This window comes from Dermacentor albipictus, chromosome 3, assembly GCF_038994185.2.
Source record: "Dermacentor albipictus isolate Rhodes 1998 colony chromosome 3, USDA_Dalb.pri_finalv2, whole genome shotgun sequence".
NCBI lineage: Eukaryota > Metazoa > Arthropoda > Arachnida > Ixodida > Ixodidae > Dermacentor > Dermacentor albipictus.
In genome coordinates this window covers 71,416,567-71,540,091 of record NC_091823.1, presented here as the reverse complement: position 1 = coordinate 71,540,091, position 123,525 = coordinate 71,416,567, and the positions used below count along the sequence as shown (strand labels likewise).

At 45.6% G+C, this 123,525-nt stretch overlaps 2 protein-coding genes across 6 annotated transcripts; both read left to right on the top strand.

Moving 5' to 3' along the window:
- The first annotated feature begins 1,815 nt into the window (after nt 1-1,815).
- LOC135914309 (adenosine deaminase-like) lies at nt 1,816-36,752 on the top strand. 5 transcript variants are annotated; one of them, XM_065447098.2, is made up of 9 exons: nt 1,816-1,992; nt 9,799-9,928; nt 11,420-11,481; nt 14,197-14,319; nt 24,018-24,277; nt 26,703-26,848; nt 31,603-31,844; nt 32,769-32,809; nt 35,844-35,970. In XM_065447098.2, the coding sequence occupies exons 2-8, from the start codon at nt 9,902-9,904 to the stop codon at nt 32,785-32,787; spliced, it is 879 nt and encodes a 292-aa protein (XP_065303170.1). In that variant the 5' UTR covers nt 1,816-1,992; nt 9,799-9,901; the 3' UTR covers nt 32,788-32,809; nt 35,844-35,970. The 5 variants fall into 5 exon arrangements, with proteins under 5 accessions (XP_065303170.1, XP_065303169.1, XP_065303165.1 ...); XM_065447093.2 differs by lacking the exon at nt 32,769-32,809 and adding an exon at nt 36,497-36,752 and having other exon boundaries at nt 1,820-1,992; XM_065447094.2 differs by lacking the exons at nt 1,816-1,992; nt 32,769-32,809 and adding exons at nt 7,792-7,945; nt 36,497-36,752.
- Nucleotides 36,753-53,765: 17,013 nt separating this feature from the next.
- LOC135914321 (dachshund homolog 1-like) lies at nt 53,766-122,371 on the top strand. The gene is made up of 11 exons (XM_070535579.1): nt 53,766-53,797; nt 86,273-86,481; nt 102,276-102,442; nt 103,447-103,651; nt 111,476-111,573; nt 112,707-112,823; nt 116,532-116,750; nt 118,999-119,082; nt 119,498-119,638; nt 120,198-120,263; nt 122,047-122,371. The coding sequence occupies exons 1-11, from the start codon at nt 53,771-53,773 to the stop codon at nt 122,103-122,105; spliced, it is 1,392 nt and encodes a 463-aa protein (XP_070391680.1). The 5' UTR covers nt 53,766-53,770; the 3' UTR covers nt 122,106-122,371.
- The last annotated feature ends 1,154 nt before the right edge of the window (nt 122,372-123,525 follow it).

Here is a 123,525-nt window from a genome sequence, read left to right as displayed (position 1 = left end):
ACTCGAAGACAGCCTACAGAAGCTTCCGCAGGGGGGTAATCTCCTCCGCGGCCCGAGCCATTCTAGCCAAGCACAAGCCTCCGGGAAGAGCCATAGAGCTCGTGTGGGTCCCGGCTCACTCGCAGGTAGCAGGCAACACCATCGCCGACTACCATGCCCGAGAAATGTCGATCCGGGCCGAGCACGAGCCGGAAGAGCTACCGCACCCGGTTACCAGCTTTCGGGATATTACCCGGATGTACCGAGAGGAAAGGTGCAGACTGCCAGAACCGCACCCCAAACTCACCAGGCAACAACAGACGATCCTGCGTCGAGCGCAGGCGGGATCGCTTGCGCACCCCGTACTCATGAACCGCATGTACCCTGCGGAATACGATATGCTCTGTCCTTTTTGCAGAAGAGAAAAGGGCACCCTGCCGCACGTCTTGGCAGAGTGCACAGAGCTCAAGACCCCCCCTCCTCCCCTTCCCACCAACACCCCCAAACCCCAACCCCTTGAGCGATGGGAGACCTTGTTATCCAGCCCCGCCCTACCGATTCAGCTCGCACTGACGGACAGGGGCCGGGAGCTGCTGGAAACATATGGGTCCCGTAACTAGGGAACCACCCCGTCTGGTGCCTGCGTGCACCACCGATTTATTTCGGGCCCAGCAAATGTTGCTTCATCATCACTAGACCTTCTGCCTTCAGGAGCAACCTTATCACGTTGCCAAGACGCGGATGGTCTATCCAGTTCACTACACACCTACAAGATTGTTTTTTTTTCAGCCTGTTCATTATTTGCGTCTTCCACAGCCATACTGCAAAGGTGCTTCCTTTTTACTACACTGCATTAATAAGTGAACTTGTTTTCGAATTCTATTCTCAATAATGTTGCATTCTTGCTATCATTGTCGTACGTAATCTACACAGAGTCATCAGGCACCCTCTAATGCTTTCAATTCTTTTCATGAATACGCCCGCCATTGTGATGCAAATAAACGTAAATTGAACTCATTTTCTCAGAAATAAACGCTGAATGAAACCCTGACGTCATCTTGAACAAGATCAACAAGCGCCGTAGCACTCGATCTTATGATGCCCCTATCCGCAAGCTTATTTTTGTGTTTTTTCTTTTTTTGAGGAGGAGGGTGGGTGTGCACTTGTACCGTAGAAACGTCCCTCGGAGTCTCGGATGTGCTCGTTTTTATTTGCAAGCACCCAATGTAAACTGTCATCGTCGCAACTCCATGATGTCCTGGTGGCAAGCCACCATGGCGTGTCGCGCAAGTATTACCACACTTTATTTAGGTTGGCATTTTTTATTTAGGTTGGCATATACTATGTTGTGCGTCATACTTCGCCACATTCATTTTTCAAACTATGCTAGAGCTCGAAAAGGCCGTCCAACTCACTGGGCCCCTTTCCTCTGTTTATTCCTGCAAAGTGTGTGTCTATCGCTGTGGTTACCAAATATGCCTAACGGCATGCTATCACTCAAGCCTTTCTGGTGACCTGAGCAGGTGAAGTCGCAGGCTTTCTTAAACACAGCGTTGACGTTCACTATGGCTATCCTCAAGTACTTTTCGCGGACATCGCTTACCGCTTTCTCTCCAGTGTCATCTTCTACACTACTCGCTCGTGCTAGACACAACAAAAACACGCAACGACCTTAGTGAAGTATCAATTACATGCTAGTTGACGTGCTGTCCATGTACATTTCCGCTGATCACCGGAATATGAGCGTGGTCCTGTCTTTGGTGACATTATCGGTCTACAGCCTCGCTCAACAACACCGCTCGTTATTCATCACTTTTTTTTTTCTGTCGACAGGAACATAATGCATTTCCTCTGAATACACTTTCGGCTTTAGGTGCGACCCTGCACACCCGCTTATTGTGGTACGCTGACCGCGACTGTTGTCGTCAGGCTGCAGCCTCATCCTGAGCTTCACCGTCACCAGAGAGCACAGAAAGCTGTCTTCACAAGCAAACCACAGGGATTCGAGCCCAGGTATTAGCAGCATTCTGCATTTGAGAGCTTTAGGTTTATCTGTCTTCGCACTTCTCGTTTTCGTCGCGGGCGCTGGCATAACGGACGCAGAAACACAAAAAAAAGTAAAGATTGCTTGAGCCGCTAGGGCTGACACACGACCATAACTTTGGCAGGCTACTCTCATTGGAGCGCATGTGGGCTTGCGGCTATGTGCAGGTCGTCGGTCACCTTAGCTTTATTGTAAATTTGCTTTCACTGACTCTTTTTGGTTAAAACTGAGACGCCGGACAAGAATGAGGCCTACCGTTGTATGTTTTATCTTATTTTCTAGGTTTAAACCAAAGACGCTCATTCCTAACTTTAAAGTAGCACGAGCTTCATCATAAGCGACTTGAACGCTCATTAACACAAATAGCGATTTTTTTTTATAGAAATGATATAAGGATACTATATTTCGAGGTCATGTCGCTGCCAATACGGGCCGGCACCTCGTATCGACGAAAGGGCACCACACTGCCGGTGTACGCGGCAGGTTACTGAGTGATGAAAACCGCAAATACGACTGTAAGGTGAAATATATATATATATATATATATATATATATATATATATATATATATATATATATATATATATATATATATATATATATATATATATATATATATATATATATATGTACGTGCGTGCGTATGTGCGGGCACGTGTGTTTGGGCATAGCACTAATATATCAGCAGAGCATACCCCAATAAAACGAGAGAGAGAGAGAGAGAGAGAGAGCGAGAACAAGAATGTATAAAACACCTGTCTCTGGTGAAAATTCGGCGCGAGGGCGTTGCTGTTCAACGAACCATTCTCCCACAAAGCCCGGCTTACGCAGCGTATGACAACACCTCGTGAAACAAGTGTGCTTTGTGGCAGACCTTGGGGGTAAATATTTCAAAGCTCTTGCAACATCTCAGTAGTCTTACTAAAGCGACACACATTGATCATTCAGCGGCTTCAGTTGAACAGATAATAATACGTGCGCAACAGTCCGTAATTAAGAAACTAATGGTGCGTTTTAGCAATCATTTGGGCGATCGTTTCGCCATTTGAGCGATTAGCCTGCTGCCACTTTTCCCGAAGGCCTCATACGTTATCTCGTCTGTTACCCGATCACCGCAGCGAACGGCGGACTTCTCATATAATACGGCACGCCAGGAATGAACTTCTAAGGAATGGTGACAAGTGGAACTGGGCAGCTGGAGGTGCACGATGTCACATCCGGGCCAGGATCCACTTTTAAAGAAGAAACGCCGCAACCGAAGCTCGCATCTGAGCGATCCCCGAAGCCGGCTGCCACATTATACAAATGCTCACTTGTCCTCTCGTTTATTACCAATTACGCAAATAATTTTACTTTTCACTTAAATTTTACTTCAATACCTAGACGGTTTTTCGGAACGCTCGTGTGTGTGTGTGTGTGTGTGTGTGTGTGTGTGTGTGTGTGTGTGTGTGTGCGCGCGTGTGTGTGTGTGTGTGTGTGTGTGTGTGTGTGTGTGTGTGTGAGAGAGAGAGAGAGAGAGAGAGAGAGAGAGAGAGAGTCTTTATTAGAAAAACAGATAATTTTGCCGGCGCGTATACAACCATTGGCATGCTACTCTGTATAGAGATGGGGCGGGATTAAAAGATTCCAGAGGAGAGTGGGAGAAAAAGAGAACAAAAATAAACATGAAATGTGCAAGTGGACCGCACACTAATATTTACAGGTCACATGGCGGGTAAACTTAGGCTTTTCTATATGAAAGGTTCAATCTTTAAAGCTTTCCTATTAGACCAATTTCTGACAGGTATTCGAACAATAAATCCAAAACCCGCCGCTGTATGGAAGGGCCGGGAATTGCACCTATGATGCTGGGTAATGTTAATGGAACGAGGAAAACCATGTCCATTTGTTGTTCAAAAAATTGTCTCTCGTCGTGATACGTGGGGCATTCTAGTAATATGTGCTCCATTGTCTCTAAGTTGCCACAGTTATAACAGTAGGAGTGAGTAGTAGACCCTATGCGGTACAGATTATTGTTCGTGTATGCCACGTTCAGTCGAAGACGGTGGTACAACGTCTCTTATTTTCGAGGAAGTGGTCGTGGAATTTTCGGTCTCATTTCTGGGTCAATATAACGCAAGGAGTTATTTTGGTGAAGCGGCAGATTCCAGATGCGGTCGTTTTCTTCATAGGCATATTTTTTGCAGTGTTTGAAGCGTCGGCTTTAGTAAAAAAATGTTATTTTGGAATTGCGGTATTGTAGTCCATTTCGGGCAGGTTCATCCGCTTTTTCATTTCCCGAAATACCGGCATGGCCAGGTATCCACTGGAACTTGATGCAATGCCCAGCAATCTTAGCCTTGTGGTGAAGTAAAGCAATGTCTAATGCTGCAGGTTGGTTATTACAACGCGTGTGCCTGTTCCACATACTTTGTAGGGCTGCTTTTGAATCCGTGAAAATCACCCATGTCTTTGGTGGCTGCTGCCGAAGTACATACACAAGGGCATCTTTAATGCCATATAGCTCTGCTGAAGTAGATGATGTCGCTCGCTCAAGACGAAACGAGAATCGTTGCCCTGTAGAGGGAACAGAAAGACCGCACGATGAGCGATGTGGAGTTGTAGAGCCATCTGTGAAAATGAGCGTTGCGGCTGCGTATTCTTTGTGCATACATTCCAAAGCTATCTGATAAGTCACTGCTTGAGGCATTCTCGTTTTCGCACTGATTCCAGGGATATATGGCACGATTTGCAGTGGGGACAGTGTCCATGGCGAAATGTTTCGTGGCGTAATTTGTGACGCCCGAGCAGGAATCGCAATAGATATGCTTCCGACGGCCTGTCCAAAGCTAGCTCGGGTTCTAGAAATATCCTTGAAAAAATGGGTCTTCGTATGAATGACGTGTGTGAGGTGAATGTGAAGCGTCTCTTGCGAAGAAAGCACTGCAAGAGGCAGGCACCCAGCTTCTGCTACAGTTCCTGAGCGGGACCACCCTTTCGGAAGGCCAAGGCATACGCGAAGGCAGTTGTTCCGTGCTGCCTCAAGTTTTCTCTTGCTTGTGGGAGACATTTTGTGCAGGTTCGGGAGGTAATACAGTAGTGTGCCGTCGACGTAGGCCTTATGAAGGAGCACCACTGATCGACAGGTGCTGCCCCACTGTGATCCGGCTAAAAATTGAAATACCTGCGACACCGAGGTAATCTTCTTACTAAGTATTTTCACGTAAGGCGACCATGTGAGTTTCCTATCGATCGTCACTCCAAGAAATCTTTGTTTCCTGACGTATGGAAGGGTGCGACCACCCAACACTAGTGGGTATTTTTCCATACGCCTCCGCGTGAAAGCCATAGCAACGCTTTTGTTGGAACCGCGCGCGTCTATCCGCCATCTCCTCCTAGTGCGCGCGTCCGTGCGCCGACCATGCGCCGTATCTTAGAAGTAATCTCTCCGCGGAAAATGCAGAGGGCGACCCGAAATGGTTGGTGCCTTCACGCGCATTGTGTTGTTCCCGCACGTCTAGTCTTGGCGGTCGCACAATCTCAAATTCCCGAGACACGGTGCGAAGTGCTTGCTCGCGTTGTGACTGCAAGTTCGTGGTCATCGAGCGAGATCTGTTAATGTTTCCCTGAGCGCGAATGACACTGACAAAGCTACGACCCATACTTCGTGTAGTTGTCTCCTTGGTAAGGCCACAGTTGCGCCTTTCTGGCGAAACTGTGGCCTTTTTTTAAAATGCGAAAGCATTATATGTCTAATTACGCGAAAATCCGGCGTTGTCGTCGTCGGTGTGACCGAAAAATGGTACCAAGAATGGCCGACCCTAAAGCCAAATCTCAACGAGGGGTATACCATAAGGAGTGGGTTGCATAAACAAATTCTAGCAGGCCTAAAACATGTAGTCGCGTTGTAGCAATATTATATTTCAACATCAGGATTCAGATGTTAAAAAGATAGCATGAGCGGTTAGCGAAAAGCAAAAAAAAAAAACAAGAACAGATTACTCCAGAAGAATGTTGACTAAACTAGCGCTGCTGAATATTGTTGAAACGACAAAGCGAAACATAAAACAAACATTACCCAAAATGGTGTGTTTACTAACTTAACAAAACGCCTTTTACTCGTTACACTACTTCCCTTGAGTTGCTTTCCCCCCTTGAAGTTGTTCAAAATACCGCGCTCCACTTCATTCTTTTTCGACGCAAAAAAGCGTCTGCAAGTTACGCCTATGACTTGTTTAATATACTTCAACTAGTCCTTTATATCATTTACGCCATAACCTCAATACTTTTCCAATTTATCCACCGCATGAAAGAATGACCGTCGATACAAGTATGACACCAAATCACCACTTACTCTATAACATCCATATAATCTTCATCATTTGCAGTCTCAAATATAAGGAGTTACGATTAGCTTTCATATTCACATACATGTTGTCACGCCACTCTGGACTAGCCTAACTAAAGAGATCCGGCCTTTAAAGTCATATAACTCACCTAAAGATGTGTCTGGTCCGCAAAAATAAATCAGCAAGCTTCATGTTCATGTTTTGCACTTTTATTAGCCCACTTTAAATTTACAACAAAATGCTTTACGTACGCGTCATCTTGCATTTTCCGTCAACGGTATACTTCAAATAATAAGAGATAAATTCTTACTCTTACTACAGGCACCCCTTCTACAATATCATGGTTCTGAAGGCTCCTGCTTTATATACCTGTTGTGCTCTATTTAGCCGAATAAAATTAATTAATCATGTGATTGTCTCACAGATTTATTTATTTATTTATTTATTTATTTATTTATTTATTGGTTGAATAACAGTTCCGTGTAGATTATTAGCGACTGTCACACAACACTGATGCCCACTGCCGCAAATATTGTGCTGCGCCCCCCCCGCCCCCCCTCGCGCGAAGCCCACCGTTTCTCTTCGTTTTCCTCTACATGGGCGTTCGAGTTAAAGGCGGCGTACGTCTTTCAGCAAATGTCAAGAGTAGGTCGATTTGCATTTCTTTTACTTATTTTATATTGAGCTACCCGGTTCTTGCACAATCTGCCAGAGTAGGTGGTACGTGCCACCAACGTCTAGGCTCTACATCCGTATCTACTTCAAAGCTTCGTGACGTGTGCTCTCCAACATGCGTCAACCAGAGAGCTGCATTGGAATGCACTCTTAATGACGTGCACGCATAACGATCAACTGCTCGCCTATGAAGTCAACGACTACGTACATCGAAGGGATTATTTGATAATTTTGTCCCCTCGAATAAACCTGGCGGCATTGTTGGATCGCCTCTATGTAAGGTTCATGCCCGCTATAGGGGGGGAGTCAGCCAAGAATCGGGCGAGCTAAAAAGGTAAATCAGTCTAGTTTCCAAAAAACTGCATTCGAGAACTCTATTTTTGGTACTACTATGCCTTTTTCCCTTGTTTTCTTGCGTCCCGGGCCTCCTCTTGCTTATTTTCGCGCAATATATTTTTTACTGTTGTTTGTCGGTTCTTTAGTTGTCTTTTTTCACGGGTGCAGGCGCGGCGACAAAGAGGAAGCTTCGACGTGGCGCTCCGCTTGCCGGCCCTGTGTGCCCAAGTTGCGCTGTGCTTGGGCACTCGCACAGGAATGTGTGCTTCGCCTTAGAAAATTTTATTATTGAATTAAACCGATTTCATTGATGACCGTATTATTCTTTTCATTCCTCCTCTATTGCCTCATTTATATATTATAGATAATTATTTTTTCCTCTTCATAGCATGACAGTCTGCTGAACCCTTTCGATTTTTCCTCGCCTAAATTCATGTAACAAAATTATAGATTTTTACATCCATTTTCTGAACACATAAGCAAAGTCTGCCCGACTCTTGGCCAATCTTCGCGAGTGGGTAAGCGCCAAACTCATCAAGGACATCATCATCATCATCATCAAGTTGCGCTCGAAGACCCTTCGGTAAGTCGGCCCTGTTGAATGGGCCAGCTACCGCCGGCCAGTACCTTCGTCTTTGCCGACAGCCACTTTGTCGTTGTGGCGGTCTGCTTAATAAGGTCAAGTCAGGTCTCTGCGCGCTTAGCACACAACGGTTCGTGGCGGTCCGTTCCTATCTTCGGCACCTAAGAGTATGTTCCTATGGGTGGGCAGCGCGACCCGCACGAGAGACGAGACTGCGTTCGTATTGTGTACTTCCTCTCGTCTCTCGTCCGGGTTGAGCTGCTCACCCATAGGAACATGTTCCATCATTAACTCGCCCAGCTTGCCGTGTTAATTCCTAAGAGTAGACGTTAAGAGTATTCTAGCTGCGTCCGTCTTACGGCACATTACGGTCAAAATTAGCTAGCTTTAGCGTTGCAAGGGGCTCCTTAGATACCTTTGAAAGCATCGAGGTGAGATGATTACATGGAGATATGTCGTCCTTACGCGTGGGCGCATGATCTAAGCATTGTAGAAACACGCGTTACGCTTTATATTATGAAGTTACATTCGAAGGCCACGCGGGCAGTGCTACCGCCACACAGGCGAGCACGCTGTTTCTTTGAACGTGCCAGACGCTCCGAACGACGTTGGACCACCACACTCACGATAATTCCCACGCTAGAGTTTTTGGTAAGGTCAAATTGCAGCTAATCCCGACGCTGTGGACATAATATCAGCTTGCCAATTGCGAAGAACACTCAGATCGATAACTTTTGAGAATTCGGCCGCACATTCTCTAGAACTCGCGTGACACGTTCTTTATCAACACGCGCTGCCCTACGATATGAATGTAATTCCTCCCATTAACGGTCTTGTCACTGTCACTGTCCCGTGAACGCTCGCAGCTCGCACAGTTCTGCAATGCATTGACGGCATGCCCGTCGCGTCAGTTAGGCTTGAAAGTGAAAGCTATTACGAAACAGTGAAAGTTATTATGAAAGAGGTGATTTAAATTACGGCCGCGGCACGAATAAGCCAAAGGAATGCCTCTTCGCGTTTCGCTCGGGGTCGTTCAGCTGTGCCTTGTTGCACGTGCGGCAATTCACGGGAGGTCCTAGGATACGTTTTCATAAGCTGTCCTAACTTCTTCAACAACGAAGACGTGGCTTGAGGACAACAATGCGCGTATCAGCCGTCCGTCGATCGCTCTAACCGAAAAAGATAGAGCCGTTCTCGACAAATGGCAAACGTGTTGATAGTATCAGCACGTGGAGTAGGTATTTAAAATGTAAGGACAGTTTTGCTGTTTACGTTAAGAGTTTGCTTGCTCAGTTTCCTTCCGTTGTTATTGGGGATACATATTTTGCTTTGCCTTTAATGAAACTTTCGTTGTGAGTTCAGCGCTGGGGTGTGTCTACTGTCCCCGTCCGTGTAATAAGTCGCGGTGTCTTCTTCTCCGGAAAACCCAAGAAAAGCGCAGAGAGCATGCGCCTGAAGTATATTGAGGGTTTTCTTTCTATATCAGTAACACCTGCAAACGGACTAACGACTGGCTACAGAAAAACTAGCCGGCGCTACTAGTGCTACAGTCATAGTGAATGTTAGACAACGCGATCAGACGAAGGACAAGAGAACGCTAAGCACACGGATGCTGCAAAAGTTTTTAAAGTCGGCAGCACCAGCCATGGCCTATGAGATTCATTTATCGCCCCATAACCGCATAAAGATGATGTGTTGGAACACTAGGCGACTCGTTACTTTTCCGAAAATCAAACATTTTCTTTTAATTATGAAACAAATTTATGTTTAATTTTTTTCAGCAATGTGTCAGCAATTTATAGTGTCAGTGCAACACATAACCTCCTAATTTTGGGTTTTTGTGCGCCTTCTAGATGGGCGGTGATTCTCGAAGAACTGAGATCTCAACGCCTGCTCCCTGAGAACGTGCCTTCAGCCTCGTCCGTTCTTTTTGTCACGACCTAAACCACTTTCAAGATGGCCGTACCCTTCCCAAGGTTCAAGGTGCGCATCGCAATTGTTCAAATGCTTAAAGGACGACTACATACCTATATCAACTCAATTTATGCAGCTAAAGTGTTCTTTCAAAACAGTGATTTCGCTTATTTTGCTGGAAAAAAGTTGATTAATAAGAAGTAATAATGGGAGCTCCAAACACTGTTTTCTTGAATTCCGCATCGAAACCACAGAGCCTGCACATCGGTGTGACCTCACTGATTGCAATGTTTTTCTATTATATAGAGAATTTTTGCGCAGGCGAAGTTCTTGTAACTTCTTAGGCTGAGCTTTCAGTTCTGTTAGAAAGCTACGTAACCCACCCTTAACGGCAAACAATTCAACGGTAAACAACAATAAACAACCATGGACGCTGTCAGAATCAATGACATCATGGCGATCTGGTGCAGCGGGTGGCGAAGGTAGGATTAGAGGGGGATGTCTGGCAATTAGAGCAAGTTCTGACACTCAGATTCAAATACGAAAACCTCGCTTCGACAAGCTTGTACAATTAAATTGTGTGTCATCCCATCACATAAGTTGAAAGCTTTAGCATTCACGGTAACAGAAAAAGAAAGTCACTTGTTTAAAATTAGCAGGAATCTTCAAAGCCACCAATGCGGCTTTCTCAGAAAGAAAGGTTGGCAGTTGAAGAAGAATTCTTAGTCCGGAGGCTGAGGTACTGCTGTCGGGTTATTTTTTTCCTTTGACAAAACATTCTCCACTTTACGGATTATTTTCGCAGGACTTACTTGTTTTATTCATGGCCCTCCAAGATCGCACTGGCACCGGCATGCATGCCGGCTTGATCTCAGAGGCCACGTTTTACCAGCATTGAAGGACACTGGTTGTAATCATTGTATGCACCCGTGCAAATATATGCTGCAACTGTTATACGCACGTCTATGGGTGGGTAAATTTTCTTCCTATGGCTTCAAGTGGGCAAAAAGAACGCTCCACTAACTTAATTCCTACATTAGTACGAACAGCAGTTAAGAGCCGTGGCATGCGTGTGTTAAACAAAGGTCCCTGTTGCTCTTCATCGCTCAACTCAACTGCACATTTCTGCTGTTGTTGTTCTTGCCAATTCAAGGCACATGGACCTAGCTAAAATGACGGATACTTTGAGTAGTCTCGGCCACACGTCGTCGGTTTGTGCAGTCGCACAGCAGCTGTCGACTTTGTCAACGTGGTTCGTCTTTATGTCGTAAACAGGCATGGCCATCTTGCTATCTTGGTAAAAATGCACATACATGGTGTTTCAAAATCGCAGCCGACCAGTTTACAAACTTAGCCTAATTCATTCCAGTGTTTAGTTGCAAACACTTCAATGGCTTGTCTTGCGCGCTGATGGAGATAAAAGGGCAGGAGGAAAATTCAAAACGCTTTAGAGTATGCTTTAACACTTGGCACTTTACGACAAGTTCTTATAAAATACTTAACATGACCACACGCTGTGGTTCTTGATGGCGCGCGGTGACGCAATGTCCCTTTCTCCAGGTCATGCTGCATACTCACTTGGACGGCCACATACGCCATACGACGATCATGGAGTACGCAAAGTAAGGCCTGTTTCTCTCTGACACTTTCGTATACAGCCGTTCAGACGCTGCCGAAGTGCCGTGGAAACAAAGCGCAGGCTAACTCGACCAATTGTCGCTGCAGTGGCGATTTTTCCATCAATTTTTTGTCATTTAGCCTGTAGTTCCGAAAGATTCTTTATGTGGTAACGCAAAGCGTTTCTCTCGCTTTTGATCCCTAGAAAGGTAACTTTCATCAGAAGACACGTAATGGTTTAACTTCGTTAATACAACGAAACTTAGTCATCCGCTAATGTGCGAAGTAGAAAAAGCTAAGTTAGTCCATTCGTAAATAATGATGCATATAGCTCCCTTGCAGGATGTTATCGCAGTTCCAAACAGAAGTGAGGCATGTGAGGATGGGCGAATTACTAGTTTGTGTTAACGAAGCCAACGAGAAAAATACACAAAAAAGAAACGTCGCAGCTTTCCGTTCAGCGTAGTTTACAGATATTAGTGTGCACAATGATTGCTAACGACACAGGAGTTGTAATGACGCAGAAATGCAATGCAGGTAGCTAACACGTTTCATTTTGGCATCGCGCTGGCTCCATTGCGGCAGAGAAATTCGAATGGGAAAGCGTAACAATTGACCGTTTGCAAAAATGATGTAGCGCATGCGCGATAAAGGCTGCTTTATGACCATAAACTCTCGTCCACAGGCTATCAGGAAAAAACTTAGACCACTTGTAAACAATCGTGTGTGTACGCTAACTTGCATGGGGCTCTGGGGCGCCATATCGTAATGCTATTCCAAAGTGGTTCTATTTCATTTCTGAAATCAGACCTCTCCGACTGGTCAAAGATTTCTCCCCCCCCCCCCCTTACTTCGGCTGTCTGTCACGCGACATCACAGAAGCCGCGAAACTCCTCACCTGATAATACGTGTACACACTCACTATGCAAGATTAGACCCGACAAAAAAAAATTATTTCCTATTTTACACCTTTTTTTTTTCCGTAACCTTCAGCTATAGGCGAAAAGTTTTCAGGCTGCGCCCACTTTTCCTGGTATTGGATACTCGGAAGTGCCGGAAAGAATGTACTTATTTGAATATAACAATAATTTCTGTGTGGCAGCTAGTACAGCGTTGTCGAGCCCTTGCGGCACGTTTACGACATCGCTCTGCCAACTTTTGTTCGCTGGGGATCCGTGTTAGTGACATTTGTAAGCTTCCGTTGCACACCATCGTGATTTGTGACCAGCCATGGCAAGCTATGCATTGGGAAGCGCACCAATCGCAGACGCCGACACCACCTTTCTCATCTGGTTACATAATTTCACTACGCTGGCTCGGCCCCTCCAAAACCCTCTCCATTTCAGCGTGCTCCTCACCTCTTGTCAGCCAATTAGATAAGAAGAACCGCTGAATGTAGGCAACGTCACTCGCTTTGAAAGCAAACAAAAATGACATCCTATAAACGAGGAGAGCGTTTGACTGCGCTCTTCAGACAACGCTGCGGTTTACCGCCCAATACTCGCGTCGGTGGTTACGTAAAGTTGACGCTAGGACACTGGAATGTAAACAGACGGGAATAGTTTTACGTTATAGGGCCGTAGGTACACAGTGAAAAATTTTACGCAGGAGCGAAGCAAGTGAGGATCAGCAAGTTAGTTGATTAATGATAACTAATTAAGGGTAAATGAGACATCCACCCAATCGTAGTAGCTTCTACAAAGGAAACCCATACGGGTTCCTCGAGAGAAAAGCCTCGCAGTTGAAGAAAAGTTCGTCCTGGTCCGGGACTGGAACCGCAGACCGCCGCCTTTCGGGGGCAGCCGCTCTACCATCCGAGCTAACCAGGCGGCTAGCAGATGGCAGGGGGAAGTCGAATTTGTCAACAACTCGAAGCAGAGGCAAGAGTTTGACATAAAAGTTCTGCGGAAACCCATAAGGTGGGTTCCTCGAAAGAAAAGCCTCGAAACCCAGGTTGCGAGATTCGAGGCTTTTCTTTCGAGGAACCCACCTTATGGGTTTCTTTTGTAGCAATCGCTACGATTGGGTGAATGTCTCATTTTCCCTTAATTAATTACTTCTCCCCACCTTGCAGGTTTCCGCAGAGCTATTAGGGCAAACTCTTGACTTTGCATGAAATTGTTGACAAATTCGACTTCACCCTGCCATCTGCTAGCCGCCTGGTTAGCTCAGATGGCAGAGCAGCTGCCCCGGAAAGGCGGTGGTCCCGGGTTCGAGTCCTGGACCAGAACGGATTTTTCTCCAACTGCAAGGATTTTCTTTCGAGGAACCCGTATGGATTTCCTTTGTAGCATTTGCTACGATTGGGTAGATGTCTCATTTTCCCTTAGTTAACTACTTCTCCCCACTTTGCGGGTTTCCGCAGAACTATTACGTCAATGATAATTCAATGACCCCCCATATTGGGTGTGAGTTCAGCTGTGATAAAGCATATTGAATGGGAGAGATATATATCTACCATCTCGGTGGAAGAAAAGCTGGAGGGTGACTATTATTACATGTAATTCAAGCCCACATCATTTTTTTGGGGCGGGAAAACAGTCTTGCAGGGCAGCCGACTTGCATAACTTTGCAGATATTTTATTGGAACAGGTACTTCGTAGATACGGTGCCGAGAAAGTGCTCTTTCTTGCAGGAGAACAGTGGAATGGACACATACTCAGCCTGCAGACTGCATTGGCTACAAATTGTCAAAAACTTTACACCCAATTTCATTACAGGAAGAAAAAGATTGATCTCGGCTATGCCAACCTTCAAGACTGCTTGAAGAAAACAAGGCCGGCTAAACCGAGCACACTCCAGAACTACCTGAAGGAGATGCCCAATTACCTGAGAGTCATAGTGTAAGCACCGTCGCTAACGTTCTGCATTCGCGGGCTTGGTTCGTGCTAACCAATAATTGTGCTGTCGGCACAGGCATTGACGCTCATGGCCGGACATGTTTGTCAGCGCGTCGTTGCACGAATGAGCTAGCGGGCATTTACCAGTTACGCGAGAAGACGTCGCAGCAGAGAGCATTCGTGGTGGTTGCATGGTAGATAATGTCAGACGCGCGCGAGCGGGCAAAAGCAACAGCTAGGCCTGTCCCTTTGCGAATACGGGACCCGACAGTAGTGTTTCGAATTTCCTGCGATCTTCCGGCGATATTTTTTGGAAACGGAAATGTAACAGCGCGAAAACACAGGACACAGTACAGAGACACGTTAAGCGTGCAGCACTGCGTGTGGGTCCCCTCAGTGTATGACTATGCCCTGTTTTTTCGTGCTGTAATATTGCCATTCCGCCCACCGTCCCCCGCAAAAAAGAAAAAAACAACATGAAAAAACAGAAATATAGATAGAAAGATACTGCCAAATGAGCTCAAGCAGCAACCCTCCTAGAGTTTCGCAACAGTTCAATGGTGATTCGGAGGTGATGTTTCGGATGGCTAAGGGATTCTCGTTATAGCTCGACCTATTGCACAGAAGAGTGCCACGAGCTAAGCGGCGTCCTTCTATATTTTACGCCATTTTCGAAGATTGTCTTCAGCCAGTAATATTCAAAGAAGAAGAAAAAAAAGAATATCCGGTGACAGGGCACACAACGGCGTTCACGGGCTCGAAGTTAGGAGAATTTAGCATTCGCGTAGAATAACTTTGACATTTATTCTGACTCACTCAAGAAAAAAAATATGATAAACGAGCAGATGCATATGACGCCAAGCATAGGCACGCATACATTATTAAAAGAGCAGGCTTTTACGTCAAACTTGAGTCGCTGTGAGCGCTTGAATATTGATTAGGCGTTTTCTCGTAGAATGCAAGACACTAGAAGCGTCGTCAGAAGAATACAGCCCACTGGGCGTTTGAGGAAGGCTTAATACGAAGAGCGTACAGCTGGCCGCTCTGCGCATCTGCATACCTTCAGCAAGGTTTGGGTACGGGCTAGTTGATATTCCATGGTATCAATCGGCAGCGCTTGCCTTCGCCGTCCTTTTTGTCCCTCGTCCACGTATGCGCTGTAAGTGACGATTGATACCATGGAATACCAACTAGCCCGTACCCAAACCTTGCTTCAGTATATTTCTAGTTCGTCGGGCATCGCTAACACTGTTTCAGCGCTTGTCTTCGTCGTCCTTCTTGTCGCTCGTCTATGTATGCGCTGTAAGTGACGATGAATACTTTCATCTCCCTTTACCTTGATATACAAGGAACGAAGAAAGGACACTGTGGCAGAGCATACAACTGGCGAGATGGTAAATAATTCTTGTAATTGTCAAGAACCTCCATGCACGGCCGATAAAACACGGGAGTAAGCTTTCCGGGCGGCTACAAATCAAATGAAGTTGGGTAAAATTTTACTGTGAAGGAAATGACCACAAGGAGACCTTTATGGCCATTCTAACCGCATAGTGGTTGACATAGCAAAACCATGTAAAACCCACAACACAAGGCAGAAACTTAGCACCGTAAGCCTGTGCATTCCTTCAACTTTAGAGGGGGGAGACAAGACTTCAGAAATACAGCATACAAGCGATGTAAAATTTTAGCCATGGAAGGCACCTTTTACGCAATATTATTTATTTCACCATTCTCTTTTATTTTTGCGTGTGTTGGTCGTGTAGAATTTTCTCGCTAAGACTGTTAGAAATTTCTAGTATCTAATGCTTTCTTCCTCTCTTTCATTTCTCAAAGTAAATGTAAACGGGCTACCTTTCTCTCTAAGCCTTTGTCATAGGTCAAGCGCAGCCCATATATTTCTGAGGAAGTGGTACTTGCACTATCGACCTGACCATGCGTTCTAGCCCGTTCATTTTTAACTAATAATTTCAGTTTCATTTGGATAAGGATGCTTAATGAAATTTAGTTAATATTGCGCTTCACGTTTAGTGCGTACGTTGAGCGACGTAGGTGTGACGTTTCTCAACACACCAAAGAGCCCGCGAAGAAACGTATTTTCTCTAGCCATCATTGATCCACCGTGGAGGCCACGGATCCATTGTAGAGCTTCATATTTCATCCGATAGATGGCGACGTTGATCCTGCAGGCTTGCGACCGCGACATATGAACGTATTTGAATTGAAACGCTGTGATGTTGTGGTGGGATCTCTGGTAGCCGACCTTAAGCTCAGCTCCCACCGGCTTTATTCGCGCAACTAATGCAAGAGTAGCCGCGTACGCAAGAGTACAACCACTAGGCCCTCACCATATTCATGAGGGATTCAGTAAAAGGTGGTTTCTTAGATGCATCGTCATATCAAGACAGTCTTTTGCAAGGGAAAGGCCTTCGTAATTCTTAACAGATGTGCATTAAGCAAACGATTTTTGTTTCCTGGCAGCCAATTTTCGTGTCTTCTGGCATAAGTAAATGCGTAATCACTGTGTCTCTCTTGTAACTACCGATTTTCTCATTAAGCCGGCGATTGTCAATAATCACCTACTAAATAATTCACCTATGGCGCATGTTGCAAATGTAGGGTTGAATCTGTGTTCACGATACGTCCATTCTTTTGGTACGCTGGGAACATCGTCAATTTCGATGCACCAATTCCCAAACTTGCGAGGAAATACCTTTGCGTCCTACAAACCACATCGTCGAATAGCCTTCGTTTCTTTTCAGTACTCAGACGCTTGCGTTAGCACGTAGTTAACCAAAATACCACCCATTTTAGAAACTCGCACAAATTGTAAAGCCACATTCTCATCCACGTAGCAAAGGAAAATACTGATGACTAGCTAAGTATTTGCCTATGCCAAAGTCTATTATTGATTGATTTGATTTCACGTCTTTTCACATTATTTCATTGTGTGCAAGGAAATGGTACACTAGACTAGTTCCCACAGCGGTCCAACTCAGTTTGCAGAGATGCGGTACCCTTTCTGGATATGAGGCAGTGAAAGGTTGTGCGAGCCGAACGTGCTACCAGAGGAATCGGAGTAACCACGTTATCGAGTTTCTATTGGACCTCGATCGCGCTGCTAGGTTGAAAGCATGGGAGCAACCCGAGCACTTCGAGCTGAAGCACGGCGCTCTGAACGAATCAGGTGATTGCGTTCAGAGTGCTCGAGTTGAGTTGAGTTGAGTTGAGTTGTTGTAGGCTACTGGTGGGATTAGCCTTGCAGTTGCTGCCGGCAATTGCTCCACCGTAGCGACACTTAAAATAATTAAATCACGTAATCCGACACAGACCTCCCAATTACAAATGTGCACTCCTCAGTTCACCATGTGGAAGCCAAATCCGTGTCCTGTAGGTAATTTAACAGAAGGCGAGAGACCTCCTTCCTACACAACCGGTTCCCGCGCGGGAAAACTATGTCCTGAAGCGAACTGTGAGGAAGTCCTGAGTTCTTTAGGGACCCGAATAACACCCTCCTTTCCGCGTTATATACAGTACAGCACATTAGGTAATGTTCGATGTCACCACACACACCACACGTTGAACATAATGGTGATAACGCCAGGCCAGTCTTAAACATCCACGCAGGGGTACGAGCAGAGCCCGTGCGAATGCGGAGCAGTAAGGTTGCTTGGTTTCTTTGGAGACCCTTGATCACACATGGCTTGTGAGGTGAGCTCCACAAAGAACTGAAGTGGCACGACACCGCTTCTCTGAAGAGTCTCCCGTCTTCTTGAGGCACTTTTCTTGAAGGATTCCCAGACAGCGCTCTATGGGCGAGGCTGTCCGCCATCTCGTTGCCTATGATACCTATGTGTGATGGCACCCATTGGAATCGTATGGAGAAGCCTTTGACACTGAGATTTTGCACTGAACGTAGGGAGCTTAGAGATAAGGCATCAGTAGGGAATCCGTGCTCTAACCTTTGAAGGGCGGATTTCGAATCTGTAAGAATGACCACAGGTTGAGGCGTACAAAACCGTAGCTTTTTGAGAGCTGCCTCAATGGCAACGCTTTCGGCCGTTGTGGAGGACACGACTGCAGTGAAACGAACGGACCAATCAAAGTTCAAAGAGGGAATGTGAAAAGCAGCTGCACTAGATCCTCTGACCTTGTCCACAGAGCCATCAGTAAAAATTTGAAGATGACGTGCATATTCCGTTTCAAGATGTTCCAGTACGAGCGAACGCGTTGCTGCCAAAGGAGAACTCCGCTTAGCACGAACGTGAGGAACTGCCAACGAACTATCGAGGCTCGCGAAAGACCAAGGTGGTTTCGACCTCTTAGTTCGACCTCTAGCGTCAAGACCCAGGTAACCAAGAGTATTAAGGGCCAAGTACGCTCGGGACTCGAATCTCTTTCGAAGGCGCTGTAGAAGGGCTCGGCCGGCTGCCGTCTGTTTGAGGCGGCCAATTTGCATCAATAACCTTTGTGAAGCGATTAAGCTAAGAGGTCTCGATAGAGATTCATAAAGTACTGCATTGTTAGGAGCAGTCTGCGGAACGCCAAGAGCCCTTCTTAGGCCCTTTCTGTGCAGAACCTCAAGTCGTTCCAGCTGTGATATCGATGGGGAAATCAAAGGGAGCTGATACATTATTCGACTCGTCACTAGTGCATCGTGCAACCTGATCATTGAAGAAGGGTGATTTCCCCATTGCTCACTTGCTACTCTACGGATTACATTGAGACGCGAAGATATCGATGTCACAACCGAGTCCACAGCTCGTCGCCACTGTAGGCGGTAGTCGATAATGACGCCCAAAAAGCGCTTATGTTTAAATTGTCGAAGACAAGATTGATTAAGGTCTATCTTCAGCCGCGCATACCTTCTTCCTCTACCTGGAAACATTATGAAGCCAGATTTTTCCACCGAGAGAGTCAACCCCAAACCTTGAAGGTAATTTTGAACTGAAAGTAATGCCTGTCGAGCTATCAGAGCTAAACGCTTGTGTTGATATCCGGTTAACCAAAGACAGATGTCGTCCGCGTATATCGACATATGGACATGCCTGCAATGTTTTTGCACTTCAGCGGGAAGACCAGCCATTGCAACGTTAAAGAGCGTTGGGGAAAGAACACTTCCTTGAGGTACACCTCGCGATACCACCCTTTCGGTGCTTGTGGCACTTCCTAACCGCACTTGAATTTTCCGATCACTGATAACTGAGTGAATGAAGCGCAGAAGATAGCCCTGTACGCCCATGGCCTGCAAACTGTTTAGTATTGAGCTCTGAAGGATGGTATCATAAGCCTTTGATACGTCTAGGAAAATAACTAGTGTTGAAAGGCCGAAAGCTCTATGATGTTCAATATGGCTTATCAAGTCCAAGACGCTGTCTTGCGCGCTTAAACCTGTTCGGAATCCAGTCATGCATGTTGGCAGAGCCCTTCTATCTTCGAGCCACCAAGATAAACGCTTACTTGCCAGCTTCTCCATAAGCTTAGCCACGCACGACGTCAGTGATACAGGACGATACGAGGCCAAGTCTGTCATTTCTTTGCCGGGCTTCAGCACTGGGACAACGCGAGCCACTTTCCATGAAGGAGGAACGTCGCCAGTCTCCCACACTCGATTGAGATAGCTTAGAAGCATCTTTCGGTGTTCCAGAGGTAGGTTCTGCATCATCTGGTTGGTGATGCCGTCAGGACCTGGTGCACATCGACGCCGCAGGCCGCTGAGTGCTGTCTGTAGCTCTCGAAGTGTAAACGGGGCGTCCATCACAGACGTAGATGTTGCAGGTGGAGTGCAGGGAGGAATTCCTGAACTTGCACTGACAAATGCATCTGCAAATTCCTCTGCCAAGCACATGAGAGGTTTCTGCTTGCGCAGTGCAAGCGCTTCAAAAGGTTTACTAGGACGAGAATCACCAGCAAGACTGCCAATGACTCGCCAAATCCTCGTCATCGGTGAGAAAACCGTCAAGCTAGCGCAGAAGGACGCCCACTGCGACCTACAGAGCTTGTTCGTATGGCGTCGAATGGCAGAGTTAAGCCTATTGAAGGTCGTCTTCAAGGATCTGTCGTCCTTCTTCCGCATCTGTTGTCGCTCCGCCCTTCTGCGCGCTGCGCAAAGGTTCCTGAGTTTTAAATCCGGAGTCGGAAAATGAGTAGGCAACTTGACCGCTGTGGTAGCAGCCATCTTACCAGAAATCATTTTGTCAATCACATCACCAGAAACACATGTAAGTTGCTCCCTGTATTTGTCCCAATTAACAACATGGCTAATTTTAGAGCCGCGCAAGTGGAAGTCGGCAGTAAACACAAAAATTGGATAGTGATCACTTCCCATGCGGTCAGGTGCAGTTGACCACTTCACGCGGACGTCAGATGAATGCAAGGTTAGGTCTATTGATGTGGCTGAGGCTGGAGGCCGGAAGAAAGTGGGACTTCCGTCATTGGCCACGCACAAGTCCAAACTATCGATAACTTCTACAAGTTTGCGTCCGCGGGAATCTGTGTTCCTGTCACCCCAGAGAGAGTGATGGGCGTTGAAGTCCCCGCAGATAATTCGGGGCGCCGGGCAACGGTCACAAAGCTGCTGCAGAAACAAGTCCATTGCTACCTTCTTCCGCGGAGACACGTATACGGATGCAATAGAAAGAGTTCGGAAGCCAAGACGTATCCTCACAGCCGCTACCTCAATACTGTCGGTGCAAAGATCGGTGACGTTCAAAGCCACATGAGGAATCTCTCTTCGTATGTAAAGGGCAGCGCTTCCCGCGGGAAATGACTTTATGCTGCAATTCTTATGGGCGACATATCCAGTTAAAGATCTCCCGCTTGGTAGGCCAGCCTCCGAGAGGGCTAATACTGGAACACACATATCTTTCAGAAATAATTTAAGTTCTGCTAATCGACTTATAATCCCAGCGCAGTTCCATTGCATAATAAACGGCACTTTTCGGTGATTTTTTGTTGCACGAGGTTGAAGAAGACTAGCCATATTAGAAGGTGAAGGTCGCTGCGAAGGTGGTAATCATGGGCTCAAAGGAAAGAACGAGCTGTAGAAAGTTCTTCAGGGTGCCAGCCTGCATCACTTGAACATATGAACGCAGGACTTCAAACAAAACTCGCAGAAGGTCGGACAGTTCCTGATTTTTGAGCTCCTTATTTTGCTGTACGCACTGCCTCACAACTTCAACAAAGGTTGCGGACTTGGACCCAGTCTTGGCCACTTCAGCTGGTGTCTTCATCTCTTTTGAGGCGAGGGAATGTCCTCCATGTTGTCGAGTCTGGCTGTGCAACTTGTCCGGCTGTCTGGCTGTCGAGTCTGGTCGCTGAGAAACTTGGACACTTTTTGCTGCAGCAGATCGAACAACCGACTCACCCACAGAGGACTTTGCCGTCTTGCTAGGCTCAGGTCGCTCTCTGACGTTGCTGGTTACCACGCTACGAACGTGCGACTCTAACGCAGGGAACTCAACTTCCGAATCTAACGCCGGGAACTCGTCACTTCCAGGTATCCGCTTCTCAGTAGGTTGTGGTTTGGGACCACTAATGAAGGACACTCGGCGGTGTAAGGCGCTTACACGGAAGGGGCAGCCACCAAAACTCGCTGGATGGTCACCACCACAATTAGCGCAAGCAAAATCTGCCTTGCAGGCTTTGTAATCGTGGGCGCCACCGCATCGTTTGCAACGTTGATCTTTGATGCAAACTTTAGCTACATGCCCAAAACGTTGGCACCTAAAGCATCGGGGAGGAGGTTCAACGAATTCTTTGACTGCATGCTTGGTAAAACCGAGGTCAATGTTTTCGGGGCGCTCGGTGTTAGGAGCAAACGTTATCACAACAGAGTTAGTAGGTTTCGCTGCCCATTCTTTTTCTTGAGTCTCCACCCGGCGCATCCGACGTTTCACGTGCAGAACCCCTTGCGGTTTCAAGTAGTCAAGAAGGTCGCTTTCCGAATACCACACTGGTACTCCCCTAATGACACATGTGTTAGTCATGTAGGAGTGGGGCAGCCGGGCATTAACTCTTATGTCCCCAATCTTAGAGCACCGGAGCAGAATGTCAACTTGCTCTTCCGTTGCGACATCTAAATAAAGCGCGCCTTGCGATGTGAAGCGGCTGCGAATCGGGGCAGATCCCAGCAGTTCCTTAATGGCTTCAAAGAGCCTGATAGGGTTCCGCTCTCTCAAATCAACACCTTTCTCTGTTGGCAAAACTACCACTGGGATTCCGACCGTTCTTTGCTTCCGATGACTCACCACCTTGAAGCTGTCGCTGTCCACTTCCGCCATATCAGCCACTTCCTCGTCAGGGTCGACGATAGTTGTGTCGTCCCCACTGACCGATGATGACGCACTGGACTGCTTATCGTCCCTGATGTCTGGCAGCTCCACACCTTGCGAGGCCATGGCCGCCTCCGCCACGCTGGCTTCCTTCGGATGGCGCTGTCCCTTTAAAGATGCCGGCGCCGGAGCAGCCGTACCCTTCCCATAGGGACAGTACCTCCTTAAAGATGCGGCCGTCTTCCAAGGATATAAATAATTCACTTAATGAATAGCAAAACCTATTCAAAAATTACAGAGCTGAGGTGACAACAGAGCGAACAGCGTCGTCTCCAGAGTGCTCGACTCCAAACAACCGAATGTAAACTGCACTGCGGGAGCACTTCAGAGGGTTCGAAAGCGACCAGTCGAATGTGCCAGAAGTAAACACGAGTTTTTGTTTTTTGTTTTTTTGATACCGACCGCAAGTCTGTGTGTTAGCAGATACTTCAAGTCTGTACGTTGACCCTGCATTCAGGACTGTGACGTCATATTGCAGGATTTGAAACGCACTTGACTGTTCTATTTTATCGTCCGTGGCGAAACGATTGTATCGCATAAACTAAAGGATTTTTTTCCCGAAAAGTGGCAATAAAGAATGTAAGTGAACCACCAGTACATAATATCCCGCGCATATGGCTTGATATGGAAGGTAAATGTATTGGTTATTGTTTGTTCTTTATTAAAACCAGTGCCCCGTGTGGCAGATAGCACATTTACAGCAGTTAGATTGAGGAGCGCAAAAGAGGTGACGCTACCGGCTCTGACGCCATACGATGCCATCCATATGTCTGGCTTGAACCGAGAGGTAAACGTCTCTGTCATCAGTTCTTGTTTACGCCTGAAAAAAAATATATTGCAGCCGATTTTCCACGTAGCTGTGTCTCGTGAAGTTATACGAACGTAGCCGCCATGGCCGGGCCGGCCACCTTCATTCGTCTTGTCGCCTCTCTAGTAATGAATACATCACTTTCGCAAAAATCTCCTCTAGTAGGAGTCATCACGCGCTTAACATTACACCCTTTTTTCACGCATTAATACTTTTAAGAATAGCTTTTTTCCCTAAAACAATTGAAACTTGGAATTCGCTACCAGGAACCAACCGTTCTCTCCCATTAAAGGAATTCTTGTCTGTGCACCCTCAACATTGCGCTTAACTTTCTTTCTTTGTTGCCTATTGTATTTCTTGTGTTTCTTTTTTGTATGTTATTGTATTATCCACTCCTGCTGTAGCCCCACCAGGGGCTGCAGTATGTGAAAATGAATAAATAAATAAATAAATAAATAAATAAATAAATAAATAAATAAATAAATAAATAAATAAATAAGACGCGCGACTTTGTGCTCACCCTAAGCTTAGCCGCGCCGCACTTCCTGCCTGCGACTGCGCAGTGGCGACCGCGATGCCCTGACGCGGATTGCATACGAGGCCGCCGTGGACCAGGCCAACTGCGGCGTCATCTACAGCGAGATACGCCTGTTCGCGCAGATGATGAGCAGCACCATGTCGAGCCTGCCCAAGGGCTCGGGCCCCATGACCCTCAACACGACGCGGGAGGTGGTCGACGCCGCGCTTGCGGGATTCAAAAAGGCCGAGGACGAGTGCGGCATCAAGGCACGCCTCGTGCTCGCCTGCTTTAGGGACAAGCCCGGTGAGAACGGCGGGGGACAATATACTCGTAGCGGAAGCGCCGGTTATGCGGTCTTCTACCTTCTTATGGCGCAGGCGCTGTTCGGTAAATGAGTGAGACTGATGGTTCTATTTGTGTGACTGAAAATTAGTCATCCGCACATTTATTCCTTTCCACGTACTCGCCAGAAAGTGAAGTGCACCCATCCCACCGTTTCTATCAAGCCTAGATAACGTGAATGAAGTCATCTTTTGCGACCTTAAAGATCATCCCCAATGTCCTAATGTCTTGACAACGCCTTTTTCCACGTCTTGTTCTGTGTGAAAGCAACGTCCTTGCTTACCGTTCTCCGAAGCATCACAGCGATCCCCTTAGTGGCCCTAAAGTCCAGATACGGTGCTCTCAGACTACTTTTTGTGCTTATGTAAAAACGGACGTTGATTTTATACGGAACAAGGCGTAGTAAAGACATCGGAGGCAGTTGCAAAGCAGGTGTGAAAAGATGACTGGACCAATGTTATCTAGGCTTGGTAGAAGAGGCGGGACGCGTACATTTTACTTACTTGGGAGCATAAAGAAAGGACTAAAGGTGCCGATGAATAATTTTCAAAAATGAAAATTTCAGAGCATCGGTTTCAGTCTTTATTGAACAACCCTCGCAGATAATCATCATTATCATTGACATATTCACCTGCTCCCACGAGCTCTGTCTGTGAGCCGCCGAATAAAATCGTTGCTTCGCTACATGTCGTGCGAGAGGTAGTAAAATCGATACCCGGTACCCTCCATCATTTGTAAGACAGAGGTCGAACCAACACTTTCTTTCGGTGACTCCTAGACAGAGCCCGTAGGAGTAGGTGCAAATGTCCATGATAATGCTGGTTGTATACAATGAAAAGGATGAAGAACATAACGATAAGGAACGCTTACAACATTTATGAATTTGACCTGGTACCCACAGGGGTGCACGCATGGACGCAGTACTTTCATTAGGCTTTTTCTTTGATTGTAATTCGACGCCGGTGCTTTTCGGTAGACAGATAGGTTCATGTCGCGCCTTGCAACGGACGTCCTCAAAAGAAAAAAAAACGCACACGTTAGAATCTATGTGAAAGTGAAGCTGTATTAAAGCGTCTAAGTGTTATACATCTGAGTGCGAAGCGTGCAACTGTCTTTTCTTAGCTGTTAATGTTTATGTACCACACAGTTCACATCCTATGCCAAAATTGAAATACCAGTGCAGGCGGATGCATGCTTTGAAACGTCCACGCTCGTACGAGGACAAATACGGTGCATGGTGTTTGTCCAGGAAGAAATATTTATTTATTTATTTATTTATTTATTTATTTATTTATTTATTTATTTATTTATTTACACATGCTGTAGCACATACACGGCTGTTGCAAGGGTGAGAGTGCTTTAGCAAAAAGCAACATTTAAAGAAAGTGCATCAACGAATAAATCAAGCGAAAGCGAAAGTGCAAGAAGACTATGCAGATACCATGCACTGTAGGAATCGATGTTATGCGAAGCATATCGCAGATCGTTTGGGGTTTTGCATAGCGTTGCTAGATGAACCAGCGTGTTTGTGTAGGGCGAGTAATTGTGTGAGGGACGCGAGATTGTGTGTGTGTATGTGCGTGTGCGTGTGCGTGTACGTGTGTGTGTGTGACAATGCAAGCAAAACGTTTGGGATTCAATCGTACTTGTAAAGTTATTGATTATAATGTATCCTTATAAATTTCCAATCAATCCTAGTTTTTTTAAACAAAGCAAGGCACTCTCTGTCAACATGCGTAATCATTACGAATTCTTGCATTTATAACGGAATATGTTGTTGAATACGATCAACTTGCAAAGCCACAAGTCTGTTCTAAGCGGCAAGGGCGAAGTTCAGGTAAATATGCACTGCCCTTAATTCCCACGCTGGCTGAACAACCATGCTTGCAGCTCTAGAAGACACTAGTGTCAAAGCTCGCGCTACTGACTTTTTTTGTAGCAAACGATACTGTCAAACTATAGCAAAATATATTGTGAACATGGCGGCTTTGTCACTTCTGGCGTTTGCAGTATGGCAAAACATGAAGTTCGAGGTCTGTTCCTATTAACCACTCGGGGAAGCATTCGAGAGGCATAGACGAAGACAACTTGACATTTTTTTTTAATTGGAAGCCAGGCAAGTATCAGTGCCAAGTGCTGCTATATTAAACAATTGGGATCATTCAATGCGATCTTGATGCGAAATTTGAAAGAACGGAGCAGCGGTAACCGCGAAATGTTTTTCCCACGATTTTGAGAGAGAGAGAGAGAGAGAGCACAACGTTCGTCTATATATTTCAAAAGTCATTTATACTGGTATCGTGCACAGTGCACAGGCTTGCTTTTCGCCTGCCCGGGAGATCTGTGGCTGTTTTCGTGCGACCAGTGCGGGGTTGTTTCCACGCAGAGTGGGCTGACGAGGTTGTGACCCTGTGCCAGGAATACAAAGGCAAAGGCGTTGTCGGCATGGATGTGTGTGGAGTGTTCGCCCCGAAGCAGACCGAGAAGGAGGGCGAGGAGATCCTCCATCCGCAGGTCATCAGTGCCTTCAAGGTGACCGTGGCTCACGTATAGCAACGAGTCAAGCGGTGTGCGTAGAGCAAGGACCGCACAGGACTTACAGTACTCGTAGCACGTTTTCAGCGTTGTGTAAGTGGCACGCTTACCTCACGTGGTGCTACGCGTGCCCTGTATTATGATGTGCGTTGCATTTGATAGAGCCTAACACCTTTAGGAAGCGGGAACAGGGCCGGCGTCGCGATACCGTGATATAGATGCCCCCGACGCCTCGCACTGGATTCTTTCGTGTTTTAACGTCGATTTACCAAACGATAACGTTTACGTAGGCTAACAGGTACATGCCGGAATAGAAGCAGCGCGAAATAGCGGGGGCAAAGCAAGAAAACTAATGACAAGTCGTCTTTGTTCTTGTTCTGCCCCGTTCTTTCACGCTCTTTTGACTCCAGCGTCGGTTCAGAATCGCCTTGGTGCTTAGAGTACGCACGGAGAGTGGCACACAGCGCCATCGTGGTAGGTAAATTGCTTCGCGTTGTGTCATTCTGATGTATAAATACTTGCTAGGCGTATTAACAACTGCTAATGCTTGTAAACTTCCCGAAGAGCGTTTATCAAAGTTGCCTTCTCCACAAGAAGAGACTTTGTGAGGTGAAGCCCGCTTGGATTGTATCTTTAGAGACCTGCATATACTGGAATTAGTTGCGTGGCTGTACTTATCTGTATTTTGCGGGTTCGTGTCCAACCGATAACGTAATGGTAACAATGACAAGTACCATAATAACAGAACAATAAATAATAATAAATGCGTAACAGCCAGTATTTACCTTCGGTCTCCTGGTTTTCTGAGACCGGCGCTCTACCTACAGCGCCTTCACGTGCCGTAGGCTAAGAGACTTAACTACTACTAAGACTTAACTACTATTTGCTTACTAAGACTAGACTTACTACTAAGACTTAACTACTGAAACAACATATCAGGCGCGCGTGTTTGGGTACACTGGCGATGGTATTAGCGTCTAGGGGTGCGGGGTCATACAAGTGAGGCGGTAGTAGCAAGTTTTTGCCGCAGCAGTCATGCCTGGTTATAATGGGTCAATTGAGTGATTCTTCATTTGCAGACAAATGCAACCGACAGTGACAACATGTGACGCCACCCTGCTAACCCGTTAAAACTAAGACGCCAAGGATGACAAAACAATGTTTGAACAGATAGCTACAGATATATTGAACCGTCGGCCAACCTGTCTGAGGCACTTTACCCTTGTTCACCCCTGCTTTTATCCCACAATTGAGTCGTCGTAACTCGTGGGTATTTGTAGAAAATATTACACCTTTATAATCAGTATAAGATGTTGATAGCCTTCTGGGATTCGATTAGGTTCTCTATTTCGACTACTTTTCCTTCTCCTAAAGGATGAGTAGGATGATACAGAATGTTGTATTTGTAAAATAGGCTAAAAACCTCTTCTGTTGTTTTCTGAAAGAAGAACAGGGTAATCGCAAATGGTTCACAGTCAAAACCATTTCTCAAGCTTCGCAGAAGGGTTCTTCATCCTCAAGAAAAAAAAAAGCTTCTTGCATGTTAAGCATGCGTGGTCAATTCTAAGTCCCAGCACAGTACCACTTCGTAGAACCTTTCAAGTTTGCAACTTCTACATTTTCGGAGTGTGCGTTTGTGCTTGCTCAGCTGATCCGATACCGTCTGTCATTTAACCATCACTGCACTCCTTGGTGGGGCAATCGGGCGTGCCAAACTGGTTTATCTTGTGCGTATATATACAGTGCATCTGATTTTATGCGAAGCATATTACGAGGGCTCAACCCAGCTCCTCAGACGCGGCGGTGACCATGAAATCACGTGACACCGTGACGTCACGACAGAGGAGAAGTGGCTTTGGCTCAACTCTTGCAAGACGGGCTGGGTGGGAATCGAACCAGGGTCCCCGGAGTGTGGGACGGAGACGCTACCACTGAGCCACGAGTACAACGCTTCAAAGCGGTACAAAAGCGCCTCTAGTGAATGCGGTGTTGCCTTAGAAACGCGCTGTTTCTAAGGCGTGCGTCTCTTGCTCAGGCGCACATTTCGTTGCCGCGCCGAACGCTGCTTTGCTCGACGCTCACCGCGTCCAATGCGGGGCGCGTAGTCGCTGCCCTGTAGCCCATTGTCTTACACCCCTTGGCGGGTCGACGGGAACGCTGTCGCGTTCCACTCTTGAAGGCGAAGAAGTAATGCATGAGTTGTTTCTTCGTCTAGCCGAACCAAATATAGCCAAGCAACAGCAGTTCACCAGGCTAAACAGTGGTTCAACAACTAAAATAAAGGCTAGTATGCTTCGCATCCTGGGCTTAACCTTACCTAAGCCACAGCCATTTTTTCAATCTCTAATTCCAGTGGGGCTGGTAATCCAGAACAAAGTAACAAAAAAGAAAGAAAGAAAGAAAAATCATAACGGCATTATTGCGTTGTATCCAATAAATAAATTTTGTGGAACACTGGTGTCCTTTTATTTATTTTTTTTAAATGTTCATCGCCGGAATCTGGGGCTTTAACAAAGTGGACGTGGCAGCAGTATGCCGCAAGAAGAGAGCATCCGTGAAAACGCAAATGACCGTCACTTGAAAGGCTACATTGTTTCCAAGAGCGCAGCGAGAAGTTGTACAAATATTTTTTTACTTGAAGGACGTGGTGTCGGTTTCAGTTGAGAACGAACCGCTCGGAAAGTACACGGTGCGCGTATGGAAACACAAGAGAAAGGGCACGAACGCTCTCTACCAAGCAACAAAACAATGGATGTGTGTCGACTTAAATTTTTTTGGTCAAAGTGCCATTGCGTAGAGTCATGCTTATCGGTAGCCGGATAGTACGTGTTTCCTAAGTATGTGCAATGTTTCAAATAAATAGCGTTGAAAATAATTTAAAACATTCACATTCACATTCATTTTCAGAATACGATTCCCTTACATTTTACAGATTACGAGAGCATGCAACTAAGTTGTTGCAGCATTGATCGCTAAAGCAAACCTGCTGAAACAATGTATACGCAGGAAAGTAGCGAGGTTAAGGTTCTTCTATCAGCTATACCCATTTATACGCATATTAAGCGTACATCCGAGGCTGTACGTGCGACATTCTGACTGAATTTCACCACGTTACCACGTTACCCCAACGTTACCACCACGTTACACTAAATGCGAACTGTGAAAGCTTACATTTTTTTTAAAAAATCAACCTTTTAAACACTCATCCCTTGTTAAAACTGCAAAAGACTGGAACAAACAAACTATAGATTCAATCATATTTGACGGCACCGACTCCCTCACCACCTCTTAAAAGAAGTTGGAACTATTTCTCGTGTAATTTGTTTTTATAATTTTTTTGTTTGCATACTGTTTAGTTATAAGCCTGAGAATGGCTAGTTGAGTTTATTTATATCGTGGTAATACCCACCCTGTAACACGCCGACAAGAAATCGGGCTATCGGAAGTCAATAAGTTCGTCCGGTGCAGCTCGCCCTCTTTGTGATGCTCGATGACTGAAGACCGGGCTAAATGAGCAAATGATATTGTCAAGTTTGCATCATTCTGCGAGCACACACACTGCTGCCTTATGGGAGTTATGATGGACGACATGAGCTATACGGCAAGTAGTGGTAGGCTACGGTATAGTTAGGGTAGCTGTGGAAGACTGGGCGCTTTCGTAGGCTTCGCCACGACGACAGCGCTATTGAACCGCGGACGTTTGTGAAGAACATTCGTTTTACTAAAGGGCGCAGCCCTGTAGCAGTCGTCATGAAAGACATCGTCGGTGCCACACGAAAACCAATCACAACAAAATTTCACTGCAAGATTGCTTATAAATGAGTGGTACACATACTTTAGAAGCAATCTTAGCAAAGCTGAAGGCCCAGTAATGATCGTTTTATTATTAGCAGCCTCTAAATAGCCCCTAAGCAGGCACCGCCTGCACCTGCTGGTAAATCGCTACCAGGCAAATCGAGTACATCAGCTTCGAGGTTTCTCGGCGTCTCGCGGGCAGCCGCGAGCGCCGCCTCATCTGCGAGGTCATGCCGACGTGCAGCGCTCTTTCTCAACGTTCTGAGCAACGTGTGTCTTCGAGCAAGGTGGTGATATATCCCAAGTCCTGCTGCATTTTTTTTAAGTATTGATATAACAACCGTTCATTTTTCAGATCTTTCCCAGACACATTCCCTCGCAAAAAAAAATATTAAGGGGTTTTACGCGCCAAAACCACTTTCTGATTATGAGGCACGCCGTAGTGGAGGGCTCCGGGAATGTCGACCACCTGGGGTTCTTTAACGCGCACCTAAATCTAAGCACACGGGTGTTTTCGCATTTCGCCCCCATCGAAATGCGGCCGCCGTGGCCGGGATTCGATCCCGCGACCTCGTGCTCAGCAGCCCAACACCATAGCCACTGAGCAACCACGGCAGGTACATTCCCTCGTCTTTCAAGCTTGAAATTTTGCACGGAAACTGCTCAGACGCTTCATTCTAGTTGGTCTCTAAAGACATGGTAGCTCACGAACCGGTTGGTAGTGTTGCTTGCAGACTTCGTTTACGCTCATGAGTCCGACACCTAGACGGTGTCGGCACATTCGCGTAAGAGTTGTCTACCTTGTTTTCATCTGCCGAAGTTTCTCAAAACTGCAAATCCCTCAGATGCGTCAAACCTTAATGGAACATCCAGCAACTGTGAGGAGAGAGAGAGAGAGTCGGGGCCACCGGCGCCGGGTTTGAGCTCGACCGTTTTACTCGTTCCCTCTCTGACAGAAAGCGGCAACCCTGGGCGTGCACCGCACGGCTCACGCGGGCGAAGCTGGGCCTCCGAGCAACATCGCGCGCGCCGTCCAAGAGCTGGGCACCGAGCGCATAGGTCACGGCTACGCGGCCATGCGCGATGGTGGCGAGGCCTTCAAGCTGGCTATAGCCAAGAACATCCACTTCGAGGTCTGCCCCAACAGCAGCTACCTGACCGGAGCCGTCAAAACGACCGAGGAACACCCTATGATGGCGTAGGTGTGGCTGCATTAGATAGATAGATAGATAGATAGATAGATAGATAGATAGATAGATAGATAGATAGATAGATAGATAGATAGATAGATAGATAGATAGATAGATAGATAGATAGATAGATAGATAGATAGATAGATAGATAGATAGATAGATAGATAGATAGATAGATAGATAGATAGATAGATAGATAGATAGATAAACACGCATGAGATAATATTTTGTTCAATCAATCAATCAATCAATCAATCAATCAATCAATCAATCAATCAATCAATCAATCAATCATATATTTGTTTGTTTATTTGACGTACCCAGAAACGAAATTGAAATCCCGATTGCTGGCACATGCTTACAGCAATAAAAAGGAACGTACAATGCTGGCAAAAAAGAGATAGGCAGAACATAACAAAAATTGAGAACAACTGGGTCTAATACGAGAGAACAAACACATTGAATATAATAGTACAATTGGGAACAGGCAGTTTAGATATAGCGAAACGAAAGGCAAATTGAATAGAAAAAGGAGGAGAAAATGAACAGCCTGTAAAACTGACATTGCAAAGCTCAGAAGAAACAATGACAATGACTTATGTAAAATACTGAGATCAGAAAGACGAGCGTTATAGTTTTTTTTATATAAGGACAGTTGAATATTGACTCAACTGCGTGGAATTTGAAATTCGAATTTGAAATGATGACCCTTGCTCGAAATTCTAAACATGATAAAACTGAGGAATTGGGGACAGGTAAGGATTCCATGACGGGATTTGAAGGGAAGCAGAATCTCAGCATGATTACGTCGGCAACGAAATGGTGGCTGTGATAATTCAACAAGGCTAAAACAAGATCTACTGACTATGATGATGATAATGATGATGATGAGCATAATTTCATTTAATGTACTTTTTTACTGCGTCCAGGAACAACACTGAGGCCTGAGTGCGCAGTGAAAGAAGAAAAGGTAGGAATGTAAGACAACTGCAACAAATGTTATGGGATAAAAAACTATATAAAATAAAAAAAATCATCTGCATAAATAGCGACATACGAAGCAACGATACACCAATACCACAATTGCGGGACGGAGTTCGCATTAGGAACGAGAAAGAAACTGTGAAGACAGGAGAGGGTTGCAGCTAGAAAGAATGATGAAGAGAAAGTGCGAAGATCCGAACAGAAAAAAAGAAAACAACTACTTGGAAATGTAAAAGTTTGGGCTAGTTGTTGGGTAATCCTTAACTATGCTTACATCGCAAGGCTTCACGTGAACGAAAGACTAGGACACGACAGCCCTGACTTTCAGTTGAATGTTTAATCAGCGAGATAACACTTATATACCATTTTACAATGCAAGCACAGACGCACTGCTGGCTTCTAATCGCACAGACATCAGTTCCACGTGATATCAGGGACCACGGGTTACGTTCACAACTAAATGTAAACGCACACGCACTGTTGTCATCTAATCGCACAATAGTTACGTGTGATATCAGGTACACGGGTTATATTCCTGCGGTCTACCGCTCCTTATCGGTTAGTGGCGATCGTTGGCCCGTTGACACAAGTTTATCTGCATCTTGCCTTCTCAGCAGCCTCGATTATTTCTCTGGGTTTTTTTAGCTATTTCTGCTTACGACCGCGCAGGCTTCAAAATTCGGCCTGCAGCCACGCTCTTTACAGTGAATGGCCGAATTAACCCTTCTATGCCTCTCCTCACATTGTTCTCATGCTCGCGCAAGCGGTCATTCTCTCCTTTCGTCCACGCAAAGCCTTCCGCTTGTAAGCATAGCTAAGAAAGAAAACGCGTTTTGAAAGATATCGAAATGGATAATTTCATTTTGCAAAAGATTTTGCACTCTGTGGAGAGATGAGCGTCTGCTGAGAGAGGCAGGAACGTCAAAGGGTCTGTGTTCCCAGCTAGTCTTCTGCGGAAGCCGCGCTGAAACAGAAGCTAGTGGATTCGAACGGGTAATAATTCCAAGAACGATTTTGTATTAAAAAAAAAGAAAAAGAGGACGTCAGTACGACTACTTCGGAATAAGTGACGGAAGTCTAGGATAATTATTCAATCTTGAAAAGTTGTTGGTGCGCGAGGTCAAAAAAAAAACGGCATTTATATACAGTATACTCATTACCTTTTTACCGTTCAATTAGCATGCTATTTGAATTGGTTGTGCCATTCCACCCCACAGAGGCGTATTCAAGTAATGGGAGACAGATGGATGTGAAAAACTTGAGGAAGGGGACCGGGATACGGAAATCTCTTGTAAGTCTGCAGACGGAACAGAGCGTGTGAAAGCCTTGTGATGCTACGCGCTTAGAGTGGGTGGATAAGCTTAACGTACTACCAAAAAGCACACCGAGATTGCTATATTTTAACAACCCTATAGTCAACACTGCACGCTCGGCCGAATACGGGAAGACGGTATTAGGGGTATTACGCGAATATGAACAAGAAGAATGATTTCAGATGAATTTAGAGTCAGCCCGTTTGATCGGCACCGTTCGGAGAATCATAATAAGTCGAACTGCAGAGCGTTGCAGTCCTCAGTACTGTGCATCTCCTTAAATACTTTGATGTGGCTATGAATTTGCATGCCATATGAAGTTCCGATTATTTCTTTTGGTGCGTTTACTGGCCAGAAGCAGTTATGCACAAACTCACAGATCGCGGTGTTGGCGCTGGCTGTTGTAACTTCTGATGCAAAACGTATACGCCTTGTTATTGTACAAGAAGCGCGCAAAAGACAAAAACAAATAAACAAACAAAAAACGAAATCGGGAGAGACACTGAAGACTTTTCACGTGTTGGAATGCGAAAGCGCTACACTCCCTTTGGTGAAATGTTTATTTTATACACTCATTTTATACGCTCATGACGTGGCGTTACCTCCTCCCCATTGGCTACTCCGTCAGCTGCCCCATGACGCATGCACTAGGCACACCTTTAGTCAGCCAGAACCGTAAACCTCCGTGGAGTCGGGAAAGCGTGCTCGCCCCGCACCTCGGAGGCCCGGGTTGTATTCCCACCCAGACCAAAATGTGCCATTTTTTCTTTTCAGAGCCATTGGTTTATTTTGTTTACAGGAACCTCCCTGACAAATTTGAAGTCAATCCGAGCATTTTTTGACGTGTTTTTACTCTTTGCGCCGGCAGCCATTTTTGGTGCCACCTTTCGGTCACGCCGATAGATTTTTCGTGTAATGGGGTATGTAATTCTTTCACATTAATAAATGTTAATGCCGAAAGACGACAGCAACAGAGCTATAAAATTATAAACTAGAATAGAATCCTGTGGGAAGTGCTCGATGTCAAAAGTGGCACCGCCTGCTCTTAGGGCTCGCCAACTACCTACGTAAGCCTTGCCTGCTACAGATAAATAATAATAATAATAAAAACCGAAAAAGAAATGTGTGTGTGCTCGTGTGTGTAGGCGGAAGTGAACTAGGTTTATGGCGCATTCAATTGGCGGAACGGCAACAGAGGCAAGGAGCAGAGAAGTACCTCAGCCGAAGTGTGACTGCTTGCTCCTTCATTGAAACGTTCCATGCGCACCGAGAGCAGGCGTGAGGGTGAAGGTGCATCACATGACCCCAAATCCGCGATGATCATCATGCGAACTTCGCTTATCAGCAGCCATTGAATGCTGGCGCACACTGAACCAAAACGAGGAAAACACAAACAAAATAAAAACATTATGACGCCTTCGCGTCACGTGACTTCCTTCTCATTCCGTTTTTTTCGCGCGGGAGCAGCCCGGACTGCTCTCGAATGCACTGGCGTCGTCAAAATGCTCCTCATTTTATCACAGTGCTCCTACTTCTGCTCGCCCATTGGAACGCAGGTACTCTCGCGAGAGCATATTGCGGACACTTTTTGAGTGCTCCTGTTTTCTGTTTTCCCAAATAGAATGCGCCATGAGATTAGATGCCTGGAGGAACCTTCTGGAGCGTCGGTAATTTTTTCTCAATTTTCTGGCGTTATTTCATCGGCAGTTGCAAGAAGCAAAACGCCAGCTTCTCGTTGAGCACTGATGACCCGACCATCACGCACACGGATATCGACGACGAGTACTGGCTGGCGCTCAGGCTCGGACTCACGCCCGAGGACATCATTCAGACGGTGGGTGTTGCGAGTGTTGCGTGATGCACCTGACAGTGCGGCTCCATTCCAACGTCGCTTGATTTCGGCAGTGTTAAACTTGGCGAGTGCCAACCAAGGTGTCGTGATTGCGTGACTGCGAATGTGCTTTTTTTTGCGGCTGATGCTCTTACTTTCATAATTTCATTTGTAAGTGTGCGCCCCTCCCATCTCTGTCTCACAGTGCTCTGTGCTCTCGCACTCTGTTTTATTATTCTCAAAAGATAAATGCTAACTAGCCCGTTGTACTACAGTTCTTCGATACCATTAGCGAAGATGGTCATCCGAAGACAAAATTCCTCGTTCGTCAGTGAAAGGCTACATACATTCGCCCCCAGATGTAGCTTGCATTAACCCTTTCCCGTTCCTTTCTTGGCCAGCCGTGAAGAATGCCCACCAGCACGAAAGTTTTAAGGAGGTATTTTTGCATTAACTTACGTTCCGGGCTCCGACACGAGTCTCGCGAGAATTGTCGAATTGAAACGGCAGCACTTTTCACTGCTTTCAGAACCACAACGCCATTAAGAACTGCTTCCTGCCCCCGGACGAAAAAGAGTCTCTGCGCAAGTGGTTTGACCAGCTCAACGGGCTCTCGTAGGATGTCGACGTCGCACGCAGGCATGCTTTCGTGGTGGAGAACGCAGCCCCACACTTCACCGAGACTCCCCCAGCTGTCTCCCAAGCGGCAACAAGGCCGCATGTTTTCTGGAAACAGATCGTCGTCGATGACCGAAGCAATATTAAAGCATTGCTTCCTCACCCCCGCCTCGTTTCACTGCGTACTGCTTTCGAGTCGTCCTTATGCTTTATAAGATTAGGTTCGAGTAAATGAACCCAGTTAGTCTCGGGTGGGGCGTTCCAAGTGAGAAATTCGGGCGATGCCGTGTTCCGGCCCAATGGCTACGGTGAAACTAAGCTGTCAACATCTTTAACGAGATTGCCTTTACTGTGTACCACTGCGGTAGAAAGGTTGCAAAAAGAGATAAGGTGCCTCAGAAAGGCTGGCCGACGTTTCGATAGGAGGATCCATCTTCGTCAAAAGCCGCATTGTCATCCTCGTCAGGTTAGCTTTAGGAAGGTTATAATGTAGAGTCACGTGCGGCCGTTGTCGGTGGCGACTGGCTGTAAAGGGGGAGACTTAAAAGAAAATGAGCACTGTCGCCTGACGGCTCTAAGCGTGGTTTCTAAGACGATTGAACGAGAGCGGGAGAGTGGGAAGGCGGCAGAAAGAAAAGAAAAGAAAAAGAAGGGCATAGGAGGCTCTTTGGGAAGCGAGAGTTTAGGGAGCCTTCAGAGAACTGGACAAAAGCCGTAGGTGTCGTAGGTGGCGTACGTTTGAGGTTTTAGAAGACCCGGTCAGCCGGTCAGTGCGCGAGTAACAAAATGACACATGAGTTGTAAGAATGACTTGAGTAATGTAGTAGAAGTGTGTCGGGTGATTTTGAAGGTGTTAAGATGGTGAGGCGGAGTGTGGGGGCAATGGATAGGGCAGTTGGAAGACAGCGGTTTTATCCTTCAAGGGATGTTAGCCTCAGAAGTTCGGTGTAGACGTCGTCAAAGCTGCATTTATTTAGAGGTGTCGTGACTCCGTGTGGTCGAGGCGCTGAAAGAGGTATTCTGGCGTCTGGGACATTGGAATGTGTCAGTGAGGGTCCTTAAAATATAAAGAAAGGAGGGAAAGCAAAGAAAGAAGAAAAACGGAAGAACAAATAGCAGGGTGACAGCAGAAAAAGCGGGAGGGGGCATGTGCCTGCCTGAACAGCCAGATAATGACCTATGTTAAATTTTCTTCCAGATATGTCACTCATTGCCAACACTCGTTTACATTAGCTCCATTTTAACAATGAAATAATATTTCTAAATATTCATTCGTCCTTCGAACAGTAATCGAGTGCGGATGAACTAGACGCTTATATAGTCGAACAAGATGCTGTGTGCGCATGCGTGCGGGCGTGTGTGTTTATGCGCGAAGTCTATTTTTACCCTTTATCTTGCTGAACATGTATATATAATTCTCTTGCTGATACGTTCTCCTCGGCAAGTTCGACTTACATATTATTTCATTCTCATGAATTATATTTATGATGTTGGTTGTATCATCCTTCTAGGACCCTTATCGTAGTGGTTAGGAGCATTTAAATAAATAAATAAATAAATAAATAAATAAATAAATAAATAAATAAATAAATAAATATATAATTAATTAAATAAAAAATAAAAAAATAAAAATAAAAATAAGTAAATAAATAAGTAAATAACTTTAGGAATGTTCCATATTCGAACGTATGTTCGAACAAGTAAAGCGAGCGACTACATCGGCGTTCAAAGCAAGGGGAGTCAGCCATCGTTCTAAGGGAGCAGCGCTATTCATCCCAAGCACGACGTTGACAGACGAGTGATGCGATCTTCTCGAGAAAGCTGGATATTCGCTTCCCCGCAGGCAAACAGTATCAATCAAGCCTGCTGAAATTGTCAGGGACAAGTGAACAACACGACATTGCCGAGCGGCGGTGGTGAGTTTGGTCCTCGGACCAGGAATGACCCGAATTCAACGGCGAAACTTTCTTTCTGGAGAAGTGTTATGAGCTTCCTTCGCCCTATCGTGCTCTTTTCGGGTGAACATCCAATTCTTCATCTGGTGGTGTTTCTGCCACCTCATTCGCTGCCGCATTTCGCTTACAAAGGCGCGGATCGTGAACCAAGACAGACAGCCCTCATCGCCACGGGGCGTAAGCGACGGTCGGTGAGCATTCAGACGACGGTCTTTCAGCTTCTGAAACCTCGATAAAAAAAAGAAGAAATACGCGCGTGCGCGCGCACACACACACACCGGCAGAGACACCAGAAATGCCGTGTAGAGTCGCGTGCGGTCTACACTTCTGCCCGCGGTTAGAGGCGAGACAATGGCCGCAAATGGAAAACTCGGGAGAGCAACGGGTGCCGTGGGCCAAACGGCAGGGAAAAAGCGGAGACGCAAATGAAGTGCGTGGCCTTAATTTGTTTGACGAACTCCCCGGCGGACCAGCGCGGACGCATTCGCGGGGTTAGAACCGGGGGGGGGGGGGGGAGGGAGGGAAAGAAAAGGGAAGGTGGTTGCCGTTCCCTTTCCGTCTTCATTCCTATTTTTCCCGCTCGCGTCGCTGCTCTAATCAGCCAACGCGGGCACGCGTCGCCTCACCGCCGCCGTCTGCTCCCGGGGCGTCACACGAGGGGCACCGTCCGTTTGGCACCCGCTGTTTTCGAAAACTGCGCCGCGACAACCAAGCTCTTGAAGCGCACGCGCACACACATAGACGCGCACGCACTCAAACGAGGGACCCCGCGCTACCGTACCGAGTGGCACAGCACAAAACAGGGCGTCCGGAAATAAGCGTGTGCCAAACGGTGCGCCTCCGCTCGGGCTTTTTCGCCACAGGTCTTTCTTCGTTCCGTTGGTTGGCCTCATTAGATGCGTCCAGGCGGTGAGAGCTGGCTCTCGCCGGACCACGTCTCCTCGTCAAGTCGACTGGGACGCGTGGCAGGCTTGTTTCTCTCTCTCTGCGGTCACCGCCGCCGCTGCGAAGAAAAGGCCGAGATGTGGCCGACTGTGAGGAAACTCTTTGCGCTGCTTCGCGGACCTCTCCACGGACTCCCGGCGCCCTCTCGTTCATCCTCCTCCTCCTCCCCCTTTTCACTGATGTCGCGCCCAAACTCGTTGGCATTCTGCGCGTACGCATTAGAGAACGGCCTGTTCGGAGATGATTGCTTCGAGGCTGCAGCCAGTCAAAGTCGAGCGAGTGGCAGCCGTGTCTTCTCGTTGTTGTTCTTTCGCGCGCGCGTGTTGTAAGTTAGCGCCCAAGACGGACGTCGTTAAGCAACAAAGTGCACGTTCTCCCTCGTTAACGGCATGTGTAAGGAGCGCGTGCGTTAACGCTGCAGCCCTGCGACGCACCGGAACGTTGGGTGAAGCCGGAGGGACTGTGCTCCACTATTGCACTTGGATCGAAGCAGTGCCGTCCGCGATCTGCATTTTCTTTAAACGATGACAGTGTTTTTCTGATTTCTTTTGATTGCGAGCTGAAGATAAGCAAGACATAGGTGTTCACAAATTGGTCACACGTCTCATGCATGCCAACCTGATTAATACAGCAAATATATACATTTCTACACCATGGTGGGTAGGCAGACAGGCAGCCAATCAATCACTCAATTAATTAATATTAATTAATTAAGTATTCAGATGTAATAACTAAAATCTGATAAGGCTGACTAAAAATTCTTAAGAAAACACCAACATACTGACAAATACTAGAAAAGCAATGTAATAGCTAATAACTTCATCCCCCAGCCATACCGTATCCATTCCCAACGACTGCCAGACACAGTATTTTCTTTAAAAGACGAAGTACTTTTTGACGAGTAATCCTTACTTCCCCGTACCGTGCATGTATATTTCTTGTCTCTATCAGGGACCGATCTCAGTAATAGCACAGTTTAAAAATGATGCTACCGATGCTCAAGCCTGGTGTTTTAGATACTGCTGATATATGTGGTACCAGCTTAAATGGTGGTATCGCTTGTGCCAGTAGTATCGTTAACGGCGGTACCACCGTGCTGCAGTACCACAGCAAAGTGGTGGTAGCGCCGTTCGGTGGTACCGGTGGTAAGAGGAGCGTTCTTGCGTTATTAATGCTCTTGTTTTGAGACGGCTTTCGCTGATACGCTGCGCTTTTGTTACGTCGATGATGCAGGCGCTTTCCTTTGAGACGTTGCAGGCCCCTGAGAGTAAATTATGATGTTCATGCACACCATTCTCGCCCCCAACTCGCTCAGGAATGCTTTGTCTTCCATCGACGTCAACTAGAGGTTGCATTGCCTTCCAACGTCTTTTTTTTTAACAGCGATTAAAAAAAATAAATAAGGGGTTTTATGTGCCGAAGCAACGACCTGGTTGTGAGGCACGCCGTAGTGGGGGACTCCGGAAGAATTTGGACCACCTTGGGTTCTTGAACGTGCACATAAATCGTACTACACGGGCGTTCTCGCATTTCTCCCCCATCTAAATGCGGCCGCCGTGGGCGGGATTTGATCCTGCGACCGCGTGCATAGCAGCCCAACAACAGATACACTAAGCTACTGTGGCGATTTTTAACAGTGGTGCTAAAAGAACACTGAAACGCTGAATCAAGTTTCAACAAGCAGGAAGAAAGAAAGAGTGAAAATAAAGCTCAAGTGTCTGTTACAGTAAAAAGGCGCTACAGAGCAGCATGCATATAGTGTACCAGCTGCGAAGCTCAAGAGAGAGAAAAAAAAATGTTACCCGCGGTAAGATTTCTTAATTTCCTCACTCAATAAAGAAAAAAAACAGAAAGGTGCGTAATAAGGATTCTTCCAACGAGAGTGCTTCAAAACCAAACCTCTCGCCCGTTGCGATGTACTCAGGGTGCGGCCATGGAATAATAACAACGAAGAGATAGCGGAGAACAGCCACGTTACGCCGATCCCAGGCGCCCGATCCATTGTGAAAGTTTTATTTTTCTTTCACGGGCACCGTGCTAGCGCGCGGTCCATTTAAAACAAAGGATTCATAACCACCGGAACCGAACTTATCGCATTCACACGCGAACAATCAAGTCGAGACGAGAGAGCGAAACCGAAAATTAAAAGAAGAAAACCACGAGAGATCTTCTCGCGTCACTAAACTCGTTGGGGGTGCCTGCCGCTTCGGCAGGTGGAGCCCCTCGTATTTACCTTTCCTCCACCGCAGTTGTCGCGCTGTCTCTCGTGAAACAATTTGTTCTTCGAGCCAGGTTACTAGAAAAAACAGGGCCCGGCTCGACCATCGCATACGGCTGGTGCGAGAGCCGCCGTTTCTTTCGGCCGTAAAGCAAACACAAGACGCTATCTTTCGCCAGTGGGACCAAACATTTGAAAGAACGGGCCGAAAAAGCAGACGACATAAAGAAAAGAAGGAAAGGAAAACAAAGAAAGAAAAGGAGAGGAAAGGAAGCGAAAGGAAACGTGGCGTTATTGAGGACTGTGGGTCGTGTAGGGAAGGGCTGTGAAGAGACGGCATGTTTCCGCCGGGAGAAAAACAAAGAACGAAGAATAAAGGGAGAAACCAGAAAAAGAAACGAACGGAAACAAAACCGTGCGAATCTCGACAGTGCTTGAAATGCAAAAAGACAAAAAAACGAAGGAAAGTGCGAAATGGGGGGGGGGGGGGGTGCGATGAGAAAGGCTCTCAGAAGTGGCAGGGTTTGGGAAAGAGGGAAGGTGTGCCGTCGACAGCAGAGGGCGCTGTTGAAGGACCACTCGGTTGATTGTGAGAGGCGCATATCGTTCTAAATGTGAGCGCCGAAAAATCGAGGAGGAGAAGGAGAAGAAAGAACACAGCAGTAAGTATCGTGCCTGTGGCCGGCCATGCGGCATGTATTCTTCGACTGGACGCGAGATAACCGCCGCTGCCATAACAAACTGCCGACGTCGAAGAAACACGACGAGTGTGCCAACTGCCGTGCTTTTGTTTCGACACGGGCCTTTTCCCGAGCGCGTCTCCGCGAAATGTTATTTCGTTTTTTTTCTTTTACTTTGTCGAATCATAATTTGTCGATTGAACTCAATTATTTCTGGCCTCTCCCTTCTGATTTTACTCGACAATTTCCTTCGAAGCCGTGGCGATAGCGTCCGGCTGGGTCAATCTTTCCATCACTCTAATGTTGAAGATTTATTTGAACAATGCTCTATCAAAGGCGTTCGGATAATAAAAGAAAGAAAGTCGGGTGTTTTAACGACATTGCAGCATTTATTTTACGATACGACATCGCAAAGAAAGCAGAGTTGGCTCGTTGGAGAAACACCAAATCGACGCGAACACAGCATATTGTAGTAAGAGCTAGCAGGAACGAGAAACAAATACGAGATCAACCTAGATCCGCACTAGAACACACTGTTTTTCCTTTACTTCGCATGTGTCTCCCAAAAAAGGAAGATAGGGAAAAGCAGAGAAAGAAATGAAGAGGGAAGGAAAGACAGAAAGAAACAACAGTAAGCATTATCTTTATACAGTATTTACGCGTTTCCTGTTGCACTCTCAAAATGAGCCCCTTCGCTTTTGATGCAATCGGACGTTTCATTTGCCGGTAAAATTATTCGCATTCGCCATATGTTTTGTTGCTGTTGAATTAATTGCTTTCTTTCTCACAGCAAGCGATTACACGCGTTTCCGCGCTATGCACATATAGTCTCCCTTTGGATAACGATGAACACGCGTGCATGCACCACTCACACACGCAGCAAGCACACGGGCGCGCAATAAAAGAAAGAAAAAAGTGAAAGAAAAGTGAAGCACCGAAGGGAATCAAGGCACAGCGGTGACAGGCGGAAAATAGAGGCAAAACGCGCGCTGGAGGTTTCCTTATCTCTCAATAACTTACGCCAGCAATCCAGAGTTATTAATGAACTCCGAACAAACGACGGCAGCGATAGGGGGAGAGAGAACCTTTCTTGCCCATCTCCTCCCCGCCAATCCGCCGCTTTATTTTAGAACCCGACTGGAAACGAATAAAGAGAAAGCGGGGAAGAACTCGGAGGCGAACTCTCTTATCGGGCGCCGCGTTGTCCGCTCGCATTATGATCGAAAGTGGCGCAGGTAAACAAGCTGTTCTCAGCAATGCCTTATATCACGATCGTGATTTTCCTTTTTTAAATGCAGCCGAGAATTTTCGATGCAGCGAGAGGTAAGCCGAAAATCTTCTAGTCTACATCTTTTTTTTTTAATTTTCTTTTCGTATATCTCTTGCTCTCTCCTTCTCAAAAATCCGAACGGGAGCGCTGTTTTCACGGCGGTGACCGACGTCAACGTGACCGGCCAACCAGTCCGCCAGTGCAGGTTAAGCGGGGTTGCCAGCCCCCGTCGGAAAGCATCAATAATCACCAATCTTTACCCTTCGTGCGTGCCAACGCACCCACGCGAACACGAAGATCACGGAAAACAAAGCAGAATCCGGCCTACTCCTCCTTCGGGAAGCGACCGTGCTGTAGGCGATAAGAAGATAATGCTCAACGAACACCCGCGCGCGCACGTGTGTGTGTGTGTGTGTGTGTGTGTGTGTGTGTGTGTGTGTGTGTGTGTGTGTGTGTGTGTGTGTGTGTGTGTGTGTGTGTGTGTGTGTGTGTGTGTGCGCGTGTGCGTGTACGCGCGCGCGAGCCTTCGGCTCGAGAGACACATTCGTTACAAAGTCACCTTAGATAACGGGGGAAAAAAACAATAAGCCTCGCTGGAAAAGCAACGCGAGCCCGGAGCTGGCTGCTTGCATCGCGCTCATGCAGCCGCACTGCCTAACGAGAGACCGACAAGTAACAAGTCAAGCGCGAAGCGCCGAACGCCAGCCGCTGTACGCGGCGTGCGCGTCTCGATAAAACTACGGGAGTTACCCATAATCCCGCCAACTGCAATCAATAAAGTTTAACGGCTGCCTCGTCGCATCGCACGTGCTGGCGCATCGTAGCCGGGACAGAGCTTCGGGCGAGCGAGGAGGAGGGCAAGCTCATGCGCGACACCCTCGTGCCTGTGCTTGCCGAGTTATGCATGCGCCCAGCAAACCAGAGCGCCAACCTAAAGGAGCAAACAAAACGAATAAGAAGAGCACGCGACAACGCTCGTGGCGCCCCGTGAGGAAAGGAAGAGGAAGGAAGGAGAGGGACGTGTATAGGTGGCGGCGGACAGCGTTCGCAACATTTACTATTGTTGACCTATAGCCGAAGCAAGCCATAGCCCACCCTCCCCACAGGACCGGACGGCCGGGGCTCTTTATCGGGGCGACAACAACGCGCACCATTTTTGCCAGCGTCGCACGCTGCCGGAGGGACGTTAGACAAATTAATTAAGTGCCGAACGTGTTAAATGGACCGAAACTAAACGGTTCGCGCGCTCGCGCCCGTAATAAACAGGAGGCACTGCGGCGGCCCGGTTGCCTGTCTTCTCCACTTTCCCTCTTTTAGCTGGCACCAGATTCACCACGGTACCCCGGCCTGCCGAGGCCGGGGCCGTTTTAGGAACGAACGAACATCGCGGTGCCGCCGACTGTGCTCGCCTGGCCAGGGAAGCAACAATTCCTTTGCGGTCACGTCGCCGAGTCCCGGCAGCATTTCCGAGAGACTGAATTCTCTGCCAGCGGCGCGATTTCTGCCTCTCTGCGCCCACCTTCCCCTCTAGCATATTCGAGATGCAGCGCAAGAGCGCGGTCCGCCTGCCAGACGAAGTCATTTCGTCGTTCAGGTCTATTTTTGGCGCTAATCTTTCGCTTTGGCGGCGTCGGAAGGCGACGCGGGTTTTGAGGACGGGGGAAACAAAGCGTGCGAATGCTTATCTCTTGGCGCGGAGAACCTGCAGGGGCGTGTACTAGAGAGATGATGGACGCTCGAGCTGGAAGATGAGCAACAAAGTTGAAATGGCTCTTACATCGATGTCCCACGCATCTGCTTCGAGCCTGTAGCTACGCGTTTTAGGCTGGTGTCTTTGGCACATAGTAGCGCGGGAAGGTGTGAGTAGACCATGTTAGATAGGAGATAAGAGTGTTTCGCACACGGATGAAAAACTGGCCTGATTAATTGACCTTTCACAATGCAAATGAATTTTTGCAATGAAACATGGCGACTATATCAAATATAACCAATACGATCGTGAAAAAGAGAACGAAGGCGAAGGCCTCGTGTGAGAGCGTGTATGAGTGTCTGCGGTTACTCGTAATTTTTTAATGTGCCTTTAAAGCTTTCGCTCCTTCACTGCACAACTCAATGGCGGCCAACTGAATATTCCTGAATAGAGCAATTGTTTGATTCAGCTTCTATTCAGTTTTGTTCATTTATTTTTTCGATACTGCAACCGTAAAATTGACTACGTCACCACCACAATGTTGCTCGTAAGCTTAGCGGATGGCCTCGATGCTGGTTTAGTTTTGTCTTTTGCAAACGCCTGCGCGCGCGTTGTAACCACTGACTAGTCGGGCAATGCTGCTCTAAAATATTGAACTTTGTACGTTTTACAGCGGCTATGTATATGGCTAGGGTACGTTAGAGTTTTCATGTCCACACACGAAAACTATCATCATCAATGGCTCATACTCCCGTGAGCACTCATACCCCCGTAAGCAAGCACACAATGTAATGACTCATAGCTCCGTAAGGCCGAGGCTACAAGCACTAAGCAAAATGAAGCGAACAGTGCTTACATTATTTCGAATCGTGCATGCAACATACAGAAAAGCATGTCGAAAACTGTCATTATTAATGGCTCATACACTCGACGACAACAAAGCCATTGTGACCGTCGTTACCATGTTACGATGGATGATGCAGTAAACTTTCACCACAAGTTTTTTTACCACAATGTTTACAGATCCGCTAGTCATCCACCTTCGCAGGGCGGAATGGCGTTCTTAATATTACTATTGCATTTTTTTGGCGGCACATTAAGTTTAAGCGTGAATTTTATTAAGTGAAGGCGCATTTTTCTTCACTTTCTCCTTCAATCCCGGTGTACAAAATGTCTTTTGTTTTGTTGTTTCCCAGTTCAGTCCTGTTGTGTAAAAAGCAAAAACACGCACATAGAGCTTCGGATAAATTGATCTCTCTGCGTACTCAATCTTTAACAAATTCTCTTCAATGTGCTTAATATTCCTGCACGCGACCACTTTGCTGCAGATAATGCCACGTTTGATGGTATGCTCGGCGTACCACGCTCCGTCAATAATGGTAAAAATTTGTTTGGTTTTTTTTTCGTTTCTTGAAATACATGAAGCATATAGTTAACTTGTTCAAGTGCTTTAGACCGGTGATCTAATTATTAAAAAAAAGAAACACACTGCACATGTTTGACTGTTCAATAGGCTGCTCATATTAACATTCTAATTATGAGGACTCGCTGCACAATGCACGAAGTATCATCCTAATATTTGGCTCTCTTTGAATGAACCCTCCATAACCTTCTAAAAAATTGCGCGACTTTGATATATTATTATAATTCGTGATTGAAGGGGATATTTGAAACATCATTTTATTACTGACATGAGAAGATATGTTCGTGATCATTATTAGCAAATGCAACAGTTGCTCATGGCTGCTTCTTACGTAGTTAAGACACGGCTACGCTGCAATTGTGCCTACTAAGTTTTATGTAGCAACCATCGGTGCAAAAAGAATATAAAAACAAACAGAAAAGAAATGATATCCTGGGATAAGAGGCAGGACATACGCACACGAGGACCGTGATTAAAAACAAAACGCCCGGGGGACTTAGACAAATAGAAAGAAAGAAAGTAAAAACAAAGAAGCCTCAAGAAACAAGGATAGTCAAGCGACAAGTCGGTATTGCGAGACGCGTGTATTCTTCCCTCTGCTTTCAAATCTAATATGCACTTGGGCAGCGGTCGGGTCTGTCACGACCGATAAGGGCTAACAAGCACGGTGTGTCTATATTGCGGCCCTGACAGTCGAGCGAAATAACTACGCTCAACATCACACAGACATGTCAATAAAGACCTCGGTAACATAGACTGTGTGCGCTGAAATAGGTTTTTTTCTTTCTTCTACGAGACCACCACGGTTTCGCATTTATGTTTTCAGACCTCACGCTCCTCTTATGAGTGACTATTTTTTTAATATTGCTTCCTCTGCTACTGTTTTCTGTGAACGTTTTAATAATTTTCTGGGGAAATACAGATAACGATAGTTGACGTTTAAAAAAAAGGTCGCAGTGTTGCCCGAAAGGCGAAGCATCGATTGCGGTAGTAAATTAGTAGAGAGCTATACGAACTAAGGATAGTAAATTTATCGGCCGTATAAACTTGAAAACATTCGTTTACTAACTAATTGAGAAGCATGATGTCAGCGTGCACAGACAAACATGAACACACCACAATCGATGACCGCGGACACCAGCTGTCAAAACGCTGGTGTGATCAAGCGCAGCAGCAGCAGCGATTGAAGTGACCTTCGTGCTGTCTATCGCTTCAACGCAAACTGAGAGGCGAGAACACAACACGCGCAAAGGTATGAGCCGCCTGCAGATCGCTTTCAAGGTAGGGCGCTCGCGACTGCGCAAAGTACGCAGTTGCAGCCGGAGTAGAACCCCTCCCCCTCTCATGTCCGCGTTGCCTCTCCGCTTTGTCCCCTTGCACACGCGAGATTGAGCCGGTCGCGAAATACGCAACTGCTGCCGGAAAACAACGCTGCCCCCTCCCCCCCCCCCCCCCTCCATCCCTCCTTCCCTTCTCCGCATGGCCTTTCGCGCGACGGAAGACGACGCGTTTCCTCTCAGCTTTCCTTCCTTACGCGCGCCAGATTCAGCCGTGATTGTCGGCTCCCCTCATGCGCTTTCACTCGCATATACAGCACACGACGCGCGGCGACGGTGTTAGCGCCCTTGGACTTTGTACGCAACATTATGGCGACGGCGACGGCGACGGCGACGCCGACAACAAAAGTGCGCCTGGAGTGCTAATATAATTGCTATCACAATAAAATCAGTATCTCACTTCGGTTTGCGCCTGTGCCCATAAGATTAAGTCCTCTGTCACGGGCTGGTTACGCTGACATGTTTTTGAAAACTCAAAATTAGTTTTTTGGAACGCTTTCTTTTGGCGTTTTCGCATGAACCAGTTTTCTTTATTGATATTTCTTTTTCTGTTTCGTCCTTCAACGCGGCGGCGCCATCTCTTGAATTGCTGAACAATTTAATCCTCAATAAGTTGTGCCGTTCGCCTTACCCGCAATACGAGTATTATTGCAACGGTGCACCCTTTACAGGGTCAGCCTTATGTTCACGGCTCTTGACTAGCTGGTCGCAGTGGCTATTGCGTTTTCCTGCTGGCTACGAGGTTTCGGGTACGATTTCCTACAGCGACGGCCACGTAATAAGGAGTGTGGAATTCATAAGTGCTGGCACACAGCACATTGGATGCACTTGAATGCCACCTTGAACGAACTCCAGGTGGTCGGTATTGAACCGGAGCCCTCCTCCACTGAGCCATTTTTCATAGCCTGTAAATTGCTCTTGGACGTTAAACCGCATAATTTAATTTTAATGTAATTAGCATTCTTTGGTAACTTTACCCAGTTTGCGGCATATCTGTTTGTATCTAACATCTTTCACCCACAGACCAAAATTGTCTACTAGCTTGGGCCAATAGGTATTTGCTTGCTGCTGTCCTGCCGAGCAGACAACGTGGGTCACTGGTTATGGTTCCCGAATGTACAATTTGCTACTGGCTACTGTCTGGCTTAGAACTGGATCACTGGGTGTGTGCTACTGAATATGTACTCGAACAGACAACTGAGGCACTGCCTATGTGATGCTGGTATGCGCCCATTCTTGGCCAATCCCCCAGAATTGATGTGCCAAGATGGCACGCTGTTTGTGCAGTCTTAAATATACTTAAAGCGATTGCGCCGCATCCACAAAAGATACCTCCGCGTCGAGCGCGGCCGCTTGATGGAGAGTCATTGCCACGAAGTTGCTTTTGAGATATACTACAGATAATACGAACATTAAACGTGTGATGCCGTGATTGCAACAAGATACCATACTGCGTCATGGCGCCCTTCGGCAGTGTGATTGGCAGCGAGACTACCCCTTCGCGTGCCCGCGGTGGCAATGAAGTGTGTCGCCATAATGGCTTAATGCTAATCGCACTGATGTCGACATACTTCGTCAGATGGGTTCTGTCGGATTGTTTTCACAATTAATTCCATGGCAGACATATTTAACTAATCGATACGACATGATAGAATGCGCAGGTTTTGAGAACTCGCCAATGGCACGGATGCGAAACGACAACACACCGAATGCAACTTGTGGTGCTTGTCATGACGCATTTAGACAAACCCGGAAACTAGCGCCAACGATTAAGTGGTCTCTGTTCAGGCGCGATAAGGTCTTCACGTTGACACTCTCGCTCTCCGCTCCCTGCATTTCTTGTTTACTTTGCAAAATCACAAACAATTAGGTGGACATCTGTTAAAAATAAAGCAAATGCATCTCACATCTCACATCTCACATCTCAAGCAACGTCGCTCGCGATGCGGGGGCGAGCGAGCGGGCATCAGCTGCCAGCCAACACCGGCGCACCTGTGGCGTTTTCGGAAACGGAAACCCCTCCGAACAAAACGTCACACCACATTGCGCTTCTCATAGCTCACCGCGCTCATCAGTGCTGGCAGGTTGCGGGGGCTTGGGCTGTATGCGCACACGCTCCAAGCTCCGGCTTCGATCGGCACCCAAAACAAAACGCGACAGACCAAGAGGAGGAGGAAATGCACGGGCATGACATCGTTGTCATTTGCCTTGCGGTGGCCGGGCATCGCGGCGTATTTCAGCGAGACGGAAGATATGAAGTTAGAGTAATCATAAAAGAGGAAGGATGGTTCCACGTCACGTGCCCTTTGAGGTTGCGGTTCGCAACGCGGCTAGTTGCGCTTCTCATTCTGGTGATGAATATCTTTTTTGTATAAGAGGCTTGAGGTGCGCTCAGTGGATTTTGTAGCTTTGAAGCAAAGTGGGCATCAGAAAATGTTCTTGGGTGATTCTCACTCAGAACAATCGGACCACGACGATTTCGTCATTATATGACCTCGCCGAGCAGGCGGGCTATATAAGCACCTTGTACTTACACTCGCATGTAAGGACAAGGTGCTCGCGAAGCCAGGTGTACTACTGTCCTCGGTATTTAGATTTTCTGGGAGATACAGTGAATGTCGCCTGATATAAATAAATAAATACATAAATAAGTAAATAAATAAATAAATAAATAAATACATAAATAAACAAATAAATATTATTACCTTCAAGGCCGACAGACATTATGAAGGCGGTGGTACAATTGAGAAATACAGTAATAGAAGAAAATTACAGGTTGTACTATGTTGGTTAATAGTTTCCGAAAACAAACAATTTCTTGCGTAGAAGTACCCTCTGTCCTGAGCTTCGCTGATGAATTTCCTCGAAGTCGACAAAACCCGCCGCGTGCCCTTCATTTTCCGGTGTGGTGACTTGGGTGAGCCACCCGGCGTTCGGTGTAGAGTCAGGTCGGTATGAGTTTGGCATGGGTTTCGTTCTATGTGTTCCTGTTCGGGAATGGCCAACGAAGAGTCTTCACAGCGTCGCTTCTCGCATAGCGTGGTCGTTTAGGCCACAGTTGAACTAAACCACCGCAATATCACGAAGGAGCCGGAGTGTTAGTGCCGGACAATTATTTTGCCGTTTACACATACTAGATGCAGCATATCTCAGAAAAACTACTGAAAACAGAAAGTCTTTCATGTAGGCTATGCGCCAGCAAGTGCATACACACACAGACATGCATACATACATGCATACATACATATATACACACACTCATGCATACATACATGCACATATACATACACACATACATGCATACACACACGCATACATACATACATACATACATACATACATACATACATACATACATACATACATACATACATACATACATACATACATACATACACACATACATACATACATACATACATACATACATACATACATACATACATACATACATACATACATACATACATACATACATACATACATACATACATACATACATACATACACATATACATACATACATACATACATACATACATACATACATACATACATACATACATACATACATACATACATACATACATACATACATACATACATACATACATACATACATACATACATACATACATACATACATACATACATACATACATACATACATACATACATACATACATACATACATACATACATACATACATGCTTATTCAGAATTGCTCGAAAAGAGTCTGCCTCGCTCTTCCCTGAAGATGACTTCTTTCCCTGGAATAATATATTCCGCATGAAAGAAAGCGACGACACTGAAAACGGGATCGCGAAAGCTAAGTCAAACTCGAGCTATTTCCGCATCACCGATTAAAACAATTACCGACGACCTTTTAGCTCCCGCCTTTATTGCGTCTCTTTCTCGACGATTGCCCGCAGCTGTTTCTCTATTGGCGCACTCACTAGTCTTAAGTACAACTTCGGTCTGATTACCGAAAGCCCCCGAGATGGGGCTATACACTGAGAGTTCAGCGAAGCTTGCGCATACCGTAAGAAAAACGGCGAAGCCGTTTTAATCGCTGTTCATTATTTCGAATAGAGACCCGAATGAAGCGAGCACTGGCCGTCCATGTGGCCCGCGTCTTTATTTTTCTTCTCAGTTATGACGGAAGGCAAACGTTGAGGGGTTGAGTGAATTGAAGTTTATAGCGGGAACATACGGGGTCTTAATTACGGCTTACTGCGGAGCGAAGTCGAAAATCACGCCAGAATGACTCGATACGGACACTTTTTCGACGTAAATGAAAAGAAATCTATATGATTACGCTGAACCTAGAAGGGCGAAAAAGAAATGGAGCTTTAATTAACTTGAGCGGGATATTTGTGCAGCGGCAGTTCGGCGAGGGTTCAGCCATCTGGGTGCAGCATAGGACGATGGTGTGAGAAAATTTTGACAATGCGATATATAAACAAGGAGGGGCTATTCATCTGCGTGGTGACTAATGAGTTTTTATGCTCTCCCCTTCTTAACGAACAGCTTTTAAATATGGCCATTTGTAACAAATTACAACTTGCAGTTGTGACTGCGAGGGTGGCGAAGTCCTGCTGAACGCATGTTTATTACAGCTCAGTGTTAATGAGCGTTTGTAGAAGGAAATTTCTTTAGACACAATATTACGATGTCGCGTTGTCACAACCGATACCATGCCACTGTCTGCGGTAGCTTCAGTGAACGTAGCAGGTTAAGGATTCTTAACAACCTTATTTTATCATAGCGAAACTGCTGCAGCATTAATCATTACACGAATAAGGGCGACATGACAATGCTCTCATGAGGAGTACATTGCTGTTGAATAAGGTTTGCTTGGTGGCTGCGCCTTAATTAGTTGCGGCGATAAGCAACACCCAAGAGTGATGATGATGTTAGTGAAGCTTGGACTACGTTTGTTACTGAAAATTTCTGGGTGGCGAAAAGCGACGCATGGTAAGCGTTCTAAAAAGTTGGGATTTCTCAAAAGCTAAGGGGTTGTGATGTTGAGCACGAAATCATGGGAGCAATTTCCGGCCATGGAGGCTGCATTTCAACGTGGGCGGAATGTAAAAGCGCCCACGTCCGTATAGTTAGGCATAAATTAAAGAAGCACAAGTGGTCGAAATTAATTCAGTGCACTGAGCAACTACGGCATCCTTCATAACCCCCTGCATAGTATCTGGACATTAAACACAAACATTTGATTGCGTTTTTTCGTGGGCGTTCAGCGGTCAGTTGCCTACTGCCTCATCCTTACGAGGCGAACTCCTTAAGAGGAAGCTTTAGCTCGGGACCAACGCAGATGCCACTTATTCAGATACACGTAGAACACAGAAATGCTTTTATTTTATATGGTTCTCAACCTCGAGTTTGCCGAACGATGCCAGCGCCACTCCTTCACCTGGCGGAGAGTGACGTCAACACGTACCAGTTCGCCGGCACAGTGAGGCAGTGAGATATTTTCAAAATTGCTTCTCACGTCACCGTTGTTTGGCGATGGCTGGGTGATCAGGTAGCGAAGGTGCCCGGCACTGTTGCAAGGTGAGCTGCCACAACAGTGACAGGAACATCCGGTACCTGCACCCACCTGTCAAGTTCTACAGTTTTCCGGGTAAATGGTATGAGAAGGAACGCAGGCAGCCATGGATAACCGCCGTCCGCAGAATCAAGTAAGTCGGAATGCGAAAGTTTGCCGTTTTACCTTATGTTTGCAACTATTCGCGCCAGCGTTGATGCCATGCCTTGCCGCTCAGTCACGACAGTTTGCGCGTGACGACGTGGCTACAGTTCGGGCGTTGAGCGACGCATTCAGCAGCGGCTGATTTGTCGCGTGCGACGCACGCCGTGCTTTTCTCATGTTTCTTTGACAGCGCGCGCTTGATTCGTAACGTTTCTGTAGTATAGCAAATTGCGCTATACCGCAGAAATGTTTCATGATTAGGTAGCGTAAAAAGAATGCCGACCGTACTGTATGGCATCTTGAATCTGCCAGTCATGTTGCGTGAGGAGAGCAGCGGCGATTTGAATAGCTTCAGCGTTCGATCGGTCTTTAACACTGGTGCACCACAGGAAACTTCTATTGCGAGCAAGGCCTGCACAGATCAACATTTTTAGACGCGATCAAGAATGGTAGCTGTTGCGCGGTCCAACAATCCGGATCGAGTTGGTTGAGCTCATTCAGAATTAGGGTGCAGATGAGAGTCTTCGTTCGCAATCTACTGGATCGGGATCGTTCAACATTCTTGTCAGAAGTGCCTGTGTAGAAACACCCGATCCACATCAGACTGTACAGCGCTCCAAAGTTCTTGAGTCACAGGGGTATAAGTGCATCACGGCTTTTGACACCTTGGGGACGTCAAGGTCGTTCTGTCGCGCGACGCGACGGTAAAATTGTTTCTCTCGGTACTTGACATTCCGCGCAAGTTTCTTCACGTTTTCTTTCGTTCTTTAGTCTTTGACGTTTTCTTTGCGTTTTTCTTCGTCTTCAATTTTAACGTGCAGAGATACCGTATGAAATCACGCCACTCGCTGCACCTGAGCGATACTGCCGCTCCTGCCGACGCTCACTGGTGGCATCCAGCGAAGGCTACGAGCCCTAGTTTCCCCTTTAGTAAAGAATGAATGAATTCTGGAGTTTTATGTGCTAACACCACGATTTGATTGTGAGGTACGCCGTAGTGGAAGACTCCGTATTAATTTTAACCACCAGCAGATCTTCAACGTACGCCGAATGCACGGGACACTGGCGTTCTTGCATTTTGCATTTTTGGGATACGGCTGCCACGGCCGGGATTTGATCCCGCGACCTCGTGCTTAGCAGTGCCACACCCTAGCCGCTAAGCCACTGCAGCAGGTCCCTTTAGTAATAGAAACCAGTTACATGCGAGATTCTCATCGACTGACTGCGCGACACGGATGAAGATTTCGCACGTGAAAACGTTAAATAAATATTCGCACGCGAAAGAGACCGAGCTAGCAGTGGAACATACCAGTAGTGGTGCACCCTTACCTGCTCTCTTTCTTGCGCCACCTGCCCCGGAAATACGTATAGAATTTCACAAGTGGGTGTCGGCCCTTCTTATTTTCAAGACTGTTGTAGCACTGAACATGTAGCACTGTCTCCCGTGCGGACAAATGCACGGGAGACAGTCTCGCTGCCCCGTACTCCCGTACTCAACACGTCTACACAACCGCCCTCCTCGGCGGCTTTTTCGTTTACTCCCATGAGCGGCGCCGCTCAGCAGCGTCCGTGAAATCGACGAACCAAGGTGGGAAAACCTATCAGACAAACCCAGGGCCAATTTGAATGACATTTCTTGCATTTGAGAGAGAACGTTAAACTTCAGTGACTGTAGGAAGGAAAGTCTTGATTTTTACGAATGTTGCCAACAATGGGTAAGCTTGAAAAATAAAAGAAGCACAAAGTTTACAAATTTGTGACTCTGCACCAAGAATAAGTATCGCCGTTCTATGGAATGCACCCGTTAGAACAACTACAGCGGACAAATTTTATATTTTATTTGACAGTTTACGCGGATTTGTTACAACGTTTCAAAGGGTTTTTCAAGAGTCCTATTCAAAATTTAGAAATATATTTTACAGGGGTGCATAACAAATCAATTTTGTCCGCTTTATATGGAATAATAAATGAAGTGTAGATAATTTTATATTCCTTTTCATTGCTGATATTAAAGTTTCGCATCCCTCCATCCATTTTCATTGCTGGGCTACAGGGTTGTAAACTTGACAGTTTCGTACCTCTATATTATGAAACTTTCCATCACGTTTATAAGAAACTGTCAGTCTAAATAAAAATGTGCCTTCCTACAGTCACTTTTCGATTAGGTTTGTTGCATTGTAAAGAAGGAAACTTATAATCTAGTGGCCGCAGGAAGTAGACTGAAAATTTAGGTCGTTGATATTTGATAAATATTGTCGAAATATGCAAACTTTTGAAAAACAGAACAACAATTTGTAACTCAGCAATGAAAAACGATATCGCACTTATTTGAACTACCCCTAATAATACATCTGAAGCAGACAAAATTGATGTATTATACACCGCTCTGAAATGTACCACTAATTTGTTAGGAGGACCCTCGTAAACGTTTTAACAACGCCACGTAAGCTATACATTCATATATTAGAATTTCTGCTTTTCAGATGCTCCAACGGATGCATTTTGCAGAACTGTGATATCAGTTTTTGGTGCCGAGGTACGAATTTGTAAACTTCGTGCTTTAATTTTTTTTCCTTACCAATTTACCAACTTACCAATCTACAAAAAAGAAAAAAAAACTCAAGGTGCTAAACAAAAATTTTGAGCACAGTCACTAGAATTTAGCTTTCTCTCTCAAACGTAACAAATTTTATCCAACTCGATCGAAGGGTTGTCTCGTAAAAGCTTTTCTGTGTTTTACATGCATATAAATGGGTGTCGTCGGAGCTGGCCTCGAGCTAAAGCTTCCTCTTAACGGAGACGTCTTGATCGGCTTATTGTGCGGAAAGCCGAGAGCAAGTCTGCTTTCACATATGCACTTACGTGTTCGCTGCTGAATAATCTGTCTACTAAACTCGTCAGTGAAAAGAGTTAATTAGTGCATAAAGGAAGTCAGCGAAAGCGACTGTGTGCGTTTTTTTAATGTATTTACATTCACTGACGACTGCACATTTTCTTTAACGATTGACGAACGCGTTGTCGTTGCGAGATATTTTTTCTTACGACCTTCGTGAGCCGCTTAGCAGAAAAGTTGCTAAATGCAACAAAAAACTGCCGAGCTTTCCTCTCAAGCTGCTACAATGGACAGCGAGTCTGAATCCCGAACGACTTTCCACTTTTGATGAGGTTGTTTTTCCTTGAATGCCACAGAACGCCCTCGGCAATCTGGGCAAACACTGTTTATATTGTTCACCCGAACACAATGCAGCTTTAATGAACGGCGTTGGCTTAATGCCAGTTGCATTCGCGAGGCACATTGTAGGACTCGGAGAGTTATAGACCTCCATTTAAAAGGGGAAGAAAAGGACGAGAAATTAATTAAAGCCTTGTCGCTCTCGAGTCGCCAGTTGAAAAGAAGAAGAAACAAACTTGTGTACCAAGTCGCAAACCTGCGGGGTTTGCTGCGCCGTGGCTGAGAAAATAGGACTAGAGGACCCCGCAGGAAAAAAAAAGGAAACTAACAAAAAGACAGCCGGTTCTGTAGGGTTGAAAGGACGAAGATGAGTGAAAACAAAAAGATCCTACCCTCTCCTCTATTTTCTTTCTTTCCTTCTCTCTTTCTCTGCCTCTAACTGAAACAGAAAGGAAAGAAAAACGAATTTTCTTTCAAATATTTGCGGGGAGGGGGGAGGGGGCGGTGAAAAAATATTACAAAAGGAGTCAACAGAAGAGAGTATCCCCCAAAAAGAAACAGAAGAGGAAAAGAAAAGGACGTCCATCCCTTTTAGGAGCTCAACAAAAGAAGTGTTGCCAACGGCTCGCGAGCATTTCCAAACAAAAGGGAGCTGAGCACTCGCTTTCCGAGCATCTGAGTCGCCTCCCTATAGGTTCGCCAGAACAACGAAATATTTTAACTAATTAACGAGGAGGGTTGAAAACTAATTAGTTCTCTGAGACGATGTAAAGCTGTTTTTGCCTCCGTGCCCCTTACTCCTCGCTGCCCTCTTACCTTCCGCCCTCCCCTTCGATTGCCCGAAGGGTGCGCGCGACCTATAGGCGGCGATACTGGGTCACTCCTTCCATGGGGGCCTGTAAAATGGAAACGGAAAACGCATCGGGAACCCAGGCAGAGCTGTGGCTCCTGGAGGAAGGAAGCGTTGAGGCTGGTGGGGTCCGTGCGTACGCGTGGCAGGAACGAGAAAAGGGATCAGGGAGAGGCAGGCGCCGGGCTGAGTGAAAGAAACAGCAGCAACTTAGGCCAGCGTGGGCGACACCAGGGTCACGCATTCGGCGAAGGAATGTCCGGAACAGTCGAGTGGGCGAAGTGAACGCCGCCGCTCTTTCAGCCAAAGCGTCTTTCCTCATGGCGTCTTTCAGCGTCTTTCCCCATGGCGGATTCGCCTGGTGTTGGGCCCAGGTTAAAAACTTCCTTCGTTGGTAAGCTATACCTAAAAGAGAAGGTGCACGAACACGTTATGAGATTCTCAGGTGGGACAGATGCCGTCAATTGACCTCCTCTTCTTTCATCTGCATGAGAGTAGGCCTGGTGTGCGTACACTCAGCGCTGCGTGTGTGGCTGTCTTAGGACTAAGTAAGAAGCTCTGCGACAGTTAGCCGATGTCTTGCACTTCAAGATGAACGCAAAGGGGAGATGCTGGGAGAGCGTAAAGGACAATCTAGAGAAATAAAATAAAAGGACACAACAGTGTGAGAACGATTGGCGTCGACAACCTCGGGATATGTAAAACGTGGATATATTTCCGTTGCAGCTTGGTGCTACTGTCAGGTGAATGCCACTTCGTTTTCCCTTTAATAACATTTCTTCCACATTGCGAGTTTACGCAGAGCTGATTTCGCAAATCTTGGGATAGATGCCGTACTTCTTGTGGGGTAGGCCAGAACATCAAGACGCAGTATAAAACTCGGGCAGGACTGCAACGCAAAGGTGAGGTGCCTAGTACCTCGCTTACTTGGGCAAATGTTCAGCCAGACTGAATGGTAGCGTTTTGTTCAAGTGACCTGATTTTTCTTTCGCTGAGTTTGTGACGCCTTAGGACAGACCTTTCCTCCGATGCGCCATTCGAGCAACATTATGGATAACATTTTGCGGCACTTAAGCTGACGCTGCCTAGAATATTTTTGAACTTGGAAGCACCCACAGTGTGTTCCGTTAAACTTGAACCCAATATATTCCTGTGATGCCGTCAGAAACATCAAAGCAGACAGTTTTTCTTTTTTGCGATTAAATCTTGGCTAGTTGGCTAGTTGGTTCATAGCGCTAACGAATATACCAACGGTGCGATAAAATAATAATAATAATATTTGGGGTTTTACGTGCCAAAACCACTTTCTGATTATGAGGCACGCCGTAGTGGAGGACTCCGGAAATTTTGACCACCTGGGGTTCTTTAACGTGCACCTAAATCTAAGCACACGGGTGTTTTCGCATTTCGCCCCCATCGAAATGCGGCCGCCGTGGCCGGGATTCGATCCCGCGACCTCGTGCTCAGCAGCCCAACACCATAGCCACTGAGCAACCACGGCGGGTACGGTGCGATAAAAGACTAGAACAAATGTAAAGGCCCACGTAACGAAATTCCGACACAGCCCATTTCACGTGGAATGCAGACATTATTGCGATTGCCTTGGAAACAATGCAGCGACGCACCGTAATGGCGCCACCGAACCGCGCCGTGCAAGAGGCGTGTATTGTAGCCGAGCTCATCTCTCGTGCTTCCCTCCGCACACGTTGCGCCATCTAGCGAGGCCACCACGAATTTCGCGCGCGGAGCACGTTTCAATATTTGTGACGTGGGTTCGATTCCACTAAGCACCGGGTACATTTTAAAGGATCTTTTTTTTTGTCAATGAAGAGGATCACAAACCCCTTGTCACATACCCAGCGACACAAGTTGATCCGACGATTGGTTTCGAAGCCGGTTCCATGAGCAAGACTGCCCGATGCTATACCCATTAAACAACGAACTACCCAGTGGCCAAAGTTGCCTGAAAGTAGTGAGGCGAGGACAAACGGGAAGACAAACAGACATAGCACGAACTGGGTGAAATTCCCAAAGAATGCTAATCTCATTAATACGCATACGTGGTCGCCAACTGCCAGCTTTTCGTTAGTTTCTTCAAGATTGCAGTCATACCGGCATGCTGCGGCCGCTGCAAACATAGCACGATGAGCTTCAGTGATTAGCGTTTTGGGTTTCTTTTTTACTGCGACCGCAGTAAGGGGTTCGAAACTGGGTGTGCCTTGTCCCCTCCATCCGTCCATTCCATTACTCTGACGACGACCGTTGTAGTCATTTACGTGTTTTAATTGTCAGGCAGCCTCGTCACCTCAACCTTTCCAACCACCAAAGGGCAAAAGAAATGATTGTACACAATCACTGGGATTCGAACTCGTATCCTCGTAGCAATGTGTATTTAAAAGCCGGGCGCGCTCACTATTGCAATATCACGCAAGCTTTTCTTTGTGTTACAGGGAAGAAAAACGGAGGCAGTTACATTAAACACATCACAAGTAAACGATCAGACAAACTTAAACACAAATTAAAGAGGTGAAACCAGTCAATACCCTTCGCTAGAGCGCTCGTAATCCTCTGTAAATTATCTCTTCCTGAAAGATACTCTTGGTTGCTCGCGGTGGTTCGGTAATTGTATTTATCATTACTTTTCTCGGGAGATTATGTGATTCAACAAGAAAAATGAGGTCGTACGGCTAGGTCACATCAAGTTACGTGATAGTGATTGGAATATTTTCTAAGGCGTTTTTCAATGCTCGCCATAGAACACATAGGAAAAAAAAATACTGCATCCCCAACAATCACTGAAAGAATGATCAATATTTCCAGCTTTTTTTATTTTTGTTACATAATCTGCAATTTGTGTCCCAGGGAACAAAGAATCCACAACAACAGTGCTGGTTAATTAATACAAGGTTTTGCACTACACACATACTCTAAGAGTGGTTGCGTCTTTCCATGCAGTTCGGAGGCCACACTGAGCAGGCAGGTAAGGGTGACAATATGTACATCGCGCACAAATCCTTCTTCCTAAAGTGGTAGTGTGTTGGCGTGAAATTCCTCGTTCTCATGCCCTTGAAGATATCGTCGATGTCACAAAAGAGGCTTGCATGAAAATTATGATGATCAGCCTAAACATGGCACGTACTCAAATTGGGGATGCACCCTGAGTCAGGCTGTTAGTAAAAAAAAACACGAAGAAAGCATGGATGACGTCACTACCGACAACGACGTCATAACGATTACGTCACACAGTTTGTTACATCGTAGATACTAAGCCAAGAGTGCCCGATATAGCAACACTGTAAATGTGCAGGAAAAATAAAAACGACTTTCACTTAAATCTCGTAGATGGCATTACGATATTTCGCTCGTGACATCTGTTATAGTAAAAATGTTGCCCTCCAAATTGATTAATCCCCAGCCCGGAGCCTTCAAAACAACTCAACAACTTGTCGAGCCTGAAAAGCAGGAAGCCTTTGGCACGGCAACTTCCCTCATCACCGGTGGCTTAAGCATTTACTCAAACAAACGCTAACAATGAAATATTGTGGGAAGAATCTGTATATTCGAAGGTTATCTGAAATGCTAGCCTGTCAACTTACATCTGGTAAGTATGTACTTGGATGTTTTTCTACTGAATGATGAAAAAAAATAAAAAATGACCGTTTTGCGCAACTTATCTAAACTTGCTACACCGACCAAAAGATAACCTCGCCATGATAACACACAAAAGAAACGAAAATAAACATGATGCCCCAAAATTGTCTGCGTAAGTAATTTATTTGAATAAAATTGAAAGGGCTGACAGCTATTGTGTCGCCGGCTTCTTCAGAAAGAATACATTTTTCGATGATCAAAAGATGATAAACTGAGGTGGTATGAAAGATGTTCTGAAAATGAAGCGCATTTCGTAAACGTGCTTGAACTGTCAGTATATATATATATATATATATATATATATATATATATATATATATATATATATATATATATATATATATATATATATATATATATATATATACATACACACTGACAGTTCAAGCACGTTTACGAAATGCGCTTCATATATATGCGCGTGTGCGCATACATATATATATATATATGGGTCATTCCATCTCAAGTGTACTCGGTGTTTTATCGACCATCTGCGATTCTGCTGAAAAAAATCATACTGTTTTACCTCAAAGCGCGAAGTAATTATTCAAGCGATTTTTCTTGAAAAAAAAATTTCTAATGCCCTGAGGACGCTTTGAAGATTGCGCACACAAGTGAAACTATGCCAGGTAGAAAAATTTCTACAAAGTTATTGCTTTGACCTGTTACTGCGAATATTTTTTGAAATTGTCGCCAGACGGTGCTCTTTCGTGACTATTGTCGTTTATTACTTTTTGTTTTAATTTACATAATTTTTAGCCGTAAGGAAAAGTCGACAATTTCCCCTTTTTTAATATTTTTTATAAAAGAAAGTAACGTTTCCACGAGGAATATATTCACAATAGGGGCTTGGTATGTGTGTATACTAGATGATAAAAATATTCGTATAAGAAATAAAGCCTAATCTTTTGCTTAATGTCATGGTAAATATGAAAAAAATTACGTTCTGACTCAATTTGTGGCTTCATTTTCGCAATGTAGCGTTCCAAGTAAAAATATGGCATAGTCGGCATCGGATAGTATGCTTTGCTGTCTATCTATGTACAAAGATTCAAAAGATTAAATTTTGTTTTAAGCGAGAAAAAAGTTTTTGAACTGCACAATCACAAGGTTGCGCGGAGCATCTCTTTGCTTCGCCTTCACTGCATAGCACGTCGGCCGGTGTTTCAGCCTCGCTCATTTTACGCGCTTCTTCTTTTTGTTTTTGAAGACGAGGTCATTTTTGGCGACTTCAGGTCAATTTGCGGTTCGTGGGGACTGAGTTTCTGGCCATTGTCATCTTGTAAGATTATATAATTGCAGGCCTTCTAGTGCACGTAGGACAAGAAATAGGCGTCTGAGTTAAGCTTGGAACGAAAAATATGCAGAAAGTTAGTGTGCTACTATATACGGAGAAGTTACAATGCCTAATGGCGAAATAACTTTACATGTGCCCGTTAGCACAGCATGCGCCTAAAACCGGAACCGGTAGTGTGGCTCTACGAAAGATATGGGCCAATCCCGAAGAGATTGCTGTCTAAAATTTTTGGCTGATCCCAAAGGCAGTACACTATAGACAAGAAACCACATGGTGCCCTAATGCGCCATGGAGGACACTTTCTTCGATGACCGCCGCTAGATGTTGAGTCGTGTTCTTTTCTTTTTTTACCCAGCGCTTCGTTTGCAAATATTTACGATTCCCAAAATAAAACACCACAAATAGAATATGCGTTCTCATGGCGGCTTTATTTCGCACGGCATTATTTCAAACTTACTTTGATATAACTTATATACCTGCCCGTCTTGTCTCCGTTCGCGTGTAGCCTTCCACTGTAAGCACAGTTCGCTTCGATACTCGAACTATTTCTGTGGTTGAATAGGATGCAACCCCAGCGAGAATTGAAGTCGGTGAGAAGGGCTTAAAGTGATGAAACTTCCGTGTGCCTTTTATAGTAGTCACTTTGCTGAACCACGGGGACAGCACAATTTTTCTTTTTTGAACAGTTTCCTTCGAAACCCAAAGAATAGTTATCCCTTGGATACTCTCCTTCGCCCACGTGAACAGCTGGTGTGGGGTCATGATTTGGTCACGAATTGGCCTCTGAAGACTTGCTCGGGCTGCTAGCCGTTTCACGGTGTCGCCAAGACCGTCACAGGCACTCTTGCCATGAGCTGTAGCATAAAAATTCCATTCTGCACCAATTCCGAAGTCACCTTCGTGATTGCAGAGGTTCACAAGGTTCCTTTTGTTTTTGTACTGTGCTGGAGCTGCGTCAGAAAAGTAGAGGATTTTTCGTAGATGTGGCAACTGTTGCTTAAGTACTGTCACAACTTCTGCCTGGAACGCGGACACTGCAACGGCGTCGTGCTCTGTACAGTCAGAAATGACAACGTAATCAAGCCGGCCAGTGGCCTTTTTCGTTGTTTTAGGTTTAGCAGAACGCCACAAATCGCCTGTTCGTTGAATAAAGCCACAGTTCTGGTTCCTGTTCTGGCGCGTTTTTAGTGACTGGTGTCATGTTGATCGAATTTATTTCACCGTATTTTTTAAAAATTACGCGTTATAACTTCTCCGTATATAGTAGCACACTAACTTTCTGCATATTTTTGGTTCCAAGCTTAACTCAGACGCCTATTTCTTGTCCTACGTGCACTAGAAGGCCTGCAATTATATAATCTTACAAGATGACAATGGCCACAAACTCACTCCCCACGAACCACAAATCAACCTGAAGTCGCCAAAAAAGACCTCGTCTTCAAAAAGAAAAAGAAGAAGCGCGTAAAATGAGCGAGGCTGAAACACCGGCCCACGTGCTATGCAGTGAAGGCGAAGCAAAGAGATGCTCCGCGCAACCTTGTGATTGTGCAGTTCAAAAATTTTTTTCTCGCTTAAAACAAAATTTAATCTTTTGAATCTTTGTACATAGATAGACAGCAAAGCATACTATCCGATGCCGACTATGCCATATTTTTACTTGGAACGCTACATTGCGAAAATGAAGCCACAAATTGAGTCAGAACGTATTTTTTTTCATATTTACCATGACATTAAGCAAAAGATTAGGCTTTATTTCTTATACGAATATTTTTATAATCTAGTATACACACATACCAAGCCCCTATTGTGAATATATTCCTCGTGGAAACGTTACTTTCTTTTATAAAAAATATTAAAAAAGGGGAAATTGTCGACTTTTCCTTACGGCTAAAAATTATGTAAATTAAAACAAAAAGTAATAAACGACAATAGTCACGAAAGAGCACCGTCTGGCGACAATTTCAAAAAATATTCGCAGTAACAGGTCAAAGCAATAACTTTGTAGAAATTTTTCTACCTGGCATAGTTTCACTTGTGTGCGCAATCTTCAAAGCGTCCTCAGGGCATTAGAAATTTTTTTTTCAAGAAAAATCGCTTGAATAATTACTTCGCACTTTGAGGTAAAACAGTATGATTTTTTTCAGCAGAATCGCAGATGGTCGATAAAACACCGAGTACACTTGAGATGGAATGACCCATATATATATATATATATATATATATATATATATATATATATATATATATATATATATATATAAAAGCGAGAATAGCACATTCTGCATTTTCTGTAATAACCTCCATTTAATCACTTAAGTCAACAGAATAATACTAAATAAATAAATAAATAAATAAATAAATAAGGACATGCTAAGTAGCACATAGATACAATATCGCTTTCAGTAAAGGTTATTAAAGCTTTTAGAGCTGATCACTTTCGATACGCGTTATAGTCCAAGCAACTTTTCTGTGATGAAACATCTATGCTGATGCGATGCTTATCATCTTCATCAGAAGGACGTGCAAACGCTACTGTGCTTCTTGAGATCAACCGGCCTGTGTGAACGTGTGCAATTGGAACGACTTTTCTGTTGTCTGTTCCTGTTCTTTTCTTTTCTGTTTTTTTCTCTCTCTCTCTTTTTGCCCTCTTTCCAGCCTCTATATCCCCCACTTCAGTGCGTGTGTGCGTGCGCGCGTGCGCGCGCGTGTGTGTGTGTGTGTGTGCGTGTGTGTGTGTGTGCGTGCGTGCGTGCGTGCGTGTGTGTGCGTGCGCGCGTGCGCGCGCGCGTGCGTGTGTGCGTGTGTGTGTGTGCGTGCGTGTGTGTGTGTGTGTGTGTGTGTGTGTGTGTGTGTGTGTGTGTGTGTGTGTGTGTGTGTGTGTGTGTGTGTGTGTGTGTGTGTGTGTGTGTGTGTGTGTGTGTGTGTGTGTGTGTGTGTGTGTGTGTGTGTGTGTGTGTTTTGAAAGGCGACCATCGACGCAAAGCGCATCTTTGCTGTTGAGACTTAGGAGAGCTTATGAGAACGCGATCTACGTTCTACCATGGATGGCCCTACGTGCACCAATGCATAGCCATATGACGTATTGATGCAAAATGCTACCAGTATACGATGATTCGATGATACCTAAGACGATGAATCGTAGAGTCTGTGTCACGGCCAGCACCAGCAAATATCAGAAACTGCAGACTCGAGTCAAATGTATACAGAAAAGTAAAAACTATACAGAAGATTAAAGTTGCGGCTATCACCTGGAGCGGTTTGCAACGTTCAAGAATGTTAAATAAGGTGTCACAGCGTATGACGCAACCAGCCCCCCGTAACGAGGACGCTCCGATTCTATGTCACAAAAATTGTACACTTCCAAAGTTGGCTCGTTGCACGGCCTGTCCCTTTTAATTTTTTGGATGCTTGAGTCTGCTTCAAATTATGTATACTGGGATTAGCACATCAGTAGGCTAGCTGTTCTGTGAATGGTTTGAATATCTCGTTGCGACATTGTCTCGCTAGCCGCCCACGTTTCATCGCTATCCAATTACTGGACTCCAGGAAACAAGAGAAAAACTGATTTTGTTCCTTTGGGTAAATCCCGCTTTTGTGCCTAAACGCACGCAGAGAAATTCTGAGCACTAATAAGGGAAAAAAAGCAGGGTTGAAGTATACCACGTGCGTAAGACGGGAAAACAAAACGGCACGTTCTGAGCAAAAACAAACGGCAGCAAAACGCGAGCGGTAATTCAGAAACTCTGCTCGAGTAAAACTATTGAAACTGCGACTGGGCCAGCGCGTCTGCTAATCACTGCAAAACAGCCTCGTCGAGACATTCACCTCCAACAAAGCTATCGGTAAGACGGCTCAGGAAATATCGGTAAATGACGTTGCTCCATTATCGACAGGCGGTGCTCTCATGGACGGTGCCCGTCAAAGGGACGCTTAGCGCTTGGTTGAGCAAGCACAAACCATCGCATACCCCAGCCGACGGGAGCCTGACGCCTACACGCGCGCTTCGGAAAGTTGCGTGCAGTGCATGAGATACTGTAGGAGTGGCTCGTCCAGTCGGGATAGGCAGGCAGGGAACAGATTTGATCATTATCTTACTGAACAACCGTGCGCTGCCTTTTTTTTAACGTTTGCGCTGTCATTGTGAAGTTTGAATGTGTACGAACAGAAGGTGACACCGAATATTTCATTTCGCTTGAGTTTTCGACTAGAACGCACCCTTTCGCAAACGGATCTCAAGCCAAAGAAGCGGGCTCAAGGAGCAAGACACTCTAAGAATAATACAAGCGCTCCTCACCAGCCGCATCACATACGGAACGCCGTACCTGGCTTTAAAGAACGCTGAAATAGAAAAGCTGAACATCATGATAAGGAAGGCAATCAAAGTCGCCCTGGGACTACCCGCCATGGCCTCTACATCACGTCTCCTTAAGATGGGCGTCCACAACACGTGGCAAGAGCTCGCCGAAGCGCACAAGAACAGCCAGCTGGAACGACTCAAGCTCACGCCCACAGGGAGATCAGTACTCCGACACCTAAACTACAGCGAGACGTATGTCGCAGACACGGACAAGAAAGAACGAATACCACCGGACGTTCGAGAGTGCATTTGCATAGCACGTGTCCCGCGCAACATGCATCCCATATATCACAAGAGTAGAAGACAGGCTAGAGCCAACGCCATCAAAAGAAGTTTCAAGCATGACCCGAATGCCCGCTACACCGATGCGGCCAAGTATCCGCATCGAAACGCGTACGCTCTGAGCGTCGTAGACTCCCAAGGCTCCGAGCTAGCATCGGCAACCATCAAGGCACGCAACCCGGAAACGGCTGAAGAAGCGGCAATCGCTCTCGCCACCACCACATGCACAGACGCAGCGGTTATATTCACCGACTCTCAGGCCGCCTGCAGAAACATCTTGAGGGGCCGCATCTCGGCCGATGCACTCAAGATACTAAAAAGACGAAGCACTCCGCTCCCGTACACCTGCGTAACGTGGGTACCCGGACACGAGGGTCTAGAGGGGAACGAAGCGGCCCACGCCGCTGCCCGCGAGCACGTCAGCCGGGCTCCCCTCTCCCCACGCGCTCTCGGACCCGTGACAGAAGAGGCGGAGGCCGTATCCACCAACTATTCGGCCATATTGCAACATTACAGGCTCGAGCGTCGAGTGTACCCTCCACCGCACCCTAAACTCGACAGAGAAGAAAGCCTAATCCTTAGACGCCTGCAAAGTAATACGTACACGCACGGAACGATAATGCATCGCCTCTACCCGACGCTCCACGGCTACCTCTGCCCACTTTGCAACGTACCCGACACTCTGGCACACTTGCTCCTGGAATGCCCGTGGCAGGAAGGCAGCGAAATGCAACCAGAAACGCACGCAAAACGAGCAATAGAAGCAAACGACCTATTCGAAACGTGGGAGGCCAAGCTAACCCTCGGGGACCTGGAAGACCAGCGACAACTCGTCGCCAGGGCCAAGAGGGCAGTCGAAGCCAGAGGGTTCCTGGACTAAGGAGCCCTCCCACCTTAGGGTGATACCCGGCCTCGCTCGGGACACTGTTTCGTTTAATAAACGTTTCTCTCTCTCCCTTGAGTTTTCGAAAATCAGCGCCGTGGAAGCTACACATCAAATACAAAAAAAGAAATATGCTATCGAAAATCAGTGCGTTCCTACTTTGCACTTACGCTCACTTGAGGATGCATATTCTGTAACGGGCAAACGCGGAATACACTGCATTATCGTCGATAATCATACAGCAGCGTCACCACGCGTGCGCGGTATGTGACAAACTCGTGTGCAAGAGCCAGAATAAAGAAAGCCCAGTGCACCTATCTGTTGTTTAAGCGTACCTAATACTGGGCTGGCGCCGCGTAAGCACTTCAGGCTAGTCTACATTCGCTGCAAGAGAAGTATTAAAAAGAAAAAAAATAACGTTGCTAGCCAGGGGCACTGAAGAGGTGAGTTTTGGGATTCCCGATTCTGTATCTGTATTTACAAATTATCTTATAGTTGTAATTAGGGTGCAGAAATATTTTACCTGGCGCGGAAGTTGAAGGACGATGCAAGCTCGCGCCACAGGCTTGGGCACCACTGCGTCGAATTAATGAGAGGCAGCTCATGAGAGCACTTTGAGCCACCAGGTGCTGGTTCAAACAGAGGCGGAAAAGAAGAAATAATAAATGAAAACTCGCGTAGTGTAGGAAGAGAAAGAAAAAAGTTACACATATAACAAGACGCTGAATCATAAGGCTGTGCTGGGTGCGGGCATAGGAGCGCGGCGGAGAACGTTACCTTTGCGCAGTCTATATAGGGACACGAACAACGAACGTGTCAATAGGAGGGACTCAAGGAGGGGGAACAAACCTTAATCTAGCGGCCTCATTCACAGTAATTTCCGGTTTAAGAGCGGAGAGAAAGACCCGAGAGGCCTTCGAGCAGATTGATTTCAAAAAGCCGGTGTTCGGACATCGGGGATAATTAACGTTACAGTTGCACCGTCTATAGAATTCGTCGGGCCGCACTTGTTTGACGGCAAGAAACGAAGTTCGGGAGACGCTGTTCACATCTCGGCCGCTGGTTTGCGCCTGTCTCCCGAGCTCTCGTTGGTCAAACACGATACCTCATCTCCGGAGGATGTGAGGATGTAAAAACCGGGCGAGGGTGCGGCTACATACGCTTTAAAGATATGTTTGAAATTTCAGAAATGTTTACTATAGGCGCAGTATTTTCATTTTATTGGTCAAGCAGTTAGTTTTATACATGCCGGCATTGAAACCGCCATTTTTGTGACTCGAGCACTACCATATTTTCGTGTTACTTAAGCTTTAAGCGTAGCAGTGTAAACCTCTTTAGAGTTAGTCCCTCAAATGAAGTGGTGAGGGATGACTAACGGCTAGCTATAGCTCCGTGATACAGCGATCGTGGCAGCGTTATTTTTGTGCGAAACTAAGTTGGCTGATTAAGTGTATTACTAAACAGGGCCTATTTGCCTACAAATTGAGCTGCATGGGTGATGCGTCCGCGATGCAGCTTCAAAGTTTGTTTTCTAACACCAGAGCATACATCATAAAGAACGTTATCTGGCGTTAGCGATTTATGATTTACATGGTTACAATGAAAGAGATCACTATATAAAAAATTCAGTTGTTGATTTCAGTTTACCATTTTCATTTATTTTCTCTACGAAAAAAAGGAGCAAGTGCCTAATTAAGATCGTGAAGTCTGATGAAGGATCTAGCTTTTGTTAACATTCTGCATGCAGCTGCAAATACACTTGATATAGGTCGTTTGATATATATTTTGCAAACATTCCGCGCCATACATTTTACATGCACGTTGCACAGGAATAACATTCATAGGAATGTGCGCACATATTTTACGGACTTGAAGCACCACAACAATCGATACATACCCTTCAGAGCTGCAACAAGAGCTTCTTTTTTCAACCAAGAAAGCTCAGGGAGCATTGTTTACTTGCAGGAAATGTTGTTATTTAGCAGAAATACGTTTGTAGAGTATAAATTGAGGTGCACAAAAGCAACCTTCAGTTCAATAATACTTAATAACCGATATATGTCATAGTCAAAGTCTTGAGGTCAATATATTCGTTGTGGTGAGGGATTTTCGTCGTTCGCGCAATAGACACTGTGATAAGTAACTATAGCCGGGTGCAACTTGAGAAAACAGCGGCATTTGCCCCCTCAAAGGCGCATGCACACGAGCCTCCACCAATGGACGCGCACTTTAGACTTACGTCATGCCCCGGACGGCCTTTGAGCCCGCCGACGGAGAATATGGCAGCCCGCGCTTCGAACTAGGCCTAGTCGTGTCAGCGGGACCATTTCTTCAGTCGCGTAGGCAATCGGCTGCCGCGCTTCGGCCATCTGGGCGGGGCCTCTCCTGTCTTCGTAAGTCGTGCTCGACTACAGGTGCGGTAATGCTAACCCAATTGCTCTTAATATATAATAGGAGTCTATAGCGGCATGTCTGGCTGGCTCGAAACAATGAGTGCATTTTAAAGACATTGTATGTCAGTACGGGTTTATCTAAGCAATAGGATCATTCTTTCGTAATTATTTGTTGTCGTTGTTCCTGAAATGATTTCAGAATAATTAAGTTTCCACAAAATGTAGCGTCACATTGCTTTCTTGTGCCATAAGGGAACATTGAGTTATCATTTGTGTTCATGCAGCCTACCCCTTTACTCAGCTGATTGGTTAGCTTATTGCCGTGAGTATTTATTTATTTATTTATTTATTTATTTATGTATTTATTTATTTGTTTGTTTATTTAGAAAACACTTTAGATGCTCTGCATAATGCATTCAGTAAGGGGGCATCATTGTAATAAGCAGTAAGCGAGCAATGGAGGCAAAAGTACAAAACGAGAACTTCAGTACTTACGTACGATTTTACAATAGAAAAAGAGAGAAAAGAACGTCAAAGGAGTACATGTGTGGGTGTGGATATGTACCACAGAAGAGTACTTGCAACAAAATATCTACAAAACGATACCAAAAAGGGCACCCCCACATCTACAAATAATAAAGAACAATTATGGGCTTTTACGTGCCAAGACCACTTTCTGATCTAGAGGCGCGCGCATGTGAAAATAATAAATAAATGAGGTGAAAAGCACAAGGCATGTGAAAAGCACGCACAGGTGATCGCGGATCGTTTCACGATCTGTTGCGGAAACAACTTCATCGGGAAGACCATTCCAATTACATATGGCACGAGGCACAGCAGATAACTTGAAGACGCGTGTCCTTCCGAAAGTGCGCTTTAAGTCTAGTTGATTACGTGATCATGATGACATGCGTTCGGAGGTTTCAAGGGGCAGCGTTCAAGGTCTATTGGTGTCAACGTATTTGTCAAATATAGACACAGCAGAGCGATCGTGCTACGAGTTTGCAAACATAGCAAAAAGTTACTACGATTAATTTGTGTTATACCAGAGTTGGGATTATAGTTGCGGAAAATATGCCGGGCAGCTCCGTCCTGTATGCACTCAAGCATGCTAGCTAGGTATTCTTGATAAGGGGGGCATACAGACGACACGAATTCCACCTGTGGGCGCACAAATGTTCAGGTATGCTAAAGAACCAAGTATTTACGATGCGATAAGCGCAGGTGGTGGCGACGTGCGAAAACCGAGAAAAAGGTTAACTGTAAGATTGACGGCCAAGGTATCTGTAGGATGTGGCAGGGGGACACAGCTACGTTATTTAAGCTGTAGGGAAATGTGGAACTGGTATGCTAACGAGAGAACGAAAGTGTTTTGCATTTGGATTAATTGACAAGCACATTCCAGGTATTGCACCAATTGTCAAAGTTGTCAACGTCATGTTGGAGGGTTGTATGGTCATTAGTAGAATAAATTCCCTGATAAGCAACGCAGTCGTGAGCAAAATTTTTGCATGTGAGATGGAACTTTGGCAGGTGAATTGTCGATGTCTACTAGAAAAAGTATATATCTTAAGACACCTGGGGGTACGCCAAGTGTGACGCCAAAAACAGAAGAGAAACAGTTGTTAAAGACAGTAATTTTATGCCGCCTGCGCATCGGCCACACCCACCTAACACACAACTTTCTACTGAAAAAACAAGACAAACCCTTATGTGAGAAATGTGGCAATGAACTCACTGCAAATCACATTTTATTCTCGTGCACACAACTCGAACGGCTAAGGAAAAAACATTTTACTGTATTTTACAATGAACGCATTTCCTTCCATCCCAGTCTGCTTTTAGCAGATAACCCACTAGTAGAAACTTCATCTGTTTTTAGTTTTTTGAAAGACGCAGCGATCCTAAACGCAATATAATATATCACAGAACTACTAATTCTAAAATTTATTACCCGGTCTTTACACGCATCTTATGATGCACCTCACCCATTTTCTCAGTCCTGAGAAGAAGGTTGAGGTCTTCAATTGGTTTGTCGGGCTCCTCAGAGTCCTTGTCTGGACAAGGACCTCGCTAAGGATACCCAATTTTTGAAATAAGTTATACCATGTGTTTGGCGCATGATAGCCTAAGTTGCTTATGCGCCATAAAACCCAATACAATACAATACAATACAATACAATACAATACAATACAATACAATACAATACAATACAATACAATACAATACAATAGTAAATTAACGGCCAAGAGTTAAAAAGTTCCGAAGCCATGATAATGTTAGTAAGTCAATACCTAGAGCGGATCATTTAGAAATTATAGAGAGCGCGCTATTCGCCGTGCCACTCTCTCCCACTCGGCGGCGTTACAAGTGTTTTCCATTCTCTCAGAACACACCGAAAACACGCCCAGACCTGTTTTGGATGATTGCTAGGAGCATCTCTCTTGTAACGGGGTAGTAGGTTGTGCCATCAAGATCAATTCTTACGTCAATCTCTCAAATTTTGCCGCTCTTTAAACCTAAGATTCGCTCTCAAATGAAGCAGTGAATTGTAACCGAAGTAGAGCTTGCTGTGCTCTCAATCTACGGTAAATTTGGTTTTTGCGTTTTTTTTTTCGTTGTATGTAGCATTCCTACTTATACACCGCCAATCCTACAACCGCTTTTTACTGGTTTTACAGTGAAGCTGTCTACGGGGCTAGGATCCGAGATTTTATGGCATCCGCGCGGAAAAACTTTCGCCTAAAAAGTGAGAGTGTAACCATAGAGAAAGAAATTTGATCTAACAGCCAATAACAAAAGCAAACGCATATCGCTGCTCGCGTCCGAGCTCGGTTTAACGGCCACCCGTGTCTAAAATGGCGCTCCGTCACAGCTGTCTCTCTGTGGGTGTATGACGTAGTGCGTGACGTAGTGTGCACCTGATAAGGCGACCAAGGGGAACTTTCGGTACCGTTTGGCTCCACCATCGCTATGGAAAAGCCACGCGTGATCCGCACGCCTGAAGAGCAGCATATCTACGTGTAGCAACAGCGAGAGCAGCGGCCGGAGAGATACCGTTGACGTCGTGCCAACGAGAAGAGCGTGCCCGCGATGAGGTACGTAAGCAACGAGCAGGGGCCGACTACGCATGTCGCGACGCTGAGAATGCCGCAAAGAGACGTCGACGCCACGAGAGCCCGGTTCAAGGATCCGACGATGTCGACGGCGCCTACGGAAAGTACCAAAAAGACTTTCTTGATCGCAACTTTGGATCAAGCTGCCCAGTATCTGATCGACTATGGTTCGATAACAACCTCTCGGAAAGCAACGGCGTACGGTCGGACGAGCGACGGCAGGAAGCGGTGGATGGATGTGCTGACGCGGTGCTTTCCTGGCGAGAACGTTGGGGAGTTTCCAGTCTGTGGTGCGTTGAGCCATTCATTTTCTTTCGTGACGGACACGTTTAATAACAGAAGTGATACGCGAATGTGTTCGCGCACCTATCGTCATGGTGACCACCGATCAGGACAATAAACATGTTCGTACCTTTTTTTCGAAATTCTTTGTCACCTCTGTGTTGTATGCTAGACATCTTCGCTGGTCATCCGCCTACACAAAGTGGTATGGCTCACGAATTTTCTAAAGCGTGATTACTCGAGGGCCGGCATCTGGCGTTCACCATCTGACATCGGCTTCTTGCTGTGTCAGGCATACGAGGTGAAAGAAATGGAAAAGTTGGAGTTCATGCGCATGCATGCCCACGACCGGCTTTTCCTTTCACTTTGTGCACTTTAAGTCATTGCGTTCCCAGTATCCAGTGAGAACATCGAAAAGCATTCTCGATAGTCCGTGTCGTGAACAACAAAGAACTTACCACAGTTGGGGAAGCAAGCGTAGAAAAGTTTACTTTTGTATATTAAAATGAGTTGTAACCAGCGACAATGATTCGGTACAAGTTGTTCAATAAAGTTTTTTTAGCATTGACAGTGTGTTATTTTATTAGAGAGCAGTTGCCTAAATTTTGGTAGAAATGAATAAAATCCGAAAAAATACATGTAACCAATGTTAAATTGAAACGCACCAAATAACTCAGGATTAAAAAAAAATATGAACTACGAAAATGCAGGACTTTAATAATGAGGTAGGCAAACCTTTCAACTGTGATAGCCATTGGTACCATAAATAGATATTCCAATTCTGGAACTACTGGAACATCGGATGGTCTTCCCTGATGAAAAAAGATCAAGAAAAAAGTACATTAAACGACAAAGAACAATCTTCCTCTGAAAGAGGAAGTTGGATGTAGTCTAGCAAGAAAATGTCGTCACTGTGATTAGGTGCTATCCCTTGCCAAAGCTTTGGCGGATTTGTCTTTAGGAAAGAAGGTAAGACGTGGCGAAGTACTTGTCTTTATCACCGCGTAAAGCAAAAGTGCACTTGTGTAGAAAAACTGTGTTTGAGCAAGGACGACTCTTAAGGACTGCGTTTTGCGTTAAGGTAAATGCGTTTCTTTTTTTTATTTAAGTGTTCACAATTTTTTATTGAACCATGGTTCGATGTTTCCATTAGTTGAAGAAACATACAGCACATATTTGTCAACAAGACTGAGCAACGCTTCCTTATAAATTATCCACTTTCCATAGACAGAGCGACGAGAAAAACGTGAAAAAAGAAGATTGGTTGAACGAAGTTCTTAATTCGGTGTTGACGGCGTCATAATTAAGTTTGTTACAATCACAATTTGTTTTCTTTTCTTACTCTGAAATCGCAAATGACGACCCAACTGCCATTCTTTTTTTCACGTGTTCTATGGGTTTCATTTGAAATAAAAGCAGTTTATTATCGAGCAATGTGTTGTGTGTGGTTTGAATATTACATTATTTGTTTTATTAACGTTTAACGGCACTCAATGAATGGTAAGTTCCGCGTTGCACGGCCGCTTTTGATTTCACTCTCGCTTCACTTGTAGAAAATAAACCACGTCGGGCATGGCTGTCTCCTCCTAAGTCACACTGTCTCGATGATGAAAATACGTTGTGTCGCTATATTGACTCAATGCTAACAGATCACCGTCGATTGTCATCGTCAGATCGGTTCTGCCGAAAATTTTACAGCTTTTTCTTTACGAGGTGCGAGTATGGTCATGTAGCGAAAGCGTAAGGAGAATTGAACATATGCAGGTGTCCTGCGCCGGTCAGTGCACGCTACGACGCTTATCACCCTAGGATGCCTCGGTGCGCGCGTCCCCGCTTTATGGCTCCAGCGTCGCCCACACTGACCTCCAGGGATGCGAACAAAACGAGGCGGCTTTATGAAAACGACAACTCCCTACGCTTCATCGTTCATCCTAGCGTTACGCACCTAGCCTAGCTGAACTGAATACCGAGAATATCCGCGCTTCTGATCCCCATCACAGTCAAGTTGAGCTATGTGCAGCACGCGCACCTGGACATTTTTTTTTTTTTTTCGTCAGGCTTCGGAAACTCTTGCCTTGGGATAAACGGTCAGAAGTGTCACGTCGAATGCTTGCTGCGCCCCACCCGTTTTGCTTCCAGCGTTCGCTAGGTTGTGTCGTTCTGGCGGTGTTCTCAATTGCGCAAAGCTTCAGCGCAAGGTGGTATACGTAAGGATGAGCTCGATGCTATAGCACACACATCGGGTTCGCAGGTGCGCACGAGCCTTTGAGACTATGATGGCGATCGGCCGTGAATAGGGGGAGAAAAGGGAAAGTTATTGCTAAAAACTGCAGTCCTGCCGACTGTAACGTCTGTATTGCGCATAATCTTCACTGAGATGAAGGAGAAAAAACGGTAATGGAGACGTAGGAAGGTTACATTCTTCAGAAAACTAGATGGACAGGTGATTGAAGCGATTTGGTGGTAAAAGTCATTCTATTCATATGCTACACGCGTAAAAAACGGCGAGGAGAATGGCGTATTACGAGCAATTGGGCGTGGCTCTTAAAGTTCTTGGCCTGCGCAGTGAGATACGTGTGTCAGGGGTGAGATATGAATTGGATGAGCAAGAGAACCGTAAAAAAATAGTTGTGAAACAAAGACAGTGGCACAACACGACGGCGAAGAGACAGGCTCAGTAAACCGGATTCTGCATTTAATGATGACACACTGATAGGCTAATGATAAGTGGTGTGGACGAATCTAATTGCGCGACTCTGGGCTGCTTCTAGCACGCTATTGAGATAAGATTGGGGGTGCATACTCAAGTTTTGGTCAAATTAGTGATCTTTACTTAGTAGTTTATGTATAATTAGTAATTTAATCAGTGCTTTATGCGTTATGTTGCGTTTCAAGAAACCTAGCGTGTTGTTGCAATGTTAGATGGTGTTAGTGATATGTGGTCGCCAGGTGAAGCCTCAGCACAACCTCACACTCAAGTATTTGAAAGATTTAACGGCTACTACAGAAACTTCAGAAATGTAATACAGAAAACAAAGGGGGTTAGGAAGGTGGGAGAAGGATGCAGATTTATACTTATTACGGCTGAGTGTTATTAACGGCTTGTTGCACCAGTTTAGCACGTGGTCAAGATCAGTCGTTAGAGCTGGTTGGTCAGAGGCATTTGTGAGGACCCGATAGATGACGCAGTCGTCAGCAAACCTGCAGATGTGGGAGGATACGTGTAGAGGCAGGTCATTAACATATATAAATAATAGAAGTGGCCGGTGGACGGGTCCTTGAGAGGCACCTGACGTTACTGGGAAGGAGTCAGAGCTGTGGTTGTTAATAACAACGATTGGGGATGGTTAGTCAGCAATTATTTGATCCATGCAAAAATGTCAGGATGTATGTTCAAGTGATTAAGCTTTAGTATTAGTCATTGGTGTGAAATTTTGCCAAACTCATTTGGAAAAGCTAAAAGGTTGGCGTCCGTCTGCAAGTAAAGATCGAGATTAGCATGTGAGTCGTGCAGAAAGGTGGCCAGTTGGGTTTCGCACGACAACCGCTTTCGAAATCTATGATGTGAAAAATTAAAGAACTGGATCGAGTGCAGCAAATTCGTGATGTGGGAAATAATGACGTGTTCCGTGATCAAGCAAAGGGATGCTTGTCGAAGAGATGGGGGGTAATTTATAGGTGAGTCATTGTTTCCTGCTTTGTAGATAGGAACGAGCTTTCCTATTCCCCCTTCTAATTCCTCAGGCATGCAGGTAGTAGCGTGGAACTGTGAGTACAACAAAAATAGACAAGCAGCTAAAATGCATTCGGTATTTTTTTAAATTTGAGGTAATATCGTCTATACCAGGTTAGGACAACAGTTTAATATTTTCAATCTCGGATGATATGTCGCAGATATAGAGTACAATTTTAGGACATTATTGGATAAATGGGAGGAGACGGCAAATAAGTGACGCATAATTTTCTAAGTCAGAAACACACGAGAAAATAATGTCAAACATATTAATTAGCACCTTCAGCGTCAGCCAAAAACCTCGTTAGTTTCGTTATTAAGACGTATGCTATGCTTGCTGTGAAGATTCGTTACCTCCCCAAAACTTCCTACAATTATTTTCTAATAGTTTAGGCAGATGAACGTGAAATAACGTATATTTTACACAACGAAGTGCCGCTAAGTAAGCTCTTTCAGCGGCGTAGCATTTTTCCAGGGCGTGCGCATATGCTTTCAAGTTTGCTGCGCGAAAAAGACGTTTCTCTTTATTTTCTAATCTTTTGGAGACTTAGTAGACTATGGCTTCTGAATGTTCGCACGAAAGGCTCTTTAGGAATGCATTTACTTACTAAATCTCTTATTTTGCTTTTGTACAGAATCCCATTATCATTAATCGATTGGTTCTTGAAGTTTGTTTCAAAAAGTGGAAGGAACTTAATTAGCCATTTTGTTATCGCTACATAATCGTCTTTCGCTTAGAGACGAGTAGTCTATCTTTTAAAGTCTGGCGTGGTGCCGTCATCAAGACAAATACAGCGTGAATAACCGTGTGGTCACTGATTTCTTTGAGGCAAGTAAGTAATTGATGAGAGGTTTTCAGGATTGCTTGTTAGTATTAAATTCAAGGTGCTTGCCGATTCCTGCGTCATGCGTGCTGGTTCTGACGCTATTAGCATGAGGTTAGAATTAAGGGGAAACTTCAATAAAATTAGTTGCTTGTGTTCGTTTTCTTCCTTTAGAAGTGAAAAAATGGGAAGGCAGGAGACTTCAGAGCCGGCTATCCCAAAATTCCAAATTTGTTACTCAAGCAACAATAAAAAGTAAAGAAAGCGAAGAAATTATAAAAAAGCACGATATGAATCTGAACACAAGCGCTCAAGAATTGTCTTCCTGAGGGAACCAGCACTGAATCACAGTGCAGTAGCTATAGGATGGTCACTCGTTACACAGAAGTGTAGGAGACAACATAAGTCTCTTCATACATACGCAAGGATACCACGACTGGAATATCAGCTCATAAAAAAAAGCACAATGTAAGGGACAAAACAGTAATGTCGCTTATGTAATGTGAATAGTAATCACCTGAATAACCGCGAAGGGTACTCACGACGCGCATCTACTTAGCAGGCCATTACCACTGTCCAAGCACTTTGCTTAGTGTAACAGTACATCCGTCAAAGATGAAACCGCTGTTGGTCCCATCGAGGACATTCTATGATAATATGTTCCACTGAAGCATCTGAGTAATCCCAGTTACTACATCATCTTTTTCACATCAAAAGACGAACGTCGCCACATTGCAGTTGCTTCTGTCTTGTTTACTAAGGAAGTTTAGAAGAACTAAGGGAACCTGGAAGAATATGAGCATTAGGATGGCACCGTAGCAAGCTGGCTTAAGGATGTTAATAAGTTTACATGGAAAGTCTGGGTTATGCTGCGTGGTCTATAACATACGCACCGCAGGAGTGTTTCTCGTGTTGCGCGAAATAATATCCATCATATTGTTAACTGAGATTCAATGTTAATCGCGCAGCATGACAGTTTCTGGTTCGCAGAGATGAGAACGCCTCCCCTTCGCGAGCCCTTGAAGTCGTTCCGATATGTAGGGTGTCCCCCCTAACGTATAGCCAAGCTGTTCAACGAAAAAAAAGAAGATAAAAGAAACATGGTGCAAGGTGCGTTTTTAAGACCTCTGGTGTTCGGTTGTCAGAACTCTGACCACCGGACACCATAGGTCTTATAACTGTCTCTTGCATCGTCTCTTTATATCGCTTTTTTTTTTATTGACCAGTTTGGCTAACGTTAGCTGGGACAAACGGTAGACTATTGTTCGGCGAGTCAGCAAGAACTTCAGCGTCGCTGACGGCACTAGTCAGCCATGTTTCTGTTAATATCCGAATAATACCTGTGGATGACAAGGCAAGATTAGACACGACCTCTCGCTTGCGCATAAAGCGGCCTATATTCGAAAAAATGGCGGCAAGAGAGAGTTGATTTTGAGGGATGGTATTAGTACGAGAAGGTGTTTTCGAATTACGACGTTATTGTTAGTAGATTTATTCTACTGTCCGCCACAATGCGTTAAATGAGTAACGTTTTGATAGGATGAAAAGTATATTTAACCTCAGTGAAAATGGTACAGATTTGCTTTTGTGAATGCAAGAAGGCATTTTCGAGTTTTCCGGACCGATTGAAAAATATTCACCGGCAATAAACTCGATTGCCTTGAATTTACGACCACTTAAAGCATTGTCTTTTTAGAAAGTTTTATGAAAAGCGAACTTAACTATGTTGGGTAGGCGCTGGACGGCATTGTATTAATAGAGAGGAAAGAAAATAGAAAGAGGAAAAAGAGGAGACATGGGAAGGGTAATTTAGAACACAGTTAATGGCACGAGGAATTTTGAGCGTGAATACGCGAGAGCACGAGCGAAACTTCTTTGGTCCAACGTGAAAGCACGTAAAACGCTTCAAATTTGACACCAGCTGCCTCTTGCTGCCATTTGCCTGCTGGACTAACACTACATCAATTATTCTTACAGGCAACCGCGTAAGTGTGATCGAAACAAACGTGAACTCGACACCGCACGTGCATCATGGTAATTTCGGCCCTGAGCGCAGATACTCACACTTCCGCTTCGCCTTTATGTTTCCATCTTAGCGCACACGAACAGCTAATAGGGGCAGTTCAGCCGCCCTCCTTTCCGGGAGCAGCCGCCTCCTATCCAGCTCCTCGATACGGCCGCCCCGAATGAGAAAGATAAGAAGGCGGAAGAGAAGAGGCACGGCTCCAGAATCTCGCCGTCATTCCGCGGCGGGACAGCCGCCCCTCAACTTTGCCGACTCTCTTCGAGAGAAAGGGCGGCAGACAGAAGAACCCCGATTGCGAGCGCGAATGATGACTGGTCGCTTTCCTTCTCTCCCGACGCTCGGCGCTCGAACGGAACGGCCTGCGTCGCCGCTACGGCATACGACAACATCGGATTTCGTCTCTCCCTCTGCTCCGGCGGAGCTCGAACTCTCGGACGGCGGAGCATCCCTGTCGAGGGAAGAGAGCGTCTCCCTCCCTTCCCTAACGAATGCCCGCGCGGGACGGCGAACATCCCTACCGGGAAGAGAAGGAAAGGGAACTGTGGGGGGGCGCCGGCGCGCCCCGCCCCCGGGCCGGCCCCACCGACGCGCGCACACGCGCGCGCGCAGCCAAGCCGCGGCTCCGAACCCCGGGCCCGCGCGGCCGCCACACGCGTCGCCCGCCCGCCCGCCTCGAAGTTTCGCCGCGGTTGCCGCTGCTGCTGTTGCTGCGAGTGTCGAGCGCTCGGCGCCGATGGAACCCGCGGGCCACGCCGCCGCCGCCACTCCCGTGGACCTGTCGCGCTCCGCCGCGCCGGCGGGTCTGAGCGCGCCCGGTCTGAACGGCCCGGTTCCCGCGGGGGTGCTGAACGCGCCGTCGCTGAGCGCGGGCCTGACGACGCCTCCCGGTTTGGCCGGCGCCGGACTGAGCCTGCTGCCGAGCCTGTACGGCCGTGCCGGAGGCGCGGGAGACTACGGTGTGCCGGCGAGCAGCGGAGGGGACGCGACCGAGTGCCGCCTGGTCGAGTACCGCGGCGAGCGAGTGGCGGCCTTCGTCCAGCGGAGCGGAGAGCTGCTCCTCTGCCTGCCACAGGCAAGCGAGACGGGTGTCACGTGACAATCGCGTCAGCAGTCGGAGTAGACGATGAAAGAGCTAGCCACCGACCTAAGGGGACTCTACAAAACAACGCTCACCCAATTCATACTTTCGATATATCCATAATACTTCGTCGGCATACGTGCGTGAGGGCCCAGAAAGTGCCACTGAAGATGAAAACATCCACCGCAAGGTTTTCTTGAACAGGACTACGCAGGATTATCACTGCTATATGGGGAAACAAGAAGATAAAAACAAGCATCTTGTTTTGTTCACGAATGGCAGAGTATGGCAGCCATTGCTCCTACAGCCCGGAAACGGCTGTTAAATAGCATAACGAGCTCCAAATGATGAGAGCGAGCATAGTCACAGACACGAAATATTAGTGCTCTGACGAAAGATTCTTTGTGCCAGATTGACACAGCATCAGAGGGCTTTCCTTTTAATTCTAAGACGTGTCAGCGTCATGAGGCGTCGACAATGAAGGAAACTACAGTCATAGGGAGGGCGAAGTGGCTCTATACTGAAGGTGGTGCATGTCATGCTCTAGTAAATGCTTGAGCGCAAGTCGGGCTCCACTCTTTGGTGAAGCACAGCTCTTCCAAGTACAGGTGGGGAGTGAGGATGAAAGGAGGGCAAGAACATGGGGCATAGAAATGATTATGCTCAAGAAGTCCTCTAATAAGTATGTATGCAGGGTGTAAGTATAGCCTCAACGCCAGATACTACTTGACAAACACAAGATTTGTTGTTTTCTTTCTCCCCCGCAAACCGCTACTTTCACAAGTCAATATACCTCAATATAAAGTTATTTTACTTGAAATTTCTCACTGCCATCACATCCATGTTGTAAAGCGAATGCTGTAGCGATCCGGGCCGTATTTTTCCGTAGTCAAGCAAAGCCCAAGGCACAAGTGGGAATAGATGTCCCAGAGACCGCCGGGGCAGTGAAATCAAAAACACAGGTGTGATTGCGTGGCATCTTCAGCCGCTTCGATCAAGGCAACCTGACAAAATTGGAATGTACATTGCGCTCTGCAAGAAATACTGCTGATATAGCGCGCTCTGGAGCTATGATGGGCTGCTAGCCGAAGACGTGAGTTATATTACAAACGATATGAGAGATAGTAAGGGAAAAGTGGAGCTGAGGAGGCCATGTAATGAGCAGCGCGGATAACCGGTTGACCATCCGTACAGCTTTTTTTCCTAGCCTCCCCCATGTCAAAGGATAGAAAATATTAAATATACTAAAAATATTAAATATACAATGGGCACCACAGGAAGGAAAGCGCAGTCGATGACAGCAGAAAATCAGGTGGGATGACGAAAAGGGAAATATATAGGCGCAAGTTGGAATCAGCGCAAGAACGGGGTAAATGGAGATCGCTTGGAAGAGGCCTTCGTCCTGCATTGGACATAAAAATAGGGTGCTGCTGCTGCTGATGATGATATTGCAAGAGAAAACACAAGTGAACAGATAAATGCGTAATATTCTCTTTACTCTTAGGACGGTTGGGCTCATTGAATATGAATCGGAAATGACCTACCTTAAGGACACACGCCGTGCTACTTGTACGGTGTCACTGTCGTCGATAATGTTTCGTTCTTTTGCTGAGTTTTAATGCGCGCACAGGTACAAGAAAACCATTGTAACAAAATAATTTCATGATAATATAACACTGAGCAAGCCTTAGTCTAATTTACATGCAGAATGGTCGCAAGTTATGCTGAAAACCACGCTAAAGTCTCATTCGCAACTTCACACGCTTTCTCTTCTAATCGGACTCGTTCAGCTGACGCTGAAGCTTGAACTAAGCTGTTTGTTTTGTTGGGTATAGCTTTTCCACTAATTGTCATTACCACGAAGTATCCACTCAATCAATCAGCAAATCAATCAATCACTAAATCAATCGATCAGCCAGTCAATCAATTAGCTTTACTCAGCGGCAAATACACTAACGAACCTTTCACCTACTCGAACGATGAGCAGATTTTCTTCTATATATTCAAACACACCATTCACTCACTCTCTTTACTGGAAACGAGACGGATCGTACTTCCCACGTGGATAACAGGTACTTCTTAAGGCGAAAGCCTTAACGGGATCATAACCCCGATGGAATGGAAAACGCGGCGTGCGGTACATAAAGTCATGTGAGCTCGCCTTGCGCAGACACGCGCTCGTGCCACTGCTCGCGCGTTCGTCGTCGTCGTCTTCTTCCACAGCTGGCTCCGATGCCGCTCATCACACACACACAAAAGGCAAAGTTAATTAAGACAGAATTAATTCGGGCACTCGAACCCACGACCTACGGTGGGAGTCTAACCCTCGAGCTCCTGTGGAAATCGAATCCACGACCGCTGTGTTAAGGTGTAATTAAGGCAAATAATATGTATTAATATGTACTTCACTAAGGCACTTGAGCCCACGGCCCATATTTAGAGTCGCATCCGCGACCTTTGGTATGAAGTCCAACCCACGATCTTTGGTTTTAATTAGGGCGGAGTTAATTAAGGCAGCGTCAAACAAGGCACTCAAACCCACGACCTTTGGTTGGAGAAGACAAGTAATGGGAAGTAACAACGCATTCGAATGAGAGTGAGTGAGTGAAAAAACTATTTCGAATCAGAACAATTCGCGTCCGGCGAGTTAGTGGGCTGGGGCACCTGCCGAGGTTACGGCCAAGAGTCCTTGCCTCTCGGCGGCTTCCTTGGCCCGCTGGACTGCCCAGAGTTGATCTTCCAGGTTGGAGCTGAGCAACGCGGCCTGCCATCGTGCGCGGAGGCTGTCGATGGAGGCTTCGCCCTCATTGCCCTGTATTAGTCTCCCATAGCACGCGTTCTCGCGTGGCTCTGGTGTCACACACTTTGCATCTATCTGTTGTGTATATTTCTGGATAAATAGCGTGCATTAGTATCGGTCTCTTGTATGATTTGGTTTGTAATTGTCGCCACTGGACGGCTTGCGATCTAGTGAGTTGTGGATGGGATGGTGGATAAGTGGTGGATCTTGTAATGGTTGGTAATGTCGTTGAACCTGGTCATTCTGTCTTCTCATTCCCATACTTCGGAGGGCTCTGTCGAGGGATCTAAGTGCGTCGCAGCTCGGAAAGCGAGTCCTCGAGCTACATTGTGTGCCACCGCGTTAGGGCTGTCCACTCCCGTTGAGTCGGTGGTGCGGGCTGGTATTCACAGGATTTGGACGCATCTGTCTTCCCTTGTTGGTTTGCCTTTTCTGAGTATGTTTAGTGCCTCAGCTGAGATCCGGCCATTCGCGAAGTAGCGTACTGCCGTCTGGGAATCGCCGATTATATTCTATGCGTTGGTTTGTTCTATGGCTAACGCTATAGCCACTTCCTCCGCCATTTCGATGCGCTTCGAATGCGTGAGGATGTCAAGTAATTTAATGAATGTATCTTGAGCGTGCAGGCTTTCTCCTCCACCCTCTCTTTAGCATACGCCACTATGCTAAAGTGAGTGAGATAACTTCCTTTGGAATCCGGCGATTGGGAATCCCGGGCCTGGGGCCACCTAGATGGCCACTGGGAGCTCTTGCTCGCGGTCGGCCTCCATGGCTCGCTGGACGGCCACCGAGTTAGCGTCTTGGAGTTCTGAGCTAAGCAACGTGGCCGACCACCGCGTCCGTAGATTTTTCGGTGAGACTGTCAAAGTGAGTTGTGACTCAATTTTTTTCACACCGGCTGTATTGCAAGTGATGGATGTTAAAGCGAAAATCACGCAGGATGCATTAACAGGTCCGTGATTCCAGTGCGGGCATGGTCAGATTCGACGATACCGCGTGTGATTGAGTCGGAAAGGTGTTCACTGTGGTTACCCATTTTAATTTCCAATTCGTTCTTATTGCTTAGTCTTACCGTATCAGAGCGGACCATAAATGATGATGATGTGTAGTGTTTTATGGCGCAAGGGCCAGGTATGGCCAAAGAGCGCCATGACAAAGGTAATGTTAACGGTGCATTGTGAATGATGCAGGCATGAATGAATGAATGTGTATTGTTTAGTGGCGCAAGGGCCGGCCCATAAATCAATGCGCGGCTCTTGTGGATCTGAAGAAACCATCGAACACTAGCTTGCTGTACCTTTGCCTTGATTACCACCTCCAGTGCATGCCTTTACAGACCGCAATGAACCAGCTTAACTTCAAAACATTTACCTAGGCGAAGATGCTTAGGCCGTGGCCATATCCATCACTGGCGTAGAGAGATATTCGTGCGCTGCTGCAGTTCTTGAAGTGCACTGGCTTCAATGATTGTTTGTAGTCCTGTGCATGCTTCCGCGTACGCGCCGTGCTCCCTCTCTCCCTTTTTTATATGTTGCTAACCCCTACCACCAGGGTAGAGCAGATAACCAAACGATCGTCTGGTTGGCCTCTTTCTCTCTCTCTTCTCTCTTTCGTCTTTAATTCTTTTTTTCAATCAGCCATTGAGCGAGTGCAGGATGACAGGAAGGCCCACTCGCAACTGCTGCTGCTTGCCAACCCTCTTCTTCTACCGTGCTGCAGGCATTCGAGCTGTTCCTGAAGCACCTGGTGGGCGGCCTGCACACCGTGTACACCAAGCTCAAGAGGCTCGGCATCAGCCCCATCGTGTGCAACGTGGAGCAGGTGCGCATACTGCGGGGGCTGGGCGCAATCCAGCCCGGCGTCAACCGCTGCAAGCTGCTCGCGTGCAGGGACTTCGACGCCCTCTACCGAGACTGCACCACCGCAAGGTAGGCACGACGCACCTTGGAAAATTTGTTCCGGTGCGTGCCAGAGCCCTCGCGCCCAGTGAGCAGGGATCGAACTCACAAAGCTCTCTTCTCGTAAACGTTGTTTGCTACTGACCGGTCCGTGCTCGCTAATAGCATATGCAACGTTACGATTGGCTAGGATATCCTCTCGCGAATGAGTTCTAGTAAAAGAACGTTTTTGTGAATACAGGCCCAAATTCATGCCTTCAAAAGCGCCGATAGGGCGTTGTGATATCTCTGCCAACTTCCAACTGAACCTGCTCACAATGTTCTACATCAGCATCTCAGTATTCGGCTTGGCAACGTCAGTATATGAATGAAAGGACACTAAATTTTAAAGCGAAGCTTGTTTTACTTTGCTTTGTTACCGATTTATTTATTTATTTTATTTACAAAATACTGCAGGCCCATGCGGGCCCAAGCAGGACTGGTAAAATTACAAAGAATAATCATACATGCATTCAGAAGAAAAACAAACAAAACGCTGAGATCTTCGTTGCTAAATTAACAGATCAAAAATTAATGAGATCAATTGAGTCAGTGCTGCTTAAGAATGATAATGGTAATCCGTTCCATTCTTTAATAGTACGGGGGAAAATGAAAATTTGAAGGCATTAGTTCTTGTTTTATAGGGATTTAAGGATTCAGAGTGGTGATGTCTGGTTTGTGTTGTGATTAATGGTCAGGCATATGGAGCAGGATGGATCGAGAGTTTGGCATTTTTGAGTAGAAAAAGAAATTTAATCCTCAGAGTTTTCTGCCGTAGTTGTAATGTCTGTATGCCATGATCGTGCATGATAGTTGTTGGTGAGTCAGTTATAGGGTACTTAGAAAAGATAGACCTAACCGCCTTCTGCTAAATCCTTTCCAATGCATTATTATTGTGTTTATTATGTGGATCCGAGACGTTGCATGCGTATTCCATTTTCGGCCTGATGAGTGATTTGTATGCATGATGTTTAGTTTCTGGGGACGCTTGCTTTAGTTTATTACGACGAATACAGTTTGCGAAATGATGCAGCACATACAATTGAGACATGAGAATTTCAACTTAGGTTGTGTGTTATTGTCACACACAAATATTTATATTAATTTACTTTAACGAGAGGATGAGTAGGAAGCCTATAGAAAAACGCCTACCTACGTCTTCTTTTTTTGGTTATCTGCATGTATACTGTTTTTTCTTCATTCAGCTTCATGTCCCATTCTTTACACCATGAATAAATGTTATGAAGGTTAGTATTCAAAAGTTCCTGATCCTCTTTGCAAGCAATCTCATGAAACAAAATGCAGTCCTCTGCGTACAAACGTATTTGTACTGGTTCTGTGATAGCGCTAACAATAGCATTAATAAAAATAAAAAATAACAGTAGTCCCAGTACGCCACCTTGTGGTACCCCTGAAGTAACTGGCAAACGACGCGAGTGGTGACCATTAACATAAACCGACTGTTTGTGGCCTGCAAAGTAGGCGGAAATCCAGTTTATTATAAAAGAGGGGAGGCCAATGTATTTTAGCTTGAAGATTAACTTGTGATGTGAAACAAGGTCGAGCCCTTTTCAACCCCCCCCCCCCCCCAAAAAAAATTACGTCCGTGTGACCAGACTTGTCGATAACGCTTGCAAAAGTGTGATTTACTGTGGTTAGTTGTGTGACCGTAGAAAAGCACTCCCTAAAACCATGTTGAAAAAAGGAAAGAATGTTATCTGTTATAAACTTGATTATGTAATTAGCGACAATCTGTTCAAACATCTACAGCTCGAACCTATGTCGTCGCCTCAAAAAAGTTCCTACGCCTGCCATCACTCGAGCCTTACGCGTCGCCAATGGCGCCACTGTTGCCGTGAGGGGTCTGTGCACTGCTCGCATAGAAATTGCTGGCCGCTAAGTTCCAGTCCTGTTCACCGTGCTGACCAGTTGCCCTCATGACCTAATCTTCGGGCTCGACTTTCTGACGACGCATTCTGCCCTCATCGACTGTTCCACCGGTACGCTGTGCCTCGAGCTTCCTCTTCTTTCTGACGCTCGCCCCGAACAACCGAGCACCCTCTGCACTACAGCGTTCGTTCGCTTACCTCCCAAAGCCCTAACATTCGTCGAATTATCCTCAACGGTGACAGTGCCTGATGACGACTATGTCGTCGCAACTATTCGTGATGTCCTCCTGGCGCATGACATCTCTGTGCCACACTCCGTCGTGGCCCTTGCCGCTAATCGGATGCGTCTCCCCGTTATCAATTTTGGATTGACGAGCAAGTGTTACCTGAAGGCATAGCGGCGGCCACGTTCCGGTCAGTGACAGCCGACCACGTCACTGCATTTGCAGCTGACGCGTCTCCAGATCCTCCTGATTACCGGCAGGATGCCTTGAACCTCGACGGCCGATTACGTCCCATGGTCGCTCCGGACCTCGCGCCTGATCAAGCAGCCGCCCTATATCGCCTTTTGCTTTTCTACCGCGACGTATTGGCACTGACAATCGACCACTTGGTCAGACGTCACTTGTTAGGCATCAGATAAACACTGGTGATGCCGTTCCCATCCAGCGCCGACAGTATCGCATGTCCACGGCAGAGCGGCAAGTTATTCAGCAAGAAGTAAACAAGATCCTCGCCAGAGGCATTGTTGAGCCTTCGTCGAGCCCTTGGGCGTCGCTGGTCGTGCTCGTCAAAAATAAAGATGGCACGTGGCGTTTCTGCGTTGATTACTGCCACCTAAATAGAATTACTAAAAAGGACATTTACCCTTTACCACGAATCGACGACGCTCTTGATTGTCGTCACGGTGCCAAATACTTTTCGTCCATCGACCTACGATCTGGTTATTGTAAGATTTCCGTCGATGATCAAGCGCAAGAAAAGTCTACTTTCGTCACTACAGACGGCCTCTACCAATTTAAGGTTATGCCGTTCGGTTTATGCAATGCCTCCGCCACGTTCAAACGGATGATAGAGTCTCTGTTTCAAGGTTTCAAATGGTCAACTTGCCGCGATGTGTCACCTTTCTTGTGCATGGGCACCACACGCGCATTTCGCCAGTCAGCCGGTAGATCCGCAGATGATATGGATGCGCGAAAAACGCATGCAAGGAATGGGGCCAGTATTCCCGCGCAGCGACGAAGGAACGCATTTGGAAGAAAATAAGGGCCAGGTGATGCTTTAGTCGTCACCTCAAGAAGCACAGTCACTACAATACAATATTTTCGATATCAGAGCACGATGCAGGGGTGTGACTGACTGTTTCAGAAGGGACGGAAAACATGGTGTGAAAATAAAAGTTAAAATGTTTCGCAATGCTCTCCTTGTCAACAATTCGAACACAATCGAGTTGTATTTCGTCAACAGACTTCCGATTCAAAAAGTCCCAGAACTTCTGAAATAATTCTTTTAAAACCTTTGGTAGGGTATGTTGAAAACAATGCCATTTGGAACGTTTCAACGCTTCATTAAACGCCGTTCGAGTGGCTTTAACAATGTTTGTAGCGGGTCCTCCTTTTTTTAAGGCGCTTAAGTTTTCTTTTTAGGTGTAAGACGTCTCTCATTATCCAGGGATTTGATTTCTTTATTTTCTTAATTTTGTTTGGTAGTAAATCATTGAGACAGTAAGTAGATATATATGTTTAAATTGAACCCAAAGCATATTAACATTTGAGCCTTGAAAGCTGCTGAATTTTAGTTCAAGGCAATCCAGGACACTCTCATCCCTGGCACGAGAAAATGCTTTTACTGAAACTATTTCATAGGGAGGAATACAAAGTTTTTCAAGGCTACACGCTAACAACAACATTGCATGATCAGAAATGCCGGGATTCACAGAGACTGTATATTCTTCAATTGTCTTAGGAACAAAAACAAGATCTAGGATTCAAGGGAATGAACGATAAACTCGGGAGGGGGGGGGGGACAGCGGGCGTAGGCTCTGTTGCTACTTTTTGCACATCCAGATTAAGCATAATATCAAGCAAGGATCCAACACCTTAACATTGATCTGCATTTGAAAATGGGTAATGCCAATCAGCAGACGGTACATCAAAATCGCCAACAATGATTGCTTCTTTGCAAGAAAACGACCCTAAATGATCGCGTATATCTCTCATAAATCACTGTGGAGCATCCGGTGCTCTATAAGCCACGGACAACAATAAAACACGCCTTGAACAAAACAATTTCAATGTAACACTTTCCTGGTTAACTATCTGACGTAGCAGTGATGTTCGAATGCCATATTTTATCAAGACAGCAACGCCACCGCCTTTAGTAGGACGGTCATGGCGAAATACCTGATATGAGGGTGGGAAAGCATCAACGTCAATAATGTGGTTGTGAAGCCAGGTCTCCGTGATAACGACAACATGGGGATCGTAATCTAACAAGATGGCTTCAAGTTCTGTTGATTTGTCAACAATGCTATGCGCATTTATGTTCAATAATTATAAGTTGATCTTTAGAAGATATTACAGGTCAGACCGTTTTAGAATTAGCACGAAAGAAAGGAACCTTTGTCCTGGTTTGGGTGTCTTCATCCCACATTTACTCGCAGCTTGTCATTATTGAATGAAACATTCTTTCCTTGTTGTTTTTCATCCATAGCACTTGCACATAACAGTTTTCTCTTCTGTGGTGGCTCACGCGAGTAAACATTTTTGATGGATATTTTGTACATTTAAGCTTGTGTGCGTTCTTAAACATGGTTTGCTTCTCATAATAATCCTGAAAATGAACTATAGTTGGTATAGCGTTGCCACATCTGTCTAAGCGGTGAACTCTACCAATAGATACACAATATACCTGTATCTTTGATGCAAAAAAGTAGTTTAGAACTTTTTGCTTTAAATCCGAGTCTTTCTCATTAGGATCTTCCCGCATTTCAAAAATAACTAAATTAGAACGTCTACTGTTATCTGCCAGATCGGTTAAATTGTATTCCAAGACCTTCGTGTGATTTTTCAAGTGATTTGACCTGGGCAGTTTGTTTATCTATTTCAAGAAAGCGTAAAGTAAGATGACACATTACTTTTTCCATGCTCTTTTGCTGTTCCCTTAGGGCAGGCATTTATTCAACTAATTGATTTTGCCCTGCCAACAATTCCTTCAACATTTCTGCTGTAGAAGGGCCTGAATTAGTCTCCACATCACCGCAAAGAAGTAACGCACATACATAAAATGCATCATATGAAATCATAATACACTTTTGCGGGCACGGCAGGACCAGAAGGCCACGATAATCACTACGAAAGCTGCTGTAGCTAGGACTAACCTGCACGAAGTAGAAATAGGGATTTCGTGACAACATGCCCCAGTCTTGTCTGCCGTATCCACTGAAGGTGTAGTTCTGTGGACGATCCTTCATAAGCAAGTCCGATGACGCAGTCGCAGTAGATGGCGCTGTCGTCCCAGCTTCAACGAAGAAAGGAGTTGCACCGTGAACTAGCTGAGCTGTGGTAGCACACGTGTCAGCACACGGACACATGTTAGTGACGAGGCAAGATTCTGGATCAAGCCTTCCGGCGAGACCGAGCAGAAGAGCCTGCACGAAGTAGAAAAGATAATTTCGTGACAATATGCCGCAGTCCGGTCCTGTACCTGCATCAATTAACACTTATGTTTCTCTCAAAAAGGCAGCATAAGCGCCTGTAAATCGTCCACAGGAAGGCTCTTTCGTTTAACTTTAAATGTTTTCCAACAGGAAAGTGCTACACGAAGGCGATTGTTCGCAGCCGCGTTTTCTAGCTTCACAAGCGTTTTTGACCCAGCTCCTTTGTCTCAGCTAGCCTGTCTCCAGAAAGGCTATTCTGTTGAGATTGCGTGGCCGCCTCTGATCTCCACTTTACGGTGCATTAAACGGGCTACGCATCAGCGTCTTGAAGTGTCTCAAAAGGTGACGTCAAGTTGATAAACTACGGTCCTTCGCTGATATCATTTGGACTTCGGCATTCGGACACTCCGCTCCCTCTGCAAAGTACCCGTTAGCGGTGATGGAGCACTTGGATGCGACTTACCAATGCCACCTATAGTCTATAGTGACACATCAACGAATACAAACGCTGGCGAACACGCACCTGCGTACTGGATTCCTCGATAGGCACGGTGCCATGGTCCGATCGTCCAGACTACCCAGTCTCATCATCTGCAGTATGTACCGCGATATTCAAAGCCCCGTCAATTTAGGATTCGCCCTCCTCAGAACACTGTCCTAACGTACTTTAAATCTGTGCTTCCAGAAACCATTTTATGGATCTTCTTCGAACAAGTTTTGTCTGCAGTCGCTGGGGCTGCTTAATTCGCTCGGCCGTAAAAGGTTTTAACATCGGGTTCCCGTGAGGAACTCCCGAAGCTCAAATACCAACCATCTATCCCGACCACCAGATGAACCCGACGTGGTTGCTCAGTGGCTATGGTGTTGGGCTGCTGAGTACGAGGTCGCGGGATCGAATCGCGGCCACGGCGGCAGCATTCCGATGGGTACGAAAACACCACTGTGCTTAGACTTAGGTGCACGTTAAAGAACCCCAGGTTGTCGAAATTTCCGGAGAGGTCCATTACGGCGTGCCTCATAATCAGAAAGTGGTTTTGGCACGTAAAACCCCATAATTTAATAATTTAATTAAACCACCACATGAGGCAACACCGAGGAATAGAATCCAGAATGTGGCAGAACAGTGCACCTTTTGCTGAGCGATACGTCCGAGTAAATCTGCAGGTGGTGCTGGTGTGCCGTGTAGAAATTTTCTGAAATAATGCGCAAGTTTTCGCAGGTGGAACGGGCCATGCATTCACAAACTTTCTATTCCGGAGGTTGTTTCTTCATTCGCTTGAGCACATGCGCCGTCCCAGACATGATAGAGATCCGTGTGCCGATGAGACCATACACAGCCGCGGTAATGACCAAATGCGCTGGGCACCTGCTCAAAAGAGGCTGTTTAACTAATATAGGTCCAGATCGCTTGTGGCTTTATATGAGGTTAGGGGGAGCTATGCGATTACAAGCAAATGTTTCGCATGACGTTACGGCTCGGCTATAGCGTATTGCTGTTAACTACGAGGTGGCCGAGGCGGCCTCACTTCAAGGAACTCCTTCGGACCACCAGGGTGGGCTAACTAATGATCAAACCACGCGCGTATGTATGCGTGTTTGTGTGTGGATCCGTTCACGCATTACATAAGCCTTTCTTATATTCAATGAAATATGTAAGTGGGGCGCTTTTATGATAACAAAGCTATAAAAATGCAAAATCACTCAAAAATGAGTTGCCAGAGGAGCCTTGTGTAAGCGTTGTTTGGTGGTGATCATACCATTACGACGCACTTTTATCAGGCTATCTCCTTTAGTTTGTGGCTTAAGGCATGTGCTATCGCGCTCAATATGACTTGCAACACGGGCATGCACCCAATGTTGTATAATAAAGATGACAAGTGCTATTTTTCTTAAAACCAGTAATCGGAAGTAACCGTAACGGGGGTTCAGCAATGTTTTTGTCTAGGCGCTGCCGTACACGAACACTGTATGACACCATGACAGCGCCTACACGCGTAATAAAAGAAAAGCAGATTCTTGTCTTACAATTCACATGGAGCACGATTGTATGTAACGGTATACAATGCCACCCTCCCCTCAGGCCTCAGACAAACATATTTATAAAACGTGGGTGGGTGGAGGGGTGGGGGGGTTGGTCCGGCAGGATGCCAATGTTCGCGTGCTACAGACTTTGCGTAAGGATAGAAAAAGTTAACAAAAATGTCACCAGAAAGCGTTGTACCGGAAGTGCCCAGCTCAAAAAATGTGCATAAGTCGTGTCATGCATGAAATGGCATAAAAGTTCGCTTATGCAGAATTGTGTGCCACCTCCAAGGAGACACAGAACAATGCTGTTCGGCTGTCCCCTCTAGAATTGCCTCTTAAGAACACATAGGCTAGCCTGAAGACCAATACGCCATCACTGGCTTTCCCAAGAACCAAACCTGCAAAGTAATATTGCGCCTTCCTCTGTCTCCGTAATATCTGACAAACTATTCGTAGATTAATACAACCTCACAAGGCACTGTGCCTGTCCCTCGTCATTTAATCAACTCCCTTCCCTCTTAAATTAAACGAGAGGAGATTACCCAACAAATGCCGCTTTAATTTTAATTCAGAAGCATGAAACACCCTGAGTAAATTGCTCAACAATTATGTTGCCATCAACCTTGTACAAAGACATAGAGATGGCGACAACACGCACAGAAATGTTTTATCGTCAAAAATAAAGTATGATTTGATGATCAGTTGCTGTAAAAACAAAGGAAAGGGGGCGTTAGAGACACAAAGTGTAGATTTTCGGAATATCTTGGTATTCTAAAATAAAGGAGTCAATCATTAATCGAACGATTAACAAGTGAGAAAGACATTTATGAGCGACACGTTGGTTGCTGCGAGATATGGCAGACCAAAGTGAAACATGAAAATAAGATACTCTGTAGCGATCTTTGAGTTTCATCTACGTACTGGGACCCCAGATTAAAGAAAAAAGGAGCTTCTTTAAGTTTTATATGACAAAAACTGATCCGTTGTATAAATAAATGCACACGCTCCTGGCTATACCTAACCAGCAGCATTTGAGCAAATAAGTTAATCGCGTTCCTACAGCCCAGTGAACATCAAAATTCATACATAATATGTCGACAGAAATTTCTTTGCTTCGTTTGAAAATGGTATGAGCGGAGATTAAGGTGGGGAACAGCAGTCTGATTCAGTCAAATTCATTTCTTTTTTTTTTTGCTATCGTAGTGGTAATGCGATAACTGGTCAGTGGTGACTGTTTAGAAACGCGTCTACGCTTAGGGAAAAAAACTCCGCATACAGTGTAATCACACACGAGGTGGATCGAAGTTGTGAATGATCTCAACACGCATAAGAGTATGTCACCACGTCACGGCGTATGCGACGCCAACGTGTAATCAAATAAAACACGCATGTGAGGTTAGTGCTACAACTGTTTTCTTTCAGTTGCACTAGCAAAATGAAGCGAGAAAAATGGTGCAGTATGTTGATTACAATATAAGTGCTGTAGTTTCCTCCGCGAAGGGATCGCTTCGCTTCGACAGCATACGTTCGCGCACATAGATGAGGGAATAAGTGAAGAGAAGAGAAAAAAAGGAACTGCAGAGAGGTGTTGGGGGAACAAGACGTATTCGATTAGCGACCTGGCAATTAGTGGCGGCGACAGCGTTGGTTCCCGTGTACCGCAGAACGAATGTTGTTTCCAACCGCTGCGCTGTTTCAATGGTTTCTCCCAGTGAGTCGCGCTCGTGCTCCTGCCAACAGACCGCACGTGTAGTCACGTGCCTAAAGAAAAAAAAAAGAAACAGTGAGAAGGAGCGCGAAGTTTAACGGACGGTGTGCATGTGAAGCAGGTTTGCAGTGTTCGTTGAGCTTCCTTAGCATGACAGTAGCATTTTAATGCCACCATTCCGATGTTATAAGAGAAAATTCGTTCTGTCAACGCCCTCATGAGGAAACTGCGTGAGTCATTTGTAATGCGAGTTTTCTTATTGTGCTTTGTTTGCAGTCATTGTTTTTTCTTAATATAGAGTCGTGCATTTTAATTTTCTTGTAGAACTTCAGCGATTGCACTGAGCTGAGTACGTTTTCACGTCATTTCGTTCGTGCGCCGCACCTAGTACTTGAAATTGCGGGGGTTTCTCTCAATCCGTAACCACAGTTTTCTTTTGCCTGTTATTTCTCGGACCTCCTTGTTTGAATTTATTCAATTAAAAATGATTCTGCGCTTGCGCAGCTTAAATAAGCAGATTCACTCCTCTGACCTCCTTGCCTCACCTTTTCGTGAAGCCCATGTTTATATGAGCATCAATCAATGCACCGACATTGTGCCTCATTTTCTGGCGTTTAATGGGCTCTGTTCGTATACACAAAGCTATCTCTTTTGCATTGTCATCTGTGTTCGCAATATTCGTTGATGTTCTTCGTTCTACAATAAATTATCATTTATGTCTCGCGCTTTGCCAGAACGTTGTACCTAGGTACAACGGTTTCGCCAGGCGTGGAATTCAGTCCTTTACTTTGAGAAAACCATTATCATGAGACAACGCAGATTCCTCAATTATCAGAAGAATAGGGATGTTCTCAGAAATCGGGCGATACACGACAATTAAAATAGAGAGGTTTCCATATCGGTTTGCCTGGACCTTAAGAGTGTATTCCGCCGGCGCCATTTACCGAAAATTACAATGTGAGGTCCTTACTTGTACGCGCGCCGCGACAGCTTAGCGGCTAGGGTGTGCTGCTGAGCACGAGAAGTCACCGGTTCGAATGCCAGCGGTCACATGCATTCCGATGCAAAAGCGCTCGTGCGTACTTAGGTGATAGAAATTCATCCGGGGCCTGTCACAACATCCGGGGCCTCTCATAGCGCTGGAGTTTCCCTGGGTCGTCGAACCCGATAACTTTTAATTATGCCCTTACTCCTGTTCGTCGTGTACATATCATCCAGCCACACTTGACCAGTGAGGACAACGTCGACGTGGGCTTTGCGCACATATCAGCGATGAAGTGGCGCACGCCGTCCCCAAGCAGTGAACTCTTTATCCTGAATATATGCTGCCACCGTGGATTTTTTGACAGTAACTCGCCATGAAGCAGATTTTCGTTTATCTCGTTCCTCGTTGTTATCCTATGTCTCCGCTGACCGCGGTCATCGGATGAACTGGCGCTATCGGGCAAACTTCGCCCAGTTTAACGTTGCGCGGCGGCAGAGCGGAGCTCGAAACAAGCCTCTGACAAAACACTTCCCCGCAAGGCAGTGAAAGATGCTACCTCACGTCGCCCGAGCTCCTTACAGATTGACTAATGAGAGAGGAGACAGGCGCAATTTGCCCGCCGACAATTTATAACTCGGGACTCTCTCGATCGTCTTCAGCAAAGAAGCCCCGCATACCGCACAGCCTCCGCGTTCAACCCCTTATTAATATCTTTCTTGCTTCTTGTTCCTTTCCGTTCGCCATCATCCTTCGTCGCGGCTGTCTTTTCAAGTCGGGGTTTTTCAAGTCAGAGCCGGGACGCCGCAAAGCGGAGCAGCGTCAAGCGCGGTCGGCGCCCGAGACGAGCCTCCACCTTACGCGCGCAGCCTCGCAGAGTGGAGAAGACGACAAGCAATTCTCATTTTAATCGGAAAGGCGAACCAAAGCGCGCGAAAAGTAAAATAACCGAGACACGAGCTCGGCGTACGAGCAAAAATACTGCCTCGACAAGGCAACAAGACAAGTCTAAAAGTCAGGGAGGACTTTCAACGACTTGGGAGGACAATTATGAGAAGAGAGAGCGACAATTCTCTCTTCCCGTTTCTTCTTCTTCTTTTTTTTTTTATCTAGTGCCGGCAGCTGCACTTGCGCCACGGAGAGGATGGATTCGCCACGCCCCGCTCTCCACTGCCCCTTATAAATGCCTTCGCCGCCCTCTTTTTTTTTTTAACTCGACGACTGGAGGAACCCCAGAACTTACAGCTCCGCCGTGCTGGTTCGCGCTGCAGCGGAAGGGCCAGCGAGACAAAGGCCCCACACACGGGAGGCCCTATGTGCCACCCGCGCCGGCCGCCCGGTCGTGGGAGCGCGAAACGCGCTCCTCGACGGTTGTCTCGACTTTTCGTGGGTGCCTTCTCGCCGCGCGACAGCACGAATAAAACGATCCCATCATTAGAGAGGGGGGAACCACCGCGCTCTAATGAGACGGCGGCTCCCAGTAGGCCAGATCAAACAGCCGGCGCCGTCGGGCGTCTCCTAGAAAGGATTCGAATAAGAAACACCGAAAGGAGGGGGATGGCGATGCTGATGAACGTGCACGACACGGTGGCGCTAAGAGCGGCGACTGCCGTGGGGAGACTCTGCGCTAAATTGCCAGCTCTGACCAGATCGCTTCAATTCGTGCCGCAATGAAACAATGGCGGCGGCTATGTGGCATCCAGCGGATTCCATATACCTCTGGGGCCGTATTCACAAATCCCTTTATTCTTAAATGTATTTTTTTGGCCATGGATTGGTCGTGTTCATTGTTATTGTGTCCGACATAAGGATTGGCTGGAATTCGCTCTTAACAATATTTCTAGCGCAAGAGCTTTTTATGAATATGGATACAAATTTTTTTGACGTGAGACGTCTTTGGAAACCCGGTCAGAGGGAGTCGCTTGCTAGAACCAGACGTAACGAAAACGTGTTATACTATTATTGATTATATCTTTGCAACCGTACTATCCACACACCATAATTTAGTGTTGTTGTGTACAGGAACGAAGCCATTACTCGATCATGCATGTGTCCCATGCGTATGATGCAAGCGTAGCTAAATAGCCTCTCGCTCAGCGTTCAGAGAAGCACAACTCGCCAGTACGTTCGACGATCCTAGCGGGAGTGAGCTCATTTGAGAGAGCACACTAGGTCATAAATTTGATAACTTAAACCTACCGGTATAATCTATCTACATATGTGCAATTTGTTGCAGAAATGTCACGTTCACTCGGCTACAGTCCACTGCGTTCGACACGTAGCGTCTAGAAATGGTGTGAAGACACTCGGGCAGCAGGATAGAGGGACATCCAACCCTTTTGGTTTCGGCTGATCGTTTGCATCTTCATAGGTAGCACAAGCACATGAGCATGAAACAAGCGCAGAAGCCCCAATCATCTAAGGTTACGGCGGGCTCGAACGGTGAAGGGCACTCTCGGGCGCCACCAGTAGAAAGGTCATTTCTTTGCCCCCTTGTGCCCGAACACACTCTGCAAAACAAATAGTCCCACTAAGAATAGGGAACGAGCAGGACTGCCAAATTAGACCGTGAGATCACCCCCCCCCCTAATTAAAACATTACTTAGGCACGTAAGCTTTCCAATGCACGAATAAATGTCCCTTGTGCATTTGGTAATGCCATTTCTGTAACTTAGTGACCCTACACCCTCTGCAGAACACAAGAGGTTTCGCGTGCCCCCCTGCAGCTGCGTCCCTGTTACAACCTACCCGATTTTTTTTATCATCGCATGGCACTCACGTGATGATAACTATATGAAAACCTTGGGTGATAAGATGTTTGTAAGAACTGCTGTAAGGGATGATGCCAACCAATCATGACACCGGCCGTATTAATAGCGAAGGCAACCGGGCAGTGGCAGACATCCCTTACGAGCGAAAACTTTTGTTAATGCGGAATCTGGCATTAACTAAAATCTTTGGCACTGCTTTCGACACCAGTATGTGAGACAATGACATAATCTAAGCTCCACTAATTCGAAACTTGGGAAGAGACGCAAAGAAGGCACGAGGAGCCTAATTCGCAAAGCTTTTCGTTCGTAAGTGCTGTTTGACTTTGCCCGGTCGCCTTCGCTAATAGCACGTTCGTCATCATAACTGCCTGGCACTTTCTCTTGCAAATTCGTGTAATGACTTTTTCTTTTTTCAACTACGAGTCGAGATGTATAGCAAATGGTTTCGCTGTATATTTAATGTCTTCCTTTCGTCTCGTACGAAGTCCTCGATTAGCTCAACTCGAGCTGTCTGGTTTGAATAGAAAGGTTTGTTGTCTGTACGATGCACTGATTTGGAAAATAGACCTGCATAAATATAGTATAATGCGGCAAAACAAAATTGAAACGAAACAAATTAATAAGGGAGTGCACGACAGGGACACTCGCTGAATTTTGCAGTACAAATCACATATATCGCGCGTATAATGCGGACCGAACTTCGCTACTGCTGGAGCCGAAAACGAAGGCATTTTAGGTTTCATACAGGGAGGCAAAGGAAATATAATTCAGACCATAACAAATTAGGGGTGCTTTATTGTATAGGAACAATTGCTCACAATAATGGTAGGTCAAGTAAATTCGATGAATGACGTTGTGAACTTCACGATGAAGTCCTTCTACAGTCGGCATTAGTGGCGTCAAAAGCTACGCTTGTCATATGTAGTACGTGCAAGTGGCCAAGAACTACGTACGAGTATGTATCTGTTTAGTTGATTGAGGCAAAATGCTTGATAACTATAGCTTCGCGTTATATCAGGTCAGCTTTCCATAAATGGCTAGTTCTGCTTTATCGCGTGCGCTTCTAAGCTTGCCATCTAACTAGTGGCATAGACATAAACGTGTTTCTTACAGTGGGGGGGGGGGGGGGGGGTAGAGGAGTGAACGCACTTTACTGGGGACTGGCAGTGTAAGGGGAGAGGGAGGGGGGCTTGGTAGGCCGCATACCGACACAGAAGTTTCGGGGTGCGGAAGGAAGGGTGGGTAGCGAGCGTTAGAAACGAGAACATATCGATGCCAAGTTTACCGGCGCAGATGGTCGAAGGCAGTGGCGGTCACATAGCCTTCGGGAAGTTGAGAAGAAGTCAGTCAGCTAGCACATCAGTTCTGCCAGACTCTGTAAGTTGAAGAAAGTTTCACAAAGGGGTAATATGCAGACCCAACGCACAAGCTGGAATCTATGTGAAGCGAAGCTTTATTAAAGCGGTTAATTAAATACTTTACAACTAGTGGTGATGCTTAGAATTTCGATTAGTTTCATCTTATGGAACAAATAAAGGAGTGTTTATGTTTATCTACCACAAAAGTCATAACTTTGTTGTCTTGCAATTTTTATGTTTATGCACAGCATCATTCACAAACTGTGTTCAGGCGTTCCAGTTCAGGCGGTTGCACAGTCTGAGACGTATACGCAGCGACGTCACGTGGACGAAGGCGATGTGTGATGCTCATTGAGGGAAGAATGGTGATGACAGGAGTATACGCAGAAAAGTACGACACGTATCAGGCAACATTTAGGGATGCTGCACTTCTTGTGTCACAGTCGGACATACGCATTCGGGAGGATTGGCAAAGGACGGACACGCCCCTAGATGAGTATACCGAATGACTAAATAAAAGTAATAAAGTAAATTGAAAGAATCCATGAAATATAAGTCACCGTTCTATTACAAATCGTTGTTCTTTAGAGATGCCCTTGAGCTGACATCATATGTTGAAGCGTTATCTTGTATTAGGTTAATATCATGAGTCATATAATTATTATCGGCATATTTCATCAGCCTACAAGGGTTGTATAAGCCACTAAGCTGCTAGTTTCTGGTTTCATATAAACTTCGCATATATAGCCACAAGTATGTCTGCCGAGATAACGACCAACCCAACAGCACCCAGCAACCAGGAGTCCACGCGAAAGCCGGGACAGCAGACAAATAAAGATTGGCTTTAAAAATAAAGGCATGCGCGCACACGCTAACACATGCATGCGCCACAATGCACTCGCCCGAAAGTTATTTACAGAGCCCTATTGAGGCTTATATCCAACAGGAACGCCGTATGCGCATTAGTGGGGCGCAGTGCAGACGCTGGACAATTGCCGCGGTCCCAGGACGTCCTGCAGCTGTAGTCCCGGGTCGTGTCGCATGTTCAGGTTATTCGCAAAGCTTACGCAGAGGGATGTGGATTACAAGAGACGAAAGGTGAAGTAAATTAGCGAGTGATTCGGGCGTCGCCCACTGTTAAAGCTGAAAACGGGGTGACGTACGCTGCACACTCGTTAATTTGGCACGTGCCTGTTGGCAGTCCAAACCAGCTACTCCAAGCCAGCACGCTGGCAGTCCAAGCAAGCACGAGGCTCGACATAACAGTGCGTCTTCGCCTCACCACTACTAACATTTCGAAAGCACGTGGCACCTCCTTGAATCGATTCATCAAAGTTGTTTTTTTTTAAGTTAGTGCGCACCTCAGCTTCGACGACGACTGCCTGTGGTTTCAGCTCGCGACCGGGGCGCCCGCCTAAGCGTTCCGGCATCCTGCTGGGCCTCGCGGGTGCCGCGCAGCACCACCAGGCGGGATCGGCGATGCCCGTCTTGCAGGCCATCAAGAAGATGCGGCCAGACGGGGACTTCGCGTCCGCCTACGCCAACGGAGAGGCCGTCTACGGTAAGAGAGAGAGCGCGCGCGAGAGAGACCACGTGACTAGTGCTGCGATTGTCTTTCACTAAACATTCTGCCAAAGTCAAGGGTCTGACAGAATCCCGTCTGGTCGGGATGGTGCATGACGAAAATTAGATGGTAAGTAGTACATTCTGCTGGTGGCTGAATGTGCAGCCTGTTATTAACGGTCAGAGTGGCACTCATATGAACCAGCAAATTGTGTAACTGAAAAGTACAGCTAATAAAGGAAAGGCGCAATGAGAGCGGACGAAAAGTCAACTTGACGCAGGTGGGAGTCAAACACCACATCTTTTGCATGACCTCACTCGTTTATTCTGTTTCTTTTTGTGTTGGTCGATTCCCTCTTCACGTTATTCACCAGTATGATCCGCCTGATTTGTGCCCTATCCCGTATTACTCCGTCTTAGTTGGACACAGCCAAACATTATTTCACCTTGAGCATGTTTGGCTATATTTCATAGTTCCTAACTTTCTTTTATTGATATGAAACCTTAATGAATAAAAATATAACTTTACAGTGTCTCGTGCAGCTCTGTGACACCTGTTATTATTTCCTTTCATCCACACCGTTTTATTTTCACATAAGGTTAGCAAAGAAAAGTTGTCAATTCAGGTTAAAGATGTGTTTAAATGCAATATAGCGCTGTGCAAGAATTTTGATGACTGGTAGACTTTCCGCGGTGTGGACAGAAATCTAGCAGCATGAGACGAATAAAAAGAAACGGTGAAAGTGTCAAAGCAATCGATAATGCAGCAAACCGCGATCGCGAAATTGAAGGCGTACTCTCGCAACTCTTGCAAAACAGGGACCGAACTCTCGAAACTTTCCTTTCGTAAGTGTTGCTTGCCATTGGGCGGCCGCTTGCTCGAGTATTATGCTCAACACGATTATTTGCTGTGATTTGGTCTTGCGACCAATTCTAGTGTAAGTACTTTCGTTTTCTTTTCTTTTCTTTTTTTTTCTTTTCTATCTATAAATACGGTCCCAGACGACTCGGTGGACAAGACCACCCTGCTGCTGAACTGCCTGCGGCAACAGATGGCCGATCCACTGGGCCGTAGCCAGGGCCAGCCGGGCGCCCAGCCGCTGCTGGCGAACGGGAGGCCGGAGAGCGCGGGTAGCCGCAACGATGCCGCCTCGACGCCGTCGCTCGAGCACCAGCGCCCGACGACCGTCCCTCCGTCGCACAAAACGTGAGTGTGCGGCGCTGCTGTCACGTGTTGAATGCTGCGTTTCTGATCGGTCTTCGCCCACAGCGAGTTCTTTCGGCTCTCGATGACGTCCGTTCTTCCCGCTCGTGTACCGCACTTAATGGGAGCTTGTGCACCTCGCACAGTTGGGCGAAGGGCAGCGAAGCGCAAGGGACATGCGCCGACTCTCAAATGACTTTTATTTGGAAGCTCGTGAAGAAATAAAAATAATGGCGCTTGGTTAAAAAAACACCTGGCACAAACCGGAACGTTTGCGATGTTAAGAGTGCACGATCGAGAACCCCGCGCACCACAGGCACTCTATCTTAGGCTGCCGCAACGTGCTGAGCAAATATTCAAATTCTTTGTCCCGGAGCCGCATTGATGATTGGCTCACGCATCCTTCTACTTTTGATCTCCCAGTCAGCGCACCTCTTTTGTATTTTCTTGCCCTTGTTCCAACTGTGAGGGCCAGCACAAACTTCAACATGAACGCCAACGAACACGCTCAGTTTTCTACCTTAATCAAAGCGCCTACCGCCTTGGAGTGGAGATGAAGTCCCGGAATTCACGCCGGACCGTGGCTATTTTACCATAGGCACAAAAAAAGAAAACGTTAGCGTATGCCTAATGGAGAACATAGGAAGCTCTTTCTCCCCACTTCGTGCGAGTTCATAGTTGGCTAATTTATCTTTGCTCATCTTGCTCTACGTGTACAATTGTGTCACTAATTGTAGGTTGACACATGACCGCTATTTATCCAGAAATATACACAACAGGTAGACGCAAAGTGTGTGGCACCAGAGCCACGCTCCGACACATGCTATGGGATTGCCGGGAACTAATACAGGACAATGCGAGCGCAGCCTCCATCGACAGCCTCCGCGAGCGATGGCAGGCCGCGCTGCTCAGCTCAAACCTAGAAGACCAACTCTGGGCAGTCGTGCAGGCCAAGGAAGCCGCCGAGAGGCAAAAATTCTTGGCCGTAACCTCGGCGGGTGCCCCAGCCCACTAACTCGCTGGACGCGAATCCTTCTGATTCGAAATAAAGTTTTCTCACACACTCACTCATGACCGTCTTCGCAAATTTATGGGGAATCATAATAGCTATACGCAGCCTAAGGTAATATTCAACCAGAAATAAGAAGTATTTACATTTCAGTTATAGCATTTGAACTAAAGGAGCAAGCACCTTTGAACTGTGAGTGCACTTTAGCTGACGTGGCTCTTTTCCGTAGATAATGTAGGGGCAAGAGCTGGTTTCACCTCTGAAGCTGCAGGGTCTGCTATACTCGAGCAGTTTTATATTTGAAACCTTCTTGGGCAGCTCTCATTTGCGACAGTTCACTCAATTTTGAGAAGCGTGCTTTACATAGAGCGGCAGACGGTGCGATGGGGTTGCACATTTGTTTCAGGAACTCCCGCACCTCTCAGACGGCGTGTGGAAGTACGCGAGCTTCGTGGAGTAAAAAAAGGGCTTGCCGCAGCGCACGTTCATTATCGCTGCCGTGATATTAGTGCATGCACAAAATAACCCTGACGTAAAAGTCTCGGCGTTGGTCAGTCGCTTGCGCGAAGCTGCTGTGGCGTAGTATTTAGAATGCCAGGCTTGAAATCCATGAGAAACGGTCGTTCGATCCCAGGTACACTTAGTAGGATGCCTTTTTATTACGTTAACTTGTCCCTGAACCGAGGCTGTGTTGTGCGGAGACAATCGGCCAAGTGATGGCGTGTCTCCTCGCATCGCGTGGCGAATTAGATTTCATCGTCATTTATTTAATCCCTTGGCGTGTCTTTGAATGCCGTAGTCAAGTTTTTGTTCTGTCTCTAGGTGTTGCAAACTGTTTTATATTGCGCTGTGCCGTGCAGGGGGCGATGGGAGCAGGACCTTTTAAGGCATCTTTGTTTGCCTTAGGTCCTGGAACTACTGGATATTTCTGTCTACAAGCAAAGTCTGAATTGTATTGAATTGAAACGAATCACTCGGAGAAGCAGGCATCTACATATCACAATGGAAGAACCTCCGGTAGGCATGCAAACGCACTCTGCCGTACATAGTTAGTGCAGTCTAGAACAGAGTGCGGGGCTCTAGGTTTTCCCGCGCCGTGACTGTGGGCTAAAAAAAGAGGCAGTTTTATCTGTGCGTGCGCGCGCGTTAGTGTGTGTCTATTTTAATAACTGATTACTGATTCTTCCTACTAATATTTTTTTCTAATTTTAACATGTAATTTCACCTTTCAGCAGTACTTCGTGTATAGCAGACCTGAAAGGTTACTTATGGCTGTAATTGGAAATAGTCCACTAATAGCCCGCGTGTTGGATGGGCAACAACAATAACGGCTCCTCGAATGGTGTTTAAACTATACGCGGCTGCGTCTTATTGGTGCGATACAGCACGCAATGCAGCTCATGTTGTGTCGTAGAAACAGCGCCCTGGCATCTACGAAACGAATATTGTACGGGTGCAATTCTTAAGGCCGTATTATCCCCGCCTGCTCGTGCAAGAGTCCGCGGCCTAATGGTTAAAGTATCGGGCTTGAATGTTACATGTCGTCTGTTCAAAATCCGACTGTCGGACAGTTCTATTTTGCACATATATATATATATATATATATATATATATATATATATATATATATATATATATATATATATATATATATATATATATATATATATATATATATATCATCAGCCTGGTTGTGGCCATGCCGTGCCTGCAAACTTCTTAATCTCATCCGCCCACCTAACTTTCTGCCGCCCCCTGCTACGCTTCCCTTCCCTTGGGATCCAGTCCGTAACCCTTAATGACCATCGGTTATCTTCCCTCCTCATTACATGTCCTGCCCATGCCCATTTCTTTTTCTTGATTTCAACTAAGATGTCATTAACTCGCGTTTGTTCCCTCACCCAATCTGCTCTTTTCTTGTCCCTTAACGTTACACCTATCATTCTTCTTTCCATAGCTCGTTGTGTCGTCCTCAATTTGAGTAGAACCCTTTTCGTAAGCCTCCAGGTTTCTGCCCCGTAGGTGAGTACTGGTAAGACACAGCTATTATATACTTTTCTCTTGAGGGATAATGGCAACCTGCTGTTCATGATTTGGGAATGCCTGCCAAACGCACCCCAGCCCATTCTTATTCTTCTGATTATTTCCGTCTCATGATCCGGATCCGCCGTCACTACCTGACCTAAGTAGATGTATTCCCTTACGACTTCCAGTGCCTCGCTGCCTATTGTAAATTGATGTTCTCTCCCGCGACTGTTAAGCATTACTTTAGTTTTCTGCAGATTAATTTTTAGACCCACTCTTCTGCTTTGCCTCTCCAGGTCAGTGAGCATGCATTGCAATTGGTCCCCTGAGTTACTAAGCAAGGCAATATCATCAGCGAATCGCAAGTTACTAAGGTATTCTCCATTAACTTTTATCCCCAATTCTTCCCAATCCAGGTCTCTGAATACCTCCTGTAAACACGCTGTGAATAGCATTGGAGATATCGTATCTCCCTGCCTGACGCCTTTCTTTATTGGGATTTTGTTGCTTGCTTTATGGAGGACTACGGTGGCTGTGGAGCCGCTATAGATATCTTCCAGTATTTTTACATATGGCTCATCTACACCCTGATTCCTTAATGCCTCCTATGAACACAACAATCAAACCTCCTATATATATATATATATATATATATATATATATATATATAATAATATATGGGGTTTTACGTGCCAAAACCACTTTCTGATTATGAGGCACGCCGTAGTGGGGGACTCCGGAAATTTTGACCACCTGGGGTTCTTTAACGTGCACCTAAATCTAAGTACACGGGTGTTTACGCATTTCGCCCCCATCGAAATGCGGCCGCCGTGGCCGGGATTCGATCCCGCGACCTCGTGCTCAGCAGTCTAACACCATAGCCACTGAGCAACCACGGCGGGTGTATATATATATATATATATATATATATATATATATATATATATATATATATATATATATATAATAGGGTGTCCCAGCTACCTTGGCCCAAGATGTTAAAAATACCCAAAAGCTCTAGAGAAACGTACCGACTGCATATATGTAGTAGCCGTAGTCGTATGTACTTACGGCCAGTATTTTTGTCATCACGAAGTATTACTTAATTATTTTAATTAGTTAACTTCGTAATTATTGCTTAAATCGCAAACATATCAATTACAAAGTTGTTGGGCACCTCAGATAACCTCCGAATCAAGCATTTGTTTAGTGCTCAGCTTTGCCCCCTTGGTTCTTGCGAGAAAAAACAAAAGCGTGCCAAACATCCAAAATACGAAATAGATAGGCGCTCGCGCGCCGCTACTCAAGCGCTCCCAAGCGAATAGCCACTGATACACGGCTTTACCAAGCGGCGGCAGCTCGATACAGGGCTTCACGCTATGTGATGGCCGCGGCATCAAGAGAACGCGCCGCTGACACATTGATAAGCGTAGCGGAGCCTTGTACGATGCGGCGATAAGAGAATTCAGCCGTATATCTTTCAATGGTTGCTTGTAGGCGCTTGAGTAGCGGCGCGCGAGCGCGTATCTATTTCGTATTTTGGATGTTTCGCACGCTTTTGTTTTTTCTCGGGAGAACTAACGAGACAAAGCTGAGCATTAAACAAATGCTTTATTCGGAGGTTATTTTAGGTGCCCTACAACTTTGTAATTGATATGTTAACGATTCAAGTGATGATTAATAAGTTCACTAATTAAAGTAATTGATTAAGTAATGATTCGTGATGAAAAAATGCTGACTGTAAGTACAACGACTGCGGCCACTATGCAGTCGGTACGATTTTTCTAGAGCTCTTGGGTATTTTTAAAATCTTGGTCCGAGTTAGCCGGGACACCATATATATATATATATATATATATATATATATATATATATATATATATATATATATATATATATATATATATATATATATATATATATATATATATATATAGGGTGTCCCAGCTATATATATATATGAGAGGGGAAGGGGGACAGTTATCATCTTTACCAATTCCTCCGCCCCGCTGTCAGAGTGAACGCCGCATGCACCAGACTTGTCACATGAGGGAGGAGCTTTGCGCCGATCCTCCCTCTCTTGCATGCATAATCATGAGAACGACAATTAAAAATTGGAGTCGGATATCTTGGAGCACAGACACACTAGAAGAATTCTTCCCACTGATACTGAGTAGAAACACGACTGCCTCTTTTCAATGCAAACATACCCACTTAGTGCAGTCAACAAAACGTTATTCAATTTAATTAATTAGGCTGACAGAAATACTTACCATCTCACTTTGTGTCCGCCTGGCCACATAACTTATTTGCAGAGGTGACCTTCACGTGCCTCCCAGTGGCTAATTTTAAGAAAGCCATAAAGCTTAATTTTGAACACCCGGTAGAAGCTGAGTCTTGACAACGGCTACTAAATGTAGAGTATTCTGTATTCAAAGTTGCCCAGGACTATAGCACGCCGCGGTACGGTAAATTATACCATAGCACATTACATTTTAACAAGTAGATATCTTTTGGTATAGATCGTGGATGTGTGAGAAAGTACTTTAATAAACAAACAAACAAACAAACAAACAAATAAATAAATAAATAAATAAATAAATAAATAAATAAATAAATGACATGGCAATTACTCAATTGGGATGTAAGACAAGGATTTTGCAAAGTGAACACTGTATTAACAGAAGACGACACCGTTTCATGTTTAGGATAAAGGCGCGTTGTAGTCATAAGTCCCAAGTGATTTAGTTAATTATTCCTGATTTAAAAAAGAAGACAATATCTGGCATTCTTGTCCACTTATGTATATCTGGCAGCCACATACAATTTCATATTTTGTATTAAGGTTATCCTGAATGAACAACCCCGCTTGAACAGCCCTTGAACAACATGGCAAAAAAAGAAGAAAGAAAAAGAATATTATTTTTTCTAATCGTAGCCATGCAAAATTCGGTCCGGTTGCTCGGCCCTTCGAAATAAAGTTTGTTTCACCGAACCAACAGATCGATACAACTCCCGTTGCATTCAATGCATTGTTCACGCTTAGATTCATGTGAAAACTGTGAGAGCAGCCGAGGAACGAGATGTCGAGACCACGCGTTGCTCCAACAGATTGGGCTACTTTATGCACACACGAACACGCACACACACAAAAACACAGTCAGAAGGGAGGCAATTTAAACACGACAACATGCTCACAAGAAAGGAAGAGTATGTACTCCTGTCACGGCGATTCGTATAGAGCTGTATTTAAGAGTCAGCGGGCAAAAATTGCACGACATTTCACTTCCATTTTTGTACCACGGTGGAAAATTTGGCATGCTGCACGCTTCAGTTGTCTTTTGGCTATATCGCTCGCGGCGAAGAAGAGAAATTTATTAACATTTTAAAAGAGTGAAATTACAGTGACCGATGGTGGGTGATGTCGTCATCTAGCAATCTATATCCCAAATGAATACAGATAAAATAAATCGTCCTTCAATACGACTAATTCGTCGGCTAGTTGGCAAGCTGCAACATTATTGCACCAGCACCTGCCTATGCCTCTTTTGTTCCTTTCGTTAATTGTCTATTTGCACCAGAACACTCTTTGCTTTCTATTTTAAATCTCCCTTTAAAAGAGAGAATAAAGTGAGGGTAGTTAGTGTGCTGAATAACGAGTAACGTGCATTTCTTGCCTGGGTCCTGAAAAACAAGAACTCAATTCACTAAACAATGTTGCGATGTAATTTACTAAGACCTTTTAAGGGGAGCTATTGCGACAGATTTGTTGCGTGTAGAAAAAAGCAATAATGTCTAAATATGTTATTAAAGAAGGATAACATGCCATGAAATGCTTCAAGTACAAGAATCAGGGACGTAGAATACAATGTTCAGAGAGTAACTTGCTACATATGGAATACATTGGGCGTCCGCAACCTGAAAAAAAAAATGTGGTAAAAGGGTTTCTCCGCTGAAGAAGCTCGCAGCCAAGAGTCAGTACTTCCGTGATGCCACGAAAACACGCAAGTTCGGGTGGTGCTGTTTCCCAACGAGAACGTGCTCCTAATTTTTAACGTTTAGTATACGCACTGAGCTACAAAGTGAAGAGCATTAAGAACTCAACTGCGTCTCATGAGGGACATCATTGAGTGCCAAGAGGGACGGAATGAATGAGAAGAACAAGGAGACTCGAAGGGCTAGATTTTTTGTTAGTCACAACCATATGACGTAAATAGACAACGAAACCGGAGAAAGCGCAGGGGATATTAGTCTTTACGTTTCATTGAAATGTAGAAATAATAAGCTAAAGGTGAATGAAAGGGGACAAAAAGATAACTTGTCACAGGTGGGACCCGAAACTTGCGTGCGGTGCTTTACCTATTACGCTACGGCGACGGCTGTTCGCATGTCCTCATTCTTGAGAATATACGTGTGAGTGCACGATCTCACACTGGGAGTGTTATCCAGTGCCACTCATGGTTCAGGCGACGGAATGTTAAACACCCTTTTGACCGCAGGCTTAACGTATAGTACGTGACGCTAAGCTACACGTTCTCTTTTATTCACGCTTCTATCTTAAGGTAGGATTGCCGCCCTCACCGATAGTTGTTTTTATTTTTATTTTTGCGAACGGTTTTGCGAATGGTCAGGAAACGCACGAAAAGCGCGTTTCTCAAAAATAGAGGGAGATTGTTTTCCGGGCCTTGGTGCTGGTCGTCCGTTTCTCGATTACCGGTGGTCATCATGCCATCAAATACGTAACAGTACGAACTTTTCGTGTCAGTTTTCATGTCCGTGTTTTCCTCTGACAGTTCTACGGGACCACCAGAGCTTGTCATGGACGACAGCTGCTATATGGCCATGGAACAAGGACACGCCGATGCCAAATCTACCGGTGCAGATGGTCGGAGTGAGTGGGAGTCGCAGGGCTTTCGGGAAGTTGAAAGTCAGTCAGTCAGTCAGCCAGTCCTGCAGGACCCTGCAAGGTGCAGGAAATTTCATGAAAGGAAAGAATAATCATCCACTCGAAAGCAGCACTAAGCTACAAAAGACTATACCGGCTTCACAGAAATGAAGCTTCGCAACTGAAGAAAAAATAAAAACAAAACCGTCATGATGTTACATTTTGCATTGATAAATCAGCATCAGGGGCATCACTACAGTGCAATATTACCTAACAACGTTCTCAAACTCGTCCGTCTCGCACTGCGCCCTTTCGTTGGAATCACACGACTCCATCAGTAAGGAATCACAGTATGACTACTTGAATATAGTGAATATTAGTGCGGTGAATTAAACAACATTTACTTTATTTAGCGCACGAATCTCTTAGTCGATACCTACTTGCCACACTATTGTACCTTTACAACGTGACTGAGGAAAGTTGCAGTATAAGGAGAGACGGTCTTACCTTCAACCTAAATAGTCGGTTTCACTTCAAGTTTACAAATATCCCTATTGAAGGCAGGCTGGTTGAATACTGTTGAAAAGGACAGCAAGCAATGGTCAAAATAATTTGATCTGCACAAATTAACATTTTGTCCTTACTGCACGATACGGTAATTTTTTCGTTAAATGACAACTGAGTGTTTATTGATCCTTGATTTTTGATGGCAACATATCTGCTAGATTCCTTTTCTGAGCTGGTAATCATTCTAGTGACCGAGCAATGTCTAACATCTTCGGTTGCTCATTTTATAGCACTCCGGCTCAGCTCCAAAAGCCACGTAATACAAAGCTAAAGATTTGCAAAGATAAGCGCTTTCGTAGCCATAACTAGACATTAGGACCCGCTTATTTCTATGAGGAAAAAAAGGAAGGCTTAATTGATATCCTACGCGACCTCTTTAGCGCTATTAAAAGTGTTCTGAAACAGCTGAAGATTCCATCAGTGCAATTGAAGCACGCTGCAAGAGGCAAAGCTCGATAGCACATGGCATTCGGTGTAATTAGGTTCCTGAAAGTTGTGCTTGTTGCGGTTATGTAAATCACGTTTGCACTTAATTACTGGCATGCTGAGAAAAAAACCGCGATGTGTTCCAGCTGGCTACACATTCGAGGCGACCGCCCAGCACCCTAACCTGCCGCCGCAAGATCGTGGGGCCACAAGTGACGGGTCCGGAAGAACCGGGCCGCAAGGGGACGAAAGTCCGGACGAAGGTACCTTTACAAATTTTCACAGCTGTGTTTCTCAAGCTTTGATCTCTGGTCATCCCCGGAGTTTCTCGAGAGAATTCAGGGGCTCTCTATAACCCAAATATATGTATATATAGGTTTCATTGGTCAATCCTACAGGTCAGCCCGCTTAAGTCCCCTGGTAGAATTACGCAAACTACGCTTTGCCTGTGAAGCGTGCATAACTGCGTTATTTACAATTTTACAGCATAGGCACCTTTACAAGCACTAGAGAGCACCATTTAAGGGTTAAAAAAAAATTAAATTATGGGGTTTTACGTGCCAGAGGCAAACTTGCAAGAGAAAACCACAAATTACCCTTTCAGACAACCCGAACAATAGATGGTGCCAACAGCACGCCTAAACACCGGGCAAGAACGTTTGTAATTCACACTCCCTTCCCTTCTGAACGCTTATACATCTGCACATTTTGACTTATTCACCTGCACTCATAAGGTATTGCGTAGGATTTATATAGAAGGTAGCTCCGAACAATTTTCATCCTCAGTTGTGCCAAAATGAGTCTTTGCTTCTGTATCTCATATTTCATGTATGAGAGTGTGATATGTAATAACAAGCTTTTTATCCCTGTGTTTACTCAGTACGATTGAAGTGCTCTTGCGATGTATAGCCTTACATTTTTGTTCTTTTGTTTCGTTTATACGACACCTGAAGTTGAGTCGTTGTTTGTCTTCTGCTGTTGCCTGTGAAATGGGGGCTGCGGCTTTGTCAAGCTGTATTTTTACAGCTTTTCCTGCAGCTCCTCTATCCATGTATCTGTGAGGAAAAAATAAAATTTATTATTATTATTATTATTATTATTATTATTATTATTATTATTATTATTATTATTATTATTATTATTATTAAAACCACTTTCTGATTATGAGACACGCCGTAGTGGGGGACTCAGGAAATTTTGACCAGCTGGGTTTCTTTAACGTGCACCTAAATCTAAGTACACAGGTGTTTTCGCATGACGTGTTTATATATATATATATATATATATATATATATATATATATATATATATATATATATATATATATATATATATATATATATATATATATATATATATATATATATATATATATACTTCAGTGTATGAAGGATACGGGCTTGGACAAGCGGCTGTGACAGTGATGTCGCGTACCGCGCAAGAGTGACGGACTGTAACTGACGATGTGTTTGCTGTGTTATGTCTCTCTCTTTCTCCTCCCATCTTTCATCGCCCCATCCCGCTCCCATGTGTAGGGTAGCAAACCGGTTAGGCTAATCTGGTTAACCTCCCTGCCTTCCTTCTCCACTTTTTCCTTCCTTATATATATATATATATATATATATATATATATATATATATATATATATATATATAGAGAGAGAGAGAGAGAGAGAGAGAGAGAGAGATTTCATTGGTACATCCTATCGGACAGCCCGCTTACGTCCTTTGGTAAAGTTTCCTGTAAAGCGTGCATCACTGCGTTATTACCAATTCTACAGCAGAGCCACCTTTACAAGTGCTAGAGAGCACCATTTAAGCGTCAAGCTAATGCTAAACATAAATTGTTTTAAAGACCAGTAAGCATTTATTTATTTATTTAGTTAGTTAGTTAGTTAGTTAGTTAGTTAGTTAGTTAGGTAATTAGTTAGTTAGTTAGTTAGTTAGTTAGTTAGTTAGTTAGTTAGTTAGTTAGTTAGTTAGTTAGTTAGTTAGTTAGTTAGTTAGTTAGTTAGTTAGTTAGTTAGTTAGTTAGTTAGTTAGTTAGTTAGTTAGTTAGTTAGTTAGTTAGTTAGTTAGTTAGTTAGTTAGTTAGTTAGTTAGTTAGTTAGTTAGTGCTCTCAATAGAACCTGACCTGCAGCGTAACTGTTTCTTCCTGACAATGTCACTTCCTACTGTGGACTTCGAGTAAAATTCGTACAATATATCTGATACAAATCCTTTATTGAACCTGTTTAGTATTTTACGAGCCGTTTAGTGGGCCTGTTTAAAGTCGTTTAATGGGCACTGCTAAGCACGAGTTTAATAAGCTCTGCTAAGCATTACGTGCCCATTCGCGGGACCTAATCCCTACCGCGGCGGCCACATTTAGATGGGGTGAATAGCAAGAATGCCCGTGTGCGGTGCATTCGGTTCCCGTTAAAGAACCCCAGGTGGTCTAAATTAATCCGGAGTCCCCCACAACGGCGTGCCTCATAGCCATATCGTGGTTTTGGCACGTAAAACCCCGGAATTCGTTTGAATGGGCCTGTAAGATATAATAAATAAATAAACTTATCAAGTGCAGTTTGACATGAAAGACTGCAATATAGCTGGTCTGAGGCCAACATGGATGTTCGTTATTTCTTGTTGTTCGGTTTGAGCTGCTTCTATATCTGCAAAAAAAAATTATTTTCCTCGAGGGCGTCCCTAAATTAAGCTGACAGCGAATCGACAAGATATGAGAACCCCTTCCATGTAGGCCACATTCATTTAAGTTCTGTGTAGTTGGCGCTAAGACTATATAGTACATAGTGGACAACGGCAAAATTAAAGTACACTCGAGTGTTTACAAATACTATTGCAGTTGTCAATGAGAGTTTTCCGGGCATTACTATTTCGTTTCTTTTTTTTTTTCTCTCCACAGCAAATCGACGTAATTTATTCTATGTTGAAATTATTCGATATCAAATGAAAACCATGACAACAGATCTAACAGTGTCGAAGGCAGTAAACAACCTGCGCTCAAAAAATATCCTTCGGCTAATCGGTTAAGGTAGATTCACAACACAGGCCCTATAGCTGATTCATATCACAAATGAGCGTGACGTGGCTAAGTTGAAACAAATTGCGCAGCGCCCAGGTATTCTAGGTAGCGTCATTGCACCCTTGTGTGCAGCCTGATTCGGTGGCATTGAGCTGCGTCGTGCTGGTGAACGGAATGAATTAGGAATTCAATATGTCGTGTGAATAGAGCTTTAGAAACTAGCGCGTGTTTAGGTAGGCTAGAGCCTTTGCACTTTCACGAAGAAAGCTGCTGCTGTTACTGAAGTGCTGAATGTGTATTTGCGTTCAAACTCCTACACAATTCGCATACAAAAGTTGGTGCGGCAAAACTTGTACGGTACTGGAGTGTGGCAATTTTATCAGAAAAAGTACGATAAGGGCGAAGCACATAATGCTCATATCGAGATATTAGTGCAGCCGAACCATTTATGAAGTGACACAAACAAGAACAACCGCTATCGTATGCTGTCAACGTGGTCTGCAGTCATTGCTTGGCGATGAGCATATCGGCCCCATGGGCGCTTTCTGTTTCAACAACCTCTTGTCAGAGGTTGGAATATTTGATTAAGGGGTTACTGACCGCCAACCATCCGAAACCATTTGATGGATTATAGGTAACTAGGATGAACACTTCAGTTTACACGGTTGCGCTAACATACGTCTACCTTGGTCACATCCATTTTATATTATTTGTGATTACTTTGTGTTGCCACAGGTCGACACATATGTTTAGCGCGAAGTGTCCTGCTTCCTGAAGTTTCATCTAACGCGTTAATTTTTCATTCCGCTTCAGTGCTGAAGTTAATTTCATTTCGTTCATTTCTTTTGCCATAATTTGACAAATGAAGCATTGGCATTTGCGTTACCGGTATTTTAGGTGTCAACAAAGTCGGTCGCTGACTCTCGCTTTTGGTACGCGTCGCAGGTGACTCTAGCAAGGGCAGCTGCTGCCGCGACGAGCTGCTGGGCCCCGGTGAGGCCACTCCACCCATTGCGGGGTTCCCGGAGTCCCTGCAGGAGGCGGCTTTGCTCCGCGCCTACGACGTGTACTCTATGGAGGCCCTTCTGAGGAACATACAGGCGCTGCTGCGCGTGGCCGCCGACGGTGCCAGGCATCACGACAGACAGGTGTCCCTAGAAAAAGGTGGGCCTCCTCTTTTCCACTTCTATCTATCCATCTGTCCAGCCATCTCTCTATCTATCCATCTATCTACCTATCTTGAATTCTGGGGTTCTACGTGTCAAAACTACGATTTGATGATGAGGCACGCCGTAGGCGGGGACTCCGGATTCATTTTGACCACCAGGGGATCTTTAACGTGCCCCCAGTGCACAGGACACCGATGTTTTCGCATTTCGCCCTCATAGAAATGCGGCCGCCGTGGCTGGGTTTTGATCTCGCGACCTCGTGCTTAGCAGAGCAACACTATGGCCGCTAAGTCACCGCGGTGGGTATCTAGCTATCCTAAAGCTCTCCCGTCGCTTACAAGCTTTAGGTTGTCACCTGTTTTTCACTAGACTCCCTGCTCGAGCTAAGCATGCGCCTTTGAACTACCCTTACCGATGGTATCATTCACTGAACGAAAGTTCGATAACCATTGCCTTGGTGCCTTAATATTGAACCACCATCAGTAAACAAACAAAGCCTGCGCTTAATCACCCGGCCTTTGCGTACAATTGCATTAAGCCTGCCTGTTAAGTGCAGCAGAATAGGCAGACTTAATACGGCATCCTGTCTACTCATAGTTTCACGGGCCACAAGATATCGCCATGGTTTGATAAGTTTGTCTACACTACGACGCTTAGTTCATCAACAGTGCTGTAGGACCACCATAATGGGCCTCGCCGGTGCACTACGATGCGTAGCGGTCATCGACAGGGGTTCTTGTAGACGTTCGAGTTTCGTAGCTCTCCATCCCATAGACTACTGTCTCGCACCATGATTTCGGCATGAGAAAAATACACTTAATTCTTCTCAAGTATTTCTAGCAGGTGCGACTGCATCAGAAGTTTTCACTTTGCAAATAGGACATGAGTTTTGGAGTTGGCACCCTAGCGACACCAGTGACCTCAACGTATCAGTTCATAATTATGAGTGGCAAAACTCAAAGCTCCGATTTTTGTTATTGCTGAGAGCATGTCTCTCTATATTATACAGGCGGTAATCTGTACAGTCTAAGTTCCATTTAAAAAAACCTTTGGTTCAAATAGCGTAAAGGGCTCAACATATCAGAAATCTCAGTAAATCATAAAATGCAATTTTGCATATTTCATGGCCAAAGTGTCCGTCAGTAACCTCGTAGGCATGTCGTTGTGCACAAGCCGTGCATCGTAGCTTTCACTGTGCGCACGGTAGATACTGAACCATGATAGTAATTTGAACGTCAAATGGCAAATACATGTAGAAATTAAATGCATAATTGTTTATGAATTATTAATAAATTAATTAATCAATCTTGCATCATAATAACATCGTGGTTTCGGCGCGTAAAACCCCGGAATGTATTTTTTTATATTAACACCACATACAGAAGGCGTCAGCATGACACATGTAAATCCCAAGAACTATGCTTAAACAATTATACCAACAGAACGAGAGGTACTTGTGCCTCAAATCCGAAGCGTGCGATGTGCGCGCGCGCTCAGCATGCTGAACGGCGAATTTCCTGTTGAAGAAAACACACGCAAATACAAGCAAAGCTATCGTCTTCAGCCCTTTTTTGTTCTAGGTTAAACGAACGCAACCCATATTCTTTTGAACACGAGATGGAATTTCAGTTCCCGCGCTTTTCTGCATCATAACTATTGTATAGTGAGCCTTTCACTAATGTCACGTAACTAATCAATTCAATATTGTTCACGGATCGTCCTCCTTTACAGTAACATAGTGATTCAGTGATTACTTTAGCTAATTGTCTCATTAGAATAAGTTAGTGCTCTCTGGCACTGCAAGAGCGTTATTACAACGCCCGCTGCAGTGATGGCAATCAGGCCTTCTTACCCTTCTCTCAACATAGAGTCGAAAACTGTGTGTTAAGAACGTGCGTACTCTCAACACACATTTCTACCTTTGTCCCTTCAGTGTTCGCTTCAGTGCACTGCTACTATATACATTCAGGGTTGCACAGTGCTTCTAATTTAGCCAATGGCCCAAGTAATATTCCTTTTGTTCAACTCGCTTACGCCCCCTGGTATCATTACGCGAACCACGCTTTGCCTGTAAAGCGTGCATCACTGCGTCACTTGTAATTCTACGGCAGAGCCACCTTAACAAGCACTAAAAATCACCATTTTAAGGGTCATGCTCAAGCTATACATAAAAAGCTTCAAGGACCAATAATGACAAGCTGTTTCAAATGTAAGTAACTTTGTTTTAACCATTGTACACACAGCCGAGCTTGGAATGGAAATTCTGCGTGAGCGAGAGTTGCGAGAAAAGGTGGAGAAGCAACTTGCTGAGGAACAGAAATTTCGAGGTGAGGCGACCATTTTACATTTACCGCTACACTACCACTTTAAAATTTGTTTCTAATAATGAACATGCATGTGCATGCGCGCGCGCGCGTGTGTGTGTCTGTGTGTGTGTGTGTGCGTGTGCGTGTGCCTGTGTGTGTGTGCGTGTGCGTGCGTGCGTGTGTGTGTGTGTGTGTGTGTGTTTGTGTGTGTGTGTGTGTGTGTGTGTGTGTGTGTGTGTGTGTGTGTGTGTGTGTGTGTGTGTGTGTGTGTTTGCGTGCGTGCGTGCGTGCGCTTTGTCACCTAATACTATAGTTACTATAGTTACTTCGTGGGTTCCCAAAAAGGACCACTTCCACCCCCAGTTGTGTTGAGCATAATGCTGAGTGCGCAATCGGCTCACATTCCGCACCCCGTGCTTTCCACCCGATTTCTCAGTGCTGTACCAGCGGCGTCTGCGGAGAGAGCGACGGTCACGACGCAAGGTTCAGGAGCAGCTCCAAAACGAGATCAAGCGCAGGCTCAAGGTGGAGGAAAGCCTGCGCGAGTCTTCAGCCGACGCCGTGCGCTTTGTGGCCGGTCAGTGGACGGTCTGCCTTCACGATGCCTGCCTTCGCTATCACTTTCCGTCGCTTGCACTTTAATATCGTCGCTGCGAACCTCCCTTGATCGTATTCGCAATATTTACTTCTAATAGTTCCTAAAAGCAATCCTACATGCGAGCACATTACGCATGGTAAAAATAAAAACAGCACCAGCACGAACATATTCACATTTTTTATAGATAACCGCAGTTCTGTTTTCAACAATATATTTAGTTTCCAAAATAAATTCAAGTATTACGTCAATCGGATAAGAAGATTAGTTTCCATCAAACGTAAGGTATTTAGTATGCTGCAAGTTTCTTCTTGTAGATTCGAGACTGATACACAATGAACGTAAGAAATCGCGATTTGCAAGGCCGTGATCACTCTCTATGAGAGTTAACTTGAGTCTGTCCTGCAAAACGATAAGCGCTGTCCTCGAAGTAGCGTTACACGAACTTAATACTATGAGAGAGTTATGGTTTGCTATTTGTTCAGTTGTTATCAGACTACAGAATTGAAGAGTTGTCCCTTTGCTCGCAATTTCCGCTCAGAATCCATGGAGTCAAAGGACGGTTCGGACCAGGAATTCAGGCTAGACACTGAACAAAAGATGCACGGTAAGTAAATGCCCAAAAAACCTTCATCGCGATGCTTGCAGCACAAACGACGCATCCAAATATGCAAATCGTGCTCATTTAAGCTCGAATGATCGCGCCTTGACATACACCAACATAAACTTAGTTTTAGCTAATACTTTGTGTGACACAAGCCGCCAAACAATATTCTCTGCTATACAGTGATGTAAAGTAATATCATCTCGATATTCGCTGACTAAATCAAGCGTGGAACGGCACTGTATCTGAATATATACAAACAGTGGTTTCGCTCAATCTAATGTACGCATGCAACCGGTACAAGCAACAGCTCTACTGATCGTTTTGGAAATTACAGCGTTTGACACCAATAATTTATTTGATGGATAAGGAAACGTGTCCATGATAGGGCTAGGACAGAAAACGCCCGTGTCGTGCCTTACATAATCATTACATGGAATGAAAGAATAGAAAGAAAAAATGCAATGACACTTGGCACACGCCGTATGGCCAAAGTGCACTTGCTAAGTCTTCAGCGGTTTGGTTGCCGCCCTAACTGCTTCCGTTTTACTAAGAAACATTATCTTAATGAGCATTTTTATACGTGGCAAGCCCCCTGCCCTCCTCCTATTCTTCTTCTTTCTCTCATTCTTCTTCCTGCTCATCTTCCTCCTGTCCTCCTTCTTTATCCCTTCTCCTTTTCTTGCTCCTCCTCATATTTTTCTTACTCTTAAACGTCTTCCTGCGCTTTCTTCGCTTATTCATCCCCCTCCTCTTCTTTTTTGGTCTTCGATCCCATTCTCTTGCTCTCCTTGCTGCTGTTCTTACTGCCCTCTCCCACTGCTCCCTTCTCCTCATCATCTTCTTCCAGCTGTCTTTTCCTAATTCATCAGTTTCAACTGCATCCTCTTCTTTCTGCTCTTCCACCTCTCTTTCTTTCCCTGCTCCTCCTCCTAAATTTTCTTCTTTCCCCTCCTTATCGTCTTGTTCCTGCACGTCTTTTTCTAATTCATCTTTCTCCTCCTCCTCTACTTCCTCCTGCTCTTATTTTTCTAATTCATCCTATTCCTATTGTTACTGCTCTTCATTCGCCCTCCTTCCACCTGCTCCTCTTCCAGGCCATCTTCTTTCTGTACTTCTTCTTCTATTTTATCATCCTTCTCCCCGGCAAAAAGTAGTACAGTGCGATGACGGACAACTCATGTGAACTAGACACACAAACCACATTGTTCTTGCTGGTATCTCCGTTGTCTACGTTCGCACTACACTGCTTGCTATCACGAAGCGCTAACTAGCCTTGTATGTCGTGTTGCACGCCCTGCCCATGGTAGCAGGCTAGAGTCTCTGCTTCTATATCTGATCTTTCCACCCTCCTTTCGTTGGACTGTCAACCAATCAATCAATCAATCAATCAATCGATTAATTAAGTAATTAATGCTATGCTAATTAATGAGGTCATTGAGATTAATTATCTTATTAATAAAAGATAACTCTGGTAATCAGATAAAATTACTTACTTAATTTTATCTTATTTGAAACATAACTGATTATCCTTTGATAAAGATGTCTGTCTGTCTGTCTGTCTGTCTGTCTGTCTGTCTGTCTGTCTGTCTGTCTGTCTGTCTGTCTGTCTGTCTGTCTGTCTGTCTGTCTGTCTGTCTGTCTGTCTGTCTGTCTGTCTGTCTGTCTGTCTGTCTGTCTGTACTATTGCTCTTCATTTCATATACTTGCTCTATTATTTGTTATCTAATCATCCATCGTATCTCTCTTCCACCAAACATCCCACGCTCTCCCTACCTGTACTCAGATTGCGCCATGTCTGTCTACGCTCCGGAACCACCTCGGTGCGGCAGCCCCGGGAGGTAGCGCGGTCGCGACGCCGAGCGGTTTTCGCCGCTGGACGGCGGTGGCGGCGCCTCCTCCTCCGCTTAACGGGACGGGAGCGGCCATTGCTTCCGTGGTAAGCTAGGAACGACGCCTTGCGTCAAGCAGCCAAGTTCGTACATAGCGGAGGAACTGGAAGAGTGACGTGGACGTGTGTACAGGTGACCTCTCGTCGTTGTACGCCAGAAAAAAAAAACAGCAAGTCCTCGCTTCTGTTTCCTCGTAGTTTGTCAATAAAATGGCATAGCCTTTGCTGCAGATTCAAATCTTCTCACTTAGTAACTTCGGTGCGCAACTGCGGTGCGCAACTTGTTTTTCTTTTCTATTTTTTTTTTCTGCGCACTTGACCGCTTAGAGCGCAATAGCTCAGCACGCCTCGTCACAATATGCTTGACATTGCGATGCGCATTCACGGTCAGTAGTTTCCAAGTCACAGCAAAAGCACAAGCGTTCATTTAGACTGAGTAATAAGGCTCGCGGAGTAGTGTTGGCATTTTGAGGTAGTAGAAAGCAAAAGCGTCCTGCTCGTATAATTTGCAATATACTAAGTATCCAATACAAGCCCCGCTACATGGCACGTAAGTTCTCCTGAAACTGAAGTGGGTTGCTCGGGAACTGTTGATCAAGAATGTGTTTTGCGTTAGCCTTCTTGAGCTCGTGCGCCATGCGAGTCCGCGTCACGTATGTAGTGTACACACAGAATGAAGCGCGACAGGAAAACGTTAAAGCAGAAAACCTCATATGTTCAATTACTCGAGAGTGCTCTGTCATGTCGCTACAAATCTTGTCTAGTCCAGAATTACCGGATACATTTGAGCACAACAGCCAACCAACCTTCACTACCGACGTGCGAATTCGAATCACATTTCAGGTTTTCTACAACGCCGTTTTCATTATGATCAATCTGTAGGGTAGCAAACAGGATACTCTTCTGGTTGACCTCCCTGCCTTTCCTGTCCTTGCTTTCTCTCTTTCTCTCTCTCTCTCTCTGTAGCGGGGCAATAGCTCACCTCGAGCGCGAAAGGAGCGTCAGTTTCATATACAAACTACGCAGAAATTACGTATTCTCTTTCCCTTTAGGTCACGTTGTACAGTCTGAGGTGTGATGAAGGGATACAGGAGGCGCCAACCTTACTAGGTCACACCGTCTTCCCCTTGAGACAACAATTATTTTAATATTTACAGTGAAAATAACTGTATGGAATGGAGAAACCAAGCACCGAGCTCTGCGTGCATGGCTTCGTTATGAACAATATATCGGCGAAGGTGTCTTAATTGTAGCTCTGATAGCCTGAAGGCTATCACGTACATGTCATTTAGGACTGTATGCAGTCCAGCACCATGGCTCAGGCGTTTCAACTTGCCGGCGCACAAACCGCACCTATAATATCGGTCTATTTGC

Coding starts and splice junctions, on each gene's coding strand:
- LOC135914321 (XM_070535579.1), top strand. CDS start 53,771: ATGGATAACCGCCGTCCGCAGAATCAA. Junction 53,798..86,272: donor ACCGCCGTCCGCAGAATCAA/GTAAGTCGGAAT, acceptor ACCGTGCTGCAG/GCATTCGAGCTGTTCCTGAA. Junction 103,652..111,475: donor GTCCCTCCGTCGCACAAAAC/GTGAGTGTGCGG, acceptor TTCCTCTGACAG/TTCTACGGGACCACCAGAGC.
- LOC135914309 (XM_065447093.2), top strand. CDS start 9,902: ATGGCCGTACCCTTCCCAAGGTTCAAG. Junction 24,278..26,702: donor CTGCTTTAGGGACAAGCCCG/GTGAGAACGGCG, acceptor GTTTCCACGCAG/AGTGGGCTGACGAGGTTGTG. Junction 31,845..35,843: donor GAGGAACACCCTATGATGGC/GTAGGTGTGGCT, acceptor TTTCATCGGCAG/TTGCAAGAAGCAAAACGCCA.